The following is a 108,006-nucleotide window of genomic DNA, read 5'->3' as shown; positions in this document are numbered from 1 at the left end:
AGACATCGCAATTGTCTTGTCGTGTAAAAAACTATGGAACGGTCTCAAATTTTTCTTGGCAAACCAACTCCACCTCCCCAATCCTTAGCGCAGACTATAAATCCGTCGGCAACCGCACTGCCTCGTATCAATCATCACCAAGCAGAAATTGATTTTGTTAGGAATATATATTTTAATAAAATTAATTATTTAACACTTATATTTTAAAAATTATAATTTTTATTTTTTATATTTTATTTTCATTAAATTTTTTAATCTCACTGTTAAATTTTTCGTTAGTCAATATTATTAAATTATTATTTAATCTATCTATTTTAAGAAAATTAATTAGTTAATTTATGTATTTTAAAAAATATTATTATTTAGTCCATTTATTTAAGTAAAATTAATTAATTTGTCAATATATCTTATAAAATATATTATTTGATTAAAATGAAAATTACTATTTTTAGACTAAGTTTGAATTTATATATTTTTTAAATTATTCAAGTATTTTCATTCAATTTCTTAGAATTATTTTTTTTATTTTTTTATTAAAAAATAATTTTTCTTAATTACTTAGAGATCTATGAGAACTAAATAATCTTTTTTCATGCAAACAACTTGTATTATTTTTTACCAAAATATGAAAAATAAAGAGAGGACGAGAGAGAGAGAATGGTGTGGATGGAGAAGAAGAAACATGAGGAGAGAAAAATAAAGGAAGGCATGACAAAAATAAGGGGACATGATTAGGGCAGTTTAAATATAAAAAATAATTATATAACTAAATAGTTTATGAAACTAAATTACAATGGCTAATTAATATATTTTTTAAAATATCATAAATAATTAATTAATTTTACTAAAATAGAAGAATAAATAGTAATTTGACTAGCATTGACTAACGAAAAAATTAATGAAGGAATTAAACAGTTTAATGAAAGTAAAATATAGAAATTAAATAGTGTATTTTTAAAATACAGAATAAAATAATTAATTTTATTAAAATATAATGATTAAGTAATAATTTTCTCTTTATAAAATACGTAGCACTGGTTAAAGAATTTTTTTATTTTAATAAGAAGTATTATTTTTTAATATTTTTAATATATTTTAAAATTATTATTGACTATAAGTTAATGTTAATTTTAAAATAAATCAATTGTATTAGAAATTCAAACTCAACCATAATAGGTTATAGATACAATTCCTCTAGCTATCCTTACCAACAAACTTTGACACAAAATTAGAGTGAAAACAACGAGTATAAGAAAAGGGGCACCGGTGATGAATGAAAGAGTGGGGTCACCACCTATGAAATGAAAGGGAATATCATAAGTGGGTCCTACGAAATGGGTTTTTCATAGGGCACGCATGCATTGAGGAGAAATTCATACTACTATGTCACCTACTTTTCCTTTTTTCACATAACTTGATTGGAGGTGAAAAGTATATTGATATTGTGTGTGTGCAATGTAAATTGTAAAGATTCACGTGACTTTTTGACTAAAACATCAGGGACGGTTGGGTTTTTTTTTTATTTTTTCTTCTCTTTGATTTGATAAATACACATGAATGTGTTGATGGAGCATTGCTTTAAAATATTGTTGAATTTTGGGCTACTTTCTCACTCACCCATATCACATCAGAGAGAGAGAGAGAGCATTGGCAGCTTCAACTCAAAGTAAAGCCAAATAATTTTCGTGCAATATATGGGGTGGTGTCTACTCTTGCAGTCTTATCAAAACTCCCTGTACAACCACTTATCATGAGAAGATCCTCATCAGCCCTGATGTGGATGCAGGACCCAACTCAATGTGGGCTCCACTGGGTGGACTTTTTTTTTTTTACCATCAAAGTACAGGAAAAAGAAAAAGTTAAACTATTGAAAAATTAAATTGAATCGAATCAATTTGATTTAATTAATTTAATTTTAAAATTTAATTAATTTGATTTGATTTTAAATTATAAAAATTTCAATTATTTTAATTTGATTTGATTTTAAAGAGAAAAAATTGATTAAATCGAATCGAACGGAATAATAATTTATATATTTAAATCAAATCAAATCAAATCAATTTTTGAATTGATTTATTTTTATGAAAAATTTATGAATTATATTTAACTATATATATATTAATTGTTTAATTTCATTGATTAATGGTTATTAGGTTAAAACTAAAGTCAAAATTATACCAAATAGTTTGAAAATCATGTATAAATTAAAAAATCAATCAAAAATCAAAATCGATCATTTTAAACTAAACCGAATCCAAATAGAGTGATTTGGTTCGATTTAATTTTTTACCCATTTTGATTCAGTTCAATTTCTACAATTTAAAATTTAATTTTTATAATTTAATTCGGTTCGGTTCGGTTCGAACCAAATGCTCACCCCTAAGGAAAAGGGAGCTCAAACCTGACTTAGCCAGATTTTGAAAAGTGCCTTATGCCACAAAATTACATGGAGCTAGGCCATCATTGATTTATAATTAATTTATTATTTTAAATTATAATTAAGATATTTATAAGATGCTTAATCAATTAAGCTTTATTAAAAAATATATATATAATGAACTTTTGTTTAATGACATCAAAATCGTCTCTAATATTATGATATATTGAGTTTAAATTTAATTGAAGTCGATAATTTTTAAAATTATATTTTAATTATGATATCACATTTCATTTGTCACAACCCAACCTATGGGCTGGACCGACACTAGGACCTAGGCCAGCCTAAAGCCTCCGAGACCCGTAGTAAGCCTAACTATTCCTTAACCCAACTCTAAGGCCCATTTGGGCCAAATTTCAAGAATTCAACCGGACAGAGTCCGGCCATAAAGTGAACCTTTCAACGATGAGTTTTTGACTCACCCGACCTATAAACATAATATATAATCAATTGGGGAGCTCAGCTCACCCTCCACATACTAAATGTCATAAAAATAAATGGGAGCTCAGCTCCCTCATCCAGTCCATCAAATATGCATATAATAATACGTTTACAGGTCAAACATGATAATTATATTACAGACCCAAATCAAATAAATATTTATAACACATGCGGAAATTCTAAGAGTTAACATGTTTATACAAAAATTAATAAACGACCTACGAGGGAGAAAAGCAGGTTAACCTCAAAAATATCCTCCTGTGGCCTGGAAAAATATTGAACAGGAGTGAGCGTTCAACTCAGAGAGTAAAATATCAATTTTAACCATAATTTCTATAACTATCTAAAGCTAATGCACTCTGTTGAGTGAAATACAACATCAGCAATATTTTCACATCATAACAACAAAAAGGTAATTTGGAGCACTCACTCAACCAGTAATATCAATCATAATATATGGGAGCTGATCCCCTATACAGCTCTTTTAAATCCAACCTGTGCCAGCGAAGAAAATTCAGGCCGGACTTTCGCTTAATAAACCAAATCGAGGCCCCAGCGAAGAACTCAAGCCGTGACTACCCCGAAGGACTGGGTCCCAGCGAAAATCTCAAGCCGTGACTATCCGTCCTATCCATAGCCAATACCACATCACACGCACGCCAACGCACGCACACTGCTTCAAATTACCACAACAACATACATGGTACTTTGATAGTTGTGAATGTAACATAAAACGTGCCTAGAGTTTAACTATATATATATAAACATATAAGTGGTGCGTGGGCATGCTTGAACATATAATAATATCGAAATTACAATTAAAATTAATATTTTACTCACAGACTTGACAGCGGACACTGTAGCGGCTGGGAGGAGGAAGAAGGCTATCCCGGCTCACCTGATAATTTTATTACAATCATTTAATAAATTTGACTCAATACAAACTAAGAAAAGACCAAATACGTCCTAAGTCGTGCCGAAAATCCGGCAGAGTCTCCCCTATACCTAAGACCTACCCAACCTGCAAAATGGCTCAAAACGTACTTCTATATTCACACATACACTCACAACTCAATCACATCACACAGCCCCTCCTGGGCCCATCCAAACAGTCCTCAATCACAATATGTAAATTTACAGTTTAGTCCTTATAATTGATCATTTTTGCAAAAATTGCCCAAATAAGCTCTAAAAATTCTAAAACTTTGCCCCCCGGTCCTTAGCAATATTACTAGGCTATTGCAAAAAGAATAATAATTTTCTGAGCTACCACAAATATTTTATGGACTTTTAATCCCATTTAAGTACTAGAAAATTACGAAAAAGTAAGGTTCGGGTTTACCTATGCCGATTCCGACTTGGGGAACGCGCTCGGGACATTTGACAATGGTGGGATAGCCAAAATCTCGATCCAATTCGGAGACCTTTTCGGTAGCCGGTCTGTCTAGCCAAAAAATTCACAGACCCGGATTATATTTACACGAAGCCCACAACACGGGGGTTAGTACATAAATTTTACGAAATTTTCTAAACTCATTTAATGCTCAGAAAAATACTACGAAGTTCCGTGGGACTCACCGAAAAATGATGTCAAAAAATTTTGAAATTTATATTCCCGCGAAGCTCTCGACGAGTGGAGCGCTATGGTACTCTCGATTTTTTCATGGGGTTTACGGTTTGCTAGAAATCTAGCCCAAAAGTCAAAATGGGCTAAAACTTCCTGAATAAAAATTGGACAAACCGCTTAATGGATTTTGATGTTCTTGGTGTCTATGGAAAGCTCTCGAGGTGTAGATGGTGTTTGACACAAGACTCGGCCCAAATGGTGGCCGGATCGGCTAGGAAGACTAAGTGGCGAGTTGCGTTGCTTCGCGCGACGATTTCGGCGTTCCAAGAGGAGGCCGGCGAGCTGGGGTGGCTGGGGAGGTGGCTAGCCGGCGAGGGAGTTGAGAGTAGAGAGAAAACGGGAGAGAGAGAGAGAGAGAGAGAGAGAGAGAGAGAGGGAGGAGAACGCTCGCGGGAAGAGGAGAAGAAGAAGAAAAAGGAGCCGGCTCGATTCTGTCGGTCCGTTCCAATCTGGTTCGATTCGGCTGATTCGATTCAGGATACAAAATTTTAAATTTTTACTTTGCCTTGAAACCGAAAACGAGATCTAAAAATTTTGAAAAATTTTCAGAAAACTCGGAAAAATTCGTAGACTCCAAATATATTTTTAGTTTTGTCAAGTGGTCTTTAAATTAATTTTTAAAAATCATCAAAGTTTTATATTTTCGAAAAATTGAACCCGATTTCCAAAATTTAAAAAATTTCAAATATTTACTAAAATCCAAATGAAATAAAATATCAATATTTATCCAAAAATAATAAATTAAAAAATTAAGGGTGTTACATCATTATTGAAATTGAATTGCTGAGAAAGATGGATAATTATGAAATAAAACCTAACCCTAGATTTCTTGCAATGAGAATTCTTGCCTTGCATCATTAGGTGTCCCTTGGGCATGCAGTGTTACAATGTTCTGTTAAAGCACTGAGAGTATAACAACTAAAGTATACTATAGATGTTAATTAAGGGCCCCATGGAATAATTAAGGAACTTGCTTTTGGTATGCTCTATGTGCAATTGTGATAATAATGCATTATTGACATATAGGTTATGGACCCTAATTGGTACTATTTAAGATAAAGCATAATTACCCTTTTGTTGTTTTATCATTAATAATTGATATCAAACTTAATTAAGTATACAATTGGGAATTATATTGCATATATTTATTTGTTTTCTTAAAATTTCCCATGCAGGCGTACCTTAATCTTGATAACTCATGCCCCTCTGACCCTTTTATAGATCGAGTTGGATTGATATGATGTGGTTCCAAAATCCTGCTCATATTCTTAGGGACAATTTGGCTTTTAAATTCATAATAGCTTCAATGTTTGAGAGTTTTTGTTGCATTAGATAATTATTAAAACTGAATAAAATAATTAATAAATTTTAATTTAATGGGACTTTCAAATTTGAAATTTTATTTTTAATGAGGTTCTAGTAAAAATATAATTAAAGAATGAATTCTTGATAATTGCAATAGAAAAGGCTGCAATATGTATTAAAAATAATAAAAAAAATGTATTAAAATAACTCATTAAAAATTACTATATTAGATTTAAGAAGGTAATCTCATAAATATTAAAGTATGCGAAATTAAAAAAAAAAAAAAACCTCGTTAATGTGAAATTTAATTATGCCAAGCCCTACGTGTACGGCAGTGAAATATGGCTGTTATAGGATTTAACCATTGATTTAAAATCATAAAGGACACGAACAAGCAGCGCTCGTGGCCTAATGGATAAGGCGTCTGACTTCTAATCAGACGATTGTGGGTTCGAGTCCCACCGAGCGTGTTTTCATTTTTTTTTTTTATCTTTCATTCTGTAAATTAATATTTTGAAATTTCATCGATTTTTTTTTTGGTCTCAAAGAGTTATGCAATTACATGAAATTTTTTTTTTAAGACTAAATAATTTTAAAAGGATTTTATAAAAATTAAATTATTTATACAATTTATTATAAGATAATGCTTTTTTGTGCAGTATAGTGGGATTTTTGTTTTGAAAAAATATAGAATAATATGAAAAATTATAAAAAATAAACTTGTCAAAATCCATAAAAAATTTAATATAATTTATTGATTATTTTTTTATACAACGTATGGGACAGAAAGATCCATAAATTTTTAATTTAATAGTATTATAATTATTTTAAAAATTATAAAATACTATTAAATAAAGTAGTTTTAAATTATTTTTAATTAATATATTTAAAAAAAAAAGTACTTTTCACGAACAGCGAAACACACACACGAAAGGAAGTAGCGTGGGGCGAGGGTGAGGATGTGAGTGTACCCATTATTTTCTAGTAAACTTCTGAGCAACCACCATCATTAACACTGTACTTCTCATCATCCATGCGGGCCCTCCAGATTCCTCCTTTTCTCTTCACTTCCCACTTTCTGCCCGTCCCACACTCGCATATATTGAACTACTCCAGGGCGTTATGGTCATTTAATAAAGGTAGATAAAGTAATTACTCCCACCATTAAATCCACACAATAATTATCGACAGGTGCCTAAACCCAAAACACTGTTATTCTATCCGACTTGAGAATTGAGATGGTGACACAGCACTCCCAGTAGTGTGGAGCCCACTGCTCTGAACAAATTTTTTAAAAACTTAAATCAAAATTAAAATAAAATACAATAATCTGCATAAAACTCTTTTATAAGAAAATTAATTTTATAATATTATAAAACACATAAATCACCAAAATTTTTTAAATAAAAATTAATTTATTTTTTTACTAAAAAAAATTAAAGTTACAAATGTGTTAATGGCCCATCAGCGATGATAATGACGAGGAGGAGCCCAAAACCGTGCCTGAGCTCTGACATTCTTAGTTTAAGGTCCCAGTAGATGGAATAAGATGGAGTGGGCCCAATTTTAGTGAACATCACTAACAATGGGGCCCACTTAACTCTGGTTTTGTCCTCATGAACCAGGGTCCCACTCTGCCAATGATCGGCTAGGCTAGCTGCTTCGCCTTGGCGATTAATAAATTAAAAAAAAAATAATAATAATAATAATTATCGAATGCTTAAGCCAAAAAATAGTACAGTTTTTGTGCATTACATGTGACAGAGCTAATCATATATCGCATGTCACTAAGGGATTGGGACATCAACACCGATCATCATGATATTGCATATCATGGCATCTCCACCACCAATTTACAAGAATTATAAATTTTTAAATAAAATGATTGACCTGAAGGCATTAATGTTCAGGTCAGTTCAATTAAATATATATATATATATATATATATATATATATATATATATTTAAGAATTAATAAATTAAATGGGCAAATTCAGCTAATCTCATGGTTACAGGTATCACTCGATTGATGGAGGTAGTACTTACTGTATGGCTTTTTCTGGTACATGTGGGTGTGGTACGACCACAGAAGCCAAGCCAAATGAGAAGAAGCCGTGGCACTTTGATATATCATAAGCTGTCCGGCAAGCTCTCGTCAGCCTTCTAGTTTGCGTTTTATATTCTCATTTCGAGTGATGATGGTGAGGAAACCAAACCATCATCTTAAAATTTCAATCTTCAAATTCATTTGTTCTGAGAAAAAGAAGAGCGCACTTCTTGGCATAAAACCAACGTGAAAAAACTGCCATTTCTAGGCAAATGGAGTTGTTTTATCAAATTCAAACCCACTAACCTCTTCTCAATCCCACGAGCTTTCTTTCTCTCTCTTTCTTCGCTTTCAGTGTCCTCTCTGCAGCTTCATGGCTAGTTTTCAGGCCTGATGGTGGAATGACTGGTATAGTGGGGTCTAACCTTTAATGAGCCAAAAGTATAGAAAAAGATAGCCCACTAAGGAAAAAAGAGGAAACAAGAGAAACAGTGTTACCGATCATTCGCCATTCACACCCTTCATTACTTCTTTTGTTTTCATGTTGGGGTTTTAACGTATGTTTTTGGGGTTCTGCAAGTGGGTCTTGTCTGCCTCCAGAGCTTCGAATTTGATGAACTTTATTTTTTTGTTTGTTTTTCCGATGATGATAATCCACTAGTATTTATTTGTTTTAGTTGAAATACCGCTCTTACTGTATTATATACAGGACATCCTAAAAAGGAAAAGCAAAAAGAGATTTAAGGAGAACAGAACCCGAAGAAAGAAAAGGGCAAAACAAAAAATACAAAACCTTGGTCTGTTACTGTGCCTGGTGCATGCACGTCTGGTCTCTTGATCATGACTCGTGAGGGTCTCTTTGCATGTCGGTTCTGTGATCTCAGTGATTCTTGTTGAGGATTTGAGAGGGAGATTGCGAGAAAGACGGGGGAAAAGTGTGTCCTTTGGTTTTTCTTTTTCTTCTTCCCTTTGGTTTCTCGCCTGTGCTTAGAAATGGAGCTTAGAACGCTATAGCACGAAGAGAGAGGGAGGTACTTCGTGGATCCTATTGTTGTCTTTCTCATTTCTGGGTTTAATAAAGATGCTGGTTTTAACTGTACTAGCACCACTCTTTTGCCTCTCTTTTTCCTGATATAAACCTTCAAACAAGTCACGAGCTCACGAATTTCTGCCATATTTTGGAGTGTGAAGTTTTTCTTGATTTCAAACCATGGAGTAAATGGCTATTTCTGGTGAAGATACATACTTTTCCAGGTAAATTTCCCTCATTCTTCTGTAATTTTTTTGGGTTAAGCTTCTGCTAAGAAGTCTTTTTAATTTGATATTAACTTCTGCTCTTTTTGCAGTGGGAATATAGTATTCTGAGTGATGCTAAGAAAGAGATCCAGAGTAACAAGTAGTAAGCAAGCTCTAATGGCGGACTATAGCGCAATTCTATCTCCAACGAAAAAATATAAAAAACCCAGTTCTTTTCCAAGGTTGTTCACTGGCTTCTCCTTCAAGAATTTCTCTGAAACAGCCGAGGCTGTCATGAGCCCAACTTCAATTCTCGATAGCAAACCCTTCTCTGGGCTCAAAAACCCTTTCTTGCCTGACCTCCCCACCCCTAAAACCCCAGACTCGGAGACCCGGCGTACCTGGGACAAGCTGGACTCCAAAGGCATTGGCCTTGGTATTATTGATGCTCTTAATGATGATAAAACTGACCCCAATTTGTCAAAACCTGAAAGCAGAATGGTTCTATTCGGGTCACAGTTAAAGATCCAAGTTCCCCCTTTGCCTCCCTCATTTCATTCACCAACTGAATCTCCCAAATCACCTGCTGATTTTGGCACCAAAACAAGGAATTCTCAATTGGGTTCTTTCTCTTCTGGGTTCTCTCATTCTCCAGCTAAGAAATCAGCATGCGGTTCAGCCAATTCGGGTATGGATACACCAAACTCACCACGTGTTTTCGCCGGTTGTCTCTCTGCAACTGAGATGGAGCTCTCTGAGGACTACACTTGTGTGATCTCATATGGACCTAACCCAAGAACTACTCATATATTTGACGATTGCATTGTTGAGAGCTGCTGTGGTATTGTTGAGTTTTCTGATTCGAGGGCAGAGACTGCTAGGTTTTTGGGCAATGGATCAAGTTATTCATCAGGGAATTTCTTAAGCTTCTGTTACGCTTGCAAGAAGAATCTTGGGCAGGGAAAAGACATTTACATGTACAGGTTAGTTCAAGTTTCCTTTTGTGGTATGTTTCCAATTCTTTGATTTTATTTCTGTGAAATTATACGAGTTTGGTAACTTCAACATCAGAAATGGAACTTTAGCATAGATTTTGGCTGCAGAGATGGAAAAAAAAAATTGAACTTTTACTAGGCAAGATTGTCTGGAATTGAAACTTTGATGTATCTTGTGCTTTAACCTATGGATTTGGGCTTTAATCCTGTTTCTGCTATGTTTCTTCTGTCATCAAGCTTAGGGCGATAGAGTTACAGAGAGATTCGAGTTTTTTTATTTTATTTTAATTGATTTCGATTGGAGTTCAAATTTGAGACCTTAATCTGAGCTAAAACTCATTTATCCTGATGCAGAGGTGAAAAAGCATTTTGCAGCCGGGAATGCAGGCAGCAGGAGATGCTATTAGAGGAGGGAATAGATAAGCTGGACCCTGAAGATATCTATGGAACTTGTTTATGAAATCTCTAGCTGTTAATACTTGCCTTAAATGGCCACCCAAAAACTAAACCAACTATTTCCATAAGGGTAACTTTGTTCTAGTAATGTTATGATCATCCAATTTTTACATCAAAATGAAGACAGATAAGATTATGAATATTATTATTAAGCATAATCAAAGATGGTTCTTGAATCTGTTTTTCTCTTTTAATTTCCCTTTTGCTTAATTTGAGGGATTGAAAGGCTGAAAGCCTGAAACTATTTGTAGAGTTGGATTTTTGTTTAATTTTTAATTGATAATATTATTGGGTGATTGCTGTAGGCGTTGTCCAGAGTTTTTTGGTTTCTAAAGTTGGTGTGATGATGATGCAAGACTAAAGTTTTAGATTAACTTTTCTTTATTTTATACACTAGATTATCTTGTGATTAATGCACATAGGACCAATGAGCTTAATTAAAGTAGATTCTTTTCTTTCTTATTATGTAGGGCCCTCCTTCATCACCTGATTGAGTTTAATTTCTCAGGCTTTATTTAATTTAATCACCTTGAATATGCCCTATACCATGATGATCTAAGGAAACCAAATTAATATTTATGTGGAATACTATTTGAAAGGAATAATGCTTGGTGTAATTATCATTCCAAGTCACTTAACTTTATAAGTTATATTTTTTATAAGTTATTCAGTTTTTGCAAGTAATTTTTGATGCTGGCATCTGCATAAAGCTAAGTACAGTATGTTTTGATTCTTTTCAAGTACTCAAAAGTTGCCATCAGCAATATATGTGTTTCTGACTTTTCTATAAAAATTTCACTTTTTTAATTTAAAAAAATAAATTAAATCAAATTACAGAGCTAACTCATTAATTTTAATTCAATTGGATTTCAATCATGACCAAGCAGGAAACCCCACTAAATATTAGTCAAAATGTGGGGGTTTGAGGCAGACAAGGCGGTCCTGCTGCATGCCGCCCAGTGCCCGGCACAGGTCACTGCCCACTGCAAGAGGAGAGACCTAAATTGGAATCAAATTGGGACCATTGGCTTCGAGACCTGAGAATTTTCATGTACTGCAATAGCTTTCGCTGCAACACACTTGCTCAGTTCCCGCTTTATGTAAGCCACCAGGAATTGGTTCTTCGCGTCTCTCTTTGTTTCCTGGAAAAATGCCAAGCATCTTTTAATAAGAAAATTAACCTGGCGTCCTAGTCTTGTTGTCAACTTTCTTACCTAATAATCAGGGTTGGTTGGGATTCGAAACAGAATGATTGCCCTAAATTGGAATCATACAAATAAAATATAGTAAGAAGAAGCTATTATTCAAGAAGAAGCTATTATTCAAGAAGATGCGGCACCGGAGTTCAATGTCTTAGGCATTATCTTAATCTTGTATTAGAAGATTCTTTAATAATGCTAACATTACAATCAATGAAAATTATCATCTACATTGAATAGTAAACCTGTTACCATAATTAGTGGTTTTTTAAGTCTGTCACTTTGCTCGTTATTTTGAACAATCCTTTCATTGCTAAAAGTAAATTTGATGGGAGAGAGTGACATCCATGCGCTCAAATCCGATTGAAATACATAATTATATATAAATATTAATTTATATTTATTATTTTTACAAATAAAAAATATTATAAAAATATTTTTATTCATATTTAGTTAATTAATTAATAATACAAAATATATCTTTTATTTTTTTTAGGTTAATTTGATTATAATGAATAACTGATTAAATATTGTCAGTTCTGATTAAATTTTGTTCCCTCAATTTTAGTTTAAATTTTTTTACTATTTTTCGAGTATGTTAATAATTCAGTTAATTGAAAATTCGATTCAGTTAATTGAATACTCATACTTACTATAAACTTATTTGAGTTTATTAAAATTAGCACATTTAATATTAAAATGGCTAAAAAATTAAAATTTTATACTACTAGGAAGCAGGCATACCTTGCCTAACTACTAGTCTAACGGTGCCATGGCCTCGAGGTTTCTTATGATTCGGGCCATAGGCATAGTCACAAATGAGCCCGATGTTTGAAGAAGAAGAACCTTTCAAATGGGCCACATCATGTGCTCGCAATATAATCGGGCTGTGAGTTGGCCCACAGAAGAGTGGTAGGCAACGTCTTTGAAATTAATTATTTTAATATCCGTTGACTATCTTAATAATAATTATATATTTTAATAGTCATTAATTATTTAATATTAATTATAATATAAATATTTAATAAAAAATAATTATAAAATAAAATTTTTAACCTTTAAAAATTATGAATTAATAACTCATAAATCACTCATTCAATTCAACCTTTTAAGTACTAATCCAAATATTTAATATAAAGCTTTCATAGTCTACTGACGTCGAGGAGCACACAAGTATGTATAAGTAAATTTGCACCAGTCAGTACCAGTTGACTTGGATTGAAACTTTTATGTCTTCTACCAGTACTATTTAAAATTTACTTTAATCCCAATCTTACCCTCCAATAATCCACCTTTTTCCTTTTTCCCCTTTCTCTCATATTCACCGGAAACGCCTCCCTGTCATCGCTCGCGGCTGAGCTCGCCGGAGTTCACGACGGAAACGGCCGGAGAAGGACATTTCCATGCCGATGCCATCTTACCGGCGGGACCGAAGGGAGGAGTCGCTCTTGGTTATCGTAGATAGTAATTTATTTACTAATTCATTATTGTAAATCGTCAACTTCCATATCTTGGGCAGTTTTTCATTTGAATGTGCTTAAAACGGCAGTTTTTTTTTTTCTAGATATTTTGCATACGATTGAATTTAGGTGCTTGAAATGGTTGGGATCACAAGCTTCAATTTCAAATTATGAAATTATGATAAGCTTGAAATAATTGGAATGTATTTATTAGACGTGATTATTTGGTTTTGGGTATTTAAGCTAGTTTATGCTTGAGCTAGGTGGTGCTAAAGGTGAAATGCTTACAACAGATGTGGAGGAAGTGACAACCTCTAGTAGTAAAAGTGCTGTGCGTAAAAACAGACATCTTATGTATCGGAAAAAAGACATCTTGGCAGCTGAATCGACTGCTTTGGGGTGGATTTGTAACCGGATAATATTGCTGTTGCAATGGTGTGTTTTGTTTAATGAGTTTTGGGCCTTTCCAGACTTGTTGCCAGTTGCTACTTGAAAGATGATTTGCATCTAAATCCTGCAGAGCTATGCCCCCATTTTTATGATTTCTTTGGAAATAAAACAGGTGTATATATCTATCTAGATATCCCTAACCATAAGTTTATGTGTATTTGTTGTCGTTGAATAGTGTGAATGGTGCAAGAAGTTATTGCGTCAACTTTACAATGTGCACTCTAGCCCTGTTCTTATTGATAATTTTGTTTACCATGCACTATGTATCTTTTTTTTAACATTTTAGTATCGAAACGGCAACATTGCTGTGAGATCTCCGTGGGTTATGGAGTGTAAGAGTGGAAAGTTTAGTTTTATGGTAGAGTGGTCCTGTTTGAATTAATGTTTTCAAGGACTGAAAATCTACATGGTTGGCTAGACGCTGTGATATCTGGTTTTTCTTCATTACCGTGGCTTGTCAAACCTCTTTATGGGTTTATTAGGTGGGATTATATTTTTCTCTTTAATCTCTATTTTTTTTTCTTTTCCTTATTAATTTTAACTAAATGCTTCTTTCTTTATTTCTTTTGAATAAATGTTTTGGTTGTTGCAGCGATTCTGTCCCAGTTTTTGGTTATCAAAGAAGGTCGTACTTGGTTCTTTCAGGACTTCTTTGTGCAGTCTCTTCGATAACTTTCTTTTGCCTTCTCAGATGTCGCAAGTATCTTCAACTTTGTGAATTTGTAAAAATGCTAGGATAGAGTTGTGAATCAGTTTTCAGGTGCATTCAATGACTTAATATTTATGGAACTTGTGACTCTTGCAAGAATATGTAAATGGCATATGTTTTATTAGAATCTAATGTTACCACTTAAATTAGTTATAGAAAGAATTTTTGCTTAACTTATATAGAAATATTTATGAAGGGTTGGAAATTTTTAGGCATTTAATTGCATACTAATACTACTAACGTCACATTAGTTTTAATGAATTATGATTGTACGTTTTTATGAGCTTTAAGTCATGTTTAAGAGCACTATACTTGCAAAGATCTTTTCTGCTGGTGCTCTACGTGCATAGGAAGTAAAATTTTTGCTATTTTGATTTCCTTGAAGAGTTTCGAATTTGATGGATGCATGGAGGTCAGTGGATGGGGAGAGAGGCTAGGGGATCTTGAATCCTACCATGAGGAAGCTTGGTGGGTTCAAATTTCAAAGGATCTTATAATGGTACAAGTAAGAGATGGTCATACTTCTTTTGTTATTTCAAATAATAAATGACATAGGTTACAACCCATCTGACTTTGATCAGTTTGATGAGAAGACAGCAATCAACTTACTACTTAATACTGCTTTGACCCATTTGGAGGAAAAATTAGTTTAGAATTTGAGGATAATTTAGGTAGGTAGGTTATTTTGTCATTTCCAATAGATAATTAACAAATGGGCTTTTCGCTTGCCAATTTCTGGGTTCAGTTCTGAGGATTCAACATCAATGTTAAATATCAAAACCAGGGCAACAATGCTACTCAAATGTTAAGTGATGTCTGTTATACTGCACATGTTCGTTGAGGCAGGAGTAAACTCTTCTGCTCAAGCAACCACATACATTTGATGAAAATGTGTGACCAATCAAGTTCAAATTGAACCCCCTAGTCCAAATTCCAAAACATTCATTGCTCCATGGAAAATTTTTATGTACCTTTGGCAACTATTATGTGGACTTGTCAGCATGCTGTTTTAATATCATTTGAACATTTTAGACAATGTGTAGGATGTGTTTGTTTCTGTGCCTGCTTATCATTGGTAGAGCTTTGGATTAGCCTAAATGTATGCTAAGTATTTGCACGTCTTTTAATGTAGAGATATGGCAATGCATGCAATGAGAAATGTGATGTGTGAATCTTATTTTCTGATGATTACTTCCAACAATAGCAGGACAGAGCTCCATACTTTGGTGGAAGAGAGGCAAGGATAGGATGAGTGATGATTGTACATTTCAAATGGTAAACTGCATGTTTTCTCAATGTTTCTTTCCCTCTTCTCTCCTGTCCTTGCTCACATGCAGGCATTCACATGTGCACAAATATGCTCTACTTTCATTTTGCTCGCTAGAAGGCATTTGACTGCTGAATATTTGAACTTGTACATTATGTATTTCTCTTCATTCAGATCATTCTCAACACTTGTCTTCAAAATTTGACTATGTGTAGGCTGTGTCCATGGTGGTAGAGAGGTATCGTGGTGAGTCACAAAGCTTTTCAGGTTCACTTCAGTCTTTATGTTGGGTTTCTTCAGCTTTTGATGGAATTGTGAGCTCCTACTTCAGTGGCTTTCTGGTGGATGCTTATGGTGTAAGGTGCTTGATGCATCTGTGCATAAATTTAATTTCCTAGATTAATGACTCTCAAATATATCATTGCAATCCGAGTTTAGTGTCTCAGGTTTGTTTTTGGGGTCACAGCATTGCTACCATTGATAACTTCAGCAGTTGCTGTTCTTGTGAAAGAACAGCACATTCTTGGTCCAGCAAGAGGACAGAATCTTGCTTTGAATGGTCTTGGCTTTCTGGAAAGCTCAAAGCTGCATATTGTTCAGTTGTGGGATGCACTCAAGCAGCCCAATGTGTTTTTTCCCACATTATTTATTTTTCTTTGGCAGGCAACACCACAATCGGACTCTGCTTTGTTTTACTTTACATATGTGCAGATGTTGACTGTGGTAGTTATTCTTTAATTCTGTTTCATGGTTTTGAAATTTCTTTAATTGATTACACAATCTACATAATCTGCATCTGCAGCAACATAATCTTTGTTTTCAGCACAAATAAAGTTTGTTTCACCCCAGAAATTCTCGGGCTATTCAAGCTTGTCACCACAGTCGCATCATTGCTTGGGTTGGACTGTATAATGGCTTCATGAAAAATGTTCCTTTGCGGAACATTTTTGTTTTTACTACCTTGAGTGGTACAGCTCTTGGGATGACTTGGGTTTGTGTTGTGATTTCCCTTTGCACAAGGCTCACATGTGAATTAATTGTGTTTATGGACATTTTAGTGTTGTTCACTTTTGTTGTATTTTTTACTCAGGTTTTCCTTGTTACTGTACTAAACTGAAAATTTGGCATAAGCAATGAGTGGTTTGCAATTGGGGATTCTTTGATTCTAACAGTTCTTGCTCAGGTAATTTATCATTACTAATAGTTGTTTACTTAGTCTTTCGTGTGCAAGCAGAGATTTATTAACTCTTATGAAAGCTGTAATTCTGCTGATCTCATGATTTCAGTTACATGTATAAAGCATGCCTGTCTAAACTCTGAGATGATGGCTTCTTTGCAAGCCCAGAGGTTGACAATTACTATAGAATTTTCTAGTTACAGAACAGGCATGAATTTTCCTATTTTAGTCAAAAGAAATCAAGAAATTTTTTTCTGGTTATTGATAACTTGTTACAGAGATGTATTTCTTTTTGAAGAATTTCTTTCCCAGAAAGATTAAAGGAATGATTTTTTTGTCCAAGTTGCTCAAATGTTCCTTTCATGTTTCTCTCTTAAGCATTATATGCTGTAAGATCATCTTTGTTATAAACCTACAGTAACATGGTTCTTATGGAAATAATATGTATAGTGTGAGCTGTGTTCTTTACATTGCCCATCTTCCACTATGCATCTGTTTTATCACGTATTCTGTGAAGGGTTCAGCTAATGTGCAGAAGCTGAAAAACTAATTTACTAATTTTCAAAGGCTTCTTTCATGCCTGTTCTTGTGCTAGCTGTCAAATTATGTCCAGAACGAATGGAAGCAACTCTTTTTGCGACCCTCATGTCCGTTTCAAATGGAGGCAGTGTCCATGGAGGGCTGATTGGTGCTGGTCTAACCCAGCTCTTTGGAGTCACAAAGGACAGTTTTGACAACTTAGCTTTTTGGTTATTCTGTGCAATCTCAGCTCATTGCTGCCTTAGCCACTCTTAGGCCTTAGCCACTCTTAGGGTTTCTTTCCCCAGATAGCTCTGGTACCATCATGGCAGAGGATGATGGTTCAATATCAAAAGCATGTGCTTCACCTTTCGATCATTGCTTCTGTCCTGCTGAAGAAGGTACACATTTTGCTTGGCTTTAGCTCATGAACATAACACCTAGAGGGAGAGAGATTCTGTAAATGTCATTGAGTTGGGTACAAAAATAGACGTATGCAATTGGTTGTGTTAAATTGAAATGACTACAGTAGTATTTGGTTGCAATCAATTTGAAAGATGACTTGATGTACTGAGCTCTTAGTATCAATGGATACGTGATCCAAGAGCTTTATTTAGCTGTAACTAATATGAAAGATGCAGCTTTTACCTCCTGTTATTATTGGGTGGGCTTTTAAACTCTGTCCTGCAGAAAAAGAGTTTGCCATGAATGTGGGACTCTTGCCTTTTTCTTACGGTTAACTTGTGGGTATGTTGGTTTGTTTTTCCCTCTCTCAAGTATATATTCCATTTAGGGTAGGAGGAAGATTCAATTTTTTAGTGTCCTAGAATAATGTCTACATCTGAGTAATTGGTGAATAGTAGATTAAACTTGTTGGAAAGAAACTATTGAAATGAAAACCAATGCTTACATATGAGTTGAAGACTTGCATAGGTCTACTCTTCTATGAATGTCCCCCCAACTAACGAAAGCAAGATCATAACATCATCTCTTTACTCCAGTCCAGTTGGCATATGCTAGTTAACTTTTATTTAATAGAATTAAAATATTATCTCATTTAATTTATTGGGTAAAATTTTGATTCTACCATATTGCTAATTTTTATTCACTGGATTAAATCCTTCAAGAATTTCTTCATGAAAGCAAGACAACAAGAGTAGCACAAAAGCTATAGAATTTCAAGTCCAATTTGAGACAGCCAAGTGAATACCAAGATAACATTCAACCTCTTCTCTACATGTGTTCAACCTAAGTCCTTAAGCTATATACATGGGTGGTATCTGTTTTCACCATAATTTAATTTTAATATTTTTGGGCCCCAATTAATTAATAGGTCTGAAATATTAAATTAAATTACCAATTTAATGTGATAAAACTCATAAATCAATCTAGTAAAAGACTAACAGTCAATGGGTATTAATTATACATAGCCAGATCAATTAAATAATTACTCATAAATGGGTATTATTTAGCAGTGTGATTTATTCAGTATCAAAAATATCTACTGAAAATAAGTATAAAAGTAGAGTAGTGAGCAAGTGAACAAGCGGATGAAATGGTGTGAGTGGGTAGTTACGAGAGTTGTAGGTGGTTACAAGTGATTATGGAAAGTTATGAAGCGGAGTAGTGGAGAAAGAAGTGGGCTTGTGGTAGAGAAGGTGGTAACCACCAAACTTAGCCACCAAGCAAGTTTCTCTATAAATTGATGCGTAGGACAAAAGCAAAAAAGACACAATCAATTAATTAATATCTGATACACACAATGTCCTAATTTAAATATTCTCTGGTTTAGCAATTTCTTCATATTTTCAAGCGGATCTTTTACTTTTCAACCTAGCATTCAATCATTTTTTTTCAATTCAAGCAAACAATTTACATTTTCTCTATACATATTTTAATTCTTGTAAGCGATCCATTTTATTTTTCAATACAATTTATAGCTTTCATGTCCACATTTCTTTTCAAGCAATATAACTATTTAATTTTTAATGCACAATTTACCTTTTCAGTAATGATTTAATTTTCATGCAAAGTGATTATTTACTTTTTCATGCATAAATTTACTTTTCTGCAAAAGCGATCAATTTACTTTTTCAATGCATAAATTTAATTTCATGCAAAGCACTCAATTTACCTTTCCAATGCAATCTTTATATTTGCAATGATCAATTTACTTTTCAAGTATGGTTTTACTTTTCAATACGCAAGCTTCCGTTCAAGTTTTCTCAAGTAATTAAGTTCTCTTCCATTTTCACAAAAATTAAATGAGTAGAGATCTTAACAAAGTGCATACTAGTGAATTAGGGAAGCCAAGGAAAAATTAGGTCCTTTCTTTTTCACCAATTATTATGTTTTAGAAGTTAGACTATCACATATTTATTTTACATTGGATTATACATATCTCTGGCATGCTTGCAATTCAATTCATACGAAAGGATATGTCATATGTATTTTTGATACATATAGATTGAGTAAAATTAAATTCACATAAAAACAACTTTATTAATAAAGTCTTTAGTAAAATTGAAAAGTTAATAAAAAAGAAGAAAGAGGAAGATGAAAGGTAGGAATAAAGGGCGGATCATAATTATAATAAAAATAATTTTTAATTAAATAATTTACTATATTAACCATACTTAATGATATTAAAAATAAATTACATTGATCAGTGATTATTTTATTTTAATTATTTAATTTCATTTTATTAAAAGAAAATATGGCTCAAATTTAATTTTATTTAAGTAAAAGTCCGCTAGCCTGTAATGGTAGGTTGACCCTTTGAACAGAAATAGAAGCCATAGCTAAACCGCCACATGTGAAGCGGACAGGACAGGACTGCTCATGCGGCAAGCTGATGTCGCTCCCCACGTGGTGGGGTACTGAAAATTTAACTCATTCTACTGTCTGTCTCTCTCTCCAAACTGAAAATTGGGTCCCATCACAGCACCATTATAATTGTAAGCCGTAGGACAGACAACAATAAGTACATTTTCTGCCTTGCATCCTTGCCCCATGAGTCCAATCGATCCAATCCTATCATCTTTTTTATGACAGGTAACTTTTGATTTGATTTTAACATTTGGCATAATAATTTAATTTTCCCCTTGTATTAAATGTTCAATTTGGCTCTATTTTTGATCTAATTAGTACTGAACCTTTTCAACTGAGTTATATAAATCCAATTTCATCTGCGTGTATCACACGTTCACAGTAAAGCGTGCTAGCCTGTTTTTATTTTAGGAATGAATTTAGTTAATTATATATTGACATAATTTTTATTTGTGTAAAATTCTTCCATCCGAGTGTAACATTATAATCTAAATGGCTGTGTTCTGCTTGGTGGACCACTTGGGCAGATTTGCGGCTTTTAGGCATATGGTTCCCACCTGATAAGACTTGCTCTAGTATTTAAAAATGGCAAGACTTGTAATGCTCATAAGAAAAGAAAGAAAGAAAAAGAGGGGAGAGAGAGAGAGAGAGTGAGAGGGAGAATTGCATATCCAATGAATGTGATTTATGAAACTTTCATGAGAAATTAACCCCATCATTTAATGACTTGAGTTCGGCCCTGAAATGGTTTTGAAATTGTGATGAAAGGAAGAACTCCAAGCACTTTGCATTTCTTGAATATCTAATGAGTAGTATTTCTCTTAATACCTAAACACATGGATGAAAAAGTGATAGGTCCAATTATTGCTCCCAATGAAGCAAAATTCTCTCTAGGTGCTTTGAGGTGAACAAATTTCTAACACTAGCCTCAATGCTTAGATTAAACTGCAGAGCCAGGAGCCAAAAGATGCTACAAATAGTATGCAGGAAGTTGAAATAGTATTTTGAGACCCAAATGATTGAAGCAAAACGAACAACAAAAAGGGGAGGCACCCAAATGTTTTAATTGAAAATAGATCATGCCCCACATATTTAAATAACAAGCAAAGGCAACAAAATTTTTCATGAAATAATTTGAAGTCCATGACACACACTAGATAGATATATTAATCTTCAGAAGCAAATTGGAGAGCAAAATGATGATTGATTATAAAGTTTTTTGGCTATAAGGGATGAAGCAACATTGCAACAAAAAATATAAAAATTTAACCTTGCCTTAAAATGGTGATGATAAGGAAGGGTTTTAGGCTAAAATGATATTGGCAGGAGTGGGTGATAAAGGAGAAATTTTGTTGTATGTGTAACCATAGATTTTGATTATTAATTATGATGGAATTCACGTTAAATTCATTATTATTAATGATTATAATAAAATTATTGTATGTAAAATTGTTGCATTTTAAAACTTCTAGTGATAAGGAATCTTTGGTTGGGTAGGGAAAGAAAGGAGAGAATCCATGGTTGGAAGCAGGGGAGAGCAATTTTCGGTTTAAACTGAAAAATCAAATCGAACTGAGTCAATTCGGTTCAATCGGTTTGATTTTAAAATTCAATCAGTTCGGTTTGATTTATAATTTTTGATAATTTCAGTTAATCGGTTCGGTTCGGTTATTTTCATAAAAAATAAAAAAAAACGAACTGAACCGAAATTATATATATATATATATATATATATATATACACACACACCAAGAAAATCAAAGAAAACCGAACCGAACCCTAAGATTTTTGAGTTTTGATTTCTAATTTTTTTTATTTTTATGTTTTTATTATTTAGATTTAATGTTGAAAATATAAAATTTTATAAATTTCGATTTGATCGATTTAAAACCGAACTGAACTAATATTTATTGGTTTAGTTCGGTTCGATTTTCTCTTATTAATCGACTTGGTTCAGTTTTAAAAATTTTTTATTTTCGATTTTCAGTTTTATCAGTTCGAAATCGAACCTACCGTTTGCACAACCCTAGTTGGACGGTGAAAGCAAGAAAATGCATGTGGGATACCATGTGAAGGGCATTAAATTTTTAACAAACTCAACCTCCCCACTAAATTTTTGACATAACCAAACAAAATCCCATGTGAGGAATCATTGACCTTAGAACAATGGATATGGAGCTAAAAGCCTAGAAAACCATGTTGGAAAGATTGATTATGCATATATATAATAAGCTAAGAAATTAACATATAGTTAAAATAAGATATGGCTAACTAATCTCGTCTAATGGAAACACAAGATAATGCCATAAGATTCACTAGACAAAGAATAAACAAACTAGTTGAGTTTGTTGTTTCTTTTGATTTACATCTCTTTGAATGGCTTGGCTATGTATGGACAGCTTGGCATCAACCCTTAAGCCAAGTTTATGAGCTGACAATCAATAATTACTTGCATATGTTATAGAATAATAGCTTTAATAGCATTAACCAATTTCTTGAGTGCAAATCAGGTTGAAGAAGTCATGGGAAGGAGAGAGTTATTGATGTAAATTAGAAAACAAGAAATTCAATCAAGTGAAATGTGGAAATCAATCATTATTAGGATCTTGCAACTTCAGATTGATTACACATCTTTATACAAGAACTAGAAATCTCAAAACCAATTTGATCATTAATTACCATGAATGGAGGTTGCTTTGCATACCAAAAATTGACAGGTAAACCGATCATACTCCAAAATTAATGATTATCCATTTTGGTTATTCGCAAAACATATAATTTTCCAATGCAAATATGTGGATCAACTTGTGAATCCTGGAAATCACCATTGTGGCCACTGGAATTTTGCCTGACATCTACCAGACAAGTCCTTGGACACTTGGATGCATGACTATGACCAAACTAAAACTTGGCCAATACTTGAAACTCTGTTGTATTGGCTACAGTTCAAGCCTAGCAAACCCCACATACTTGTCCGTAGCTTGTCTGTGGACCTATATACATCAGTAGTATACATTTGACTGCAGTTTTGGATTTCCAATGGAAAAGCTAGGAACCTTTAAATAATGAATAATTTCAGGGTTTAATTCCACTAAATCATCATCTACCTATAATCCACAATCCTAATACTGATAGAACTGAAACAGTCATTTCATAATAATTTTAATTCATGGAGGTTGGTTTGCTGCATTCAATGTATTTGTGCCCATTGTTTATATTAATTGCTGCTGGACGAGGAAAAAAACCAGCAGATCGAAAAGAAAAATTTACATGTATCTTGTTCATCGTCTGTAGCACATTGAACAGACAAGCAAAAATGCAATTGCACACTTTATAGTAGAAATGGGCCACCCTAATAATAACATTTATATGTGTTTCTAAAATATCAATTCATCTAATGCATCAGCAGTACTAGATTCTTTTGTACTAGTTCTTTCTTTGGCTCATCATTCTACCGTTTATTATTGTATTATTGGTCAGACTTTTTGAACCATAAATTTTTTGCTATTAACTATGCATGATCAAACTCCTAATTATTATCATTAATTATATCAAGAGATTGGCATTACAAGCACAATACAATCAAGCTTTAAAGGAACAGTAGTACTTCAACTTAATGTTCTTGTTGTTGTTTTTTCTTTAAAAAAAAAAAATTGTTGTAGATTGGTACACCTCAGAATTTCATGTGGAATTAACTCAGCAAATATCAGTTAAGTAGCTCAAGATTTAGGGTTATCTTCTCCAAGATTGTTTGAAGTTGAAGCATGAAGCATGATCAGGTTCTTCATTATTGAACTGACATTAAATTTAAGAGTGCAAGTAATTCTGTGCATCACAAAAGTCTTTGTAATAATTAACTTATTGACATGATGAGTATTTCTAATTAAATTAATTATAATTAATTACTTTGCTAATAATTCCAATTAATCATTGAGCTTTTCTTGATTGGAAAAAGGTCTTATTCCCTATGAGACAATTAATAATTTTTTTATCAATAAATAATGTATTTTATTAATATATTCTGAAAAAACTTAGCTTGTGAAATCCATCTGAATGAGACTATGAATAATTAAAGGTGGTAGATATTCAACATAAGATTTAGATAATCTTTTTTCACAATTTCTTTTGACTCTTTAGAATGTAATGATAAGTGTTCTCACTTGAAAATTAATGTGCATGTTGGCATGGATAATCATCTTTTAATTTATTACTGAACACTGCAATTATTCAAAAGGCTGATTGAATAAAGAAGCATGATTAACCTAGTTGATGCTGTACTTACTAATTAATTACTTTATTTCATCATCTCAATAATTAACCCCTTTAATGGTTTGCTTTAGAAGAAAGGATTGATCGTGAAGATAAATTCCCATTATCATAATAATAATAATAATAATTAATGCCTTTTTTCAAATAATACTAATAATAATAATGCCAAGAGTTGCACCAATTTGGTTAGTTTCATTGGTTGCAACTTGATTAAATGTCTCTCCTTATTGCACCATTACTATTAGATTAACATAATATTTTCATTTTCATGCAAATGCTTCTATTGAAAATCTCCAAATATTGATTTATCAGACGCATAAAATTAAATTTTTGATAAATCAAATTTTATTAATAATAGAATCAGAAAAAAAAATTTAACATTACTTATTAGATTAGAACTATGGTTGATAGATTAACTCATAAACCCCAACTTATAACAAATCATATTAAGTAAAAACAAATCAAAAAATTTAATTTATATTTGTAATTAATTATTTATTAATTTATTTCTATGCATGTGTTAAATGTCATGCACCAGGCCAGCCCCAGTTCTTTTTCAATTGATGGTGTCTTCTTTAAACGTCTATAACTGTATTTACTAAGGAAAAAAAAAAAACCCTAGTTATTAATTTCTTTAAGTAGTAATTACCTAAGCTCACGAAACAGACCTATGATAGTTGGCCACGTGTCCAAAATCTGAAACCTAAAGCTAATTATGAAGTCAAGATGATTGTAAGCTAGCATCTAGGGTGAAAGCAGCCTTTGTAGAAAGGGCAGAAAGTAGCCCTAAACCAACCACAAAATTAAAATGTGGAAAACCTAAGGGTAATCCTTTAATAATTGATTGCTTTCCCTTTCAGTAGTGACTCTAAATCAGTACCACGTCATGATTAATGAAAAATTAGAAAAAAAAAAAAAATTCAATCACCAATATAAAAATTACAATATTATTAATGTACTCTAATTAATTTAACAATATTAAAATTATTCAAAAATATTAAAATTTCGGATAATACTTCTTTTAAAAAAAAAAAACTAAAATTTATAGAAAAATTTTAATTTTAAAAATTTTATAAAGGGTAAATAGTAATTCAAAAAATAAATTATAAATAAAATTTTAACTTAAAAAAAAAAATTTTAGGAGACGAAGGCCCCAAGCCAGCACCTAGTTTGGCCCTTGATCACCATATGAAGTCTTCACTAAATCACACGAGCACACCTTCCACATTGGAAAAAATTGTTTGAGCTAATTGCTATAATCATGCCAAAAAGTTGTTAGCATTATTGGAAGAAAAGGAGGACTTCAAACTCCATCCTTGGCCCATCCTTCTTCATGTTGTCACATTCAAACTGTCAATGACCAGCAAATTATTTTGTATTTTCATGCAATGATATAAAATTGGATTTAATTTAATTATGAATATATTATAAACAAAAGGAATTCATCTATAATTGTGAGAAAAAAAAATTCAGATATTCGAGTATTGAACTACTAATAATATATATAAATAATAATTATTCTACTTTTATATTGCTTCAAGAACTAATTAATCAACCAGGGTTAAAGTTTTGCTTATGAAGTCAATATGGATTCACATCCGTTCATTCAATAAGTGGGAGTTGAACCACCTCTGGTATTGATGTTACCCTTGTAGAATATTATATATTGCTACATTTGAAATTGAGATTGAGAGATAACTTTTTAGAAAAATATCATTTTAAATATTTAAAAGAAGTTGTTTAGAAAGCAATGTTATTAACCTCAACTCAGAGGTTGATCTGGAGTAGGGACTGAGTTGATAGATTAATAATTTAATTAGTGGGTCATTAATTAAATATATATATATATATATATATATATATATATATTAATTAAATATAACATTTATTGATATAAATAAATAAATAAATATAATTAATTAATTAAATTTTAATTATTTAAAATTCAACTTTAACATTTATTATTAAGTTATATATATTTACATAAATTTTGATAGTACTTTTAAATTTTATATAAAAGTATTAAAGTAATATAATATAATTATTTTTTTAATATTTATGAAATATTAAGTATATATTAATAAATAAATAAATAACATTATCAATTTTATTATATTATTATATATTAAAATTCCAAACACATAACTATCTAGGTAGCTGAATTGATTTTGATTTTAACAACTTTTTATGAGATTTTGAATTCAATTTTCCTTGTTAATACTTAAAAAAATATTAATTTTATTAATTAATTAAACCGATCAGATCAACCGAGCCATATCGATTTACCAATTCAATTGTCGAATTGATCGAGTTACACTGAGTCACAATTATAAATTTGGACCAATTTAAAAGTTCATTCATCAATTCAACCGATCAATTTAGTTTGAGTTTAATATCTATCAGTGAAACCAAGAAAGAGGTTAATTTGGATTTGAGCCAAGAGCAAGAAGCTAAGCTTTAGCTAAAATTCCAAACTTTCAAGCCAGTCATAGCCAAGTCAAGTAGTGAAGCCAAAGCAAGCTCTATTTAACCGAAAGTAACCGTCAATAAAGAAAAGAAAAACTACCCTAAAGACTAAAAAGTAGGAAATAACCCCAAGATGACCAAGCTGATTAAAAAAAGGAAGAAAAAAAAAATCACCAAAATGCTAGAAAGGGCCAACCCCTGAGGCCCCTCTCCGACCAATCTTGTCTCATTTTCCACTGATTCATGCCCCTTATAACATGGAGGAAATTATGGCAGCTTTCCCCACTCCTATACCTCTACCTCTCTCTCTCTCTCTCTCTCTCTCTCTCAATCAATCCCAGCATAAAACCTCCCTCACAACAAGAAGCATACACTTATTTCTTGCACCAAAGAAACCCATCGATCACAAAGTGGGCAATCTAAAGCAAAGAAGAAAAGCCACTTTATATACTATCATTACAATCATATCCAACTACTAAAGCGCCTATAATTTTTACACTAGTTCTCATCACCTGAAACGAGTTCCATCCACACTTCCAAATTTAACCCATCAAAGATCAAAGAGAAAGGGAAAGGGAAAAAACAAAAGAAAGAGAGATCATCATGGAGATTGAATCTGTCAAGTGCGAGTGTTGTGGATTGAAAGAGGATTGCACCCAAGACTATATCAGTGAGGTGAAGGCGAAATTCGATGGCAAATGGTTATGTGGGTTGTGCTCAGAAGCGGTTAGAGATGAAGTTAGTAGAGGCAAAAAGCCATTTGGAATGGATGAAGCAGTTAGAGCTCACATGTCATTTTGTGGTAAAGTCAATTCAAATCCAGCTGTTGGAGTTGCTAATGGGATGAGGCAGATGCTGAGAAGACGTTCAGGAGACTTGTCTTCTTCATCATCTTCCAAGAAGTACACGCGATCAGCAAGCACAAAACTCTACTGATCATTAATCGGGAGGGATCTTATAATTCCTTGCCTGGAATAATTAATATGGATGGCTATGGCAGCCTTTCTTGGCTAAGTGTTGTCTTGTCTTGTAATGTACAGGGAATGTTATTTCAAAGGAGGCTACAGCTTGCTTTTTTGCACTAAACATTTGTTATGCTTTTCTTCTCCTTTGTTGGCTAAAGAGACAAAATTTTCAAGGGAAATTAAATCCCCCCATCATTCAGTCAAGTTCCATAGATACAATGGAAAAAAAAAGCTTCAACCCTTTTAATTTCCTCTCTCTAACTTGCTATAGGAAATGCAAAATCCTCAGTCCTCAGTTTCCTCCCCTTCTTCTTGATGCCTTTCTTTTTATTTTATTTCTATTACATTTGTTTTCTCCAACAGCATATTCACTATGACATTTGACATAGGCAGCTTGAGAGGTTTTGAAATTTCTTTTTTTTTTTTTATATATATATCAAATTTTCATGATATATATTATATATGTCAGAAAATGAAACATGCAGAAGTTGGAATATTTCATCCTCCGTTTCTTTAACCTTTTCAAGAATACAAACAACTAAATATTGTTCTTTTTAAGCTAAATGGCTTCAATATTGAACTTATTTAGGGACCCCAACATCTTCTTGCATTAAATTTATTCTCTGAAAAGTTATAAACAATAACTTGCACCTTTGTTCCTGAATCCTCATGGAAATTATGAGATATTTTCCTACCTGGCTAATCATCAACAAATCTTAATTTTTCCATATTAAAATACAGCAATAATTAAGGGTCAACTTCCCACTACACCAAGAAAGGACTGTTTTCAAACTTATGCCATAAGCAATTCAATTATTATTATTATTATTATTATTATTATTATTATCATTAAGTTAAATTCTTCCACTGGTGGTTCTTGAATCTTGACGAAGGAATTTTATAAATGATAAAAATTCAAAGATGAATAAATTAACTATCAGCACTAATTAGTCTGTGACATTTACTAAGTCTGACTTCTTTTGATGGGAGAAATAAATGAGACACATTCAAAGAAATGAAAAAAAAAAAAAGAGATTCATGACTTGCTGTAACATCAAAGTTTCACATGTAAATATATTTAAAATCTTAAATTATATTCCAAAAGTCCAAGATTATATGTTAATTATCTGTCGTAACAAGCAAGCACTCTGATACATGCATTTTATATCATCATTTACGTATAATTTTTGCACATAATTTACCCTTGTTCATAGCTAGTACTATAAATATTAACATATATTTAGTCAATTTTACAATTTTACACTTCTTAGTTTAACTTTTGGAATTTATTTGTTTTGTAGGTTAAATTTGGAGAAATTTGATGTATTTTGATCAGAGCAACCATTTGGAAGAAATTAGAGTTGAATTACAAAAAAATTTTGAAGTTGAGTTAAAAAAAGGCCGAGAGTGACATAACCTGCAGCACAACCGATTTAGCTTATGTTGTAGGTTGTGTCGATCGTCAGATAAGCAGTTTTTCTTAGGCAGCAGGTTTCACAACCTGCGACACAACCCGCGACACAACCGATTCGGCTTGTGTCGTTTTTACTGAAAATGGCTGACGTGGCATTTTCGTTCATCTGATTTAATACCTCATTTTCTCTGGAATCTTCCACCTTTTTACCCATTTTAGGGTAGATCTCTGACCCATATAAAACCTCCTTTATCTATTTCTTTCCATAAGGAGAAAGGGAGAGAGATTTTTGGCAAGAAAGAAGGAAAGGAAGAGGAGCACGAGAACCATTTTGCAGCAATAGCAGGGGACGTTTCTGCAACTCTCCAGCAGCTGATACTTCATCATTCTACTGAGTTTTTCTATTCCTTAGCTTAGTTTTTCAATATTTCTTCATTTCTACACTTGGGTTTGACTTGAAACTATGATTTGTGAGTAGCTATTTGAGATTCTAGAGATGGGTTTATAAATATTGCTTTGTATTGTGGTTTTGAACTGATTTAGTCATTTAAATGAGATTTGTTACATTTGATTTATTGCTTGTGAGCTTGTTGCCTTGCTTGATGAATGGACCCTCATTAAGTTAAGCTTTAATTCGTAATAGATGGACTGAAAAGTGAATATTTGGGATAGATAATCTTGCAATAAACTTAGTTTTCTTGGTGTTAGAGATAAGCTAGGAGGATTAAGGGGATTTTCCAAGATCAATTAGAGCTTTAATTGGGTTTTTGTTAGGTTTGAAATACTGTGAAAATAGGGTTTGATTTAATGAATACCAAATTTGAAATGCTTGAAAAAGGTTTCAAGGAACTAAGAATTGATTTCCCTCAAAATTGCAATTCTCATGTGTTTGGCTAAATTAGGGATAAACCACATGCAAACAATATTAAAAATCCTATCTCTAGAATCACTTTAATTTTTATTGAATATAGATTTAATTCCTCCAAATTTCATAAATAGCAATTTCAATTTAAATTTAAATTTTGGTAATCTAGTTTAATTAATTTAGTTAATTGTTTGATTTAGGTTAAATTCCTCAAATAGCAATCTTAAATTTTAAATTTCATTTTATATCTTTAAATTTTACCATTCTAATTAGCTTATCCTTTTATTTCCAATTTAACCACAATTCCCTGTGGGAACGATATTATTTTTTTTAAAACTATACTACTGTGACCCGTGCACTTGCAGACTCACTATCAAGTTTTTAGCGTCGTTGCCGGGGAATTTTTATTTTAAAGTTGGATTTTAATTATTTTAAGCTGATTAGAATTTTTATTTTCTTTTATTTTCACTGCTGTTCCTTGTGTTTTTCAGGTACTTTTCTTATTTATGAGACAATCGAAAAGCACAAGTGATACTGAATTGTTGTTCAACCCTGAAATTGAAAAATTCTGCTGAGCTAACAAAAAGGAATACAAGAGAAGAAAGGAAGCAGAAAAAGAAGAACAACAAAGATTTGAGCAATAGGAGACAATTGAAAATATGGAGAATCAAAATAGAGCTATTGGTGGAGATAATGGAGGAAATGAGCAAAATAGGCAGAATAAAGTTGTTAATCAAAATGATCCTTAGAGAAGATTCATGTTAGATTATGCTTTTCCTAGATGTGCTAATGTGAGAGATAACAGACCTATTATTGGAGCTAATCAATTTGAGTTAAAGACTGGTCTCATTCAAATGATTCAGAATTCTCAATTTGGAGGTAGTCCACTTGAAAAGCCTCATTCTCATTTGAAGAAATTTTTGATGATATGTGGCACATAAAGACAACCTAGAGTTTCAGATGAAGTGATTCAGCTCACCTTATTTCCATTCTTTCTTTGGGATTCAGCATTAGAGTGGTATGACTCACTTCCACAAGCTACTATAGCTACTTGGAAGCAGCTATCTCAAGCTTTTCTATCTCAATTTTTCCCACCTGGGAAGACTACTCATTTGAGGAATTTGATGGTAGCTTTTAAGCCAAGGGATGATGAAACTTTGTATGAATCTTGGATGAGATTTAAGGAGCTTGAAAGGCAATGTCCTCATCATGAAATACCTAAATGGATGATTGTTCAGAATTTCTACACCAGAGTTTCTCCAGCCATAAGAAACACAATTGATTCACAAGCAGGAGGAGATTTCATGAGAATGACAAGTGAAGAATGCTATGATTTATTAGAGAAGATTGCTCATAATACCGATTTGTAGGGAAATCCTAGAGCACTTGAGCCAAAGAAGGCTGGGATTTATGAACTTGACTCAGTTAGCTACATGAATGCAAGATTTGATCAGTTGACTTAGCTTTTTAGTGATTTTTGCACAAAGGCAACAACCTCAACTCCTACAACTATGCAATAAGTTGCCTTCACAGATGGAACTCAAAGTTGTGGAGTTGATTACTCTTCTTATGGTGATGATTATTTGCAAGAACAAGCTGCTTATGCAGGAGGTTATCAATAAAAACCTATGGGAAATTCTTACTCTAATGTGAACAACTCAACATGGAGACCACAAGTAACTTTTGCTCAACAAGGCCAAAGCTCAAATTATGCTCATAACCAATAGTATATGCATCAGAATAGGCCTCAATTTCAGCCTCAATTTCAGCCCACAAGGCAGCCACAACCTGGATATCAAGCAAGAGCACAACAATCCCTTCCACCTCATGAACCAAAGCTAACCTTGGAAAGCATGATGGAGAAATTTTTTGCTGAACAAAGCAAGATGAATAGCAAATTGGAGGAAGAAATGCAACACATAAGACAAACCATGGATCAATTACAAACCCACAATCGTATATTGGAGACTCAATTGGCTCAACAAGCAAGCTCATCAGGAAGCAAATCCTATGGCAAACTACCTAGCCAACCACAAAACCCTCATGAACAATGTAAGGTTGTGACCTTGAGAAGTGGTAAGAAAGTTGGTCAAGAGAGAGAAAATAAGAGAGAAGAAAAAGAGAGCACAAAAGAAGAAAATTCAATTGAGAGCAAGAAAAATGAAAAAGAAGAAAAAAGCAAAAATGAGCAAGATGAGGGAGAGAAACCATACATCCCACCTGAACCTTACAAGCCCACCCTTCCCTACCCTCAAAGATTCATCAAGCATAAGCTAGAAAAACAATTTGGCAAATTCCTTGAAGTGCTAAAGAAATTGTATATCAATATGCCATTCACTGAGGCACTATCCCAAATGCCAAGTTATGCCAAGTTATGCCAAGTTTTTGAAGGAGATTCTTACCAACAAGAGAAAGCTAGAAGATTATGATACCATCAACTTGGGAGAGCAATGCATTGCTATAATTCAAAAGAAGTTATCTCCCAAACTCAAAGATCCGGATGTGTTTTCCATTCCTTGTCATATAGGTGATAATTGTGTGGCAAATGCCTTATGTGACCTTGGAGCTAGTGTCAGCCTAATGTCTCTTTCAATATATGAGAAGTTGAATATGGGAGAGTTGAAGCCCACAAACATGTATCTTTTATTGGCTGACCGTTCAATTAAGTATCCAGAAGGCATTCTAGAAAATGTGCCTATCAAGGTTGGGAAATTCTACATTCCGGTGGACTTTGTCATTTTAGATATGGAAGAAGACACAAAAATTCCTATCTTATTGGAAAGACCCTTTTTGGCAACAGCTGGTGCATTAATTGATGTAAAGGGTGAGAAATTGACACTTAGAGTAGGAGATGATCAAATGATATTCAACATCAATCCAGCCATGAAAAGGAAACATGAAGAAGTTGAGTCTTGTTTGCGGGTAGACATTATTGATGAGATTGTTTAAGAGCATTTCAGAAAAAGCTATCCATAAGACCCACTTGAAAATTGCTTAGTCCATGGTGGGAGCATTGATGATGACAATCACAACATAGCTGCTTTTGCACAACACTTGGAGAGCTCTCCACCACATCCTGAAGCCATAATTTTTCAGCTTGAAGAAGTGCAAACTTTAGAGATCAAACCACCATCATTAAAGGTAGAGGATGCCAAAAAGGTAAATCTTAAACCTCTTCCTTCCAACCTCAGGTATGCTTTTCTTGGACCAAATGGAACATATCCTGTTATAATTAATGCATCTTTGACTGATATTGAGAATGAAAAATTATTGAGAGTTTTGAGAAAATATCGAAGAGTTTTGGGTTATGTAATTGATGATATAAAGGGAATTAGTCCAACAGTCTGTATGCATAGGATTTTCCTAAAGCCAAATAGTAAACCTTCCATTGAACACCAAAGAAGATTGAATCCTACAATGAAGGATGTTGTGAAAAAGGAAATCCTGAAATTACTAGTTGCTGGAATTATTTACCCCATTTCTGATAGTGAGTGGGTGAGTCCTGTGCATGTTGTACCAAAAAAAGGTGAGGTGACAGTTGTTAAAAATGAGAATAGTGAATTGATACCCACTAAAACTGTTACAGGTTGGAGAATGTACATAGACTATAGGAAGTTGAACAATGCTACAAGAAAAGACCATTTTTCCCTTCCTTTTATGGATCAAATGTTAGAGAGATTAGCCAAGCATTCTTTTTTTTGTTACTTAGATGGATATTCTGGTTTCTTTCAAATTCCAATCCATCCTGATGACCGAGAGAAAACTACCTTTACCTGTCCCTATGGCACCTTTGCCTATCGAAGGATGCCATTCGGATTGTGTAATGCGCCTGGCACCTTTCAAAGGTGCATGATGGCCATTTTTTCTGATTTTATTGAAGAAATTATGGAGGTCTTCATGGATGACTTTTCAGTATATGGCACTAATTTTGATTCATGCTTGACTAATTTGTCTAAAATTTTACAGAGGTGTGCTGATAATGATCTGGTGTTGAATTGGGAGAAATGTCACTTTATGGTCCAAGAGGGGATCGTTTTAGGGCATTTGATCTCAAACAGGGGAATAGAAGTAGATAGAGACAAAATAGAAATTATTGAAAAAATGCCCCCTCCAACCACTGTCAAAGGAGTGCAGAGTTTTCTTGGACATACCGGATTTTACCGGTGATTTATTCAGGACTTTTCTAAACTTGCTAAACCCTTAACAAATCTCTTGAATCATGATGTTAAATTTGATTTTAATCAGGATTGTATGGTTTCTTTTTGCAGGTTAAAGACGGCATTAACAACAGCTCCTATCATGCAACCCCGGATTGGACTTTGCCATTCGAAATCATGTGTGATGCAAGCAAGTTTGCTGTTGGAGCTGTCCTTGGCCAGCGAAAAGATAGAAAACCTTATGCCATTTACTATGCAAGCTGAACCCTTGATGAAGCTCAAGTTAATTATGCTATAACTGAAAAAGAGTTTCTTGCGGTAGTATTTGCACTCAATAAGTTTCGTTCTTATTTGGTCAACTCAAAGGTAATAGTTTTCACTAATCATGCAGCAATAAGGTATTTAATGAGCAAGAAAAAAGCTAAATCTAGGTTGATCAGATGGATTTTATTACTTCAAGAATTTGATTTAGAAATAAGAGATAAAAAAGGTGTTGAGAATGTGGTGGCTGATCACCTTTCTAGGATAAAAACTGAAAATAAAGATGATGATATTGTGCCAATTGATGAGTATTTTTATGAATGAGTAGTTGTATGTGTTGAAATCTGCACTTCCATGGTTTGCTGATATTGTGAATTTCTTGTCTTATGGTGTCTTGTCACCTGATTTATCTTGGCAGCAAAAGAGAAGATTCTTGCATGATGTTAAATTTTATTCTTGGGAAGAGCCTCTTTTGTTTAGGAGATGTAATGATGGAATAATTAGGATATGTATACCAGAGGAAGAAATAAATAATGTTATTTACTATTGTCATTCCTTTGAATATGGTGGTCATTGTAGTGTCTCAAAAACTGTTGAAAAAGTTTTGACATCAGGTTTCTATTGGCCTAATATGTTTTAACATGTGAGAGACTTTATAAACAAGTGTGATAGGTGTTAAGGCGTAGGCAATATTTCCAAGAGAGATGAGATGTCCCAACAGTCCATATTAGAGTTGAATTGTTTGATGTGTGGGGAATTGATTTCATGGGGCCATTTCCATCCTCTTATGGGAATAAATATATCTTAGTAGAGGTGGACTATGTATCTAAATGGGTAGAAACTACTGCTACACCTACCAATGATGCAAAAGTTGTGGTGAAATTTCTGAAAAAATTTGTTTTGATCAGATTTGGTGCCCCACGTGCCATAATCAGTGATGGTGGTAGCCATTTTTGCAATCACCAATTTGAAAAATTGATGAGAAAGTATGGGGTAAAGCATAGGATTGCCACACCATATCACCCTCAAACAAATGGCCAAGTAGAAATCACAAATAGAGAACTTAAGCAAATATTGGAGAAAACTGTCAACAAGTCTAGAAAAGATTGGTCCCTTAAATTAGATGACACTCTTTGGGCATATAGAACAGCCTTTAAAACCCCCATAGGAACTACGCCTTATAGGTTAGTTTTTGGGAAATCATGCCATTTGCCCGTAGAGTTAAAACATAAAGCTTATTAGGCCATAAGAGCAATCAATTTTGATTTACAAGCTGCTGGACACAAAAGACTTTTGCAACTTGATGAGTTAGAAGAATTGAGACTTGATGCTTATGAAAATGCTAAGATTTATAAAGAAAGAACTAAAAAATGGCATGATAAGCATATCAAGAAAAAGGACTTTAAAGAAGAAGATTTGGTGCTCTTATTCAATTCAAGGTTGAAATTTTTTCCAGGAAAATTAAAATCAAGGTGGTCAGGTCCATTTAAAGTTGTGAAAGTTTTCCCTCATGGTGCTGTGGAAATTTTTTGTGAAAAATCTGGTAATTTCAAGGTAAATGGGCAAAGGTTGAGGTATTATTCAGTTGGTGAACCAATTGAGAAGATAGCAACCTGCTATCTCTCTCATTCTCCATAAAATTTTGATTGAGTAAGGTCAAGCTAAAGACCTAAACTTAGCATTTTTTGGAATAACCCACAATTTTTCATTGATTCTTTATTTCTTTCATATATTTGTTTTAAGTTTTTCTATACTCTTTATTCAGAGTTTGACATTGTTCTAATTTTCTTTTGCAGATGGGATACAATTCATTGCAAGCAAATGAGCATTAAAAAAAAAAATTATTTTAGTTCTAGCTTTAAATTTCAGCTTTAAATTTCAGCTTTAAATTTCAGTTTTAAATTTGTTCACTTATAATTTTCATCTTTCTATTGTTGAATATTTGCTGGTGGATCTTGTTGGATTCCTTGCTCTTTTTGTTAATTTTAAGAGAAAATTTTTCTAAACTTTGTCATCTTGGTTTAAAAAAAAAGAAAATTATTTGAATGTGGATATGTGAATTGGTGCTTTGAAATTTTTTTTTTTTTTTATGAGTATTTGATGAATGTAACAGGTTGAGCAATTAGAATTCATGTTATGAAGGTCTAATCATTTGAAATCTAATTTGTTTTAATTTTTCAGGTACTATGTAATTTTGTCAAATTTGGGCAGCAGATTTCACAACCTGCGGCACAATCGATTTTGGTTGTGTCGTCGCTTGTGTTCACTGGGCGCAATTTGGGAAGAATATTTCACAACCTGCTGCACAATCAATTTTAGTTGTGTAGTTGCTTGTGTTCACTGGGTGCATTTTGGATAGCAGATTTCACAACCTGCGGCACAATCGATTTTGATTGTGTTGTCACTTATGTTCACTGGGCATAATTTGGGCAGAATATTTCACAACTTCCGGCACAACCTCCATCCTTGTGTTCTAACTTGTGTCATTTATTTGGTTTTACAGGTTGACAACCCACTTCACCAGAATGGGCCCGCAACCAACCAAAGCCCAAAAAGACCACTAAACCATTTGAAAAAAAAAAAAACATTTCATGTCTTTATTTTAATTGCTTAATTAATTAGTGTTTTTAGTAACTTGTTTAGTTAATATTTTACTTGTGTTGCTTTTCTTTTATTTGAAACATTTGCTTATTCAGTATTTTTTTTTTAGTTGCTCATAAGTATATTTTTCTTTTGAATCTTTAATACTTTGCTCACTTGTTTTGATATGCTATTTCGGAATTTCACTTGATGAGTGGATATCTCATGGTTACATTTTTAAGCTTAACCTCTCTATTTTAACTTTTTGAGTTTAATTGTTTTAATGGATTCCATTCCACTGTTTCTTTTACAATGAGTGCAGCAGCTGTCCAAATTTTATTTAATTAAATTGGTTGTACTTTTAATGAGGTAACAATTCTTATCTCAGCTTGTGTCACTTTCAACATAAGTTGTGCTATCACTTATGAAACATGGTAATAATTCTTTATGCACATATAGCCAAATTATCCCATTCCTTGCAATCTTTTAACATTGAGGACAATGTTCATTCTGAGTATGGGGGAGAGGGTAAATTTTTTGTAAAAATTATTTTTCCTTTTTCACTTGCATATAGTGACATACTTATTAATTCATACTTGTACATAATCACATATATACACTGCATATATCTTCATATACTTAGTTATGCATACTTAGTTACATATAGGTTGATTATACATTTATACATTCATGCATTTCATTTATTCATTTAAAATTTTTGGATTTTTAAACCAGTCTTTGAATTCCAGAAGCTGCTTATTCAAGCAATCTAACTTGCCTTTAGATGGTTAGTGGAATGAAAGTTCCAGCTGGGTACAAAGTCTTAAGCATTATTCTTTCCCTTACTTAATAGCTGAAAATTAATATATTTATTTAGGTATGCAGATTCTGATTAGTTATTTTGAGTTTTGAGTGTCTGAATAAGCTTTTAAGAAAGAAAATGGTCATTTTCATCTCACCATTCCTAGAACAAGCATCTTAGATCTTTCAAAGCGAAATTTTTAACTTGCATTCGATAAGAATATGATTTAGGCATTTCTTCAAATTTTAAACCTCACATTTAGCCTTAACCTACCTTAATTTCATTTCAACCCTTGTAAACCCCCTTGAACCTTAATTCCCTAATTTCTTTAGAACCCAAATCATTTACCTAGCCATAAAACCTAAACACTACCACCTATTTATGAGAATAATATTTTAGCAATTAAGTGCATAAAAAAATAAAAAAAAATAAATATAAAAAAAATAAAAAAATAAAACTCAGAGGATTGAAACATCTTGAAAAGTGCTAGAGTAATTGTGAAGAGTTGATAAATAAATAAATAAATAAGGTCACCAAAATATTCCAAAGGTAATTTTGGGTGTGACATGAAATAGGGGTAAGTAGACAATTAAAAAAAAAAGTATAAAAAGTAGTCCCTTTATATAATCATTGTGATAGCACTTGAGATTCATCGTGAATTTCTTTCCTCTTGATTTAAAAGAAAAAAAAAATTATTATAAAAAAAAGGATATTGTATGCACTTTGAGTTTCATGATTAATATTATTCTCATATTTTATTTACCTTATTCCCTTTCTTTGTTAATCACAATTTTACCTTATTGGAACCCATTACAACCCTTAAAAAGACCTAATGATTCTTTGAAAAATGCTTGTTACATTAGTAGAGTTAGATCTTTTATGCTTACATATGAGTTTGGCAATATAATCTTCCATATATTACTCATCATCTATTTGAGACACATTGGCTATCTATTTCATTTAGATTTGTTTTGACATAATTGACTCTTGTAGCTGGTTGGTATTTGTTGCTTGGGTTGATTTGTTAATTCTTAGCTATTCTGTAATTGTTGAGAGTGATTGCTTCATTCTTTGTGCTTCGCTGGTGGGAATTTGGAATGTTGGTGGCTAGAGGTAAGTTGGTGGTTTGGATTAGTGATTTTTGTGTTTTTCAAAGACTGATTCTATTCCCTTCCAAATGAGTTTTAATGAAATTTTGCTTGGGAATAAGCAAGAGTTTGAGTATGGGGGAATTGGATGCATGCATTTTATATCATCATTTAGGTATAATTTTTGCACATAATTTATCCTTATTCATAGCTATTACTATAGATATTAACATATATTTAGTCAATTTTACAATTTTACACTTCTTAGTTTAACTTTTGGAATTTATTTGTTTTGTAGGTTAAATTTGGAGAAATTTAATGTATTTTGATCAGAGTAGCCATTTAGAAGAAATTAGAGTTGAATTGCAAAAAATTTTTGAAGTTGAGTTAAAAAGAGGCCGAAAGTGACATAACCTGCAGCACAACCGATTTAGCTTATGTTGCAAGTTGTGTTGATCGTCAGATATGCAATTTTTCTTAGGCAGCAGGTTTCACAACCCGCGACACAACCCGCGACACAACCGATTCAGCTTGTGTCATTTTTACTGAAAATGGCTGACGTGGCATTTTCGTTCCTCTGATTTAATACCTTATTTTCTCTGGAATCTTCCACCTTTTTACCCATTCTAGGGCAGATCTCTGACCCATATAAAACCTGCTTTATCTATTTCTTTCCATAAGGAGAAAGGGAGAGAGATTTTTGGCAAGAAAGAAGGAAAGGAAGAGGAGCACGAGAACCATTTTGCAGCAGCAGCAGGGGACGTTTCTGCAACTCTCCAGCAGCTGATACTTCATCATTCTACTGAGTTTTTCTATTCCTTAGCTTAGTTTTTCAATATTTCTTCATTTCTACACTTGGGTTTGACTTGAAACTATGATTTGTGAGTAGATATTTGAGATTCTAGAGATGGGTTTGTAAATATTGCTTTGTATTGTGGTTTTGAACTGATTTAGTCATTTAAATGAGATTTGTTACATTTTGATTTATTGCTTGTGAGCTTGTTGCCTTGCTTGATGAATGGGCTCTCATTAAGTTAAGCTTTAATCCTTAATAGATGGACTAAAAAGTGAATATTTGGGATAGATAATTTTGCAATAAACTTAATTTTCTTGTTGTTAGAGATAAGCTAAGAGGATTAAGGGGACTTTCCAAAATTAATTAGAGCTTTAATTGGGTTTTTGTTAGGTTTGAAATACCATGAAAACAGGGTTTGATTTAATGAATACCAACTTTGAAATGCTTGAAAAAGGTTTCAAGGAACTAAGAATTGATTTCCCTCAAAATTGTAATTCTCATGTGTTTGGCTAAATTAGGGATAAACCACATGCAAACAATATTAAAAACCCTATCTCTAGAATCACTTTAATTTTTATTGAATTTAGATTTAATTCCTCCAAATTTCATAAATAGCAATTTCAATTTAAATTTTGGTAATCTAGTTTAATTAATTTAGTTAATTATTTGATTTAGGTTAAATTCCTCAAATACCAATCTTAAATTTTAAATTTCATTTTATATCTTTAAATTTTACCATTCTAATTAGCTTATCTTTTTATTTCCAATTTAAGCACAATTCCCTGTGAGAACGATATTATTTTTTTCAAAACTATACTACTGTGACCCGTGCACTTGCGGACTCACTATCACACTCTCTAGTGGCGATACTGGTAAGACCAATTGTACGCCAGTAATCATCTTCCATATGATTAATCACAAGTCAACGTCACTCGAGCATCTTCTTAATTAATATTTAGTTCTTTCTTAATTACTTACTTAATATTAGGGTTATCTTGTTCGTGTTTGATCTACAAATTCAATTTCCTCCTGGAACATCTAGAATTGGATTCCAGAACTTGTGTGAAGCAACGATTTAGATAGTTTCAACTTTCAACCATTAATTATGTGATGAGATGCCTGCTTACCAGGGAATAAGAACATATCATTTTCTTTCTATCTTTGGGGTCCAAATTTATTGGAATATTGATGACATTGTACAAATGTCCTAACCATCTTTATAAGATTAATCTAAAGGCATGTAGAAAAGGGAAATTGCAGGTTCCCATCATTTTCTAGGCTGTTTTGTGTCACCTTAAGAAATGTTGACTTCTGGTCACACTTTGAAACTAATTATTTTGGTTGTCCATTTTATTAACGTATTTAATTATATCAAATGAGCATACGAATAGGAATTTCTTAAAGATAATATATCTATTAATAAGGCGGAAAGTATATTTTAATTTATAAATATTTAAATTTTATATCACCAGCATCAATAATACAAAAAGAAGGCTTACGCAAAGATACATCTTGACAAAAAAAAATATTAATTATTAGGCCACTCTAGGGCCATCCATGAAACTCTTAGAGAGTAATGTAGTATTAGCGACGCCATTAAGCTCATTTAGTGACGCATTTTTGCCTCGCCAAATGATTTATCAACGACGCTAAACGCATCAGCAAGTGTGTCCCTTAATTCACCATCACCCCAGAATAGCGACGGAACTATTTGCTAGTTGGTATTTGTCATTTCAGCTACCCAAATTGTGGCTACAAATCACAAAACTAGCTTTCATTGCCCTTTCTATGAAAGGATGACTAAAAATAGCACCCTTATTATCAATTTAGTGACGCATTTGCATAGCTAATTAATTAATTTTTCATCAAAACAATCTTCTATTTGCTATTTTTATACAAATTCATTTTTAATTCAAAATTTAAGTATTGCTAAATGTAATTATGGCAAAAAAAAAAAAGAAATTGAATCATAAAATTTACAATCGATATGTCCATTAGATAACAAAATCAAAATGAGAGAACTTGATCTAATAGAAAATAATGAGTCTCCTCTGTGTAAGCAGGATTAGGTCTAATTTAATGAGTTAGGGGATATCTGTAATTTATTATAAAAAAATATTAATATTTTAAAGATAATTTTTTTTTCTACATTAATCCTAGAAAATTAAAATTAAGAACCTAGCTAGTTGAGACTTTAATCTTCGCAAAGCATAAGTTCTTCTAATGATACTTTAATCCATTTTAACTTTATCCATTAAAGTTCTTATGTGTTTAACAAATTAAAAATAATCTGAAATTTGTCTAAAAAAATCTTTACACTCTTATTAAATTATTAAATCTTATTATCATTAAAATCAAGCTCAATTAAAGTATCATGCTAACAAATTAAAAAGAGAATTTTTTTGAGTTTTTAATTTTCACAAATAGAAGCAATTATTGATTATATGCGTATATTTTTACAAAAATTTATAATTTAGTTTTTGAGTTTTGTCTCATATTATATTTTAATCCTTAAATTTTAAAAAATATTTAGTCATAAGTTTTATACTATATTACACGTTAATCTTTAAATTTTTTAAAATTAATTATTTAGTTCTTGACTATATTACACTTTAGTATTTGTAATTTTAATATATAGAATAATTTAATTTTTCTGTCAATGAAATAAAATTACTGTAAATATTAAAATTATAAGAACTAAATTATTCTATATATTAAAATTAAATAATTAAATAATATATTTTTCAAAATTTAATTATTAAAGTGTAATATAATATAAAATTTAATGACTAAATAATTAATTTTTTAAAATTTAAGGATTAAAGTGTAATATAATATAAAATTTAGTGATTAAATAATTAATTTTTTAAAATTTACGAATTAAAGTAAAATATAAAATAAAATTTAGAGATTAAATTTTTCATATTTGTATGCCATGAGACATCATTTTTTCTTTAAAAAAAAAAAGAAAAAAAAAAAGAAATGGAGCGGAATAATTCGGTCATTTCAGGTCAAGCTTGCAGCTGACCTCTTAAAACGAAATGAAACCCATCTAGCCACGTCATACGACCGTTGGAGATTTAAATTTTAAACCCCCTTCCATCTCTGTCCTCACATAAAAACCACCATTGTTAATCCAAGAAAATCAACACAGACGCACACCAAAAAAAGAAAAAAACAGCCATGAAAGCAAACCAAGCAACTGCATCATCCTCAGTGAGATCAAGCACCACCACGGCCGCCATGGAAGAGAGAGATAGCTGCTACTATCCCGGTTGCAGAAAAGATGCCAATTGCAATTGTGATATTTGCTTGGCCAGCATTAATGCCACCCTTGACCTCATGCCCTTTAGCGTCCAGAATTCTTCTCTCACTAAGTTATCTTCTTCATGCCCTAACGTTGAACGTACTCCTTTGTCTTTCAGTCCTTCGATTTTATCCACACCCATATCAAATTCTTGTCCCAGAATGGAGTCTCCAGTCCTCCAATCGACGGCAAGATTGAATTGGAGTGACAAGAGGGAGAAGGAGAAGAAGAAGAAGAAGAAGAGGGAGTGGGGGTTTACTGGTACATTTCCGAGGTTGGTTTTGGGATTGAGCTTGCTTTTTGTAGCAGAAACGGGGTTTTCTTGGGGACATTGTTGTGTTTTAAGGCCTGCATTTTCTGCTGATAAAATAAGAAAGATTGGAGAGAGATCTCGGGTTGTGCAAGATTTGACTCGGAGGTTAAGATTCATGCAGAATGAGTTAAAGGGTTTTGTTGCTGATCAAAAGGTTTCAAACTGCAGCCATATGCACTCAATATGGAAAATCAATCAGGTTCTCTATACCTAGAATCTTAACTTTTCCTAAGTAATCATGCATCTTACATTCAATGTCTTGTTAGGCATTTGTTACTGATCGACAATCTAATTAACAAAAATGGGTTGCAGGATGGTCTGCTCTTGAATTCGCGGTGTGAATTGTACAAATCAGCAATAGAGGAGGTGAGCATATGGGGCTGGCCTTTGCAAACTGCAGGATTGTTGAAAACAGGGTTTTCTACAAGGTCCTTTACTGTGTTATCAGGCAGACTTACAGAGGTAATCAGCTATGGGCTTTGTTCAATTGGATAATTGAAAGCTGATAGTGACAATATATAATCAGTAAAAAGTATCATTGTTAATCAAATTCATGACTCTGGTCTTTTTCAATTCTGTCCAAAAGTGGTCAGATGGGATGATCGGATACTCGACTAGAAAAGCCAACAATTCGTGGGTTCACAAGAAATGGGGGGGTGCCTCAGTTGTCCAATTAGATCCTAGTACGTGGGTTCTGGAGTATCGGAGGAGTTCCTTACTTGATTGCTCAAGATTGTCTTCAGCAGTAGCAGAGCTCTTCAAGTACCAAATGTCAAAAATGATGAGAAGGATGAATCAAGAGTTCTGGTTTTTATCTGCTTTGAAAGACCGATATGATGAATATACTGTGGGATACCATATCAAGAGCCCAACTTAGAAGAACTGATTGATATCAAATCCAGTGCCTTAGTTTCCTTCATTTGTTTTTATATTCTCATTCTTTGTGAGGAGTTTTTTTTATTATTATTTTAAATTTCCTTATTATTTGGTTACAAAAACCTTGAATCATCATTTTATTCTAAGCAGATTCAGTAAAATGCTGCAAAATGACGAATGTCTCCATGTCCATTTTCTTGTATTCTAATATGAAATTGTACACGACTACACGCTGAATTAATGAACTTTTACAATATCACTCAATGGTTCTGTTTTTTATGTTAAGAAATTCAATAGGCTACAAAAATCATTTGTGTTCTAGTCAAAGCAAAGCTAACAGTACAGGAACTTAAAGATCCACAAAAAATAACCACTTTCCATTTGTTAGTAACAATGGTTGCGTGGTTTGTCAGGAACAATAACATAGTGGAACAGATAGTTAGGTTGAAGGCAGAGGAGTACATATGAATAAGCAGTTCAGCAAATCACATCCTCAACTTCTAACTTTCATATTTGTGCATTTTCTCATTCAACATGCAAATCTTTACATTATGGTTGCAAAAAGTTTTACTATCTGCCACTATTAAGTTTCCAATTTGCGACAACAAATTCCTCAATATTTGGAGAATAACAAAGTAAATTCAAGTTCCCAACCACATCATCTAACTTCTCATTGATCTGATCTGCTTGTTTATTCTATCTGCCACTGAGAACTCGCAAACTTCATTGCTCAATTACATCCTATTCTTCCTTTAGTATAAAGTTCCTCACTTCCTGAAACTATTGCCACTTTTTCACCTGGCATAATGATAATAGAACAAGTGCTCCATCTCACCGTCTGGCTTCCACTCAAGCACCCGTTCGGCAGCAAATTCTGCTCATTCAACTTCTCTATTAACCCGACAAGCAGCCCATTAGGGAACCCCAGATGAAAGCTTTTGTCTTCACGATATTCATTGCTTCTCGTGGGAGATTAGCACGACCAAATACATCTACCATGCAATTAATAGTGCTCATGTTTAGGGTGACACTGACATGCTGTGTTATTAGTCATTGGTGCAAAAATTCTCTCACTCTTCACTAGACCTGCATGGCTACAAGTATAAAGAACACCTACAAATGTCACTTCATTAGCCTCAATGTTTTTATCTTTCATCTGATGATAGAAACTTAGAGCACTACGGGTTTCCCCGTGGATGGAAAACGCATTGACCATACTAGTCCAAGATATCACATTTCTTCTTGACATCTTCTCAAAAAGTGCTCTGGCTGCTTCCAAATATCCACATTTGGCATACATGTGAATAAGGGCATTGTTGTATGACAAAGCTCCTCCAAATCCGTTCTTCTCAACAAACATATGGATCTGTCTAGCTTGATCCCGCATACAACGACGAGCACAAGCTGAGATTGCACTCAGTAGGGTAACTTCATCTTGTTCTGTTCCTAAGACTTGCATTTAAGTAAATAGATCAAGAGCTTCTTGACGCAGATCACTCTCTGCATCACCAGATATCATTGCAAACCAACAGAGCATGTCCTTTTCGTCCATATGGTTAAAAATCAAACGAGCATCTTCAACATTACATACTCTTGAATAGCCAGAAATCATGGCGGGTGAAACTACCAAGTTTTTAGATGACATCTTAGTAAATGATTCCTTAGCCATATCCATGCAACCCTAAATTGCATAAATAGAGGTAAGTGCACTTTCTAAATGAGGATCAAGCATAACATTATTTACAATAAGGAAATCTTATATAAAATTTTTGGGATAAAGGTTTAGTTGGGCTGAGTTTTAAGGAAATCATAAACTGCTTTCCATAGCTTAAATTTCCAGCTCGACCACAAGCTGTTACGGTGGAGAGGACCATCTTTTCTTGCTCTAAATTAGAGCTCCTCATCTCTTCAAAAAGCTGCAAACTTTACAATAGCTGTTGGAAAATGAACATCAATAAAAGAAAAAAAAACACTTTGATTCAGCAATAGAAAATGCAATAATGCAGTGTCAACAAGCCCATCCATAAATCATGATGCCCCAGATAAGAACAGCACGACAGGGCATTTTATCAAACGCCAATCGAGCCTCCAAAATCCTTCCACATGCAGCATACAAATCCACCAAACCGGATCTTTATCAAAACCCAACCTGGCGGCAACCCCATGAATCTCCATCCCCTCATCCAATGCAGAGACCTTCGCAGCTGCTTTTAGCTGCGGAGGAAACCTAAACCTATCTACACCGAATAATCCCTCCTAAGGACAGTTTTAGGCCTAGCACTACGAGAAGAAGTCCTCAAGAATTTGTTGGAGATAGGTGGGCGGGGAATGGGGAGGTGGGTGAAGACGGAGAGGGCGTATCGAGGCTGGAGATGGAGGAAGAGGACTAGAGAATGATTTTGAGAAGGATGGAGGTGGAAAGATTGGAGCAGGATTGGTGGCAGATGGAAGTGGAAGAGGAGTAGGGGATAAATGAGACTGGTGGTGGAATTAAAGAGGCCGGATAAGGGGCAATTGACAGAAAAAAGTGTAATAAAAAAATGTAAAATACTAAAAAATGGTGAATTTGAAACTAATTATAAAAAAGGGGTAAATTTTACTGAGGTGGAGAAGGTGAGTGCGGGATGCTAATTATAATAACGTTTTTAAGGTCCGGACGCTATTCAAAATAGCGTCCGGGTGAAAAAGTTGAAAAAAGAGCTGGACGCTATTCAAAATAGCGTCCAGCTCCGATTTAAAGGTTGGACGCTACTTATAGTAGCGTCCAACCTTTTTTTTTTAATAATTTTATTTTATATTTTAAATAAAATATAAATATTATTTTAATAAATAAAATTATAATATGTAATATTATATATTATAATATTTTTATTATAAATATTATTTTTTAATTTAAAATTAAATTAAAATTTAAATAAATAAAAATTTAAAATTAAAAAATAAATAATTAAAAAAATTTAAGAAAAGTTGGACGCTAGCGTCCAACTTTTCTTTAAATTTTTAATAATTTTATTTTATATTTTAAATAAAATATAAATATTATTTTAATAAATAAAATTATAATATTATATATTATAATATTTTTATTATTAATATTATTTTTTTAATTTAAAATTAAATTAAAATTTAAATAAATAAAAAATTAAAATAAAAATAAATAATTAAAAAAATTTAAGAAAAGTTGGACGTTGCTATAAGTAGCGTCCAACTTTTCTTTAAATTTTTAATAATTTTATTTTATATTTTAAATAAAATATAAAATTATATTAATAAATAAAATTATAATATTATATATTATAATATTTTTATTATAAATATTATTTTTTAATTTAAAATTAAATTAAAATTTAAATAAATAAAAATTTAAAATTAAATAATTAAAAAAATTTAAGAAAAGTTGGACGCTACTTATAGTAGCGTCCAACTTTTCTTTAAATTTTTAATAATTTTATTTTATATTTTAAATAAAATATAAATATTATTTTAATAAATAAAATTATAATATTATATATTATAATATTTTTATTATCAATATTATTTTTTTAATTTAAAATTAAATTAAATTTTAAATAAATAAATAATTAAAATAAAAAAAAATAATTAATTAAAAAAATTTAAGAAAAGTTAAACGCTGCGTCCAACTTTTCTTTAAATTTTTAATAATTTTATTTTATATTTTAAATAAAATATAAATATTATTTTAATAAATAAAATTATAATATTATATATTATAATATTTTTATTATCAATATTATTTTTTTAATTTAAATTTAAATTAAAATTTAATAAAATATAAAATTAAAATTAAAAAAATAAATAATTAAAAAGGCTTAAAAAAAATTAGACGCAACTTATAGTTTAATTTTTTTAATTATTTTATAATTTAATAAAATATAAAATTAAAATTAAAAAAATAAATAATTAAAAAGGCTTAAAAAAATTAGACGCAACTTATAGTTTAATTTTTTTTAATTATTTTATTTTATATTTTTATTATAATTTTTTATTTTTTTAATTTATTTAAAATATAAAATAAAATAATTAAAAATATTATAGAATATATAATATTAATTATTATAATTTTATTTATTAGAAGAATATTTTTAATTTATTTAAAATATAAAATAAAATAATTAAAAATTTAAAGAAAAGTTGGACGCTACTTATAGTAGCGTCCAACTTTTTTTAAATTTTTTTAATTATTTATTTTTTAATTTTAATTTTTAAATTTTTTAAATTTTAATTTAATTTTAAATTAAAAAATAATATTCATAATAAAAATATTATAATATATAATATTAAGTATTATAATTTTATTTATTAAAATAATATTTATATTTTATTTAAAATATAAAATAAAATTATTAAAAATTAAAAAAAAGGTTGGACGCTACTATAAGTAGCGTCCAACCTTTAAATTGGAGCTGGACGCTATTTTGAATAGCGTCCAGCTCTTTTTTCAATTTTTTTCCTCCGGACGCTATTTTGAATAGCGTCCGGACCTTAAAAACGCTATTATAATTAGCGTCCCGCACTCACCTTCTCCACCTCAGCAAAATTTACCCCTTTTTGGTAATTAGTCTCAAACTCACCATTTTTTAGTATTTTGCATTTTTTATTACATTTTTTTTGTCAATTGCCCCCGGATAAGGTGGGGAACCTTAACGCATTGTTTGGATAGGCGAGAGAAAGGTAATTAATGAAGAGGTAAAGGACGGTGAGGAGAGAGAAAAGTAAGAAATATTATAATAAAAAAATTAATAAAAATGTAAGAAAAGATAATGTATATTTTTTTATATTTAGAAAGAGGTAAAAAAAGGGATAAATAATTATTAAAATTATAAAAATATTTTTTTATTAGATAAAATTTATTTTTTATTTTTTTAATATATAAATTAAGATTTTTTATTTTTAGTTTGATGATCTATAATTTATATTTTTTATTATCTTTTTATGTCAGATTATGATATGTACTATTTCAATATTCAACTTAGATATCTATAAAATAATACAAATAAAAAATAAATTATTTAGAAAATTAAAGACATTTATTTTTAGTTTAATGATCTATAATTTATATTTTTGATTGTCTTTTTATGTCAGAATATGACATATACTATTTCAATATTCAACTTAGATATCTATAAAGTAATATAAAAAAGGATTGAATAAATAATAAATTATTTAACAAAAAAAATTTGATGATTGGAGCACAATAATTGCAGCAAACTATTGAAAGAACAAATGATTTGATAACTGAAATTAAATAGAAAGATAAAACTAACATTTTTTCTGTAAGAATTTAAAATCCACGAAAGCGAAGAGATTAGATACGGCTACTTGAGAAAGAAAATATTTATTTGTATCGGTAAATTAGGTTTATTTTTAATGGGTATAATTGAAATTTTAATAAAAAATTAAAAACACAATAAAAAAATAAAAAAATAAAATAATTTTTATCTATCAACTCTCCCTGCTTACATCTCAATTTGAGGTGTGAGAAAAATTGAGATTTGAGGGATAAGGGAGAGTAAGCTGTACCCTTACTTACCCTTACCCTTCATTAGCTCACCCCTTTCCAAACAGAATTATAATAATTACTTATTCTTTCTTGTCTTTATTTATCCTTCTCTTATCCTATCCAAACAGAGCCTAACGGCTTAATGCTGACGTGTTTTATCTTGCGCGAAGGTTGCTCAATTCGTTTGGGCCAGTAGCACTTGCATGTATCATTTAGGTTCCAAGTTCCAACTTTCAACCTTGGGCCCAAAGCTTTCAACTTTTAACATCCAAAAACTAGAAAACCATATCTCCCGACGCTGGCGGTAGTGCGGTGCCATTTTCTACGAAGTTAGGGATTTAAAGCAAGAATTTGGAGTAAATGGGTGAAGCTTTAGTCGAGCTGGAACAAGTCCTCAGGTCCCAACAGGTACGTCTCTTTTTCTTCTTCTTGGGCCTGTACACTCATCATCCATTTTCATTTGTGTTTACTATCGGTGACAATGAGGTAACATCTTAATCCCTAAATTCCTTAAATTTTCTTGTTCTTCTAGCTTATGATAATGTCATCAAGAAGAATTTTGGCAAAATGTTCATTCATGCTATAGAAATTAATCGTGAAAGCTTTCTGTTTTTCATTAAAACCTAGTTTGAACTGCATTGTAAGAGTTCTTATCTTGATCTTGAAAGGGAAACCACATTCTGTTGTTGTGGCCCAGATATTTACTCTGGGCTAATGACATTCGATAAAACTGCTTTAAAAAAATGTAATCTAAACCGGGCTTGTAAACAAGAGGTGTATTATGTCTTCTGAAAGTTAGAACAGAACCTTTTGCCGCTCTTTGTAGCCTAATTTTTCTTTTCTTGGGGTAAACCCTTAGGGGAAGCTGACGCCTGAAGAAGCAAATGTACTTCTAAAATGCAAATCTAAGGCTGTTTGGGAATTTACGGCAGGTGTTCTTATTGGTGGCAGCGTTGCATGGGCAGGTATTTTTTTTTTTAATTTTAATTTTTTTTTCAAGTTCTTATCTACTAGAGGTAACACTGTCATGATTCTAGAAATGCATATTGCATAATGAAATTATCAAGGTACTAAAATCAGTGGTCATCAGGTTCAAGCCTGCCATTAATTCCACTGATGCCTTTAAAAAAAAAAAAAAATTCAAATGTTAGCTACTACTGTCTCAAAGTTTTGCATTCTGTTTTGTTAATGTTTTTGTCATGCTTTTCCTAGCTGGTATGCTTATATGCATCCTTGTAACAAGATTGGTTTTCTGTTATCTATGTTGAATCTTAAAGTTTACCATTACTGCTGGTTTTTTGTTAATTTCTGGCCTTCTAGCAGCAACGTGGAAGCTAAGTAAGTTTGCTCGAGTCTACCTGTCTGGAGGTAATGTAAATAATCTCTCTTTCTCACCTCATGAACTCAGTGCTAACTTCTTTCTGAACCTCCTTCATTTTTGTGGTTCAACAGTTCTTTACCCTTATTGCAGGAGCTGCTGCTTTTTTCGGAATGTGGAGATTTAACAGGGCCATAAATTCATGCCTTGATCATATTCTTGATCTGGATGGAAGTCGGATACAGAGGGAGTTAGCAAATATGTAGGTCTCTTCATTTCTTCTTGTTTGTAGTGTCTTTTTGGGTTTGTTTGCAATATGCCAGAATGGATTGAGTTTTTCTGGTTTAAATGAATTTACAAGCTGAAAAGGCATACTTGCTCAGTTGCTCGTTTTATGTTAATTAACAAGCTGAAGGCAACATGGTTTGGCTGTTCTTTTTTCTTATTGCATTTAAAAGTACAAGCATTTGGCTTGTTGTGTCTAGTGAGATTTGTAGTGTTCTAAAACTTTGTATGACTTATAAATTTGAGTTTGCTAGACTAAATAATGAATGATCGAAATTATTGGCTGAAATTGAACTTTGCTGAATTGGATATAAAGAAAACTTTAGAAAGTCAGTGATGTCAAAACCCAATTAACCTTCAAACAGGTCTATACTCTAGTTTTGGCAGCCACTGGTATCAATTCTTTTGATGAATCCATGTTCTCTGCAAAAGTTAATTAATTGCCTTTAGCCCATTTTTTCAGAGGTACATATTGTCTATCTTTTTCTATCCTGCTAACCATTTCACATGTCAATCAGTTTAACATGACCTTTATGACTGTGACCATATACTAAGAATCATAGATAATTATTTATGGCACAAACAAAAGTCTCTGATAATGTTGGAATTTGGATTTTCTTTATGTTATTGTAGTGTTGCTTCTATTATTTTTTTTCCCTTCCAATCGTGTTCTCATGATATTGGATTTTCTTCTCCTCCATTATTGCGGGGAGGCCTGTATTGTCATATTATCTTTGCCCTCCAGTCAAATTCCATTCTGTTTTAAAAGTGGGAGTAACTTTAGTTTTTGGTCTGCTATCTTAAAAGTGGGATATTTGAGCATAAAACATCCCTTCTTTAGACAATCATTTTTCTCTTGTTTTCCCAGCTGACTCTAATATTCTTCTTCCCTTCCACTTTGGTATCTGTATTCCAATGGAACTATTACATACTGATGAATGGATGTTCCATTGACAGTTTTGTGAACAAACATCAGGATGATCCCTGGACAATGAAACGTATGTATAGACATTTCTATTCAGAGAATGTGTTTGACGACTCAAACTCAGATAAGCCGATATTAAGGTGGCGTTATCGAAATTTCTTTGGGGATAATGTTGCTTATGGTCAAAGGATGAATGACTGTGACTCGCAGAGTGACTCACACATTGTCTCTCATGATGATTCTGATAGTAAAAAGGCTCATGTGGAGTCAAAACAAGTTCCTGTAAGTGTTCTAACCATATTCTATATGCACATAGACATTGCTTCAATTATAGGCAAGCATTACATTACAGAATAAGGGTGAATGCACAAAAACTAAGAGATACACAGCACAAATTTATTCCTAGTTTTGTTGATATGACGGATGTTATGCTAAACTGGGTTTGATTAGGTTTTATTTCAGTCCTTGCATGTAAAATAATTTTCATATGTGCTATTCATATATTCTGCACAAGTAGGTCATTCAGTTAGCTAGATGTGGAATATTAAAGAAACTTGAAAATTAGTAATATGAGAATAGAATTTCACTCATTCCATAAGCATGATCTAGTGAAGTCCTATCTAGCTATTTGGAGTTGGCTATGCAGAGCCCACTCTTAGTGACTCATCTATATGAATTAGGACAAAACACCTGGAAGGAAAAAAAATCTGGATCATGATGAACCTGATTTCAATTTGATGGGAGATGTGAACTCTTAAGCACATCTAAATGACGACCTCTTTAGTGTTCTATCGTCTGACATACCACCAAGCTTTTTTCTTGTTTCATTTTGAAGTTCTCCCATATCCATCATGGTAAGTTGGTTTGTCAGATAAGCCATGTCTCACATGGTCAAGATGGAGCCATAATGTGAGGACAGAAATTGCAGCCTTAGGGTGACGGGAAAATGAAGATCCCCATTTTCAACAAATCTGAGAAGAAAATGGCCAGATGTGTAGTCCAGTACGCATGGAAGCAATTTCTGGCACTTCTACAAGTCAAAAGCATACATTTCAATGTTGAGTCATCCATGGATGCTGGCGTATTTTAGGCAATATAAATGAGTAGTCCAGGTGTATGAAACTGTCATTAAGCAGAGACCAAATTTTCAACTCATCTCTGTCCAACTTATACTAATGGACCTGACAGTATTAAGTTTGCTGAAGCCTCTTCCTCTTGTGGATGAAGAGTAGTGAGGTATTGCAATTTGCTGTGCCTTTGTCTTTGGCATTTCTAGGGTGTCATGTTAAAGTTGCTGTTCATCAGTTGCTTAACATTGATAGAAAGCTGTCCTTAGCCTTTGGGATTGTTTCCTGATGGAGGAACACATGCCTTGTTACAAGTTGAGATTGCTATGAACCAGGAATTGCCACCTCTGACAAGTTAATTAAAATGATCTGTGAAGATCTTGATTAATTAGGATTAATTCTTTTCAAGGGGGAATACATGCTGAATTAACAAAGGCAATTCACATCTTAAAAGTAATTGCTTTGTTATTAAAATAATGGTAATAGAATCGCTCTTTGCTGACCCTTTAATTGTGGCTATATTGCTTCTGCCAATTCCATCCTTTTTTTTTCCCTTTTTTTTTTGTGTTTGTTTGAGAATCTGCCAATTCCATCCTTAATATCTTTGCATGCGCACTTGCACTTTGGAAAAGGTAGGAAGAAAAAGGAAAGGGCAAAAGATGCTGCTCTTCTTTATCTTCCAATGGTTAATATTCTATTTAACTGTAATATGAAATAAGCCTTTCTGTCAAATATATCATTAGAAAATAATCATGGCTTTTGAATTTTCACATTATCTGATATATCCTATTGTTTTAGATGAACCCTGGTGCTGATGTGATGGAAGACCCTCTAGATAGTATTTTTGGTTCCATGGCACCAGTGGAGGAGATCCATCACCTAAGCGCATCAAGCACACCTGCCAGAGCACTTACTCGTTGCCACAGAAGATCTCACCGTAGGCATCGGATGCTCCATCACAAGTCAGTAGACTTGAAACCGGCGCCACAACAAGCTTAAACTTATGGATATCCAGGAGGAAAGAAGAAAGGAGAATTGCTGCAATCTAAAAGGCAAAATAATTATCAATTGTCAGTATGTCCTGATAAATTCAGTATCCAGTTTTTGTTCTCTATGAACACCTCCAGTGAGCTAGAGCCTAGAATATGTATACAATGCTAGTTGCCATCTAAATTTATTGCGCTTAGTACAATGCAGAAAAAAATGGCGGGTGACTTAACAGCTTGGTGGTGGAACAATGGGTGTAGGACTGGTGTTGCCAATGCCGTAATGAAGTAGCCTCAAATGAGGAAGAAGAACGATAGTTTGGAGTGCTGAAAAGATAGGGGAGAGGGAGGCTATTGGCAATGATCATTGTACCAAATGTGACGTGATGTTGCCCGAATTGGCAGCCATTTTGAGGCCGGTGGTCTTGTACGTGAAGGAGTTCCTTCAAAAAGCTGCACAATTTGATGACCTTGCCAAGATCAGTGTTCTTGAAAAGGTTTTTGGACCTGGCTTGTGCCTACTTTTGACCATAGAAGAAAAAGCTTCATGGATGCAATTCCCATACCTTTTCTCTAACAGGTCTATGTTTATATTATGTGTGGGTTCACTAACATAAAAAAGGCATATTGCGAGACAAAATCAAGTCTTAAATGGGCCGAATATGTGGAATTTCCTTTCTCCCGCAGTGCGTGCGGATTTGGAGACAAGCAAAGGTTCTACTAACATTGGATATGGCCCTTTAGGCCGTTGCTTCCATGGCTTGGTAACACTGGGCGATTCTTTTTAAACTGCATTATTGCAAGGTTACGCTGGGGATCAACCGCCGTGCAATGAAAGGAAAAGAGGCCGAAACTGTCGCTGCTTTCATGACCCTACCGAACGCGTTTGGCCAAATTCGTACTGAAGGAAACAAATTTAAACCAAACTAAAAAGGCTGAGCCTTGAGATGGTTACTGATTTCATAAGCAACACTCCACATATCCTTTCTAGGAAGCATCATGGAAATTTCATTTCTTGTCTTTATATGATGCTTGCGACATCTTTATTCCCATAAAAAAAAAAAGAAAAAAAAACCCATAAAATTAGTGCAATAATCAAATAGCTACCTCTAGTAATTATTCTTTTAAAATTTTTGGATAAATTATATTATATGCTGGTATGACTCCTAAGTTAGTTAAATATAGTTGTCCAAGTACGCATCTTTATGTTCTTGATGTAAGTAACTAGAGATATACTTTTAAGCATGCAGCAAGATCGTCATTATTGGCAGTTAGGGCTTTGGCAACAACTACTCGTTATAAATAGGGTTTGAATATTTGGTTCTTGCATCATCAATTAACAATTATGCATGGTTCGGAGTACGTAGATACCCACAAGCAGTGATTGCAACATCTAAACCTTAAAGATTGCATAATCAACGCAGGACTCTAGTTGTGACCTTGCTTTTTAAGTAGTTGAGGAAAATAAAATGTTTTTATGAGTGAAATATTTTGATTTCTTTCTATACATACATTAAGTTAAAAAAAATAAAATAAAATTATTAAGATTTGAATATATTATTATAATATATTGTACAGATAATTGAATATTAATTAATAATTTTATGAAAGTGAAATGAGAAAAATATTAAAGGACTTGAATCTAATGTTAATTATTAATAAATAAATTTTATTTTTTTAAGAAAATTACGGTATAAACTCCCCCTTATCCACATGACCTCCTTTTTCTTGGAAAAAGAAAATATCCCCCAAAGAAAATGGCCTTCCTCGTAATTTTAGAAGGTAAAAGGGGCAAAAATCTAACTTAATTTCCTTTTATCTCTGGTGTGATTCCGCCATTTCACTCTGCGCTCCAAAAGGAAGAGATTTCATTAAACAGACCCTTTTTTTAATTAAATTTCTCCTTTGCCTTTCCATTGATAGAATATTTTCTCTTTTGTATTCATTCAATCTCGTGCACACACAACACAAAAAGAACAATCAATCAAAAGCAGCATAGATTTTTGCAAATATAACCCTATCTTCAGCTCTCATTTCTCTTTTAGGCCTAGGGTTGTGATCGGTTTTGCCTTAGGTTCTCCTCAATCTCAACCAAGAAACGCCACCATTCGTTTTTCAATTTTTTTTTATGATCATTATTTCGACTTTTCTATTCATCAAGCAGAATCCTTTCAAAGGTTTTGATTCCCATCAGCAATCAAATTTACCCATCTTTTATCTCCAGGGCATCTTTATCCTGCTGCTATTAATTGCAGCACAATCTCGCTCCATTTCTTGTTCTCTCACAAACTACCAACGCTGCGATCAAAACCAAGAAACCATGAAGGTGCATCCAATGCCCAAGAAGAGAAACAACATAACAATCCAATACTACATCAACAATACCAACGGCAATAACATCAGCCATCAGAGGGACCCATCTTCCGGTGGGTCCCACAAGAAGCTAAGGAGGCTGCCCCACATCTTCAGCCGGGTCTTGGAGCTTCCTTTCCGATCGGATGCTGATGTATCGGTCGAGGAAAATCCAGATTGCTTCCGATTCGTGGCGGAAACTGATAATATCGGCGATGTGAGAGCTCATACGATCGAAATCCACCCTGGGGTCACTAAAATCGTGGTTAGGCCAAATGGGTATTTGGAATTATCCTTATTGGATGATTTGGAATTGGATATGTGGAGGTTCAGGCTGCCAGAATCGACACGGCCGGAGCTCGCTAGCGCGGTTCTAGAGGACGGAGAGTTGATTGTGACGGTGCCCAAGGTAGATGAACTGGAGGAGGAAGGAAATGATAATAATGGGGAATTTAGAGGAGGTATGGGAAATAATAACAGTGCTAGGCTTGTGCTTGTACAGTGATAATCATAATTGCTGCTCTTTAGCTTTTCGCTTTTGTTCTTTTCTTTAAATGAATGTTGTTGTGCAAGCTAGGTTTTGAAGTTGGTGGTTTGGATTAGGTTTTGTATTTCTGCTTTTGTTTTTGAATGAAACAAGTTCTCTTTAATTTTTGCACAATGAGTATGGTAGCTATGGCATTAAAGATTGAAATTGCATAATTTTTTCATAATAGGTATGGCATTAAAGATTGAAATCAGATTAGGTTTTGGCCTTTTGGATTGGAAATTACTTGTCTTTTATAAGTTTATAGATAGAGGATGAGAGGAGCAGAAATGGAAGCAATGAATGGAGATGTGAAATTGTTTAGTTGATAGATAGATTGAAATTTCAAGGCAGTCATGGAATTATTTTATACTTGATTGAATAATGTTGGTTGTATTCTCGGGTTCCTGATCATGTAAATTTTAGCACTTGAGTTCTCATTTTGTCTAGTCTCCCACATCATATGGTTAATAAACAGGGCATGTTGTCTAGAATCTTTGGCAATGTCTTTTTAATCATACAAGTTCTAGAACATGATGTTGTTTGACGTGCTTGAGTTCCATTTTCAACTTCTTGATTGCATTTCTGAAGTAATGGTAAAACAAAACACATTTTAATGCTGAAAACTGCTTCTCTTTTTTCTTCTTTGTTAAGAATATATGCTTTGCATCCAGGAGGTGTATCTTTGTAAAGCCACCTATTCTTGGATTAAGTCTTAAATCTATCGTCTAGTTTGGCACTTTAAATATTCCTGCAAGCATTTCAAGTTTTTGGCAAAGTAATGGTAAATTGTTCTATAGTCCCTCTGATCTTTATTTGTTTATTAATTTATTTGATTGTGACATATTTTTTTCTTTAAGAGTTCATTTTTTTTAATTGCTTATAAAACCTCAAGGGGTTATGACTTCTTTGGCTCCTTTTTTCTCCTTTCCTATTCCTGAGCGACCAGGCGATTCATATCATAGCACATCTTATTGGTATGTTTTGTAGGAAGAATTGGTTATTAGATTGATTTTTCTTTTCCTAGTTTTATGCTATAAATGGCTCTCCTTAACATTCTTTTGAACCGATTCACAATTTTGTTGTTGAGCTAAACTAGTTAAAGGGTTGACATTCTGTTTCGCTGTGATGATTAATGTGAATGTTGGTCCCTTGAAAATTTCTTTCTGCTGTCAGCCCATTCTTTGAATATGTAATTTGGCCTTCATTTCTTTTTCTCAAGAATGGCCTTAAATTCCTAAGGCTTTTGATCTATGTTATTTGAAAGAATTTACTGTAGATAACAGTATGTATGTCACGGCAGTATAGCCAATTTGGGTGGTATGTAAAGTTGGGGTAGTATGCTTTGATACTTTTGCCGGACCCTTCCCTCCTCCCTTCTCTTTTTGCATCTCAAGAAAGAGAATATGGTTTTTCTTTAGAGGAAGGAAGTGTTTTGCTGATGTCGCATTCCCTTCATTATACATTAAAGCATATCCTAACCTTCTTTTCCTTGATTCTTTTCACCACTCTGAACCTTTATATTCGCTAGTGATTGTAGAGAATTGCGGCTGTTAAAGTACTACATTGTTTTGAGTTTTGATAAAGAAAGCCTAACATTAGGCTCTATTACTTTCAAAGCTAATTGCAATCCAGCATCAGTTTCTTTCTTTTTCTTACCCCTTTAAGATAGGATTTGATTAGGATTGATCCCCACATTTTCTACTTCAAAATGACACGTCAAAGTGATAAACTCTGCAGGCAAAATTATTTCTCTTTTCTTGTTTGGGACACGATGGACCATTCTGATACTGCATTATAAAAGGTATTGGAATCTCCCCCTACCCTAAAGCCTTTCTCTGTTGTTTATCAATATAGGTAACCTTGGCCTCCTGGCATAGGAATTCTTCTCAATTTAACAACCGTTATATTTATCTCAAAAAATATATAAAATTAATTAAAAAATATAAAAATATATAAATCTAAATATATATATTTAATCTAATAATTGTTATGCACCCAAAAGCTTACGGCAGCAAGCAATAGCCAAATCCATCTCCATGTACATATATTTGATTATATGAATACACCTACATGAGGAGGTAATACATTGCTGGTGTCGTCATTAACAGGTTCAAAGAATTTCGTGCGAACAAAAAGCTGAAACTATCTTTTTCTTTTTGCAACTCTCCGGTTGAATTGAATATCCAGTGTATCAACAATTTTTTCTCAAAAAACTTGCGTCAAAGCTTTTTAATGCATTATCAGTAGCATTTTCCAAAAAAAGAGTCGTAATCCAATGCAGATCACTTAATTCAAAGAAAACCATCAACTAGTGTACACGTTTTCTGGTCACAATTGAATAGCACATGGAAATACAGCGTATTGCGCAATAAGCTCTCACGTATAGGACTTCATTAACCAGTAGAAACTGTTAACACTGGCTTAATTACCCAATTACTATCCTTACAACAACAGATGTCATCCCCTGCACCGCTAAACCCATCGGTATAAGCCGATGCTTATGACTCCACAAACACGCGCCGCAATATGTACACTCAGCGGATGTGAAGTTAATTGGGTCACAGCGATCGCAGAACCATGGCAAAAATTGATGAATATCAACAAAAGTTCTTAATTTATTCTTCAATTTCCAAACCAAAGTGTTCCCTCAGGATCCTCTTGGAGGTCCTTCCAAATCCCTTGGCCACTTCTTCCATATCCTTGAGTTTAGCGACTTCCTGTTTTATCTGATCCACCCTGTTTAAGACAGCATTCAGCAAGACCTCCTTGTTGGTACTGGACGTGCCGCATATCCATTCAGACCTTTCCCTTTCAAGTTGCTGATAGAGATTATGAAGATACTCCTTTTGAGCATAAAGTTGTTCCTCTGCAATTTTGTATTCAGATGCCTGAGACTTTTGTAGTTCATGGAGAGCCTTATCAATCTCATCCTCCAGTTTTAGAACTTCAGCCCGGTAATCAGAAGACATAGATAAAGTATCAGGCAATTTTATAATAGTGTCTAATTCTTGATTATTAGTAACTTCCACCATCACATCAGGAGAGACACCTGAGAAAGTGATACAGACATCAAGGTTAGTTAAACAACACCTCCGCACCCTGCCCCTGCGTCGCCCCCCCCCCCCCAAAAAAAAAAAAAAAAACAAAAAGGAAGAAAAAAAAAAAGAAAAAACATTCGTTATTGCACATTGCTGCATTGACTCTTACTAAAATGATGACATGGGTAAACAAGAATGAGATTCTCACCAACTAAGCTGAAAGAGCACCAGATCAATGCAACTAGCAGACCTAAGGTAACCACCTAACAAAAACATGCATCTCTCTGTCTCTGTCTCTCTCTCTCTCATCCCCAATCTTATTACTACACCATTACACTATCTGAACACTACAAATTCATCGAACTTGCCACCAAGTACACAAAAGAACATATCAAGAATGCATCAGTCTCAAATCTGGATGTTAAAATACTTCCTATTGTTACTCTGTTAGCAATGCTGATCTGACTACTATGCTTCAAGTTCAATTTCTCAAAAAAAAATACCTCTATCTATACTCATGCAGTATCCTTTTTTTTTTTTTGACACTCCAAGAAATCCTTAAAAAATAGCTCAATTTATGTTTTATAGTAAGACGACAATACTTTAGTTGCAAAATCACCAAAAGCACAGAACTAACGTCGCTAGTTTAGGAACCTGCAAACTCCTTTTGTATTCCTCCCCTGGGCCAAAGTCCAACAATAAGCTTCTTTCCAAAGCTTACTTCTTTTAAAAGTTCATCGCAAAGTTCAATATGACTAAATTTCAAAAACCTTCTCCTATATCTTGCGTACTAACTGTAGAAATGGACACCACTTGCAGGCAAGTTCAGCACAAAAGACCCAAAAATCTTTTTGAAGCAAAAATAAGAAAGCATGAATGACAAACGCTACTACAAGTTAAAGCTTAGAGCATGCATCATGCAAGATATTAACTACGGGATTTCCATTCTGAAGAAAACAAGCATCTTCCTTCCAAAACTCAATCTGGTACTCTTGCCATACAAAAAATCTAAAACCCAAACATTGGACCCAGAAATGATAAAATATGCATCTTTACAACCATGTTTTACTAACAACTGTTTTTTCTACAATGTTCATAATAGCCAGTTACTTGGTCCAAGTCATACTTGAAGTCCCCCTCGTCCTTAGTTCAAAACAATTATCAAATGATGATAAAATTGTTGCTTGGAAGGTTAGTTTGGATAAAACAGATTAAAACAAAATTCACCTGTGGAAATAGCTGAGACATCCTCTTTGGCTTTCCATATATCCTCAAGAATGGTCCCGCATTTAAGCTGATGTCAATACCAGATCAGTAAACTGCTAGCTTTATCAACTCCAAAGGGAAACAGGAATAAATTTCCTCATAAAAATTCCATCATTCGAATACCTAGAGTACAACAGCTTTACCTTTGCAATGGCTGATTCAATTTGGTTCAGCAGTCCCTTTGTTCTGCTTTTCTGGGACCCACGTAAAATGCAAATGCCAACAGTTAATATTTTTTCTACTTCTTCACAAGAATCAACAGATTTGCAGGTTTGCAAAAGACTCATGACATGTGGAACCAAATCTTTCTTTGCATCACAACGGCGGCAGTAATACTCAACATCTAGGCCAATGCTTCCACCAACTGTCCCAGCCATGTATGTCCGAAGAGCGCAATCAATGTGAGCAACATGGCCACACATATAACCCTCACTGACAAAAGCCTCACATTTTATGTAACTGTAGCCTCCATACTTTGCATTTATGGTCTTGCAACACAAAATACAACAACAATCACGGCAGAAATGAGGTTCACTGCAACAAATGTCACAAGGCATGGCAGCTATAGATAGATTTTCTACTTGTACCATGAGACTATTGCACCTCTTATTTCCAGCCTTACATCTTGCACCATCAGACTGGGAATCAGACTCAGAATTTTCAGCCGTTTCTTCAAAAGGTAAACAAGTTTGCCCCTCTAAATTACCTATTATGAGTTAACATTGTTAGACAAATAAAACTGTTTCAAGCCTTGGGTATATTCATTTTTCAAAAAAAATTAAATTAAATTAAATGAGAGGGTTCTAGAAAGTTCAATCAATAAGCACTAATAAACCATCTTAACATATTTGAAAGAGTGCAATATAAAATCACAAGTACAAAAATATCACAAAAGATAATTGAACTATAATCTCAAGTTTAAACAGAGAAGCATGTTCACTAACAAAAATGTCTATTAGATGCATGACATAAGCACTGCTGACAAACCTATGCATAGCTTCATCAGAATCTATAAAATTAGTAGTAAGTAGTTTCATGTCATAAAATAATGACATAAAATTGCTCACATGATGGGGACTGAGAATGCATCTGTTCAAAAAAAAAACAAAAAAAAAAAATCACCCATTTTACTCCTAACCATCACTTCAATAGTTTTTTTACTTTCTAAAAGTTGAAATCACCGGGTCAATTATCCATTTCAAGGTAGTGTAAGTTGAATTCAACTTGATCAAAAGTTACTGTCAACCTATTCTACTCTTAACCAGCACTTTAATACTGTGTTTTTAAATGGTGGTTGGATTTCTAAAAGTTGAGATAACCAGCTTAATTATCCATTTCAAATGTAGCGTATGTAGAATTCATCTTGAATCCTTGAACAAAAGTAAACATTAATCATGTATTTGGCCTCATGACAATGGTCCAGTAAAACTATTAGGCCACATGTAGTATCCACCAATCTGAGTATGTGAAGTTACCAATTACATAATAACTATTGAAAGCAATCATTTCACAAGAGGAATGACCTGACATTCATGAAAAACTGCCACAAATAATAGGTGCTACAAATAATATCACAGAACACATTAATACAGAACTGACCATTTGTTGGCGCCATCTTTGAAGGTATCCTCCAGCTGAATGAAGCAAAAAACTCTTCAACATTTGCATCAGGGAATTTTGATCGGATATAGCGTTCAACTGAAAGCTTGCTTGCAAATCCACGTTTCTTACCTGGCGTATTCTCAAGACGACCAAGACGGCGTGGAAGGTACAAGTACCTATCCAAGAAATGGCCATTAAAGGCAACTCGTCTTCCTACTCTCCAACTCCAAATGTCACCAGGTTTTGGCCAATCCACAGGAGCATATGGCAAACCTTCACCAGACTCCTCAGGTGCAACTGGCCTTAGATGGGAACCATTTTCCCTTATCTTTGGTATACTTCCATTACTTTCCTTATCAATTTCCATAAATTCCATTCTAAGCTTACGGGTTGCTGGGCAACTTAAAAAAAAAAAGAAGCCTTAAGATATTACAAGTAGAAATCAAACAAAGAATGATTTAACTTTATTGGCTCTGTTTTCGTGAGCTACATCAAATTAAATTTTTATGAAAGCTTGAAATTTTATAACAGATGCAAGACAAACATGCCAGAAATCAATAATAAAGGATCTCTAAAACGTTGATTTAGATCCACTTAGCAGATACGAAAAAGCGTTGCAAATGCACCAATTATAAAACAAAAATAAAGAAATCAACTATGAAATCTTTGATCAAGCTGGAAAAAATAAAGGAGAGAATTTAAACACAACGAATGTAAATAATAGAAACACCAATACAAAGCCTCACCTGATCACGCTCACGCCAAGAAGACTCGGAAGAGAGATTAGAGTTCCAACTTCCTCTGGATCAGCTATCTGATAATATAGAGATCGAATTCAAAGAGAAGGGAAATAGGAAACGAGTTTTCGGAAACACAACCAAAATCAACTGTGCCAGAGAGAAATTTCCAAATAAAGAAGAGGGTCTGATTCTCGAATTCTTTAACTAAATCAATCAAACGATTCCATGAAGCTCCGGTCTTTACTTTACATTCAGACCTCGGTAACTCAGAGTTTCTCTATAAAGAATTGGAGAAGAAGTGAGGGCTTGAATTCGGCGCTTCGAGAAAACAAATTTTGGAAAACGAAAAATGATTCGAGAGGAGGGGGGAAATTCAATTTAAAGACACTTTAATTCCTAAACTACCTCACGAAAACACAGAAATGATGCGCCAATGAAAAACCCTAACCAACTGACAACAAGGAGAGAGACAACAACAATGGCACCGCTCACCGTTCCCCAGCGCTTGCATTCGGATAAATTATGTTGTACAACAATTATTTTATATAAAATTGGTGCAGCTATTACAATCTCACTTAGGTTACGTTTTCAACGTGCTACATGTAATTAATTATGTAATATAATTTTAATATTTAATATATTTATAATATTAATAATAAATAATAGTGATTGTAGTGATGGTGATTAAATGATAATGACAATAACGATAATAATATTTAAATAGTGAAAGTGGTAAAGTGAAATAATAGTGATTGTAGTGACTAAATGATAATAGAGTTGGTAATTGTCAGATAACAATAGCGGTAATTAAGTAGTGGTGACGATGATAGCGATAGTGTAACGGTATGGTGTTGGTAATGGTAGCGATAGCATTGGTGATAGTGTGGGGTACTGATGATAGAATAAGATAATGGTGTTAAGAATAGTGATAGTCAAGTTGTAATAGTAGCAGTGTTAATAATAAATGAATTATAATAACATTTATTATTATAGCGATTATTACGTTACTTTAACTATAATCGATTACATTGTCATTTTGTTACATTAACTTTTTTATCAAACAACATAATATCACGATTACATTATAATTTTGATTACGTCATACTAAACCTAAATTTAATAATCATATATTAAAATATTTACATTTTAATTTATGTATTCGTCATATTAATTTTGTAACATGATTTTGATAACCGTATATTAAAATATTTACATTTAAATTTATATACTCATATAAGATTCCACTTATTAGTTTCACTCCTAAAAAATATTCTATTAAACAATAAAAAATTATGAAAATATTTTTTTATAATTTTTTGCTTCTATATTAATTTAAAATGGAAAAAAAACTCTAAATATCCACAACTTAGAATAAGAATACCAACCCAAGCCTTGTTTAGTTAGGAATAACTAAGTTAAGAAATTTCAAGCTCCAAAGTCAAAAAATTAACTTGTGATAGTTAAGGAATGGATGGGATAGCAAGATTGCAACACGTGGCTGATAAAGGCAAAGTTGAGTAAATTTTATAAGTATATGGGAGATATGGCTACTTTATATTGTTTGGTATCTCTCTAAGAATATGTCTCATTAAGAATCTTGAAAGTAAGACTGTACGTTACACTCTTCTCTAGTTTTTTCAGGTTGGAGGTTCCTCCATTTATAGAATTAGATATCCAATGCCAACTCAATATCTATAAAGATTGCATAAGTGAGCTGTCTCAATCATTATAAATTATGTCAGGGTCAAATCAAGTCATCCCTAGAGTCTTTATCATTCTGACATTCGTGAACAAATTATAAGAAGGGTCAGTTGGTTGAACTAGGGTTATAAGTAGCTTATCCGACTGGTTTTCCTTTAAGGATGATGAATCTTCTAACTCTGTGGATGGAAGCATTTCAATCAAAATTATTTGGAGAGAGTACGAATTACTCAGATTCTTAAATTGCTTTCAGGATCACATCCTCCTAAGTTATAATTAGTATTCAAATCCAAACATTATTTTATTCCTTATTTGGCTTAGTGGTTTTTGGGTTATTTAACCCCAAGGTTTTCTCAACTGATAGGTCATGGCGCTACAATTGCCTCTCGTGATTACGCCAATGGTTATTCTAATGTTCTATTCGACAGTCTGACTTATTTTAGCAGGGTGCGATTGAGTAGACAACTCTTTTATTCCGAATCTTGAGACTAAATTCGTCCTAATATGACTTGCTTATGATATCAACTTAGTGTTTAAGTTTAAATTCATGAATCCGAGCCCTTACGTATTTTTATATCATGTGAAGAGATCAAAGCTACCATTGTAAGATTTTTGGATGCTCTTTCTCATAAATATACGAGTACTTTTCATGCTCGATTTTTAGAGTCGTATATATTTCTTATTGTAAATGCAATATACGTGTTTTTTATTTGAAAGATCCATCTTAATTATAATGTATCAACTTATTTAATTGAAAGTAAGTATTCTCATCCCAATAAATGAAAAACTATTTTCTCCTCTCTTAGGAAATAAAGCTACTTACCCAAGCCAATAGAGTTACCATTAAGTGGTTAGGATAAGAACAAAGCAGCTGCACACTAAAGCGTAAAATTTTCTTGAGACTAGCCGTGCATCCTCAAATAAGTGTATTGATCTTAAAGAGACAAGGATCACAAGAGCAACTCATTAATGATTTATTATTTCAAAACAATCAAAGCACCGTAATAAAACTCATATCAACATTTTATCGAACACTTCTGTGCATTCTGGGGCAATTGATATTTTGCATAAATCCTAGTAATGCACACCATTAGCAGACTTGGCAAATCCACTTTCATTCAAAGAAAAAGAAGCTAAAGAAATGGAGATAACCTAATTAGAAGTTATTTCATGAGTTATATTGTAATTTATTTTAATAAGAAATATAATTATTAAATATATATATATATATATATATATATATATATATATATATATATAACATTTTATTTATTACATGAAACCACCACTTGATCACAATATAAATTTTCATTTATTTAATTTACAAAAATTTAAGCCTGTTTCATAATGAGTTCAATCTTAAATTAGTTGTTATTAAAATTTATTTTAATTTAAATTTTATATATTTTAATTATAAAATTTTAAATTATTGAGTTTTTAAATGATTTTTCTTAACAAGTATAGAATAACAATTTTTTAAAAAAGTTTAAAATTTGAAACTACAACTCCAATTCTATTTTAATTGTTAATTTTATAAATTTTTACATATTTGATTTATAAAAATAAATTTTATTTATTATTTATGTTTCAACTGTTATTCATAAATATTATTTTAAAAATAATTTAAATTTAATATATTTCAGTTATAAAAAATTAAAATAAATAATATTTCAAGCTATATTTCAAATGTTTAAAAATGTATTTAAAAAAAAAAAAACTGCTTATATGAATAGTACCTTGAACAATATGGTTATATTATTGGATAATTTTTTGGGTTTAGAAGTCTAAAAAAAAATATATTAATTTATCTTCAATTAAATATTACAAAAATTCAGAAGCTTGATGAAAAATAAAGAGTCAAAATTATGATTATAGCTAAACCTATTAGGGTGGTAAATTTTTTTTTTTTATTAATTTGATTTAAACAAAGTAAATTTTTATTTTACTTTCTACGAGTGTTTGGTATGAGTGATTTGACAGTCTTATATTTTAAGTGAGTTTGAATATTTAATCATTGGGGACAGAGAAAATACTCATTGAAAGCGATTTACTCCTTAGTGGGCTGATCCGGAACGAACAGGATTAATGCCACTCTGTTGCACCGGAGATATTAAAAAAAAATTATTTTACTAGGCAAATTATATAATACATTTAAACTATATATTCTTTCATTCATATCGATATAAAATTTATTTTTAAATATTTTATAAAATAAATTATATTTATATAAATATAAAAAAAAATTAAAATTTAGTTCCATGAATATAACCAACAAATTTCCAGTTAACCCATACATACTTAATTAATAAGGTTCTAATTAGGGGTAAAAAAGCAAATTAAAATCATCAAAATTGAACTAAAAAAAAATTAATTGAATCATTTTATTTTAATATAATTAATTTTAAAAATAATAAAAATATATATTCATATTTACTTTATGTAATAATCCGAATTTTAAAAATATAAATTTTATATTTCTTTATATAGTATTTGAATATTATTTTAATAGTATCTAACTAATTTATAATTTTTGTAAAAACCCTCATTTATATATTCTTAATATTATTTTTAAATATATTTTATAAATTATTTAATTGTCTAATTTAATTGAAATGATTAGTTTTAAATATTAACATTTAATCAATTAATAAGATATAGCATTATATTATTTTTAACATTGATTTTAAGATTTGATTAATTGTTAGTAATTTGATTATTATCATTATTATCAATATTGTCGATATTATTCATTTTATATTCTTTATCATTTTAATTTTAATTTATTAAGAGTTTATTATAAATACTAATAATATTTTAATTATATTTTGATTAGAATTTAATAAAGGTGTTTAATAAATATTATGTATGTAAATGTTAAAAGTATTAGTTTTATATATTATAATATATTATAATTTAATTTAATATATATGTTATAAGAAAAGAGAATTTTGAGGTGAATTTGCGTGTGGCAATGGGAGTGACAGTGGAACTCACTTCCACTGTCAGCTAAAAAAAAAAAATTACCCCCCCCCCCTTCATTTCTCTCTCATCTCCTTCCCTCTCTTCTCCTTCTTCTTCTTCTTCTTCTTCTCCCTTTCACCGGTGATCGGCCGACGACCTCCCTGGCGGCTCCACACTCACCAACGACATCACTAGTGGCAGCAGTAGTCCAGAATCTGGCCAGCAGTGCAGAGAGAGAGAGAGAGAGAGAGAGAGAAATAGGGTCCTAAACTTTAAACACTCATATTCGGCGATCCTGACGTCCGATCGGAGTGATTCCAGTGACTATGGACTCTTGATAGAGAGCTCTTTCAGCTGAGACCAGTCTCGCCGGATTTGGTGACCGTTTCTGGCTCCGGTGAGGAGAGAGAAAATCAGTCTTTTTTTTAAAATTTCGACTAGATTTCCGACAATCCGACCATTGGATCGACGATCTGAGACCACTTATGGACTCAGGAGGAGAAGAGAAATATTTTGGTGTGACCAGTTCCGGCAAATGTCACCGGCGGCCGGCTACCATGCGCAGTGGTTTCGGCGGTGGCTCCGACGAACTTTGGGGATGATTCAACTTCCAGAGGCTTCCTCATGAATTTTTGGAATTTTTGAAATTTTTGAGACACAGATAAACTTTAGGTAAGATTATTTTCATTATTTCTCAGTCTGTGGTGCTTAAATGTAGTGTTTCTTGAACAGGAAAAATTGGAGAAAAATTCTAAGAAAAATATATGATCAAAGTAAAATTATTTGAAGATGCTCTATTGTATCTGTTGAATTTTTAAGTAATTGTGGAATATTTTTGAAAAATATATATGAGTTTTAGTTAGATTTTTAGCATCTGAGCATATAAGATCATTTGAATTTATGGTATTTAAATTGTATATGATTGGTTAAAACTTGAGAATGGAGAGTTGAATATATGATTGTTGATTTGGGTTGAATTAGGAACATGTTAGTTGTCGGAAACTTATGAAATTGAGTAATAGTCTTGAATAAAAATTCATAAAATATTCGGGGATTATTAGAAAATTGAAATTCCTTTTGCAATAGCCTTGTAATATTGGTAAGGACTACAGGACAAAATTTTAGAATTTTTAGAGCTTGTTTGAGTGATTTTTGTAAAAAAGTTAATTTCAGGGATTAAAATATAATTTTTAAAATTGTGATTATTGACTGTTTTGGAGGGTTTATGAGGGGTTATATGATGTTGATGAGATATGATTATGGAAATTGAGATTTAGAAGTGTTATTTAAATCTTTTTGCAGGTTAGATAGGTTCTAGGTATAGGGAAAATTCTGCTGAATTTTTGGCATAAATTATGATGTGTTTGCCTCTTTAAATTTATTTTTAATTGAATTAGCACTAATAAATTCATAATAAAATTATGTAAGTGATCAGGGTCAACCATCTTCCTTCATCTAACCTCTACAGTAGTCTCTAGTGTACAGTGAGTATAATATTGATTTTAATTATAATTTCAATATTATTATATATCAAGGCATGCCCATGCATCACCTATAAATATATTTATATAGTTAAATACTAGGCATGTTTTATGTTGCATATTTGGTTGATGAAATGTTTATGGATGTTGTTTTATGGTAATTTGGAATAGTGTGCGTATGTTAGCATGCGTGTGGTGTGTGGTATTGGTTATGGACAGAACGGGTAGACGTGGCTGGAGCTTGACTCGCTGGGACCCGATCCTTTATGGATAAGTCGGGGTAGGCACGGCTCGAGATGATCTCGCTAGCCTCCGCATTTGATTTATTAAGTGAAAGTTTCCGGCTTGAGAGATACTAGCTGGCAGATGTTGGATTAAGAGAGTTGTATAGGGAATCAGCTCTCATATATGAACTGTTTAAATACTATTGGGTGTGTGAGTGCTCCAATTTATCTTTTTGTTATTTATGATGTGATTTGTATGAAAACTATGAAAGTATTACATTCCACTCTTTAGGATGCATTAGCTTTAAATAGCTATAGAAATTATACTTAAAATCAGTATTTTACTCTCTAAATCGAACGCTTACTCCTGTTCACCCTATTTTTTCAGGCAACAGGAGGAGACCTTTTTCAGAATAACCTGTTTCTTTCCTTGCAGTTTATCAATAATTATTTAATTGTATTATTATTCTAAATTTATAATTTAGAACTCTGCATGTACTAGCAGTAGCATTAATCTTGTCAGGAATTATATGAATTTAAGTTTTTGTATTAATAAATGAAAATTTTTTATGATTTTTAAATATTTTGTAAATGATGTAATAGGGTTGAGTTGGGCTCCCCTAATTTTAGTTTCTAATAATTATTGGGTTAAGTTTGCCAAAATAAAATTATAATAGTTTAATTTAAATTATTTTATATGCATGTTTGGCCTAAATTGTGGGCATTGTTATTGGTTTGGAAACAGTAAGGCTTACTACGGGCCTGGGGGCTTTATGCCGGCCCAGGTCCTAGTGTCGATCCTGCCCATATGTTGGGTTATGACAAATGTGGTATCAGAGCTTAGGTTTTAGATTCATGGGAAAGTGTGCATCTAGAATTGTCACATGCGGAGTATAAGATTCTGATTTGTCTTCTTCTGTAATTCCTTACTTATAGATTCTGCGTTATTCCTCAAGTAGTATAAGAGTGTTTCAGTTTAGCACCTCAGTTTTGTGAAGTACATGGTGATGTGAAATAGATTTTGCAGACATATTGAGATCTGCCATGGAAATACATACTCCAAGAAATACTATATTTTTATCAATATGGGTCCAAGTGGTGTGTCTATCTAGTGCAAGGCACGAGGACCTAATGGTAATTTTTGGCAGTATAGTTGCTCTAAATGGGAGTGAGGATGTCGTTGTGGGCAGTCATCAGTGAATAGCCAGTCAAAGTAAGTTCATGGTATTAGTGGGGTCAGGATAGATAAAAGAGTGGGAAATCTAGTATGTTGGAATGTACCGTAGTAACTATGCAATGTTCTCAATATTTGTGCTGTAAGCTGCAGATTATAGTACTGACATAGGATTATTGTGTATAGCTGCGTGCTTCCCCATGGTGCTCATGATGAGAATGTTTGCAGACAGTCTCTATTTTGGTGCAGTTATGCCAGAATAGAGTTCTATTTCTACAAAATAGTTGAAACTCCTAGTTTGCGATTTAAAACCTTTGAGCTAGAACATCAAAAGTTATAGTGGACAGTAACTAAAGTCGATAACTCAATTACCCTAGCCTGGGTAAGAGTTACATCAGGAGTTGTCGTAAGATTAGAGGTTTTATTATAGTCATAAATTAAAGGTAACACCTATAGGGCGAGGCCATTTGATTTCTGATATGGGGTTTTAGATAGTTTTGGCATTTCAATGGACCTTTTGCCTAAGGTTTAGTAAAAAACAATATCTTCTTTGTGTAGCAGCAGAGCGCAAGGTATGATTTATCTCCCCTAAAGAAAACAGGATGCTATGGATGATGTTCATAGCCTGTGAAACGACGCTTTAAGGGGTTTGCAGTATGATAAGAGAGTAGATAGCCTGACATGCTTGTGGCAAGGTGGTAGATGTAGTACCTTTTACACAGTCAATAATGATGAAAGGCCTTTGATTTGAATGACGGGTTTCGATGCCCAGTATCTTACGTTTTGGCTAATTGAGTAAACATAAAATAAATAAATAAATAAATAAATAAAATTGTTGCAGAATTAGTTCTCGAGGTAGTAAGGGTATTATGTAGGCTAAAGGATAAGAATAGAGATCACACAATAAATGTATGACTGTAATTTCCTGAGTTCCTTTCTAACTTCATATTGTTCAAAACAATAGTATAATCTAATTATAATAGTGTTAAGAGTAATAAATTAGCAAAGATAAATCACAGAAGGCCAGTGGATAGAGAAAGTGCATAATAAAAATTTGGATAGTTGATTGCAGATGCAACATAATCTAAATGCCAATGGAAGTACTAGCTAGAGTGATCAAATGACTAAATCTGAGTAGCACAGATATGTGATAACCTGGTAAAGACTCTGAAAGATACAGTTAGCAAGTACAACTGTCATGTTAGGAAAAAGAATGGAATCAGGGATAGAATAGTCAAGTTCTATTTTGGGTAAGATAAAGGAAATAAATGAAAGGATAACCTGAAGGGCGCAGAATAAAAGGAACAAAGTTAAGATATAGGATAGACTAAGTATTATTCTTGGTAAGGTGAATAACAAGGATGGAGAACCCAAAATGGGGCCACATTAGTGAGAATAGTGATGGAGGTATGGAATCTAGAAATGTGATACTCATAGCATGATGTAGCTGAGGTAGTGCCAAGGGCTAAAATATAGAGCTTAGAGTTGCATGATTGGATCATACTCTATCTATTCCCTATTCCTAAAGTGAAGTGGATAGCAATGGGGCAAGATTCCTTTAACTTGTTAACAGTATCAAGAAGATTAGGCGAGGAATATAATAATAATGAGCAAAAGCTAGAAGGTGTGTAATGGTATTATGAACTATCTAATCAAGTAGAGAAAAGAAGTTAGTAAGTAGTAAGTTGAATAAAAATCAATATAATAAATCAAATAGGTATAATGAGAGGAAAGAATGATAGATAATGACACATAGGCTTTAGGTTAAACTTTAAAGATAGTGAGAAGGCAGTTAGAGGTTCATTATGAGTATCAGGCAAACGTCTTTAGTGTGATCAACAGAATCACTTTGCAGTGAAGCAATAATGATAGAATAACAGTAGGGGTAGAACGAAAAGTGACAAGTATAGGTGGTTATAAATCACTAAAAAGTTCAAGGAACAAATTAATGACCATGGGTAAGGGTAGAATTAGTGCTGAAAGAATCTATTAGTGAGAGAAATCTTTCAGGATTCAACAAAAGTTAAGAGCACAATATAAATGATGATAGGTATGAATCATAGATCGAGTATAAGTAAAGTTAATAAATTATAAAATATTATGTCATGAAGGACAATGGTACGGTAAAGGGTTCATGCAGATGATACCTTATAGGTAGAGCATAATTGTGCTAGGAGATGATGAAATTTGAAGAGAAAGACCAAGAAACATAGGTTCAACTTTATTATATGGACAATCGGGCGTAGTTGACTATAAGAGGATATTTTTCTTTCTCTTCAAGTTTAGCTCGTGCTTTTGGTTCTAGAGGGTTATATAAGGAACAGAAACTGAGTCAAGGAGAATGAACTAAGTATCTAGTTAGGAATTGTGGCAGAACATGCATTTACCACTACCTCGTTAGTGCAGGTGGAACCTATAGGCTCAAGGATTGTAGGGAATAATAATATTTTAATAGTCATGTTAGAAAGGAGGTACATGGAGAATCATCTATGGTGAATGTCCTGATGGGAACAAATTGTAGAGTTAAAATTCTAGAAGTAATGGAGTTAGCAATTAAGTTAAGATTAAAAAGTAAAAAGGGTACAATTAATGTTAATGGGATGAATATCGTCAAGGGAAAGGCATAAGGCAAGGAAAGACAAAGAGGAATAGTATGAGAGGGACACTAAAGAATGTCTAGGGCAAGTTATGGTAAAATGGTAGGTTAAGGGAGTAATGAAACCTTGATCTAAGTAGTAGTGTGTTAGGATGCGTGTCAGATAGTAAGAAGTTCAAATAGAAGTCAAGGATCTCCCTTTTCAAGGAAGGACGAGGATATGATAAGTCGTGTCGACTGGATAACTCAAGAATGCATAAACTACCACCACGTCAGAGGAGAGACTAGTTCGCTTTTCAATGACGATAAAGGTCGTAAGGGATACATTGGCGTTTGGATGGAACTCTACATAGCTAATGGCCTATGAGATGGGAAGGAATTAGTACAAGGACCTCATTAGTGATGTGAAGTAAATTGGAAGCATGTCGTATCATGAAGTTAAGACGGTGCAAACATTTTGAATATTAAAGGGATCTAGCTAAAGCTTCAAGGACCGACAAAATCAATAATGATCTCGAGTAAGGTATGTGTAAAAATAGTTATTTCAGATGGGCACTTCATGAGACTTGGTAAAGCAAACAGAGTCACATATTTGCCCTATAAATTGGTAATAGAAAGGAACCGAGACTAGTATTGCTACATACCATATTTGAGTGCAGTGGGAGCAATCGTGTGCACTAAAGATATCAGGGAAAGATCAATGAGTACTCAAATATAATGGCTTAGTTTCAGATGGAGGAGTAATGCTCGCACTTGTTCTAATAATCTTCTTTTCTTTATTCTCGATTTATTTGAAAATTCGAGGACGAATTTTTTTTAAGGGGGGAAGATTGTAATAATTCAAATTTTAGAAATATAAATTTTATATTTCTTTATATGGTATTTGAATATTATTTTAATAGTATCTAACTAATTTATAATTTTTTGTAAAAACCCTCATTTATATATTCTTAATATTATTTCTAAATATATTTTATAAATTATTTAATTGTCTAATTTAATTGAAATGATTAGTTTTAAATATTAATATTTAATCAATTAACAAGATATAGCATTATATTATTTCTAACATTGATTTTAAGATTTGATTTAATTGTTAGTAATTTGATTATTATCATTATTATCAATATTGTCGATATTATTTATTTTATATTCTTTATCATTTTAATTTTAATTTATTAAGAGTTTATTATAAATACTAAAAATATTTTAATTATATTTTGATTAGAATTTAATAAAGGTGTTTAATAAATATTATGTATGTAAATGTTAAAAGTATTAGTTTTATATATTATAATATATTATAATATAATTTAATATATATGTTAAAAAAAAAAGAGAAATTTGAGGTGACTTTGCGTGTAGTAGTGGGAGTGACAGTGGAACTCACTTCCACTATTAGATAAAAATAAATAAATAAATAAATTTTTCAAAAACCCCCCACCCTTCTCCAATTTATCTCTCATCTCCTCCCCTCTCTTCTTCTTCGTACTCTATCCAATGATCGGCCGGCGACCTCCCTGGTGGCTACACACTCATCGGCGACGTCACTAGTGGCGGCAGCAGTGGAGAGAGAGAGAGAGAGAGAGAGGTCCTAAACTTTGAACACTCATATCTGGCGATCCCGACGTCCGATTGTAGTGATTCCAGCAGCTATGGACTCCTGATAGAGAGCTCTTTCAGCTGAGACCAGCCTCGCCGAATTTGATGGCCATTTCTGGTGCCGGCGAGGAGTGAGAAAATCGTTTCTTTTTTTGAATTTCCGACCAGATTTTCGACAATCCGGTCGTTGGATTGACGATCTGAGACTACTTATGAACTCAGGAGTAGGAGATAAACATTTTGATGTGACCAGTTCCCGCAGATGTCGCCGACGGCCTGCCACCGTGCGTGGTGGTTCCGATGGTGGCTCCTACGAGCTTTGGGGATGATTCAACTTTCAGAGGCTTTCTCATGAATTTTTTAGAATTTTTGAGACACAGATAAACTTTGGATAAAATTATTTTCATTATTTCTCAGTCTGTGGTGCTTAAATGCAGTGTTTCTTAAGCAGGAAAAATTGGAGAAAAATTCTAAGAGAAATATATGATCAAAGTAAAATTATTTAGAGATGTTCTATGGTATTTGTTAAATTTTTAAGTGATTGTGAAATATTTTTGAAAAATATATATGGGTTTTAGTTAGATTTTTAGCATCTGAGTATATAAGATCATATGAATTTATGGTATTTAAATTTTATATGATTGGTTAAAACTTGAGAATGGAGAGTTGAATATGTGAATGTTGATTTGAGTTGAATTAGAAATATGTTAGCTGTCGAAAACTTATGGAACTGAGTAATAGTCTTAAATAAAAATTCATAAACTATTCGGAGATTATTAGAAAATTGAAATTCCTTTTGCAATAGCCTTTTAATATTGGTAAGGACTACAGGATAAAATTTTAGAATTTTTAGAGCTCGTTTGAGTAATTTTTACAAAAAGGTTAATTTCAGGGATTAAAATATAATTTTTAAGATTGTGATTATTGACTGTTTTGGAGGGTTCAGGAGGGGTCATATAATGTTGATGAGATATGATTATGGAAATTGAGATTTAAAAGTGTTATTTGAATCTTTTTGCAGGTTATATAGGTCATAGGTATAGGGAAAATTCAACCGAATTTTCGATATAAATTAGAATGTGTTTGCCTCTTTAAATTTATTTTTAATTGAATTAGTACTAATAAATTTACAATAAAATTATGTAGGTGATCATGGTCAACCATTTTCCTTCATCCAACCTCTACAGTAGTCTCTGGTGTACAGTGAATAGAATATTGATTTTAATTATAATTTCAATATTATAATATATTCAAGGCATGCCCATGCATCACTTATAAATATATTTATGTAGTTAACTACTAGGCACGTTTTATGTTACATCTTTGGTTGATGAAATGTTTATGGATGTTGTTTCATGGTAATTTGGAGCAGTGTGCGTGTGTTGGCATGCGTGTGGTGTGTGGTATTGGTTATGGACAGGACGGGTAGACGCGGCTGGAGTTTGACTCGCTGGGATCCGATCGTTTATGGATAAGTCATGGTAGGCACAGCTTGAGATGATCTCGCTGGCCCCCGCATTTGATTTATTAAGCGAAAGTCCGGCTTGAGCGATACTAGCTGGCAGAGATTGGATTAAGAGAGCTGTATAAGGGATTAACTCCCATATATGTATTGTTTGAACACTATTGGGTGTGTGAGTGCTCAAAGTTATCTTTTTGTTATTTATGATGTGATTTGTATGAAAACTATGAAAGTGTTACATTCCACTCTTTAGTATGCATTAGCTTTAAATAGCTATAGAAATTATACTTAAAATCAGTAATTTACTTTCTAAGTCGAACGCTCACTCCTGTTCACCCTATTTTTTCAGGCAACGAGAGGAGACTTTTTTTCAGAATAACCCGCTTCTTTCCTCGCAGGTTATCAATAATTACTTAATTGTATTATTACTTTAAATTTGTAATTTAGAACTCCGCATGTACTAGCAATAGTATTGATCTTGTCAGAGACTATATGAATTTATGTTTTTGTATTAATAAATAAAATTTTTTTATGATTTTTAAATAGTTTATAAATGATGTAATAGAGTTGAGCTAGGCTCCTCTAATTTTAGTTTCTGATAATTATTGGATTAAGTTTGCCAAAATAAAATTATAATAGTTTAATTTAAATTATTTTATATGCATGTTAGGCCAAAATTGTGGACATTGTTATTGGTTTGGAAACAGTAAGACTTACTACAGGCCTCGGAGGTTTTATGCAGATTCAGGTCCTAGTGCTAGTCCGGCCCATAGGTTGAATCGTGACACTTTATAATAATAAAAATAAAATTGATTTTTTATTAGAAAATATTATTATTAAATATTTCTCAATTAAAAATAAATTTAAATTAGTCAATATAAAATTTGATTTAATTATTAATTAAAATCAGTTACCCAATTAAAAGAGTTAAATTAAATAAATAATTAATACAACGATTCGATTCAAACAATCCCTAATAAATCAATTAATTAGTTTGTGTCACTCTAATTCCAACCCGTGGAAGAGAGATCGGTAATTTCAACTTTATAAATTGATAATATAGTTTTATTTCAATAGTCTCTTTGCATTTTTCTTCTCTTATCATATCCATTTAATCCTCATAATTTTATTTTCTTATCAATAATAAATACTTGATAAATTTTGAGTGCCTTTGTCCTGTTTTTACTAAATTTTTTTCCCTATTATATCTCATTATTACTTTATATATATATATATATATATATATATATATATATATATATATATTAAATGACAATTATTACAAACAATCATTGTTAAAATATCATATTATTAAAATCATTTTAAAATTATAAAATTTTAAATTCAAATTATGATTTAAAAAAAAATCCATATATTATTATTATAATAGTAATATTCACACAACCAACTGATTAATTAAATTCACGTTGAATATAAAAAGGATTAGGTTTAAAATAAAAATTTACGCCAACATTAAATTTTTTTAACAAAAATATAAATTATAATTTAAATACACAAAAACTTTTATTTTATAAAGTTCAAACTCATTACTCGTATGAAAATGAGTTTAATAATTATTATATTAAATATCTACATACTTCAATTAATTTTACACAAAACTCATAAGAAAATGAGTATGAGCTTTGCGTATTTAATCATTAATATTTGTTGGATGCAGCTATAAAATGTTCAAACTCATTACTCATATAAAAGTGAATTTAATAATTATTACATTAAATATTTATATCTAAATTTGTGCACTCATTATACATACTTTAATTAATTTTACACAAAACTCATTATAAATATTTAATCTAACAATTATAAAACTTGTTCTCAAATAAGATTAAACTTATATTAGATGCATCTTATTTTACTATTAGGAGGGATTAATTCATTTTCTAAGAAGCAAGTACTAAAAGTAAAATTTAACAAATATTAGAAGGGCAAGGTGTTTAGAAATTTATCCTTTAATAAAAATTTGCAAGGAAGAATTAACTAAAAGGGACCCAATTAAATTATCAATGTTCCATCCAAGGAATATAAGTTGTAATATCATAACAAACGATATGAAATCCAACCATGCAACAGAAAGTATTGCCATAAACATGAAAGCATAATTCTAAAGACTGTTAAAAAAAAAAAAAGGGATCTAAAGACATTGCTTAAAGAGAAAAACCTTGCAGAGGGGCAAATTTTGCCAGAATTTCTGATTCACGCTTTAATGCATTTTTCTTTTTCAGCTCCAATTCTGGCAATCTGGAGTTGGCCAGCTGAATCTCATTCACTACTTTGGGAATAGCATTTGCCACCATCTTCTGAGCATAAGTCACCTCAACCTTTGCTTCCTTGTTTGTCTCAATTGCATTAGTAAGCTCAGCTCGCCTGGATTGAAGTAGAGCAATTTGATTGTCAATTTCTTGCACAGTCAATAAATTTGAATCCACCTGCGATTGTAGCTGGTCTGTTTTTTCCTTCAATTCATTATACTCGTTCTTCAGAGAAGCAACCTTGGCCTTTTTACCCTCAAGGGTGGCAAAGAATTCCTCAACCTGCTCTATTAATTCTCTACTCTCAAGGAAGACCTCGCTGAATGATGAAATTTCCTCAATCAACTTCAATTTAACAAGTTGTTCAGCATTCAAGGTAGGATCCTTTTGAACTTTGGATGCCAGAGTTGTAAGTTCGGAAATGCTGTTGGATGAGACCAATGAAGGAAAATCCATGACAAGAAGAGAAGAAAGCTTACTTCGAGCTTCTGCCAATTCATTTTGTGCTGTATAAGAATCCATGCTTGCAGAAGATAGTCCTTGGGTTTCAGAAACAGGCTGGGTAAGAATGTCTTCCAAAGAGTTGAGATAGTTATCAAAATCCTCTGGAATTGGTTCAACTATTGATTCCTCTGTGCTAAATACACCACCTTCATCATTGGGGACAGCTTGTCTAGAAGAATGCCTAGTTTTCCGCTTACCTGTGGATGATAAAGTAGCTCCATTCTGTCTTGTTTGCCTAGAAGTGGGTGTAGCTCGGCTCTGTTTTGTTCGTTTAGGAGTGGGCGATAATTTACTTTTTGTTTGTCTAGGCGTTGAGGATGTTTTGGCTCCGCTCTTTTTTGTTCGCTTAGGAATGGGAGATGATGTTGCTCCATTCTGTTTTGCTTGTTTGGGTGTAGATACTGTACTCCTCCTCCTTTTTCCCCAGCCTGAATCAAAGTTTTCTTCTTTCTTTTCTTCTTGACCTGCAACTTTTTCATCCTGCTGAGGGTTCTCCAAAGTAGAGATGGCAGGTTCCTCTGTATCATATATAAGAATACTCGAGTTAAATAAATAACGTTAATGGGAAAACACATTTAAACAAAGCACATATAAACATACAAAAGCCTCGATCCACAGCAAGAGCTTCTCTCCCTCCCTCTCAGAAGCATAAGAAGAGCTATGAAATGGAAGCCCTTCTTTAGTTTCATAGAAGAGGTGAACAAAGTTTTCAGAAGGTTCAGAATGATTTCAGACACCTTTTGAGACAATGATTAGAATTGTCAAAGAAAAAAATAGAAAACAAAAGAGAACGCCAGTATGACTGTATCAGAAAGTTCGTCTCTCTTCTTTAAAATCAAGATATCATGCGCCTTCCATTCCCCTCCCATTAATTTGTAGCGGAAAAAGAAAATAAAAGCAACTAAAGATTGAAATGTCATGGTAAAAGTTCCAAGGAGTTTATTTTGCAATTTTTTTGCCCCCCATCAAGACAAAACACAACGGAAAGAGACTGATCAAATGGCATGCAAGCAAGTATGCTAACAGCCAGCAGCTGCACAATCTAAGCTAAGACCAAGATGGCAAGCTCTAAATAGAAATATTAGTGAATAAAGTTAAAGAGTAAAAAACTTGAGCATACCTTTTGCTGGAGGTTGAATTTTGACAGGGATCTTCCAAGCAAAGGATGCAAAAAATGCATCAATATTAGAACCGGGGAATTCTGATTGAATATAATTCGCAATTGCAGCCTTGCTGGCAAAAGACTGTTTCCCAAGTCGTTTTGGAAGATACAGAAATCTATCTTGGAAGTAGCCAGAAGAGTTAAACCTCCTTCCTACTCTCCAAGTCCAAACATCACCAGGATATGGCCAATCAATAGGAGCATACGGTAAACCTTCACCAGAATCACCAGGTAGAACTGGCCAAAGCAAGTTATTATCCTCCACCTGATGCGCGCCGGCATCACTTTCATTAGGGACATCACTCTGCACAAATTGATCACTCTGCACAAATTGGCCATCATGAGGAAATTCCTCATTCTGTTGACCACTTATTGAGAGAGGTGAGACATAGCCACTGTGACTGAAACTTCAAACAGAATACAACAATCAAATAATGGAAGTAAATGACCGGATCAAGACTAGTTCCAGGATATACAAAACATTATTATCTTGCAAAGCAGTTTTACATATATAACATCATTTAAACATTCCCTACAGTTCTGTATCATCCACATTCCAGAATTAAAGCAGGTTCAATATACACATAAAATCCAATCTAACAAGTTAATCACATACTGGGTTTCATTCTACTCCGACAAAAGATTTGTTTTTTATGCAATAATATCAAAAAGGACTAATTAATCTCAGGAGAGAGGCGTCAGAGCGATAACAAAAAAGAAATAATAAATACTCTGGAGCATACTCCTCAACTTGATCTGAAGGCAAGGGAAAGGGGTTGGTGTCAGACATCACGAAACAAAAATCCCTTTACCTGCAAAAGAAAATTATCATAAAAAAAAGAGGGATTTGGAAAATGAAACCACAATTATGAACTGAAGAGTGATAAATGATCGGAGAATATGAAAATTGAGGGCAGTGAAAGTGAAATCAAGATCATGAAGAAAATATTAAATAAGAAAAGGAAATAAAATAAAATAAACTCACAGATTCTTTGAGTGAACCGACCACTGTAATTGAGAAGATATGAATACCCAGTGAAGCTAGAAAAGTAGCCAGGTAATGGAGAACCGATAAGGACGAGAACGCCGGATGCCTAGAAATGGACAATGGGAACGTGAAATATCGGTCTTGCCCTTCGCGCGTGGATCTCCCTGCAGCTGAAGAAAGGTCCATTTGGTGTTCTTACATCTTACCTGGTCTTACTCTCACGTGCTCATCGACACGTGCTTTGCACTATGATGCCAAATAGAGCCAAAAACTAAAGTGTATTAATATATCTATGCATCAAGAAATTTTATTTATTATAAAAAATTAAGAAAATAAATTTTATTTTACAGTAAATTTTTATTATGAGATTTTTTGTATATTAATTTTCTAATGAATTTTTTTTATAGTTCACAATGATTTTTTTTTTCACAATTAAATTTTTAAGATACAATTTAAATTGATCCTAATGTCTTATTCAGCCAAATTTAAATTTTATGGTCAAATTATAACATATTTTTTCTTTTATTTAATTTAACCTATTTTTTAAAAATAAAATGAAAAAATAATTTTTTATTTCACAGAATGAAAAATATTTTTGCAAAAGCAATATATATATAAAAGATGATAAATAAAATATTATCCAAAAAATAAATTATTTGAATTTAAATTTATTAAATACACATGTTATTTTAATTTATCCATTTCTAAATCTAAATATAATATACTCTTTATTACTCATATTAATCTCAAATTCCATCATTATTATTTGCATGTTTACGAAACATGCAAACTATTTTTCTTAATTTAATCAAGAAAAAAACAAATATGTTGGATTTGATGATGTTGAATATTAGATTTTTTTTTATTAAAGAAAATTTTAAAAAAATTAAAAAATTGTAATATGATAATTTTTTAAGTAGTTTTTGTAATTTAAGTGACGTATTTATATATATATATATAATAAATTATATTTACTTGTTTTTTTATTATGATTAAATAGATTTAAAAAATTATGATTAAATAGAAATATTTTTTTCTATTTACTAATAACTTAAATAAGACATAATATATAAAAAAATTTCTTATTTAATAAAAAAGAATTAGTTGTAAATGTTTTTAAAATATTAAAAATTTTACCATAATCAGCATATGCAAAATATAATAATTTTAGAATTTAAGTAAATGTATTTAAAATATTAAAATTTTACTATAATCAACATATACAAAATATAATATTTTTAGAATTTAAGTAAATGTATTTAAAATATTAAAAATTTTACTATAATCAATATATATAAAATATAATAATTTTAGAAATTAAATAAATTTGAGAATCAGAATTTAAAAATGGAGGACTAAAAAATATATTAAAAAAAAGGGGGAAAAATAAAGGCTTGATTAAAATTCATTTCTCCTGCTAAAGGCCCTACCCAGCGTGAACACTATATAAGGCCACGAAGCTCGAAAGGGTCACTTTACCCTGGCAAATGGCAGTAGCAAAAGGAGCTTCCCTCAACCATGTCTCCAGAGAATCCTCCGATGTTAGACGCCTCGCCAACTTCTACAAAGAGGTCCTTAATTCCTAACTTTTGTTTTCTTTGAATCTCTGTCTTTCATTTCTTTTTAGCTGACTTTGGGTGTTTATAGATCTTTGGTTTTGAGGAGATAGAGAGTCCAAATTTCGGGGAGTTCAAGGTGATATGGCTGAATCTCCCTCAAGCTTTCTCTCTCCACCTAATTGAGAGAAGCCCCACCACGAAGCTTCCAGAAGGGCCCTACAGCGCTGCCTCACCGGTTCTTGATCCCAGTCATCTCCCCAGAGGCCATCATATCTGCTTCTCCGTTTCCAATTTCGATTCCTTCGTCCAAACTCTCAAGGTCCACTCTAATATTTTGATGAATTAATCCATGAAATTGGTATTATATCGTTTGTGTAAATGATAATAGAAATGAAATCTTGAAATTTAATTGATAAAACAATATTAAATTTAGCTGCCTTATAGCCAAGAATAGTAGTAAGTTTTGAATCACGAGATGGGAAACTTATGAAGTTGATTACTTAGAGCATGTTCGATTGGTTTTGAAAATGAAAATAGATGTCAAGATTTCAAGAATCCTATTTCCAAATTCGTAGTTTTTTTATGGGCAACTAATTGAAGTTTATTTTTGAAAAAATTAAATAAAATTTAGCGATAATCTCAAGAATATACGTACTTAAAAGTATATGCCATTTATTTTTTCCAACATAAACTCAGTTTATTTAAATATAAGTTATTATAAAAAATTTGGATTTTTCATCAACCAAACGAAAACAAAAATGGAATCTTATTCCAAGAATTGCAACCATTCCCAATTCCAGAGCAAGCTAAACGCGGCCCTAATGATCTACAAAACCTAGCTAGTAGTTGTAGGCTTGTAGCTTGCATAAAGAAGGGGCATTTCAGGTGCTTTGAGATTGCGTTCTGTGTAGAAGTTTGAACGTTCGAAGCATTTTGCTGTCTTTTACTAGCAAATAACAGTTATGGATAAGTTTTTTTTTTTTTTTTTCCTTTTACAATTTTGTTCAGATTGAAGTATTTGATTTTTTAAATCCATTTCATAAAGTGGCTAAACTGAAATGTGAAATTCAGGATAAGGGAATTGAAACTTTCCAAAGGTCTGTTCCTGGTCGTCCAATTAGGCAGGTCTTCTTCTTTGATCCGGATGGTAAGCTTTTGTGACTAGAATTTCTTAGCTTCCCAGTTTAGATGTTTAGTTTAAAGGTCAATGGTGTAGATCAAGACTCTTGAGCTTCATCTTTATGTGTAATTCTGCAGGTAATGGATTAGAAGTTGCAAGTCGTGATGAATAGAGTTGCACTCCACAGGCACAAGTGTGTTGAACATTTAGCTATTGTTAAGAGGGAATATAAATAAACAATGACAAGAACTTGCACTAAGATTCGCTCACATATATATATATTTATGGTAGTTCCTTCATGCCCCTTATGATCATGATCTGATCCTTATTGTACTAAGTTTTTCTTCCTTTTAGTCATTGATTGGCATATGATTATGGTTAATATTTGGCTTTGGCTTAAGGACTGCAGTTTGTCGTGTGCATCTACATGAATAGGGTAAGTTGAATAGCTATTCTTCACCTCATGGAATGGTATTTCATGTTTAAAGTTAAACTAAATTTAAGAATATATATATATATATATATATATATATATATATATATATTTTAATTCATTTGGCTTTAATTAGAATTTGAATTCAAAACTTTGGAGATAACTCTAATAATTAATGTCATCGACTCAAAACTTATTAGTAAATCTATGTGCAACTTTTGTTATTGAAAATTTCCAGCAAGGCTTCAAATTATGAAATGTTCTGCTTCTTGTTACTGTTTGTATGAAGCAGAAATGGAATACATGTAATAGAATTCTTGAATGGGAGCGCATCTTCATGTTGTTAATGCGACAAGGGCAATAACCCAACAGTAAAACGATTGAGCTTTCATTAGGATTAAATCATATTGCTCATATTCAGGTTCTACCTCTAATAGACAGCAGGTGAAAAATCCATCAATGGTTGGATATGAATCGCTCGAAAGAGTTCCCTAAACCTTCTCAAACGAGGAAGGCTGTAACCATAGCCTCAATTCGACAATTATGGTACCTTTTGTCACTTTGCTTCAGGCTCCAGTACAACCGTATGGTTCACCAACACATGCAAACTCTTTAAAGAACTTCCATCGTCCTTAAAATTGCCAAGCATTGCTCTACTCGGCTGCTTAGTTCGCTTCCTTAGCCCTATCGCGTCAATAATTGTATTTTACATTGGAATATAAATCTTTATAACTTTGTTTTTACAATAATTATATGATCACTTATTAAAAGCTAGCATTACCTCATTAATTTTGGAGAGATTTAACTCGATGATATTAAATTCGTCTCAAGTATCGAGACCGTTAGACATGGAGTCTCACTTAAAATGAAATGAATTAATATAAAAATTAATCCAGAGAATATATATGCATTGACCTCCTATGAATCTCTAGTTTTCTAGTAGTTCTTATGCGACTAGATGGTTCACCAAACTCTCAAAATCTTTCACGGAACACCCACCTTTAATAGCATCAAATGCAGCCCAACTAAGTTGCTCAGCTCGACCTCTTTCAACTGGGTTCTTACTCACCGATTGCACTAGCATTTGCGCCAACTTTTCGGAGTTAGGCACAGTATTAGCACCGTCACACACCCTTATACCCACCTTCAAAACATCAACTAATAAAGTAGCATTGGTAAATTGGTCAGCTCCCATGGGCCAAGCCAGCATTGGTACTCCAGCTACTATCCCTTCGAGGATCGAGTTCCAACCACAGTGAGTCAAGAATGCACCAATAGCTCGGTGACTCAGAATCAAAACTTGTGAGACCCATCCCCTTATTATAAGTCCCCTCCCAACGACGCTGTTTTCAAATCCTAATGGAATCTTGCCATACCCTCCTCCATCGTGCGCCCTTGTGGGTTCCTTCAAACACCATATGAAGTGGATCCCACTCTTTTCCAATCCTGAAGCAAGCTCTTCCATCTGATGATTTGTCAACACAGTTTGACTCCCAAAACAGATATAAACCACACTGTGATCCTTACACGTGTCAAGAAAAGTCATTACACCTTCTACAGAAACAGGGGTAGGCCCAACTCTCACTTTAGTCTTAGGTGCATCATATTTAGGAGGAAGTAAAGGTCCTACTGCCCACACACGATCATGACCCAACTCCTTCCTCAAATGATCCAAATAAACGCATTCCAACTCAGTGAATGAGTTGAAAACAAGACCCCAACTCGCTATATCAGCTTGAAACCCATCCTTGATAAATTGCGAAAGTGGATCCCCTGCAATGTATCTCCGGTACATAGGAGAAACCTGACACAATGGGAATGTTGGACAATTCGGAATCTTCGAAAAGAAGATCAACTGGTGATCATTCTGGTCTACCTTAGGCATATCGCGCCACAGGGAATAAATAACGGATAACGCCATGGCACCTGAAGGTGAGAACACGATACGGCGGATGTTGAGCCGACAGGCCAGGTGCTGGGTCCATCCAAGGAACATATCAGATATTATTGCTGAGGGCGGAGAAGGGTGAGATTTGAACCAGTTGAGCAAGGGTTCATAGAGTTCACCCAGAGCTTGCATTATGAAAGGAACATAGTTTGCAGGCAAGTCCTTGGCGTTCTCCAACCCAGGTGGGATTGAAGGGTGTGGAGGGAAAGGAAGGACTAGAGTTTTGATTGATGGGTGTGTGGAGAGGATAGGGTGTAAGAGAGGGAGGTTTTTTGGGGTGACCAAGATGGTAATGGTTAGGCCAGTGGTGGCTAACTGGTTGGTTAGGTCTAATATGGGTATCATGTGTCCTTGAGCTGGATAAGGGAAGACCAAAATGTGTGTTCCAGTACTGCCCATGGCCCGACTTAGGTTTTGGACCTGAGCAGATACTAAATTAAAAAGAGGCTAAAATAGTAGCAAGGGTAACCTTTTATGCGGAGCACCAAAAATTTAACGATGGATGAAATGCGGACTTTTCTGTATATCTATATCAAGTTGATGAGGAGGCCCGAAGAAATTTGGAGAAGATGGTATAGCTAGTTAGGGTAACATCGGACCTGGTTTTATATTATTGGTCTGTTGGCACATTAATGCATGGCTCTTTTACTGGAAATTTAACTTGCGTGGTTGGGAACATAGGCATGGTGCGAAACTGAGAATTGTGCAAACTGTCAATCAATTACAGGGAAAAATGCCTAAATCATCAATAATGAGAGAAAATGAAAAGAGTTTGAGACTGGCTTGAAGCTAAATGTGTGCTTGACCCATTTGCTATTTGTATATGAGGAAAACGGTAGCCTTTCTTCACCTTCCGGTGCAGAGAAATGGTTGACTGAACATGAATAGACATCTATTCTTATGGTTGGCCAAGAGTTGTCATCCTTCTCCGTCCATCAGCAGCGAGACAATCAAGGATGACACTTAAAAATCCTCAAGTGACATATAGCAAAAGCATGATCGGCTATGAATCCCTTTATTTTTCAATTTAAATTTTTTTAATGCAATTATTCCTTTCTTAATATAACATTATAAAATTTGAAATTAGTAATATATTCTCACCTAATCTATAAATACTTAATGTATATTAATTTTTATGTACATTAAATATATATAATTTTAAAAAAATATATTTATACTAAGTGTACATATAAACTTAACATAAAAATGCTAAATAAAATAAAATAAATAAATCCATTTAAAATTATGATACATCACACTTATTTTTTAAAAAAATTGAATTAATTTATGTGTTGGAAAAGAATTTCCTATTTTCATTTGCATATTGGCTTTATGAGATTTTGAATTTAATTCTCAACTAAAATATTATTTAATTTACTTATTTTTAATTTTTAGCTTGTATTATACATTTTAATTTATAAGTTAATTTATAAATAAATAAATAAATGTTTAATAACCACTTAAAAATTATTTTAAAGTAATTTAATTATTTAAATAATAAGTATTTAAAAGTAACTTAGGTTAAAATGACAAAAAGTACATATAGTTTTTTTAAGTAGTTCTTGAATATATACACCTATTAAATTTGAAATTGACATATTATTTATAATCATAATGATTTAAACTATGGTAAAACTTGTATATAAATTTTTTTATTAATTTCTCTAATTAAATATTATTTAGTGATAATAGTACTTGTATTATATCACATAATAATATTTTATATTAAATTTACCGGTTTGTTCTCCTTCTCTAAATAATAAGGAAACTTATTTCAATTTGAAGCAAAATAAAAAATGATATCAAATTATTAAATTTATTTTATGGACAAATATTAATCTGAAAATTTAAATAATTCTTAAGAAATATAAGGATCAACCTGATATTTTTCATTTTAAAAATTTATCCCTAGAAAATCAGTGATCGTTTGTGGCAGATTAAATACCCAAAATAAAATACCCTTTAAAATACTGTGTGCGAGTGTCAATTGAAGGTCATTATAAAAAAAAAAAAAAAAAAAAATTGCCGTTAGCCTAGCTAGTTGCCACCTGTTACGTTCGTTGCCAATTGTCGCAAGATTTCCATGCTACAACACCCGCGTCTGCTTTGTTGACACCTCAGCCAAAATTTCGCCACGTTTACCATTACAAGCCAAAGTATTTCCTGCGGTTAACACGTTTCACCTGAAATGCCACGCTTCATTATCTGTTCCATTTACATGCGACGTCATACCTATTAATATCATTTCTCCTTCTCTAGATTCTTGAATCCCACCCAGAATCATCCTTTCAAGTCTTGAACTCTTAAACACAAGTCAAGAAAAGGAAAGCATTAGTGTATCATAGTCCTAAAGATGAGCCAGGGACAGCCACAGAGGCCCCAGCAAAGCGGGCTAGACCAGCCACAGGGCCAACAAGGTGGACCAGGTGAGCGTAGCAGGCTAGGGCAAGATCCAATTAAATATGGTGATGTTTTCAACGTCTTTGGAGGCCTTGCAAACAAGATAGCACCGGAAGATGCTAATATGATGCAGACCGCAGAAACGATGGTGTTTGGACAGACCCAGAAGGGTGGAGCAGCTGCTTCCATGCAAGCTGCCGGAACCCAGAACGAGCGATACTGACTGGTTGGTCACCACGACGCCACAGATGCTGCTCGTGAACTAGGCGTTTCTGTCACCGAGACTGACCTCCCGGGAGCCCGCATAATCACTGAAAGAGTTGCTGGGCAGGTCTCTCTTTCGCTCTGCTAATTGACTGGGTACTCTTTGGGATTTTGGATTAATATATGTATCTTGTCTTGATGATTATTTTAGGTTGTTGGGCAATATGTAGAACCCACTCCAGTGGCAGGCATGACAGCTGGGACCGTCCAGAACGCAATTACAATAGGAGAAGCACTGGAAGCCACAGGGCAAATAGCTGGTAACAAGCCGGTAGAGCAGAGCGATGCTGCGGCAATTCAGGCAGCAGAGGTGAGAGCAACTGGCAGCAATGTTATTGTTCCAGGTGGGCTCGCAGCCACAGCTCAATCTGCCGCATCTCACAATGCTGCAACAAACCGCACCGATGACAAGATTAAACTCACCGACGTTTCTGACGGTAAGTGGATCTTGTTGTATAATGTTAGACACTTGAAAGGTGTGACAGTGTCGATTTCGTGACCATATACCTGTGGGTGTAGGATGCAACATCAAAGTTGCCCGCGGATAAGGTGGTGACAAGAGCTGATGCTGAAGGGGTGGTGAGTGCGGAGCTGAGGAGCAACCCCAATCTGACAACGTATCCTGGTGGTGTTGCGTAGTCATTGACTGCAGCTGCTAGGCTTAATGAAAATGTTAGCGTGTGATAAAACTAGAAATAGTTTGAGATTAATGTTTGTATACGACAGCTCGCTTCTTTTGTTTGGAAATGGTGCCCTTATTTTAACAAACGACCTATAGCAAGTTGTTATACCTTTTTTTTAATCTGTTGCACTCTGGAATTCTTATATCTTAATGAACGAGCTACTAGGCTTAATGATAATCAAAGAAACTCGATCTGATTGGAATTAAGCTCTGGTGGGATATACATTGGAGTGGATTTTCTATATCTTTTTTAAATGAGAGATGGGCGCACTGGAGCATTGTATAATTTTTCCTCATCACAGTGTCATTATTTTCTCGACTTATTTGGTTTGTTCTTTTCCCTCGAAAAGGGAGGATGGGCAAATGAATAATGATCCCTTCCCCTATTAAATGTCATGTCGCATATTGAGAGGAGAGACTATTGATGTCTACATTTCTTAACTGTGCTCGACAGTGGCATTTAAAGGCCCATGGATTTGGAAATGGGCAGGTCCACTAACGGACTTTAATGGGTTCCTTATCAAAGTCTAAAATGAATTAATTATTGTCAATGTCTTTTGGGCTCGAAAAAGCCCATGATTGATATTTCACTAGTCAAAGCATGATTTTAGAATTGGGTTGGGATGAAGCCAGGTTTCCGCCTAGGCCATATGATAGGCATACTCCCGGGGGGAATCAAATAGTGCCATACATGGACAAATATCAAAGGCCAACAAAACCAAAGACTAGCTTTTACATTTTGAACAAGACAACATCTTAAAAAAAATGAATCGAGGTCACAAGGGAACCTGTAGAAGGACATGGCTGATGCCCCCTCGTGAGCCACTTTTCATCTTACAAGGACAATTATGCACGTAACAAACTTTCATAAGCTACAGAGGGTGACGCTGAAACCCACCCCACCAGAAGTGCCAGACAATTTGGTTTGCGTGTATATTCTGCCACTCACTTCATTGTCTTTCTCTGCTTTTAAAAGATAAGATGCTTGCTTCTTTTGACATAAAAGCTTTTCTGGCAAGTTTTATTTTGTTCCCAAACATAACAAGCAAAATTTACTGTTGAATATATTATCTGGAATTTATTATTTGGTTTTGTAGTGATTGATTATATATTACCTACGGATATTCAAGTACTGAAATCGCCAAGGTCATCGGGAGTGGTGTGAAGTAATGCGACTGAGAATTTTATCAGGACCTGAATTGGGTGGTTACGCATGCGAGGACTTTTGTCATTTCCTATTCACATACTTGAGGGCAAATAAAAACCCTGGTCTGGTTAGGTCAACAGAAGGGGAATTTGAAGGATATCGTCCAATTGACCTGCAGAGCAACTGGGCATGCATAATAATTTCGTGTTTGATTGTGGAATCTGCAATCGAATTTGTGCATGTTAATGCAAGAAAATTGAATGTTTCTTGTTGCTCGGCTTTCATTGCAAGAATACACTATACAATCAGAATTTAAAAAAAAAATTTTTTTTTTTACATATCTAACCATTGAAATTATATGAGTTCAAGTAAGGCCTAATTAATTACACTAAGAAGTTAAATCTTTGTGCAAATTTATAATTTAATTCAAGTCTTTCAATTTTGATAATTGAGACTCAATTTTCGAAATTGATTTATCTAACTCAGTAAATTGATTAACATTAAAATAAAAAAAATTATTAAAAAATTTTAATTTTGATTAAAAAAAAAAAGAGAAGATATGAAAAAATAAAAAAAAAAAGAAATTTTAATCATAGAGTCCATTAAACACATATCCATATATTACAAGATTAAAATCAACTTTTACTATGTTGGTTTGCATTGTTGAAACACTGTTTGCCTAAGCAAGGTAATGTACCTAAAGCTGGTTAATTTATTTTGAACAAACAATGTGTATGTATATATATACATATGATTAATTAATTATTGCATTATCTTCATAAATATTAAGAAAAGTCCTTCCCTTTCCAGTACTCTCCAAGTAGACAGACTCAGCTCCCAAGTACTACCCTCGAATATATTTTTTTCTAACCTTTTATAATTAAATTCTAAAGAAATAAAAGGAGATGGTACGTCGACTGCAAATATATATATAGATATAGGTTCTTATTTTGAGAACTACTACTCAGGACCCATATTTTGAGAGCTACTCTTCTTTGTTCTTGAGCAGAGAATAAGCCTATATTATTGTACATTTCTTGAATACATATGATATCTCTTTAAGCTTTGTTAGAAGATGTTGTAATAGAATAGTTCATTACATACATGATACTTCATTTACTTGCAATTCTCAGCATAATCGATTAATATTTGGAAACCAAATTAAAAGAAATTCTAATTTAATTTCATCACCAGCCGCTATAAAACTATAAATATGATTTCATTAGAGAATAAAATGGTCAATAATGATGCTAATGAAGTACCTATGTATAAATGTTGTATGACGTAGGACAACCTGAGCATGCATCCCATGGAAAGCACAAGTACCACAAAGAGAAACTCTTTCAGTCTTGGGAAGACATGTGCATGTGGTGCTGTCTGTCTTCTGCAGAATTTATTTTTTTATTTTTTTATTTTTAATCTTTGCACACCATCTCATTGCAATTACCATAAGTTCTTAGTGCCGTAGCAAAGTAATTGAAACTGGAGATGGGCTTCCATGGACAATCCCCAATGGAAAATTTGAAATTACCAGGCTGGTGATAAATTTTGTCAATCAATTTCACCCTAATTTTATAGTAAATTAAAATAAGAATGAGAATGACAATCCCATTTGGTCTTTAATTTTACACAAGTATTCAAAGTATTTAATTTATTTAAATATAAGCTAGAAAATAAACAAAATAAACTTACTCTTCATGCAGTGCTCTCCCACCAAATAAATACCCCACCATCCACCATTAATCCTTTTTAATCTTCATACAGCCAAGGAGAGAAAAAAGTATACCTCTCTTTCAGTTCTCTCTCAACTCTCGAACGAACATGTCTACCATTTTCTGGAAGAACCTGCTCAAATGCTTACCCACCACAACCTCATCCCCAAATCCACTAACCTTACAACAAGAACATGCCCATCTATTACAATCACCCACTAAACCTACCACCACCACCACCACATCATCAATTGTGATCAAGAACTTCAACTCCCTCTATGACCTCTCCTCAGCTTCCACTTCCAAATCCCTCAGTACTCCCTCCACCTATTCCTTCTCCTCTTCTAACTCCGACTCCGACAACGACTCACCCCCTGATTTCGCTGCCATCTTCGCATCCCAACGGTTCTTCTTCTCCTCTCCTGGCCGCTCCAACTCTATAATCGAGCCCCCAGAAACGCTACCGGAAACTCAGTCACCTCTCAGTGGAGTTGTAGCCATTAAAAAGTATTCACCAGATCCTTACACAGATTTTAAACATTCGATGCTAGAAATGATTGAAGCCAGAAAGCTAAAGGACGTGAGGGCTGATTGGGACTGCTTGCATGAGTTGCTTTCTTGTTATCTTACCTTGAATCCTAAGCACACCCACAAGTTTATCATTAGTGCTTTTGCTGATATAATCATTTGCCTATTACCCTCATCTTCGTCAGAATCCGACAACCTCCAGAAGCATGAAGGCCGCCGGCGGCAAAATGTGTCACGTTGGACAGTATAAAATATTTGATTATTGGTAATATCTTTTTCCTTTTTTGTTTTCTGCTGTCAAGAAATGCTAAGAGTAGTTTTCTTTTTATTCCCTTGTTTAATGGAACTACTTTGTCTGTGGTTTCATGCAAGAAGACAAAAGGTTAAATGTAATGTGTTAATTTGGAAACCAAGGAGGCGTGGGTTGTGTTAATGTCTCGATGCGTGTTAAAAAATTTTGTTCATAAGAGACCAAAGTGACAAATGCATATATATGTTTTCTTTGCCCTTAATTAATCTTGTTGGAAATAACAAATCGTTGTCCCAATTGAAGATAAATGTCAAGGATGGTTATATTGGTCATGAATTTGCTGTGGTCCTTGGCAGTATATCATATGCATAGTAAAGGACCTAGCAGTACCTCTGGTTTTTCTTTCTTAGAACATGGTTACTCCAGAGGTAGCTCTTCCTTCAGGATTTCAGGACATTGCTGCTTTCTCTATCAGGTGATGATTGATACAGATCGTGCGCTCCATGTGCTCCTATTCTGAACACACGAATAGTCTTGCATGGAGGTGTGCCAATTGCTATGTACATGAAATGATTCCATTGTACCTTTACAGGAATAGGAGCACCCCAATAAGTCTGAATTTGGAATATATGTTGTCTTGATAATCCCCTGATATCTATTATTGCAATACTTTTACATAGTCATTTGTGCATACGAGATCTTAATAAAGTACCATGAAGAAACATCAGTAATTTGGGTAGATAAATTAGTGAATTCATACTATTATTATTATTATTATTTTTGGAGAAGCAAAATTCAGGAGGATGCAATATTAATACATGGAGTAAGCATCAAATAAACAAAACTGAAATAAATTAAGATTGATTGCAATATGTTAAAGGAATAAGGTTCAATTTGCCACCTGTACTTATTGGAGAGGTTCAATTTAGTACATTTTTAACTTTTAGCCCAATTTAACTCATAAGTTTTAATTTATGCTCAAATTAGTCCAATTAACAAAAATATCAATTTTTAATACTAAAATATAATATAAAAATAATTTATTTAATAGTTTAATTATACAAATTATATAATATAAAAATAATATTTTAATATCATTTTTTAAATATTTAATTATTTTGTTTAAATAATATTAAAAAATGACTTTTGTTAATATTAAAATATTATTTTTATATTGTATAATTAATTAATTAATTTGTTTATATATCAAATAATTTATTTAAATAAATTATTTAATATTTAATTATTTTTTAATATTAAAATATTATTTTTATATTGTATAATTAATTAATAAAAATAAAAATATTATTTTTATTATTCAATATTATTAATTGAAATAGTAATAATTTTTTATTTTAATTAATTATATGTTTTTTATATTTTCAGTTTAATTAATAATATTAAATAATAAAAATAATATTTTTATTTTTGTTAATTAATTATACAATATAAAAATAATATTTTAATATTTAAAAAATAATTAAATAATTACATATTTTTATTAATCGGGCTAATTTGAGCATAAATCAAAATTTATAAATTAAATTGGACTAAAAGTTAAAAATGGATTAAATTGAACCGCAAATTAAACTTTATTCCATATGTTAAAATAACTAACAGCAGAAAATTATAATTTAAGTTCAAGATATCAATTTCACCTTTAAGCTAAAACATTATTGGCAATGCTGAAAAACATTTTCACTCTGGGAGGACTATAAAAAGGTTAATTTTTTTTTTCACCATCAAGTATCAACTAGAATTAGTCTATGAAAACCCCAAAAAATGTGCATGAAAGCCTTCATATCTGCATTGAAGAGAGCAACGCATGAGTAGTTTTGTTCTTTTCAGATTTATAGAGGAGAAAGGGGAGACAAACGAAGAGGATCCAAAGAGATTACTAACTATTATCGATGAACAAAAAATAAGAGATAAATATTAATAATTTATGACCCATCATAATTTATGATTACCCGTAAAAGTTAGTTGGTTTAGGTAAGGTTAACACCAGACCATTTGTCCTTTGTGTTTCCATTATTTAATACAATGAGTCCTCAACTGGGCTTGTTGATATATTTAAATGGCATTTGGTGGGATGTAGAGTACTAAAATCAAATGTGTTCCGTAAAGAGGTAACAATCAGACGGTCATGATCATGATGACAAATTTTCATTAGGGCAAGAAAACAAGCGAAAAATGACCAATCCAATAGGCACCAAAGATAAATTGAACATTGATAAAACATGAAAGATATGAAGCCAAATGCACAGAGGTTGAACGTCTAGCAATAAACAAGTAGGACCAAATATAAAAACTCACCCAGTACACAGAGAATCTTATTATATATAACTTTGTCTATGGTGGTTCTTTTACTTTCCCATAAAAAGACACCGACTTTGGAACAAGGGCAGAGCAGAAGTGCAAGGACGGCCTCCAAAATGCATCTTATACGTGATAAAGTTCTTCCCAAGAAAAGATTGTATTTACTGTTTAGAACTCCACAAAAGCCGACAATTTTACCAATCATGGAAGAGTTAAAAACTCACAATGTGTTGTTGTTACTGCTTTCAACTTTTGAGATTAATATTACACGATCATCTGACCTGGTGGTGAGCTGTTAGTAAAAAACGTCCACACATCTATTTGATTCAAATTCTTGCGGGCTGAGAAGATCTATAATGGCAGCAAGTTTTGCACATCTCTTTTAAATTTGTGAGTCAAATATATAAAAGTAAAGGAAAAGTTTATTTTCTTTTTTCCTTTTTGCCAGTATATCTAGGCAGCATCTGAAAGTGGGTCCAATGTCTATGAAAATATGAAGGTTAAAGGAAATACATATCTTCTTGACAATGAACATGATTGAACTTTAGGTGCTTCTTTTTATTTGTACAAGAGGCAAATCAGATAATATGTATATATGCATAATAAAGCAAGAACAAACAATGGAAAATAGATTTTACGTGGTTCAGCAAGATTTGCTTACATCCACGGTAATGGTTGTGTCACACTTTTTATTCATCATGTCTGACATAGTTTTATCTACAAATTCTGTATATGAGAAAGATCAGAATTTTATCTTTACCATCAAAGTGAGATCCTATTTTATAGGAGGTGTAGCTGTCATGTATTTAATATTGATTTGAGATTATTGTGATCCAGTTGTGTGCTGATTTTGTGGCTGAGAGAATATTGAATTTGATATTTCCTTTTTATGCCCCCGCAAGATGGGTGGTCGTTTCATGACACCTATCTTGTTTCTATGATCCAAAAATTGAGAACTTGAAACAATTTTTGTTAGCCAGTCCACAAGCTGGTTAGCAGATGTCACATGTGTGACTTTGATGTTTTTCACCTGAACCTGATCCCGTACAAAATGATAGTCAATAGCCACATGCTTTTGTCACGACCCAAAATTTTGAGCCGTGACCGGCGCATAATTTAAGTATTCTTAAATCATGCAAGCATTATCAGAGTATCTTGAATGAATATATTGTCACTTACTAATCCTAAAAAATAGACAAAATTCAAATAAACAAAATACTGAATAAACATCATAAATATCCCATAAGTAAACTGCGGAGTCTCTACAGATTTTAAATAAAAACTTAAACTGTTCAATAAACTAAACTAATTATTAGCCTAAGGAAACATGAATTCGGGCATACCATGAGAACAAATCAAAGATTGTCTCTTTTCAGAAAATGGACTGAATATTTAGATCAGCTGTAGAATTCTACTGATCTGAAACAGATAATAGACAGAGAAAACGTGATTTGAGCTAATGCTCAGTGAATGATAATTATAACACATAACAAAATAGGAACAGGCAGACGCTTGATTAATTTCACAATAAATTTTCTATCTAATAAAATCATGCTCATGCTATCAAAATCATTAATAAAATAATTTAATAAAACATATAAATAAAAGAAATTCATTCAATAAAAATTTTATGGTACAGTGCACTAGGGTGATGATACCCCACATCACCAAAGGCCAGATGGTAAGTGCGCTACCAGATATTAGATACTTTCCTCCTCCTTCATAGATATCAATGCATATGATACTAATGCAAACCATAAACTGCAATAATGCATGACTCGACAATGCAACCTAATACCGTGATAGTCCACATGATGGGGCCAGATAACAGAAACAGATACTGGGCACAGGTATTAATTCAAAACAGAAAATCAATTTGTACAAATTAATCAAAATCGATAAAAAATTTTCAGATAGCAAATAATAACTGATAGTGCAATTCCAATAGTTTATTTCAATAATTTCAGAGAGTCAATAAGATCAAATCAATCTCAAATAAATTTAGTGTAACACATCAGTAAATTTTATGGTTAGATATCAATCAATATAAAGACACTAAAGGCCTGTTCCTGGGATCCTAATGGCTCTAATGTAGAGATAATTGACAAAATCAATTATTTAATCAAAATTAGAATAAAATTCAATAATAAAATAAAACTCTAGAACCTCACATGTAAAATAATTATTAAAATACTGATTTAAAATTTCATTTAATAACAATTTTAATGTTAAGGAATTTTAAAAGGGATTAAAACTGTGCCATGTACTATAATTATCACTCACTTGGAACCTCCGAGACAATAGTTATTTTCAATGGAAGAGAGACAATTTTAACTGACAGATTGAATATTCAAATCTCCTACACACCCAAAATATTAAAGAAAAATATTAAATAATAATAAAATAAAATAACTTTAATATATATATATATTAATAACAATCAATTATTGTCTAACAGTAATTATGATCAACCCAATTCAATACTAGTAATCAAAGAAAAAAAAATGAATTTCTAGAGTGGTTGTAACAGATAAAAGAAAGAAAATAAAATCAGATTCACCCATTATTGAACAAAGAACGAGAATTTTTACCTTGAAAATAGAATCGAAAGTGATGAATTGAGAAATAAAAATTTAAGAATTCTTTACGTACATCATATTATAAATCGTAAATTTATATATAATAATAATAATAATAATAATAATAATAATAATAATAATAATAATAATAATAATAAAATAAAAGATAATGAAAATACCTGTTGAGAGTATTTGGTAGAAAAATGAGGTGACAAACAGGTTTTGAGAGCAAAGTTTAGCAGAAGAGATGATTAGGGTATATATATTTCAAGAGTTCTATTAGGTATAGAATAAAATAAGAGTTATTATTGAACTGGGTTGTTCAGATTGCAGATATATATTTAATTTCAAAAATAATATATATATATATATATATATATATATATATATATATATATATATATATATATATATATATATATATATATATAAATAAGCAGACTATCCAATAAAATATTTTTTTTATAAATATATTAAATTATTGTTAGCTAATTAAAATAAAATAATAAAAAATAATAAATATATATGGGTTTCCACATACTTTCCCTCTTAAAAAAATTCGATCCCCGAATTAGAATAGATAAAATTCTAACCTGAAGAATCAAATAAGTGAAGATATTTGGCTCGCATTTCAGATTCTGCCTCCCATGTGGCCTCACTACTTGAGTGATTATGCCCCAAGACTTTGACCAAAGCCACTTTCTTAGATCGGAGTTTTTTAATTTGTCGATCTAAAATCTTTACTGGTTGCTCCTCATATGACATATCATCCCTAAATTGTATGGTTTGAGGATGCAAAACATGAGATGGATCTGGTACATACTTCCTAAGCATTGAAATATGGAAAACTGGATGTACATGTGCAAAACTAGGTGAAAGGGCTAAACAGTAAGCAACTGCTTCAATTCTCTCCAAAATTTCAAATGGACCAACAAAACGAGAGCTAAGCTTCCTTTTCTTCCCAAACTTCATGATTCCTTTCATAGGTGAAACTCCCAGAAATACATGATCATCAACCATAAACTCTACATCTTTATGCTTAGGGTCAACATAACTTCTTTGTTAACTTTGAGCAGTCAAAGGTCTATGACGAATTAGTCAAACCTTCTCTAAAGTTAACTGTATCAACTCTGGTTTAGTTAACCTTCTTTCTCCAACTTCATCCCAACAAATCAGTAACCTACACCTTCGACCATATAATGCCTCATATGGAGCCATCTCTATACTTGCTTGATAACTATTATTATAAGTAAACTCCACTAAAGGCAAATGATGATCCCAACAGCCACCAAAATCCATAACACATGCACGAAGCATGTCCTCCAATGTCTATATGGTCCTTTCTGATTGTCTATCTGTTTGAGGGTGAAAAGCAGTACTAAAGTCTACCCATGTTCCTAAAGCTTCTTGGAATTTCTTCCAAAATCGAGAAGTAAACTGAGTACCACGATCAGAGACAATGGAAATTAGAACACCATGAAGACTAACAATCTTGTCTATATACAATTGTGCAAGTTTAGCAAAGTCATATGTAGTCTTCACAGGAAGGAAATGAGTAGATTTTGTCAATCTATCCACTATCACCCAGATTGCATTGTAACCACCTCGTGTACTAGGTAAACCCACAGCAAAGTCTATAGCAATGTGCTCCTACTTCCACTCTGGAATAAACAATGGCTGAAGTAACCCAGATGGTCTTTGATGTTCTGCCTTAACCTGTTGATAAGTCAAACATTTAGCAAAAAAGTCTGCAACATCCCTCTTCATGCCACCCCACCAATAATGCTCCCTTACATCACGGTACATCTTAGTTAAACCTGGGTATACTGTGTAAGCAGAATTATGTGCCTCCTCCTTGATTTCTCTTCTCAACTCATCAACATTGGGGACACAAAGTCCAGTGCCATAACGAAGAACTCTATCATCATTTAAAATGAACCCTTGAGTTTGGCCTTGATGAATACTATCTATAATCTCACACAATTGAGAATCCCTCTTCTGAGCAGCCTTAATTCGATCAATCGAGATAGGTCTAACTCGAAAATGTGTTAAGAAGGATCCAGCTACGATTTTAAACTCTACTCCCTGATCTAACAACTCATGTAATTCACCAATCAGAGGCCTCCTATTGGTAGATATATGAGCCTGCTTAGAGTATCAGCCACCACATTAGCTTTTCCAGGGTGATACTGTATGGTGCAATCATAATCTTTCAGCAATTCTACCCATCTCCTTTGCCTAAGATTAAGATCACATTGGTCAAAGATGTATTTGAGACTTTTGTGGTCAATGAAGATTTCATAAGTCTCACCATACAGATAACGCCTCCAAATTTTCAAAGCAAAAATTACTGCAGCCATTTCCAAATCATGAGTTGGATAATTCTGCTCGTGCCTTTTCAACTAATGAGAAGCATATGCAATAACCCGTCCATGTTGCATTAAAATACATCCTAAACCAATCCTAAAAGCATCAAAATATACTGCATGACCACCTGATCCATACGGAAGAGCTAACAGTGGTGCTGTAGTCAAACGAGTCTTAAGCTCCTGAAAACTTTTTTTTTTCACAAGCCTCAGACCACTGAAATTTCACATTCTTCTGTGTCAACTTAGTTAAAGGTGCTACAATACGAGAGAAGTCTTGAATAAACGTCTATAATACCCTGCTAAACTCAAGAAACTACAAATCTCTGACACAGTTGTGGGTCTAGGCCAATAAAGCACTGCCTCAACTTTCTTCTTATCAACACACACCCCATCCTTAGATATTGTATGGCCTAGGAAAGCCACACTATCTAACCAGAACTCACATTTTCAGAACTTGGCATATAGCTTGTGTTCCCATAAGGTCTGAAGGACAATTCTCAAATGCTGCTCATGCTCCTCTTTACTCTTTGAGTACACTAGAATGTCATCGATGAACACTATAACAAATTGATCTAAGAAAGGCTTGAAAACTCTATTCATGAGATCCATAAAAGTGGCTGGAGCATTGGTAAAACCAAAAGACATTACAAGAAATTCATAGTGTCCATACCTAGTCCTAAAGGCCGTCTTGAGCATGTCTTCTTTCTTGACCCTCAATTGATGATACCCAGATCAAAGATCAATTTTGACAAAATACTTTGCACCTTAAAGTTGGTCAAACAGGTCATCTATGCGTGGAAGAGGATACTTATTATGCACAGTCACCTTATTCAATTGCCTATAATCAATGCACATTCTCAAAGACCCATCATTCTTTCGCACAAATAACACAGGAGCACCCCATGGAGAAACACTAGGGCGAATAAACCCCTTATCTAGTAGGTCCTGTAGCTGCTCCTTCAACTCCTTAAGTTCTGCGGGGTGCCATACGATAACGTGGCATAAATATGGGCTCAGTTCCAGGAGCTAAGTCCATACCAAACTCTACCTCTCGCTCCGAGGGTAAACCTGATAAATCTTCTGGAAACACAACAGGAAACTCCTTAACCACTGTAACATTCTCCAAACCTGAACCTTCTACTTAAACGTTTCTAACATAAGCTAGATACCCCTTACACCTTTTTTGCAATAATCGGCTAGCACTCACTACTAAGATAAGATTACTAGAGGCTATACTGCGATCTCCCTGAAATTAAAATTCTGCCTCCCCAGGAATTTTAAAGGGTACAACTTTATTATGACAATCTAATAAAACGTGACAAGTGGCTAACCAATCCATGCCTAAAATCACATCAAACTCAAACATATCCAAAGAAACAAGATCTGCAGCTAATTTCCTATCTCCAATGTGAACTATACATCCCCTATACACCATATCAGTGTCTATTGCATTCTCCATAGGTGTTGATACAGATAAAGGATACTCTAACAAAGTAGGTGGTGTACTAAATCTTATGGAAAAGTATGGAGAAATAAAGGAATGAGTGGAACCGAGATCAAATAGTACTCTAGCATCAAATGAACAAATAGAAAGTGTACCTATCACTACTGCATTAGATGCCTGAGCATCCTGCTGAGTCAAGGCAAAAACCCTAGCTTGACCTCTACCACCAGATGTCTGTCCCTGAGTTTGAGCAGATCCTCTACCACCAGAACCTCTACCACCCTGACCACGACCACCAAAACCCTGACTTCTACCACTATACTATGAAACTAGCTGAACCTGAGAGGGAGTAGAATGTGCTGCCTGACCAGCACCCTGAGTTGTCTCACTAGTAGGACAGTCCTGTCTACGGTGTCCCAGTTGTCTACAACCAAAGCATGCTCTAGTGACCCAATGACAAGTGCCCTTATGTGGCTTACCACAATGCTGATAAGGAGGGGAAACAGGTCGAGTGCTAATCTGAATATACTGAGCATTCCTTGCATGGTCCTTTGCTCACGTCCTTGACCAACTCTAGATTGATGTGCCCTATTACCAACTGTAGACTGAGAACCCTACTTATTACCCTGATAAGAACCCTAATGACTCTGTCCTCTGTTAAACTGATTACCTTGACTATCTTTCTTAAATCGCTTGCGCTGCTCAGGAGCCCAACGTTCATCATCATACATCTCCATCTGTCTAGCCCGATCAACCACCTCCTCATATTTAAGTAGTCGTAAAGGAGCTACATGATCAATTAGCCTGTCTCGTAAGCCCCTTTCAAATCTGTGAGCCTTCTTCTCCTCATTTGGAATCAAGTGTTTACCAAAGTGAGATAATTTGGTAAACTTCATCTCATACTCTGTAATTGTCATGTTGCCTTACATCAAGGTTTCAAACTCCAAAGCCTTAGCCTCTTGAACACTAGGAGGGAGAAATCGTTCTAAGAACAGAGAATGAAACTCAGGCCAGAGGATAGAACCTTCAGGCCACCCATTCTTCTTAGAGATATACCACTCACGAGCAACTCCCTTAAGCTGATTTCCTGCCAACATCACCATCCTAGCACTACTGCAACCCATAGTGTCATAACACCTCTCCATGTCATCTAGAAAATCTAAGGGATCAGCTAATGCATCATCTCCACTGAACTCCTTTGGTTTTAGCTTGAGAAAGTCTGTCGAGTCAAGGAATTGAGCCCTATCCTAGGCTGGTGTTGAAATAGAGCCAACTACTGGTTGCTGTAGTTGGGTTGTAAGGTACTCTATTATAGTATTAATAGCACGATTCACTGCATATAATCCCGCTACCAGATCTGCCACAATAGCCTGACCAGCTCTAGGTGCTTGAGCTGCAGTAGCTAATTGGAATGGTTGTGCCCCATTCTTAGCCATAGGATGTCTGATTAATAGTTTGAGGTGGTACCTTTCCTGTTGGATCAAGGTTTGCACCATTAAGACTCTTGGCCCTAGTTTTCCTCTTACGTCTAACAGACCCAGGCACTTATTCATTTTAATAAACAAGCATTAAATCTGAAAATGTGAGCCAAATTAAGACAGGTGAAAAAGTACAAAGGACGCAGATATCTAAAGCAATGATAAACTGAAAAGACGTTAAGGATCCTATGCTCTGCAAGTTTACTAGACCTCAACCTGGCTCTGATACCAACTTTGTCATGACCCAAAATTCTGAGTCATGACCGGCGCATAATTTAAGTATTCTTAAATCATGCAAGCCTTATTAGAGTATCTTGAATGAATATATTGTTACTTACTAATACCAAAAAATAGACAAAATCTAAATAAATAAAATACTGAATAAACATTATAAATATCCCATAAGTAAACTACGGAGTCTCTATAGATTTCAAATAAAAACTTAAACTGTTCAATAAACTAAACTAATTATTAGCCTAAGGAAACATGAATTTGGGCATACCATGAGAACAAATCAAAGATTGTCCCTCTTCAGAAAATGGACTGAATATTTGGATCAGCTATAGAATTCTACTGATCTGAAACAGATAACATACAGAGAAAATGTGGTTTGAGCTAATGCTCAGTGAATGATAATTATAGCACACAACAGAACAGAAATAAGCAGACACTTGATTAATTTCGCAATAAATTTTCTATTTAATAAAATCATGCTCATGCTATCAAAATCATTAATAAAATAATTTAATAAAACATATAAATAAAAGAAATTCATTCAATAAAAATTTTATGGTATGGTGCACTAGGGTGATGATACCCCACATCACCAAAGGTCATATGGTAAGCGCACTATCAGATATTAGATACCTTCCTCCTCCTTCACTGATATCAATGCATATGATACTAATGCAAACCATAAACTGTAATGATGCATGAATCGACAATGCAACCTAATACCGTGATAGTCCACATGATGGGGCCAGATAACAGAAATAAATACTGAGCACAGATACCAATTCAAAACAGAAAATTAATTTGTATAAATCAATCAAAATCAACAAAAAATTTCAGATAGCAAATAATAGCTGATAGTGCAATTCCAATAGTTTATTTCAATAATTTCAGAGAGTCAATAAAATCAAATTAATCTCAAATAAATTCAGTGCAACACATCAGTAAATTTTATAGTCAGATATCAATCAATATAAAGATAATAAAGGGCTATTCCTGGGATCCTAATAGCTCTAATGCAGAGATAATTGACAAAATTAATTATTTAATTAAAATCAAAATAAAATTCAATAATAAAATAAAACTCTAAAACCTCACATGTAAAATAATTATTAAAATACTGATTTAAAATTTTATTTAATAATAATTTTAATGCTAAAAAATTTTAAAATGGACTAAAATGGTGTCATGTACTATAATTACCACTCACCTGAAACCTCCTAGACAATAGTTATTTTCAATGGAAGAGAGACAATTTCAACAGACAGATTGAATATTCAAATCTCCTACACACCCAAAATATTAAAAAAAAATATTAAATAATAATAAAATAAAATAACTTTAATATATATATATATATATATATCTATATTTTAATAACAATCAATTATTGTCTAACAGTAATTATGATCAACCCAATTCAATACCAATAATCAAAGAAAAAAAATAAATTTCTAGAGTAGTTATAACAGATCAAGGAAAGAAAATAAAATCAGATTAACTTATTATTGAACAAAGAACGAGAATTTTTACCTTGAAAATAGAATCGAATGTAATGAATTGAGAAATAAAAATTTAGGAATTCTATATGCACATCAGATTATAAATCGTATATATATATATATATATATATATATATATATATATATATATATATATATATATATATATATATATATATAAGATGATGAAAATACTTGCTGCGAGTATTTGGTAGAAAAAGGAGGTGACAAACAGGTTTTGAAAGCAAACTTTAGCAGAAAAGATGATTAGGGTATATATATTTTAATAGTTCTATTAGGTATAGAATGTGATAAGAGTTGTTATTGAACTGGGTTGTTCAGATTGCAGATATATATTTAATTTCAAAAATAATATATATATACAAGTAAATAAGCAGGCCATCCAATGAAATAATTTTTTTTATAAATATATTAAATTATTGTTAGCTAATTAAAATAAAATAATAATAAATAATAAATATATATAGGTTTCCACAGCTTCATTCTACTATGGAAAATGGGATTCTTTATAAGATATGCAGCTCCAGGTTATCATAATAAATTGTTGGTGGTACAGGTATTGATATGTGAAGCTCTTTCAAAAGATGAGATATCCAATTTATCTTTGCCGTAGTATTTGCGATGGCCTTGTATTCGGCCTCAGTGGAAGAGCGGGCAATTGTTCGTTGCTTCTTTGAGGACAACTGATAGGAGAACCTCCTAGAAGAATCAAGTATGTAGACGTAGAGGACCTATCATCTGAATTACCTGCCCAGTCAAAATCAGAATGCCCATGAAGAGTCAATAAGCTTCTCGGCTTTAGAGTTATACCGTGACCATATGAGCTTTTCAAATATCACAGAATCCATTTAGCATACTACCAGTGTTGTATGGTAGGCTTATGCATGAACATAGATAGTCGATTTACTGCAAAAGCAAGATCTGGCCTTGTAAAAGACAAATATTGAAGTGCGCCAATAAGTTTCCTGTATTGAGTGGCATCAGTGGAGGAGGTGCCATCATTGAGTTGCAGTGTTGTTGTCAAAGGTAAGGGTGTCTTAACCCCTTTTGCATCCATCATTTTGAACTCGTTTAAAAGATCAGTAATATATTTCTTTTGAGATAAATGTAGCCCATTGCTAGTCTTGCTCACTTCAACACCTAAAAAATAACTGAGAGGGGTAAAATCTTTCAAAGAAAACTTCATTGATAAGGCCTCATACACCTTTACAATTTCAGCTTGAGAGCAACCTGTTATGATAATGTCATCCACATAGATTAACAGGTATAGTGTTGCTGATGATTCATGCAAAATAAATAGAGAGGAATCCATCTTGGAATTGTAAAAACCATATGAGATGAAAAATGTACTCAGCTCAGTATACCATGCTGGAGGTGCTTGACAAAGGCCATAAATAACTTTTGTTAAATGATAGGCATGACTCAGATATGTTGGATCAACGAAACCTGGTGGCTGTTCCATAAACACCAATTCAGTGAGAGTGCCTTGTAGAAAGGCATTGTTTACATTAAGTTGGAAAATAGGCCATCCATAGTTTGTAGCAAGAACCAACCAGAACAAGACGAACTGTGGTTGGCTTAACCACTGGACTGAATGTGTTGTTGAAATCTATACCTAGGCGTTGGTGATAGGCCTTAGCAACTAAACGTGCTTTAGATCTGTCTAAGGAACCATCTACTTTTTCTTTTATGCGGTACACCCATTTGCATCTCACAACATTTTGGTTTGAATCCTTAGGAATGAGAGTCCATGTTTTATTACGAACAAGTGCATCAAATTTATCTTGCATCACAGCTTGCCACTTCTGTTCTTTAAGAGCCTAAGTATAACTTCTAGGAATAATAACATGTTCACAAGAAACTGTTAGTGCAGAATAATCAATAGGATGCCTGGGTTTAAAAATGTTATGCTGTGAATGTGTAACTATACGGGCAGGCTTATTATCACACACC

General features: G+C 32.9%; 10 protein-coding genes, 2 non-coding genes and 3 pseudogenes across 18 annotated transcripts; 10 read left to right on the top strand and 5 right to left on the bottom strand.

The window, feature by feature from the left end:
• Positions 1 to 6,207: 6,207 nt before the first annotated feature.
• On the top strand, positions 6,208 to 6,280 carry TRNAR-UCU (transfer RNA arginine (anticodon UCU)). Its single transcript has one exon. It is a non-coding gene; the product is annotated as a tRNA-Arg (tRNA).
• Positions 6,281 to 7,867: 1,587 nt separating this feature from the next.
• LOC110667128 (FCS-Like Zinc finger 8) lies at positions 7,868 to 10,848 on the top strand. The gene is made up of 3 exons (XM_021827861.2): positions 7,868 to 9,111; positions 9,204 to 10,076; positions 10,443 to 10,848. Exons 2-3 carry the CDS (start codon positions 9,226 to 9,228, stop codon positions 10,546 to 10,548), a joined length of 957 nt encoding a protein of 318 aa, XP_021683553.2. The 5' UTR covers positions 7,868 to 9,111; positions 9,204 to 9,225; the 3' UTR covers positions 10,549 to 10,848.
• A 2,064-nt stretch (positions 10,849 to 12,912) lies between these two features.
• On the top strand, positions 12,913 to 17,618 carry LOC110667127 (folate-biopterin transporter 1, chloroplastic-like; annotated as a pseudogene).
• Positions 17,619 to 27,160: 9,542 nt separating this feature from the next.
• LOC110667139 (uncharacterized) lies at positions 27,161 to 28,101 on the top strand. The gene has a single exon (XM_021827871.2). The coding sequence runs from the start codon at positions 27,493 to 27,495 to the stop codon at positions 27,823 to 27,825; it is 333 nt and encodes a 110-aa protein (XP_021683563.1). The 5' UTR covers positions 27,161 to 27,492; the 3' UTR covers positions 27,826 to 28,101.
• Positions 28,102 to 31,242: 3,141 nt separating this feature from the next.
• On the bottom strand, positions 31,243 to 31,349 carry LOC131179726 (small nucleolar RNA R71). Its single transcript, XR_009148613.1, has one exon. It is a non-coding gene; the product is annotated as a small nucleolar RNA R71 (small nucleolar RNA).
• An 11,612-nt stretch (positions 31,350 to 42,961) lies between these two features.
• On the top strand, positions 42,962 to 44,567 carry LOC110667126 (uncharacterized). Its single transcript, XM_021827860.2, has 3 exons — positions 42,962 to 43,636; positions 43,750 to 43,899; positions 44,024 to 44,567. Exons 1-3 carry the CDS (start codon positions 43,001 to 43,003, stop codon positions 44,312 to 44,314), a joined length of 1,077 nt encoding a protein of 358 aa, XP_021683552.2. The 5' UTR covers positions 42,962 to 43,000; the 3' UTR covers positions 44,315 to 44,567.
• Positions 44,568 to 44,809: 242 nt separating this feature from the next.
• LOC110667136 (pentatricopeptide repeat-containing protein At4g14820-like) lies at positions 44,810 to 46,488 on the bottom strand (annotated as a pseudogene).
• Positions 46,489 to 50,076: 3,588 nt separating this feature from the next.
• On the top strand, positions 50,077 to 55,011 carry LOC110667125 (uncharacterized). 4 transcript variants are annotated; one of them, XR_009148123.1, is made up of 7 exons: positions 50,077 to 50,242; positions 50,694 to 50,799; positions 51,155 to 51,202; positions 51,306 to 51,414; positions 52,395 to 52,644; positions 54,228 to 54,499; positions 54,627 to 55,011. XR_009148123.1 is itself a non-coding variant. In XM_021827859.2 (6 exons), the coding sequence occupies exons 1-6, from the start codon at positions 50,195 to 50,197 to the stop codon at positions 54,426 to 54,428; spliced, it is 759 nt and encodes a 252-aa protein (XP_021683551.1). In that variant the 5' UTR covers positions 50,077 to 50,194; the 3' UTR covers positions 54,429 to 55,011. The 4 variants fall into 4 exon arrangements, 2 of the variants coding, with proteins under 2 accessions (XP_021683551.1, XP_021683549.1); XR_002497252.2 differs by having other exon boundaries at positions 54,228 to 54,503; XM_021827859.2 differs by having other exon boundaries at positions 51,158 to 51,202; positions 54,228 to 55,011.
• Positions 55,012 to 56,175: 1,164 nt separating this feature from the next.
• Positions 56,176 to 57,428, top strand: LOC110667124 (uncharacterized). The gene has a single exon (XM_021827856.2). It carries the CDS (start codon positions 56,544 to 56,546, stop codon positions 57,270 to 57,272), a length of 729 nt encoding a protein of 242 aa, XP_021683548.1. The 5' UTR covers positions 56,176 to 56,543; the 3' UTR covers positions 57,273 to 57,428.
• A 2,136-nt stretch (positions 57,429 to 59,564) lies between these two features.
• LOC110667122 (uncharacterized) lies at positions 59,565 to 64,470 on the bottom strand. The gene is made up of 5 exons (XM_021827854.2): positions 63,949 to 64,470; positions 63,200 to 63,603; positions 61,744 to 62,306; positions 61,562 to 61,628; positions 59,565 to 60,345 (listed from the first exon to the last, which is right to left on the bottom strand). Exons 2-5 carry the CDS (start codon positions 63,576 to 63,578, stop codon positions 59,912 to 59,914), a joined length of 1,443 nt encoding a protein of 480 aa, XP_021683546.1. The 5' UTR covers positions 63,579 to 63,603; positions 63,949 to 64,470; the 3' UTR covers positions 59,565 to 59,911.
• A 14,667-nt stretch (positions 64,471 to 79,137) lies between these two features.
• Positions 79,138 to 82,216, bottom strand: LOC110654145 (uncharacterized). Of its 4 annotated transcripts, none has more exons than XM_021810041.2 (4): positions 82,065 to 82,216; positions 81,811 to 81,891; positions 81,038 to 81,486; positions 79,138 to 80,435 (listed from the first exon to the last, which is right to left on the bottom strand). In XM_021810041.2, the coding sequence occupies exons 2-4, from the start codon at positions 81,867 to 81,869 to the stop codon at positions 79,309 to 79,311; spliced, it is 1,635 nt and encodes a 544-aa protein (XP_021665733.2). In that variant the 5' UTR covers positions 81,870 to 81,891; positions 82,065 to 82,216; the 3' UTR covers positions 79,138 to 79,308. The 4 variants fall into 4 exon arrangements, with proteins under 4 accessions (XP_021665733.2, XP_021665734.2, XP_021665735.2 ...); XM_021810042.2 differs by having other exon boundaries at positions 81,038 to 81,480; XM_021810043.2 differs by having other exon boundaries at positions 81,823 to 81,891.
• Positions 82,217 to 83,478: 1,262 nt separating this feature from the next.
• Positions 83,479 to 85,146, top strand: LOC110654144 (glyoxylase I 4). Its single transcript, XM_021810040.2, has 4 exons — positions 83,479 to 83,638; positions 83,715 to 83,945; positions 84,698 to 84,773; positions 84,884 to 85,146. The coding sequence occupies exons 1-4, from the start codon at positions 83,555 to 83,557 to the stop codon at positions 84,916 to 84,918; spliced, it is 426 nt and encodes a 141-aa protein (XP_021665732.2). The 5' UTR covers positions 83,479 to 83,554; the 3' UTR covers positions 84,919 to 85,146.
• Positions 85,147 to 86,039: 893 nt separating this feature from the next.
• LOC110654110 (UDP-glycosyltransferase 89B2-like) lies at positions 86,040 to 88,092 on the bottom strand. The gene has a single exon (XM_021809995.2). It carries the CDS (start codon positions 87,524 to 87,526, stop codon positions 86,126 to 86,128), a length of 1,401 nt encoding a protein of 466 aa, XP_021665687.2. The 5' UTR covers positions 87,527 to 88,092; the 3' UTR covers positions 86,040 to 86,125.
• Positions 88,093 to 89,376: 1,284 nt separating this feature from the next.
• Positions 89,377 to 90,593, top strand: LOC110654104 (late embryogenesis abundant protein D-34-like; annotated as a pseudogene).
• A 2,771-nt stretch (positions 90,594 to 93,364) lies between these two features.
• Positions 93,365 to 94,295, top strand: LOC110654103 (transcription repressor OFP11). The gene has a single exon (XM_021809986.2). It carries the CDS (start codon positions 93,442 to 93,444, stop codon positions 94,108 to 94,110), a length of 669 nt encoding a protein of 222 aa, XP_021665678.2. The 5' UTR covers positions 93,365 to 93,441; the 3' UTR covers positions 94,111 to 94,295.
• Positions 94,296 to 108,006: the final 13,711 nt, after the last annotated feature.

Source organism: Hevea brasiliensis, chromosome 4, assembly GCF_030052815.1.
Source record: "Hevea brasiliensis isolate MT/VB/25A 57/8 chromosome 4, ASM3005281v1, whole genome shotgun sequence".
Taxonomy (NCBI): Eukaryota; Viridiplantae; Streptophyta; class Magnoliopsida; order Malpighiales; family Euphorbiaceae; genus Hevea; species Hevea brasiliensis.
This window is presented reverse-complemented; position numbering and strand designations above follow the sequence as displayed.

Excerpts from the sequence above, each read along its gene's own strand:
- LOC110667128 (XM_021827861.2), top strand. The coding sequence starts at position 9,226 with ATGCTAAGAAAGAGATCCAGAGTAACAAGTAGTAAGCAAGCTCTAATG. Across the intron at positions 10,077-10,442 it reads AAAGACATTTACATGTACAG|AGGTGAAAAAGCATTTTGCA; the intron begins GTTAGTTCAAGT and ends ATCCTGATGCAG.
- LOC110667139 (XM_021827871.2), top strand. The coding sequence starts at position 27,493 with ATGGAGATTGAATCTGTCAAGTGCGAGTGTTGTGGATTGAAAGAGGAT.
- LOC110667126 (XM_021827860.2), top strand. The coding sequence starts at position 43,001 with ATGAAAGCAAACCAAGCAACTGCATCATCCTCAGTGAGATCAAGCACC. Across the intron at positions 43,637-43,749 it reads CAATATGGAAAATCAATCAG|GATGGTCTGCTCTTGAATTC; the intron begins GTTCTCTATACC and ends AATGGGTTGCAG. Across the intron at positions 43,900-44,023 it reads TATCAGGCAGACTTACAGAG|TGGTCAGATGGGATGATCGG; the intron begins GTAATCAGCTAT and ends TCTGTCCAAAAG.
- LOC110667125 (XM_021827857.2), top strand. The coding sequence starts at position 50,195 with ATGGGTGAAGCTTTAGTCGAGCTGGAACAAGTCCTCAGGTCCCAACAG. Across the intron at positions 51,415-52,394 it reads CAGAGGGAGTTAGCAAATAT|TTTTGTGAACAAACATCAGG; the intron begins GTAGGTCTCTTC and ends TTCCATTGACAG. Across the intron at positions 52,645-54,227 it reads TGGAGTCAAAACAAGTTCCT|ATGAACCCTGGTGCTGATGT; the intron begins GTAAGTGTTCTA and ends CTATTGTTTTAG.
- LOC110667124 (XM_021827856.2), top strand. The coding sequence starts at position 56,544 with ATGATCATTATTTCGACTTTTCTATTCATCAAGCAGAATCCTTTCAAA.
- LOC110667122 (XM_021827854.2), bottom strand. The coding sequence starts at position 63,578 with ATGGAATTTATGGAAATTGATAAGGAAAGTAATGGAAGTATACCAAAG. Across the intron at positions 62,307-63,199 it reads AAAGATGGCGCCAACAAATG|GTAATTTAGAGGGGCAAACT; the intron begins GTCAGTTCTGTA and ends AACTCATAATAG. Across the intron at positions 60,346-61,561 it reads TGTCTCAGCTATTTCCACAG|GTGTCTCTCCTGATGTGATG; the intron begins GTGAATTTTGTT and ends TCACTTTCTCAG.
- LOC110654145 (XM_021810041.2), bottom strand. The coding sequence starts at position 81,869 with ATGTCTGACACCAACCCCTTTCCCTTGCCTTCAGATCAAGTTGAGGAG. Across the intron at positions 81,487-81,810 it reads GTTGAGGAGTATGCTCCAGA|TTTCAGTCACAGTGGCTATG; the intron begins GTATTTATTATT and ends TTCTGTTTGAAG. Across the intron at positions 80,436-81,037 it reads AATTCAACCTCCAGCAAAAG|AGGAACCTGCCATCTCTACT; the intron begins GTATGCTCAAGT and ends TATATGATACAG.
- LOC110654144 (XM_021810040.2), top strand. The coding sequence starts at position 83,555 with ATGGCAGTAGCAAAAGGAGCTTCCCTCAACCATGTCTCCAGAGAATCC. Across the intron at positions 83,639-83,714 it reads TCGCCAACTTCTACAAAGAG|ATCTTTGGTTTTGAGGAGAT; the intron begins GTCCTTAATTCC and ends GGGTGTTTATAG. Across the intron at positions 84,774-84,883 it reads CTTCTTCTTTGATCCGGATG|GTAATGGATTAGAAGTTGCA; the intron begins GTAAGCTTTTGT and ends GTAATTCTGCAG.
- LOC110654110 (XM_021809995.2), bottom strand. The coding sequence starts at position 87,526 with ATGGGCAGTACTGGAACACACATTTTGGTCTTCCCTTATCCAGCTCAA.
- LOC110654103 (XM_021809986.2), top strand. The coding sequence starts at position 93,442 with ATGTCTACCATTTTCTGGAAGAACCTGCTCAAATGCTTACCCACCACA.